Source organism: Alligator mississippiensis, chromosome 13 (assembly GCF_030867095.1).
Source record: "Alligator mississippiensis isolate rAllMis1 chromosome 13, rAllMis1, whole genome shotgun sequence".
In the NCBI taxonomy this organism is placed as follows: domain Eukaryota; kingdom Metazoa; phylum Chordata; order Crocodylia; family Alligatoridae; genus Alligator; species Alligator mississippiensis.
Genome location: NC_081836.1, coordinates 1,078,083 through 1,216,229, shown reverse-complemented (window position 1 = coordinate 1,216,229; position 138,147 = coordinate 1,078,083). Strand labels below are relative to the sequence as shown.

The 138,147-nt window shown below is 58.2% G+C and overlaps 3 protein-coding genes and 1 long non-coding RNA gene across 14 annotated transcripts; 3 read left to right on the top strand and 1 right to left on the bottom strand.

Annotated features, from left to right (window-relative positions):
- Positions 1–17,782: 17,782 nt before the first annotated feature.
- PHC2 (polyhomeotic homolog 2) lies at positions 17,783–76,867 on the top strand. Of its 6 annotated transcripts, none has more exons than XM_059716289.1 (15): positions 17,783–17,878; positions 44,792–45,022; positions 51,232–51,390; positions 52,164–52,241; positions 53,208–53,378; positions 56,252–56,407; positions 56,863–57,163; positions 65,593–66,059; positions 66,400–66,559; positions 71,036–71,238; positions 72,773–72,902; positions 73,393–73,511; positions 73,725–73,862; positions 74,301–74,607; positions 75,551–76,867. In XM_059716289.1, the coding sequence occupies exons 2-15, from the start codon at positions 44,879–44,881 to the stop codon at positions 75,703–75,705; spliced, it is 2,688 nt and encodes an 895-aa protein (XP_059572272.1). In that variant the 5' UTR covers positions 17,783–17,878; positions 44,792–44,878; the 3' UTR covers positions 75,706–76,867. The 6 variants fall into 6 exon arrangements, with proteins under 6 accessions (XP_059572272.1, XP_059572274.1, XP_059572273.1 ...); XM_059716291.1 differs by having other exon boundaries at positions 17,784–17,878; positions 56,318–56,407; XM_059716290.1 differs by having other exon boundaries at positions 17,855–17,873.
- A 1,375-nt stretch (positions 76,868–78,242) lies between these two features.
- Positions 78,243–82,967, top strand: LOC132244602 (uncharacterized). The gene is made up of 2 exons (XR_009456206.1): positions 78,243–81,176; positions 82,243–82,967. It is a non-coding gene; the product is annotated as an uncharacterized LOC132244602 (long non-coding RNA).
- On the bottom strand, positions 82,491–118,239 carry ZNF362 (zinc finger protein 362). Of its 6 annotated transcripts, none has more exons than XM_059716296.1 (10): positions 117,141–117,224; positions 115,480–115,564; positions 91,421–91,484; positions 90,808–91,017; positions 90,364–90,610; positions 89,286–89,628; positions 88,543–88,767; positions 87,459–87,537; positions 86,807–86,965; positions 82,491–86,357 (listed from the first exon to the last, which is right to left on the bottom strand). In XM_059716296.1, exons 2-10 carry the CDS (start codon positions 115,518–115,520, stop codon positions 86,241–86,243), a joined length of 1,485 nt encoding a protein of 494 aa, XP_059572279.1. In that variant the 5' UTR covers positions 115,521–115,564; positions 117,141–117,224; the 3' UTR covers positions 82,491–86,240. The 6 variants fall into 6 exon arrangements, with proteins under 6 accessions (XP_059572279.1, XP_059572280.1, XP_019335719.1 ...); XM_059716297.1 differs by lacking the exon at positions 117,141–117,224 and adding an exon at positions 116,561–117,037; XM_019480174.2 differs by lacking the exon at positions 117,141–117,224 and adding an exon at positions 115,738–116,554.
- Positions 93,795–116,630, top strand: LOC132244601 (uncharacterized). Its single transcript, XM_059716298.1, has 2 exons — positions 93,795–94,865; positions 95,950–116,630. Exon 2 carries the CDS (start codon positions 100,063–100,065, stop codon positions 101,281–101,283), a length of 1,221 nt encoding a protein of 406 aa, XP_059572281.1. The 5' UTR covers positions 93,795–94,865; positions 95,950–100,062; the 3' UTR covers positions 101,284–116,630.
- Positions 118,240–138,147: the final 19,908 nt, after the last annotated feature.

The window sequence follows — 138,147 nt, the reverse complement described above, 5'->3', positions numbered from 1 at the left end:
GATATCAGTACCCTTTGGATATTATCTCATTCAAATACTTGCAGTTATCAAATGGTGCCAGACTAATCTCTGGACCCAAATTCCCTCTGAGCCCCAAGCCCAGAGAAACAGAGAGTGACCCTAGGCTGTACATCTACAGCCCGCTTTCTTCAGCGCACGCAACCAACACCCCAAACTCAAGAAACCCTCCAAGCCTTATTGCTGTAGCAGGACTTTACTGGCTTGGCCCGGCACCCAGGATCCAAACATGGGCAGCCGGGGGAGGTCACAGTCCAGATGCTGGCTCTGGTGTCTGGAGGGAGCTGGAAGCAGGGTCCCTCTGGCTTTACTGAGCCCGTGTGTGCTCGGTATCAGGGCACAGCCCAGCACCCATTTTAGCATGGAAGTTTTTCTGCTGGTTCTGCGGGCACTGGATCAGGCCCACAGCAAGCAGGTCGAAGCGGTGTCTCCCCCCGGGTCTCGCCCGCCCGCAGCAGGAGCTCCGCAGCAGCGTGACTGTGACTGCGGACGCGCATCTTTAAGTTACTCTGTGGGCTGCTGCTCCATCTTGGCCGCGCAGGAGTGGTCAGCGCTCAGCATCAGCCCGTGCGCACTTTGAGGTGAGCCATGTGTAAATGTCGAATGACCCCACTCTGTCCCATATCTACATCGGGGACACTGCGGTGCAGAGAGACTAGGGCCAATGTACCATAATTAGACTCCTGAAATGAGGGCTGTAAGTAAGTGGCTGATTTCCAGCAGTGCTGGGCACCAGCAGCTCCCCTCAGTTTGCAAGACAGTGGCATCAATGAGCACTCAACACCTCTGACCTGAATCTGCAGCTTCTCCGTGAACATGAGCAACTCCTGCATGCAGGTTTTCAACTAGGGCTGCTTTCTGTAGAAAATACTGGTCTATCAACTCAGCTAGAGTCTGTCTAGACAATCAGACAGGAAGGGGGGAAAATGATCCAGAAAGGCCCCCTCTCTTCCTGCAAACACCTGAGCGTTGATAAGAGACAACAAGGCTCTGACTTGATCGTCCTCAAGACTGGTTTGGACCAGAAAGGTCAAAGCGTAGAAATAGAGAAGAACAAAAGCATTCGGGGCGGGGGGAGTTTAACAGGGACCTGCTCTCAGGAGAGAAGCAGTGGCCGTTGGGGAAACTGAACGGATGCTCACGCCCCTTCCCGGAGGTGCCGGGAGAAGCTAGGCCTGCTTGTAACCACCATGGGCTGAGAAGGCCCTAGGTAAGCCGGACAGGCATGCAGACTGGCTGTTTAAACTCCTTTCTCTCTCCAAGTTTTGACCAGAAGAGTCCTGAACTCAGCCAGCCCGCAGCACAGCTGACCGTAGCAGAGAGCCCAGCCAGGAGCAGGGGGCTGCTACATCTGCTACCGGAGAGGTTCGAAGGTCACACTCAGCACAGCGGTGGGACAAAGGTGCTGCTAGCCCGGTCATAGACCCCCTCTAAAAACAGAGCCTCTTCTCTAGGTGCCCAGACATGGGTTTAAATGCATGGCTTTACAGCCCCAGTTTTGTCCTACATGGGCTGCCTCATTGATGGAGACGAACAGAACGCAGATACCCTGATCCTCAACTCCCTGCTCGGACTCCAGCTATGCAGTCCTGGTGTCCCCATCATCATAAAGCGAGGGTGCCCAGAGCCAGTGGCCCGACTGAAACAGCGAAGGTCTAACTCAGGCACTGAGAAAAAAAGGCTCAGAGGAGAAGGGGGTTTATTTATTGAAGGGGCTTGTTCCCAGAGCACAGCTGCCTGCGCTGCAAGGCCCGAGCGCCCCCACACCGTGCTGGACAATGCGGTCTCCTGCTGCAGCTAGTCCTGGTGCAGTCTCTGCTGCCCACAGCAAACAGGACTTTCCTGATACGGGTTGCCATCGCCAGGTAAACGTGACAAGACAGCTAGCTGAGTCATCCTGACTCAGACACGCACAAGCCAAGCCCGCAGGCTCTTCCGGCTGAGAGGAGTGGGCCTCCGAGTCAGAGCTGGTCCTGTTACTGTCCCAGCCACGTATGGATCTCGGAGCTAACGATGCTGATTAGTTTAGGCTCGTGGCCCCTTGCGAGGGGCATGGGTCGGAGCTGTTCTGAGAAGTCACAGCCAGGGAAACTGAGCAGGCGGGAAGCAAGAGTGCAACAGAGCAATTTGGTGGCAGAACGGAGAATAAATGAAAATCTCGCCACCAGGCCCATGCCTACTGCTTGCAGGCCCTTGTTCTCGTGCTGCTCCAGATGTGCCGCATGTGTGGCCATGCGGTGGACTTGGGTGCTTGCGTGCGACCCCATTCCACCTTGCGAGTTCCTGAAAAGCAAGGAAAACAAAAGGCTTCTTCTCCTTGCTGCGTGCTGGGGCTCAGGCTACAGGGTCAGCCTGCTACAAAGCGTGATGCATTCACGGCTTTGCACAGACTTGAGCAGGGTGAAGCAGAAGTGTGCTTAGGCTCCCAAGTCTGCTTAGACCCCTGGCAGGTGAAATCAAATCTGGCCTTTTGGGGCCTAGGCGCAGTTTAAGTCCTAGAAATCTGTTAATGTGTCTGTTGGTGCCTGACCCATGAGCTTGCATCTCCTAAAGCAGCAAGGAGGAGGATGCCTGGACTTTTGGTCTGCACAGTGCTTCAGGGACTGGAGTGGGTCCCATGATCTGGCCCTTCGTGTCTGTGCCTCTCAGACTGGAACAACAGCCCTGACTCCTGGGGGCTGCAAGGGTGAATATGTTGCAGACTGAAAGCTTTGGGTGCTATGGTAATGAAGGCTGCATTAGAAAGTATTTAAATAGCTGCTATAACCATGAGGCCATCCTTTCATCCTCCTTTTCCATCTCTGCCTGCTCTGCTCCTTACCTGGCGCACTATGGACAGTAGCTTCAAGCGTCTGTCAGGACTGCTCATAAGCTCCAACAGGCGAAGCAGAGGGCAAGTGTTGCAGTCTCTCATTCCCCATAGGCCCTTAAGAGCCAGTGCCCCTGCTGCTGAGTTGTTGGTTGTGGCTGTGTTGGTCTAAGGACATGGGCAGGCCAGGTTCTTTGGGTAAATGTGATATCTTTTATCAGACCAACTGAGTAGCTGGAAGAAAAGTTCTTTGCAAGCTTTCGGGTGCAATCACCCTTCTTAGGCATAGGAAGTCTCTGCTTATCCGCTCCTGCTGATAAGATATCAGACATCCAGGCAGTGGTAAGGCATCTTCCTGCAGCGTATCTGAGAGTATTCCTCGCAGGCTAGTCTGTGTGTTACCACTGCTCTCTGCTGGAGTCACAGCTTAGTGGGCAATGTGCAGGGCCAGCAGCAGGAGGCAGGAACTCACCAGGAGAGCCAACATCCACGGCTAATCCCTGCACTACCTCCCCAAACTGAACGATGTATCCCGATGGAAAGAGAGAGATTAGGGCTGAATAGCAGAATCCCAAAATATTCACCCAGGAGCATTCACGTCCTGTTGCCCATTATTTGAAAAAGTGACTATTGACTCGTTTTGCAAATTATGCCCTTCACTGCTTAATGGGCACGGTAGCAGGTAAGAAACCACTGACCAAACCCATGGCTGGCACAGAGCACCACATCTCCAAGGGGTCTGGCCCAAATACCCTGATACATTTTGAACCTAACACGGAGCCCTTCGCATTCCTCCTGTTTGAGAAGATGAGAACTTGACTACTTGGTTTCATTTTTATTTCTCTTTTCTTTCTAGTTAATTCCACTTTTGGGAGAGCTGCAGGAACAGGCGAGTGACAGATTCTGGAGTGGAAAATGTCCTGTTTTAAAAAGAGAAAGCTATTTGCCCTGCAGTCTTCCCAGAAGGCTTTCTCAAAAAGCTGCTGGAACTGTCTGTTGAAAGGTGAATGTCAAATACAGTCTAGGACTGGCGAGTAAAAGTGACAAGCAGGAACAGGATTTCATTGTGAGGTTTAAGTGTTACAAATTACAAAGTATGTATTAGATTATGTTGGCAAATTCATTACAATTAATGGGGATTGGGCATTTCTCCTCTAGGCAGCTTTCACAGTCCGAGCCCCACTGCATACATAGCTACAAGACCTGTGAATGGGATCCGTTTTGATCTGACTGTCTCCTAGCCCTTGATTCCTAGATTGAAGGAATGTGTTGAAGTTCAGAGTGGCTTGGATATCATCTAACCTGGGTGCGGGGAGGCAAGCTAATGCCACAGATTAGCCCAGGCCTTCCCCAAACGCCACGCTAATTCCTGGCCCCTGCCCGATGTGCTGCTCTGCTTTCTGCTCCCCGCACTATCTGCCATGGTGCTGCCTGTCCCCTTCCCAACCTGCCACATGCTGTGCACAGAGGCTGCCTGTGCCACTTGTCACGTGTGCTGCAGGTTGACCACTCCTGACCTAGCCTGTCCTTTTGGTATAACACAGCCACAGCATTTCAGCCAGTTACTTGAGTGCTGAGTCCAGGACTTACCTTGTGTTTCTGTTCTGTTCTATACGGGTTATTGTGTTTGAGATCCCGCCAGCAGCAATAAGTAATGCGACTAATCTGCCTGTGTAATGAGACACACGTGTAATAGGACCATGTGCAGGAGAGTGTTTTGTTTTAGATGCAACTATTTTGGGTCATTCAAATACTATGTTATATGTACGTGCAGGCCAGGCATGCATTGCCATGTGCTTATGTTAGAGAAAGTAGTTAGGGATTAAATGGAAAGATTTGTGATGGCCCGTAGTTCCCGAGGCAGTTCATCCCACAGTCTTGGGGCAGCCCACAAGACAAATCTGCTTCCTGTGACTAAAGAGCATCTTCCAGCATGGAAATCAACCTTGACTGGAAGACTTCAAGAGACAGGCTGTGCGGCAGAGACAGGATCTATCTAACAAAGAAGGGGAAGCGCATTTTTGATCCCAGACTTGATAATCTAGTGGGTAGGACTTTTAGCTTGAACTGATGGGGGCCAGTGACATAAGCCTGCAGAGAGGTGTAAAGTACTGTGATGGGAACAAAGGCCTAAAAACCAGGCAGGATATGAGTAAGCATAATAGAGCAACAGGAGGGGCAAAAAGAAAAATAGTGTGTGAGTCTTCTAGACTCCTTAGATGTCTTTATACTAATGCAAGAAACATGGGAAATAACAGGAGGAAGTAGGCAACTTCGTTCATAATCAACATGGTGACTGAACTGGCACAACAGAGACTCGATGTGATAATTCATGTGACCGAGACGTTGATGTAGAGGGATACAGCTAGCTCAGGAAAGACGTGCTGGGAAAAAGGGAGGAGGTGTTGCCTTGTCTATCCAGGATGTCTACACTTGCTGTGTTGTCAGGAGTGCCGTACAAGATGGACCTGTGGATGTCTGGTGCTGTTGGGTAGATGTGTAGTTTTCTAAGAGGTTGGACAGTGGGTTTGTCTGGGATGGTTTGGACAGGGCTGATCCTTCCCCAGGTAGGGGATTGGACTAGATGTGACCTTCGCAGGTCCCTTCCAGCCCCGTGTATCTATGACTCCACAATGCAGTGGGGGCTGTTGGGGGAACCTGTTACTCACAGCCTGCAGGAGGGCAAAGGCCCCGGCCTCTGCTTTGCCTCCCATCCTGCCGAGCAGGCGGCTGGCTGGCGAACTTTAGCACCAGGCAGGGTGGATGCAGGGCAACATGAGTCATCCCCACTGGCTGCAGCTCTGAACTCAGAGGCTCTGGCCAAGCCAGGGAGTGCAGAGAGCTGCCATGCATGTGCCACAGCCTACGGGGCACGGCTGCACCCTCATGTGCTTGTGGAGGCTCCCCGGTGGTGGGTGCATGCATGCGGCCCAAGGCTTCAGTGGAATTTGATTACAATTTTCAAGCAAGAGTCTTGATGCCTCCGCTGTTCCTTGGAGGGATGCTCTGACACTAGTCACACAGCTGCTCCCAGCCTCCTGCCAGTCTGTCCTGCAAGCCCAGGGTGAATCGCCGGATCCCTTCCCACGGTGCGTCCTGCTACTGACAGCCACAGCAGCAAAGCCCCATGGGGGCCATCCCACCTTCTCCACCTATGTGAGTCAGAGATAACAGAAAAGGTCCCTTGCTGGTGTCAACCCCCCAGCTTAAGCAGAACCCTGCCGCCAGCTAAGGCCTTGGCCCTGGCCCTCTCCTCCCTTTTCAGGTGCAGTATGAAGGAGGAATCCATGTCTCTCTAGTTCCCTGATGGAGCAGGCTGTACGGCTGTATATGACCCCTCCTGCCAGGCTCCAGGCAGGTTTCCCATGCGCAGCACATTCCCTCCTGCCTTTGTAGGGTAACAGAGCAGTGTGGTGAAGTGCTCGCATCCTCTCAGCACGCACTCAGAGCCTGCAAATAGGGCCTCAGCCTTGCTGCCTACTAAAGCTGCCTTTGCTTGATGGTGCCGCCTTTGCTTTCTAAGTGCCTCTGCCAGGAAGGACTTGAGCTCATGCTGTAGAAAATGGGACCACTAAAAGGCCTGAAAGCACCTTTCATCTGCCATTGAGAGCAACAGGAGCATTTCATCTGCCATCGAGAGCAACGGGAGCATTTCTGCACATTTGCCCCTGGGTGCAGGTTGTGGCTTGGGTTAGCCCTCCTCTTGCTGTATCAGACCTGCTTCTACGTGCTAAAGCCAATGGTAACATCTCAGCTCCTTCCGTGCCTGACCCTCTACCTCTGTGAAGACAGAAATTATTATTTTTTTATTTTTTGAGAGAGGGGTGCTTCAAATAAGCTTGTTGGGGAAAGGGCACTGGGTTTTGTTTTTATTAAACTGCCCTAGTTACATAACAGAGCCCATCCCAGCCTTTGCTTTCTTGCCTGGCTCTGCTGTCCCTGGATCCTTTCCAGTAGGCGCTGGTCATGCCCCGACCAGGAGATTTCCGGTGGTTTTGATTCTTGTGGAGCTTAGCTCCATTCTCTACTTGATCTGGCTGTTGACCTTTTTTCTGGCTGTTTAGTTAATTGTTCTGGACTCTTTTGAGTTTCTTATTGAAACAAGAAAGAAAAGAGAGAGTTTGGGTGAGGGGTGGGAGCTCATGAGAACGTGCCTCCATCTCTGCACTGCAGGTGCCATTCAGCCCACTCTGGGTAGCCAGTTGTGCCGGGCAGGGCTGGGGTTGGGGCTGTTTTCTCTGGTCGTTCACTTCCGAATCCCTTGCTGTGGGGAGACGAACACTTCTGTAGCCTGTGGGGAGACAGACATTCACCCAGGACCCACCCCACCACCTTTAGTTGGAAGCAGATGTCCAAGTGCCCCCACACCAGCCGTGCCTCTGGTGCTTCCTCCCCTCCAAGGTGAGGCTGATTCTCGCAGGTGAACAGTGCAGGCCTGGACTCTCGGCCTGGTGTGTCCCTGTAGCGGCATTCAGCCCGTACCCTGCCTTCCTCTAGGCAGGGGAGGCAGGGGAGGGCCTGGGAGGGGTTTCTGACAGCTCTTCGGCCTACTGGGGCTCTGGCGGCAGAGGGTCGACTTGGCTACGGTGCAAGGTACCCAGTTGGGTATCAGCTCCTGTCAAATCCTGCTCCAGTCCCCTGCTCCCTGCCCTTCCTTTTACACCGCGAAGCGACGGAGTGGGGCTCCGCAGAACCTGGGCGGTCTCGGTGCAGCCTCGGCGCTGGGATAGATTTTGTGCAGGGCGGCAGGGGGTTTTGCCTCAGCCATTCCCCGTGACCAGGCTTCCTAAACTTCTCGGGCTGGTTTGCTCGTGCTGAGACTCACGTGGGAACCACAGCTCCGGCGAACTTCACATCAGCTTCCACCCAGACAAAATGCTGCTTAGTGTGGCATCTCCCCGCACCACACTCTTCTGTCATGTGTCCGGTTCAGAAGAGTTAGAGACACTGGCTCTATGCTGGGTGGGAATCAAAGCAAGCTGATCTCTCTGAGACACAGAAATTTGTTTAACCAAGACAGATGTGAAGTGATACCAGTTCTTCTGTTTACGGTGAAGTCTCCTGTTACCCCAGTAGAATTTGGCTACGGTTCATAGCAAGAGATGCTGCTGGTGGGAAAATGAGCCGTAACCAGTTACAGGGATTACTTCTATCAGGCTGTTCAATAATTTGCTAGTTTTGGATCAATTCAGCATATCAGTAAGGGCTTCCTGTGGGCCACCTCATCCTCACCTGGGTCCAAAGCAGTGAAAGATCAGTGTTTGTGCCCCCAGGACTGCCTAGGGCCTGCTGCATTTCATGGATGCTCAAGAAATGCATGATTAGGTGCCTGCACATTGCAGCTCAGGGAGAAGGACTATGTGTGGGGACTGGGGAAAACCCTTTTACATCCTGCTAGGTTCTGGGGGTTTTTGCAACCAAAGACAGAAATGCCTGCACCTGGAGGTGTATCCAGTGTCCTACAATAGGGCCCCTGTAGTTTCATAGTTGGTCGGGTCGGAAGGGACCTGAGCAGATCATCAAGTCCAACCCCCTGCCCTGGCAGGAAAGAGTACTGGGGTCAAACGACCCCGGCAAGGTGTTCATCCAACCTCCTTTTAAAGACCCCCAGGGTCGGAGCCAGCACCACTTCTCTTGGAAGTTGGTTCCAGATCCTAGCCGCCCTGACAGTGAAGTAGTGCCTCCTGATATTTAGCCTGAACCTACCCTCTGACAGCTTGTGGCCATTATTTCTAGTCACTCCTGGTAGTGCTCAGGGGAACGGGGACTCCCCCAATGCCTGCTGGTCCCCTCTGACTAGTTTGTAAATGGCTATTAGGATACCGGTTTTGCTTATTCTTAGTGAGACAGTCCCTGTCCTGAAGAGGTTCCAGGGTAATCAGGCAGACAGAGGCTGGGAGAGAGGAATGATCCTTGCCCCTGCATGGGAACAGGGGAACGGACTTACAGGAAGATCCGGTCCTGTCTGCAGGTTGGATGTAAAGCTGCTGAGGGCACCTGTGGGTGTCCTGGAGCAGAGGGCTGGCACCATGGAGCCCCTTAGTGAGAACATGCACATCTCAGAGCCCCCAGGCACAGAGCAGGGGATGAATGTAGGTGCTGGGAGCCTGTAATGCGCTCCCCCAGGAAACTGAGAGAAGCGGAGCGCACCCAGGGATGCATCATTAGCACTAATGACAAAGAAATCTGGGAGCTGAGGGGCTGCAATTAGAAAGCTGCGTTCCCCAGGCAAAGAGCGGCAAGTGCCCTTGGGTGAATGCAGAGGAACCAAAAGCCATGCTGCTACCATCCTACCGCTGCAAGTCCCCAGCCCAGAGATGTGCCTGTGAGCCACAGGCTGTCACCCTCGAGCCCTGGATGCTGGGTGCTGGACTCACGCTAGCCGTGTCCACACACCACACTTCCTTGCTTGGCACCTGCCTTCAGCCCAAGGCTGACTGCGCCAGCCCGCTTCCTAGCTCTGAGAAGCGGTGTAGCCACAGCCACCACTGCAGAGCTTCAGGATGATTCGCTAGCGCGCTTGCGAGATGCTGCCTGTTATCCCTCCTGGTGCTAATTAGCTGACTTGGCACCATGCAGACCTGCTGGATTGCTGCTGGTGTAGGGAGCAGCCCAGCTGGAGCACAGCAGCGTGTTTGAGGGTGCACTGCCAGGTAGTGGAGGTTGACCATGTGAACTGGGCCTCGGCGTGGCAGCGGTCATGTCCCTGGAAAGCTGGCAGCCTATTCCACAGGGCCTGGGGTGAGTGGAGGGGAAAGGGAACACTGTTAGCACCACTGAGAGCAGGAGGGACACGATGTGCCCAGTGACTTTCCACAGGCAGCTCTTGTCTAGCTGCACAGTCCCTCCTAGAGCAAGGGCTGTTCAGCTGCCTAGAACTCAGGGAAACATTGTAGGGCTGCTGGGCTGCTCACAGCCCTCGAGCCATGGCCCTGCCTGAGCCAGGTGACCCACAGTGCAAACCTATAGGCACCCAGGCTCCTGGGTACTGCTACTGCACATGGAGTAAGTACCTAATGAGGGCCCAACCCCAGTGGGGTGGGAATGCAGCAACCTCGTGGATACAGGCAGTGCCGACCTCCTGCTGTCCCTTCGCCCCCCAGGCCTTGCTCACTGCCCGCCCCACCGAGCCCCTGCTAAAGTTCCCAGTCTGACTCTCAGCCCCACAGCGATCCTAGCACTGGGCTCCATAGCTCTGCAAGTGAACCTCAGTCCTGACCGTCAGCCCCCTTCCTAGCTCTGATAACAAACCTCACTAGCTCCACTGGCCACCTCTGTTTGGATCTGCTTTATTTTACAACCAGACTGTGAGGCAAATCTTGTCTGAACGGAAAAGACTGAGCAAGGTTTGGTGCCGGGTACTGGCCTGCGAAGAACAAGGCATCATGCAAATCCCAGTAATTAGCTCGCTTGGGTTGTAAATCTGCCGCGTGTGCAGACACGGCAAATGGAGCTGTCAAAACACTGCAGTCGGTGACAGCCAATCCACGAGGAGATGCACAGCATGAAAACAGGCTCATCTCAATGGCAGGTAGACGGAAACCAGGCTCCTCCTTTCCGGCCACGTCCTGGCCCTGCTCACATCAGAACACATCCGTCCCTCGTCCCTGGGGACACATCATGTCCGTGCTTTGTTTCGGCGTGAGCTTGCATCTCTTGATCAGCACAAATATTTGTGCCCGCGGCGCTGGCGTTCAGGATGGGAGGGGGGAACCTTTGAGGCTGGCGAAATCAAGGACCTTTTTATGGGAAGTTTGGGGCTTGCAAAAATGTGTCCCCATTTTTTTGCAAAATATGGTTTTCCCTTGTTTCCCAAGAGAGGCTTCCTGTTGGAAGCCCAGCCCACAGCGTGCTTGACCGTGAATGGGCCCCATGCTGTGTGGGAACAATACTGATTCTTGCTGGAGAGGGCTGCCCATCCGGCTCCCTGGTGGGCCCAGGGGAACAGCCATCAAGCTAATACCATGCTGCAGCCCTAACCTGTACCTAGCTCGAGTCAAGTGGCCCTGGCAGGGGCAAGGAGAGTGCACAGGTTCTGGGAGGGTGGCTCGGGAGATGTAGGAGAACCAGGTTTCATCTGCTGGGCAGCAGGATCCACCCTGCACCCAGCTGCTGGCTACACTGGGATGTACTGTTTTGTGCCTCTCTGGCTGTATTTAGGGGGAGACCAGCTGGATCTTTATTTTTAATAGAGGAACAGCTCCAAGTGGAGAGGCTGAGGTCCTGGGTACCTGCACGTTCAGCCCAGTGTAATGCACATGTGCTTGGACATCCCCACCAGGACAGATGAGCAGACAGGCGGCCAGGGCAGCTGCCCACAAGAGGCATCATTATGTGCCTCAGCTCCAGGTGGTAGAGAGGACGGACTAGCCGGTTTGCCCATGGCAGCAGCTACCTAGGGTAGCTCCAGGCCTTGGCACATCCACCAGTGTTGTGTTACTGCTGGCTGCTGCTGGGGGACTCTGCCTTGTACCTGCTGTGGCCCTGGGGCTGCAAGTCCTGGGCCTGCTCCTTGTTGAAAACAGCACAAAGGCTGAATGCTGCAGTGTGAACATGACATGCCCAAGCCCTTGCATGGTTTCAGCCCAGCACGCTTGCTCGTTGCAAGGCCGGGGCACTTGCTGGACCTGGGAGCAAGTCCAGTGTGCCGGAGCATCCTCCCCTCAGTGCTGCACTATGAAACGCTCCCAGGGGACCTCTGCCTTGCTTCTGCTTAGCTCAGGTGCCCGGCCCCAGGAGCCAGCTTGCTCCTTGGGACCCTGAGCATGGGAGGTGCCTGCCTGCCGGGGGAAGCCTCCCCCTCTCTGCTGCACTCTCACCACTCCCCAGCACTGTGGGGGCTTGGGCACCCAGCTGGGGGGCAGGAGGCTCCCTCGGAGTTTGGGGATCAGAACTGATGCTACTGAATCTTTTACAGCACCTTGTGACTTGCCAATTTATGGACCCATGTCAAATGCAGCCACATCTACCCCAGCTAGGTCAGTCACCCAGGGTCCTGCCCCACCACTGAAGCTGAAGCCACATTGCCCCTCTTGGAGATAGGGCCATGGACTGGGGACCCCAGGGGCACTGGATGATATTTTCAAATACAAACAGCATCTCCCCAGCCCCTCTGGCTTGCACCTTTACTGCTCAGTGGAGGTGTCCGGGATCCAGGTGACACCTGAGTGGCCAACCTGCTGTGGGAGGAGCAGCCCAGCCAGCTGAGACAGCAGTGCAGGGCCAACCTGGGCCACGCTGGAGGCAAGTATCCAGTGCTGGAAGCGCTGCACACACGTGACAAGATGCCACCTCCTGCTGACGTAACCCATAAGAGCCCTGCTGTAGTGAGCCTCTTCTCCCTGCCAGCCGAGGCAGGCATGGGGCATGCAGCGGGGCTATGGGCTTCGTGAGCCTGGCCAGGGTGCAGCAAAGCCTGGCTGCCTCTGCCATGCTTTATGCAGGCTGTAGCTCTGTCTGGTTGCATGAGAGCTGTCTCCCTGGCCTGGGCAAGCTGGCTAGCGCAGGCCAGAACATGCCGTTCCACACCTCATCTCGGAGAACCAGGCAGTTATAACCCTGGAGATGGGGCAGAGAGAGCAGAGTGCCGAGGGGAGGCCGACAGCAGGAACACCCCTGTGCAGGGTGGGGGCAAGGGGTCACTGCCCCAAGGCAGGAGGGTTGGTTTGGCCTGGGGCTGAGAGTGGGCTCAGGAGCCAGGCAGGGCCCTGGCAACAAGGGGCTGGTGTCCAGCATGCAGAAGGAGGGTATGAGTAGCTGAGAGGAGGCCAGGCAGAAGTGAAGCTGGGAGCTTGGGAGGATGGCACTGATCTGGGGTGTAATGGAGGCGGCAACTGAGACAGCAGCCCCAATGCAGCCTGTTGGGAGAAGGCACGGCAGTGGCCACTGAGCATGCTGCCAGCACTGCCCCATGCCCCACAGCTGCCTGCAGAAGTGCCCGGCTGTGCCTCTGTTGCTGACCTTGCAGTGCCTTGGCTCTTACCCAGTCTCAGGGATGCCAGAGCTCTCCCCATGGAGAATCCCCTGCTACACAGGAAAAGACGCCCTTCCACAGGAGACAGAGCTGGGTGGCACCCTGGACACCTCAGAGCGTAGGGGTTGGGGAAGCAGGCTGTTGCATGTGCTGTTGTGTGACATGCCAGCCTGTGCCCAGGGCAGAGCCGGCTCAGCCACCCCCGATGCCAGCCCAGGCCCATCTCTGTGCTTCTGATCCCGTATGGATCTCACTGCATTAGGGAGCCTTCAGGAGAAGCCACAGGCTGGAGCAAGAAGCCTCTTCCCACTCATCCCCCATGCTCACTGAAAAGAGAAAGGCATGGAGAGGGGAAGAGGGACTGGGGAGAAGAAAAGCATGGCTGTGTTCCCAGTCAAACTGTGTCTGATCAGCGCCAGGGCCCAGAGGCCCCTCATGCAAGGGGAGCTGGTGCCCTCTCGTGGCCAAAGCCAACCTGTGGGTCAGTTTGGGGGAAAGTTTTACGTCAGGGACGAGAGGATGCAGTCGCCTGCAACAGCAGGGACCTGAACTGATGACCTGGGTGGTCTAAGTCCTGTCCCCTCCCAGCAACAAGGTCTTGGGTGATGGTGTTGCAAGCAGACAAGGCTCTCAGCGGGCATTGCCCAGGGAGGTCAGCACCACTGCCTCTGTTCGGACCTAGGATAAACTTGGCTCGTTCGACCTGCGGTCAGCCCTGAGGTGCTGCAGCCCTGTGCTGCTGTGAGCATTCCCGAGGGCCCAGCAGCTCTGTCTGAAGCCAACAAGTGTGATAAGGATGCTCCTACAAGTACAACTGTGCTCCCAGAAAGCTCTTCCCCAGGCTGGTGTGATACCCGACCCGGGGGGGAGCATGGGTCTTTTTGGGCACTGCTGCAGCACCGCTGGTGACACCAGCCACCTGCCTCCCTGCCTCCCCAGACACCGCTCCAGGTTACTGGGAGCTGATGGGATGGAGTTAAGTGCAGGCAGAAGAATTACATTAGTCACCAGTCATGTCAAACACCGATGTGGCAGGAGAGGAAGCTCTGCGCTGGGAGGCCTGGACCAGGGGCACAGCAAAGGCATGGCTCTCGGTGTCCCGCTGCAGCCATGGGCTTGGTGCCTGGGGCTGCTCACATTGCTGTGACCTGCTGGGTCAGGGTGTCTGCAGCTTTCAAACTGTTACTGTTTTGTTTTCTCTTTGCTGGGCTCCAGACCTGCTGCCTGAAGCATTGCACAGACCCTGAATTCTGAGCACCTGCTTGGGTAAAAATCCTATTGGCATCGTGGTAGCACCTGGGAGCAGTCATGAAGCAGGACCTGTGTTGCATGCTGTGCAAACACAGAGCAAGCAGGCGTGCCCTGATCAAGAATGCTGCAGGCAGGGTCACTGCTTTGCTTGGGGAGTTGTGTCTCTGGAAAGACATGTCTTCTTCAGCAGTGTCCGCACCGTGGCAAATACAGAATGTCAGCTCCTGCGATGGCACCGGCAGACCCGACAGAATGTAACTGGATCCACGTGTGCAGATTCAACACACTGGCATGAGCTGATGAGAGACAGCCTGGCGCTGAACTGCCAGCTTGACCCCTGGTGCAAACTCCTATGGCTGGGGCTTGGGAACAGCCGTCCAGGCTGCTGCAGGGACGGGATCTTGCTACTGCTTGAGCAGAGCCCTTCAGCAAGGCTGTCGGCCCACATCCTGGGTCCCCTCCTGGGCTGCGCTCTGCTTATAGGCAGCATAGACCAGATGTGGGGCAGAAGGGGCAGTAGTACAGTGAGGAGCAGGGGGCTCTTGCTGGAGATCAGCACCAAGATGCCAGCTTGCACGTCGGGTGGAACGGCTGGGCAGGGTCTGCATGGTCGTGGTGCAGCTCAGGCCCACAGGTCTTCAACTTCCCTGTGCTTTGTGCCTGAGCCACTACGCCATCGGCCTGGGGGAAGGCAGCTCTGGGCTCTGCCTGTGGGCTCCCAGGGACCTGCTCTCAGGATTGGCGTGATTCTGTGGGTTGCCAGCAGAGAGCAGCTGGGCTCCTCACGCAGCCTCCTCCACCCTCTCCCTGGGCTGGATGCTGGCATTGGGGCCTCACTGAGCAGCCCAGGGGAAGAAGCGGGTGATCGGAGGGACACTGTGCTGGGCTAGGACCTGCTCTGGTCTGGAGCCTTGCATCAGTGCGGCCATGCCAGGGACTGTAACTGGTCAGTGCCTGTGGGGCCGTGGACCAGAGCAGCTGAGCGCTGGCATGTGAGGGTCACGGATGGGGCTGCATTGAGCTCCTGGCTGTGCTGCTGACCATACATGCTGGGCCACTTCCTATGTGCTGTAACTTCCCGAGGAAGGACTGGGTCTACACACTGAGCCTGAGTAAGCCTCAAGGTCCTGATCTCCCTCCAGCTGGCTTTTCAGGGCCGTTTACCTGACCAGCGTTAGCACCTGGTTTCTGCCACAGGGAGGAAGCCCAGGCTCCGTATCGGCCTTCTGAGGGCCGCCAGCTTCAGTCTGCTGTTTGGAATGAAGTTAAGTATCAGGCCCAGTGTGAGGAGGACCTGGCCTGCCATTCAGGACCCCACTACCCCCAGGATGGTGCTCAGCCAGGCTCAGAGCAGAGCTGGTCCTGTTCCAGGCAGAAGTCACTGATTTCCTTCAACAGCAGCTTAGTGCCCAGGAGGGCAGATGTGTGGGATCAGCCGTGTCTGCTGGGTATTTTCCAGCCCCTTCCCTTGTCTGGGGTCCACAGTACTTTGGGGACCATGTTTACATCTGCAATGGGCTAGGGACATGGTACCGCAACCCATGGGCATCCTTTGCTCTGCGGATTAATTGGTAGCTGGTTGAAAGCCTGTCAGTGGGATCATGTCAGCATACTGCCCAGGAGAGATGGTGCCTGAATATGGGAGAGGAGGCTTTTGCCTTGATTTTAAAAAGACCTGGGTGGGGTGCAGGGTCCAGCCTGGGGCTGGGGATGTGGAAAGTTAAGTCCTTTGATGTGATGTGATGCACCTATTAGCCTGAAAGCTCCCCTCCATGCCCGCTGGGATCTTGTATGATGGGGGAGCTCTCCCCCTTCCCTCTCCTTGTCCAGCTGGAGTATGCATCTCCTTGGCCCTCTCTAGTGGCTGGTCTGTATTAGAGGCCCGTGACGTGGCTGTAGCTTACTGCTAAAGGACTTCCCGTGGCTGAAGCAACACTTGAGGTCAGGAGTCGTGGCCTATTTCCAGGTTGTGCTGGGAGGTGACGTGCCTCTGGTGCTCGGCAGAACGGGGTTCCCATGACGGATGCAGCCGAACAAGAATTGTTCGCTGCACGTAAGCAGCTGCCGCGCAGCGCGGCGACATGCTGTTGCAGGACTGCTGCGTGCCACCCCGGGGATGGCTGCGTTTCTGCAACAGCAACTCCTTCCAGGCTGGCTTGTACAGGGTTTGGGATGATTCTGCTGATTTAGGGGCAAAGAGCAGCGCTTAGGAGGTTGTGCAGGAGCGAGCAGCAGTTGAGCTGTGCCTGATCCTGCCTAATGTGTCCACACCCCTGAGAGCACGGTGGGAAGCCCGGCTGGTGGACCCGTCACCACGGGCCTTTGATCTTGACCCAGCCACAGGAGCACAGCTGCTTGTGTGGCAGCCACTCCTGCCCACCAGCCATCCTTAACGAGGGATAATGGAGCAGCAGCGGCCAGTCAAGCAGCGGCCGTAATTACCGAGAGTGACAGCCCCCCTCCAGAGGGGCTCGATGTTCCCTGCCTCCTCAGCTCTCAAAGGGAATCCTTCCTCTCGCAGGCTGGCAGGCTGTAATTGCTGCAGGGCGCCGCGCGGCTCAGCTCCTCTCTGACTTGCAAATCTGGGAGTTCTTCAGAAGGGCATTTCCTTCTCCCCGTGCCAGCCCCTGAGTCCCACGTGTCTGCCCGATGCCCCTTCACATGACAGCAGGCCCTTCTGGAGAGCCTCTTGTCACACGGCTCTCGCACAGGTGGGAACTGCTGCCAAAATGCAGCTGCCTCTGGGGTGGGGCAGGGCAGGGCAGGGCAGGGCAGGGCAGGTTCCCGGCCGCGCGCGGTGACACTGCGACTGCAGGAAGAGCGGACTCGCGTGTCCTGCAGCGGGAGTTGTGGGGAAGCCCGGCCAGGGGAGGACACTAAGAGCCCAGGGACCAGTTACTTCCCGATGGCAGGGCACCGCGCCATCAACCGCTCGTCTCTTCTCTTCATCCATCCCTCCATCCAGCCGCCCCTCCGCCTCCTCCAGCCCGCTCCTCCTCCCCGGCCGGGACGCTGCGGGCCGGGGAGCCCGGGCGAAGGGCCGAGACCGCTCCCTTGCCCCTTGCCTCCGGCCGTGTCAGCTCCTCGTGCGCTCGCGGGGCGAGAAACGCGGCCTGGGCGCGGTGCCCCGCCCCTGCTCCGGGCCTGGCGGACACCGCAGCGCGCCAGGCGCCGGAGCCAGGCCCAGGATGGCCGAGGCAGGCCACAGTCTGGGTGGAGGAGCGCGGGGCCCGGGGCCCGGGGGAGCCGTTAGCCTGCCCCGTCCGTCCGTCCGTCCGTCCATCGCGAGCCCGCCCGCTCCGCGCGAAGCGCAGCGCCTGCCAGCAGCGCAGGACGGGCTCCCCCTGCCCCCGCGACCCGCTTCAGCGCCGCGCCCGGCTTCCTCCGCCAGCCGCGCTCCAGAGGGGCCCGCCCGCCCGCCCGCGCCCGGGGTGTCCGCCTGCTCCGGGCCTCGCTCAGCCCCTCGCCGCTGCGGCGTGTGGGGCCGCCCGCCCCGGCCCGGCCCGGCCTCTCCTCGCGCCCCGCGCCCCGCGCCCCGCGCCCCGCCGGCAGCCACCCCCGTTAACCCGTGCGGCGCCGCGGCGCGGGCCCCCGTTGCCATGGCGAGCGGGCGGGCCCGGGCGGCGGCGGCGGCGGCGGCGGCGGCGGGGGCAGAGCCGGCGGCGGCGCGGGCGCCCATTGGCGGCGCGGGGCACGTGACGGCGCTGGAATGCTAATGACGGCCCCTCCCCCACGGCCGGCGGCGCGACGCGCAGCGGGGACGGGACGGGACGGGAAGGGAAGGCGGCGCGGAGCAGAGCGGAGCGGGCCCGGCCGGGTCAGGTCAGGTCAGGTCAAGTCAGGTCAGGTCGGCGCGGGTCAGCGGGGCTGGCGGCGCGGGGCGCGGGGCGCGGGCTGGCGGCGCTCGGTCGGGCCGGGGCGGGAGCTGTCACGGTGGCGGCGGCCTCCCGCGTCCCGCTCTGCGCTGCGGGGCCTTCCGCGGGGGCTGCGGCCCGGTCCGTCCCGGGGGTTGGGTCTCGCCAGCACCGCCGCTCGCCCACGCGGGTCCTGCCGTGTCCCACCGCCCCTCCCAGCCGAGCACACGTGTCCCTGGTGTGTCGTTGGCGTGTCCCACTGCCCTTCCCAGCTGGGCACGCATGTTGCTGGTGTGTCGCTGGCGTGTCCTGCTGCCCCTCCCAGCTGGGCACGCATGTTGCTGGTGTGTCACTGGTGTGTCCCACCGCCCCTCCCAGCTGGGCACGCATGTTGCTGGCATGTGGGGCAGTGGGACACGCCAGCGACCCCCAGCAGAGTGTGGTGCCCAACACATGTCACTGGCGTGGCGTGGCGTGGCGCGGCGCAGGATGGGCAGCCGCGGTGAGGCGGGCGGTGCCGCATGTGGCACAGGGCTCACCCCCGCCCTGTTGCAGTCCCCGTGCCTGGCGGGCGAGGGGCGCCTGCTGCAGCCCATCGGAGCTCGCGCGTCTGGCCTGGCCTGGCCTGGCGGGCCGTCAGCGCTGGGCTCTAGGCCGGGTGGTCTGGCCACCAGCCTGCGGGCCCGGCCTCCCACCTGGCTGCAGCAGCCGCAGGCTGTGGGCTGTCCCTGCCCCGGGGGGGGTGGGTGCCGATCAGCGAGGCAGAGCCGGGGCAGCAGCACGGCGTGATGCAGCAGAGGACCCGTGCCCAAGGAGTGCACGGGGGGCCGGGCCGGGCCTGTGCTCGTGCACCCGCGTGCCCGGGCAGCGGTAGGTTAGGGAGCCCACGTGACAGTGCAGTGGGGGAGCGCTGCTGGCTTGCAGCCCCGGCTGGCAAGGAGCTGGGCCGCCCTGCTCTGGGGCACGGGCAGGCCCGGCCAAGGGCAGTGATCGGTGTCCCAGCTTGGAAGGACAAATGAGGGGGAGGAAACGTAGCCCCTTCCCCAGCCCATGTCCTGCAACTGCTCCTCCTGTGTGCCCGTCACCGTGGCGAGCGCTGGGGCTGTGAGCATGGCTAGAGGTGCGGGCCTGGAACCAGGGTGCTCGTGGCTGTGCATTTGGCCCTTCCACTGCCTCCTGCCAGCCCCCATCGCTGCTCTGGGCCCTGGGGTCCAGGCCACGCAGCCAAGCTGGTGAACGCGGCCCACGCAGCAGCGGGGAGCGGGGGGTGAAGGCGTTCCCGTCTGGATCCTCGGGCGAGGGCACTGCAGGAACCGCTGTGCTGCTCTTTTGTTCTGTGCTGGTTTATGGCCTCTCGGGGCCTGCAAGAATGCTGGCCCAGCAAAAGCCAGATTGCGACTGGAGCATGGTGGGGAGCAGCGGCTGAGCGGGGCGGGACGTGCCGGCAGCATGCTGCATGGCTGGCAATAACAGCTGGAGCCGCCCGGCTCCCAGGACATATTTCACATGGCATGCGTGGATTGACTTGCATTCGAGAGCATGGATCGCTGGGGTCTCATCATCTCCGATTGCTTCCCTCCAGCTTGGACGTTTCAGGCCAAATCCTCCTGTCCTGAGCCTCAGGAAGTCTATGGGAGCATTGCCTGGGAAAGGGTCAAAGAATCATCTCGTTCTCATGACGGCAAATCTTCCATGCCTTGCAGCAGCAGCAGAATCCGTCCCTGAGCAGGGACCGGGGGACAGAAACGATAGAAGCTTTGGATTACATTGTGGGACAGGAGATTGGTGTTGGCTGTAGCTTTGACAGCCTGGCCTGGACAAGCAGCGTAGTTGGCCGGAGGGACAGACCTGTGGCTGTAAGTCTGAGGGTGTCAGCCTTCCTCATCTTGCTTCCACCAAGATCTGATGGGTGCAAGGAATTTGCTTGCAAAGTCATCTCTGGGTAAACCAGAGATGGTCTCTCGCAGGACAGTGAGGTTGCCTGTGTTGGGCAAGCCAGCTGGGGCACAGCGTTTCCACCTTCCTCTGATGCGGCCACGTTGATAGACCCCCAGGGCTGAGGTAGGCGCATCCCTGGCACTGTCTCACCTGGCTGTCAGGAGGTTAAGCAGGAGGCCTGGCTGTCAGGTGATTGCCAGAGCAGAGTGCTGTAGATGCTGTGTACATAAGCCTGGGCAGGAGCTGGAGGGGCTGGCTGCAGCCTTAGTGCAAGGGAGAGCACTGGACTGCTCGTGTCCCGTCCTGTTCGCATGTGGCTGTGACTGAGTTACGGGCATGCTGCCTGTGAGTGAGGCTGAAGCTGGTCCTTCAGGGATGTTGGTGGGAGCCATTACTGAGGGGGTGAGTAGCATGGGAAGTGAGTAGAAGTCCCTTTGCAAACATGTGAGGGGATTTGTGGATGAAGCTTTAACCTGAGCCTAATGCCACTGCCCAGAGGCCCACTGCCTCAGCTGCCTGCCTGGGCTGTAAACCATCCGGTTCAGTCCCTGTTGTCCCCCAGGCTCCTCTGGTCTCGAACAGGTACTTTTAAAAGCACCTGAGCTCCACTGATTCCAGTGCATGACAGAAGCCTAAATTCTGGGCCTTATTTCCCATCAACCTGGGTTAACAGCACAGCCTGCCTTGCTGGGAGGTTGTCAGGCTGCTTAGGTGTTACAGGAACAGAAGCTGTACAGGTACCCTGGAGAAGTAGGGGTGGTAATTTAACTCCCACGGGATGCTTTTCATTCACAGATTACAAAGTAGGTTAAAATCATTATCCGCATTGTATGCAAGGGGGAAGGGCACGCTTCACATTGTACAACAGGGTGGATGACCCCTGTCTTCAGGGTCATTCTGCTATTCCCTCGCTATTAGACTACGCTGCTGTGGGGAGGCTTTAGCAGGAGCTTTCAGCCCAGGAAAGGTTTCTTCCAGTGGTTTTTGTAAAGCTAATGGTTGCTAATAGTGTTCGGGCTCTTGGTTTGAAAACTCAGGGAGAGAGAGAGGCCTGATGAAGGAGCAGCTTGGGGTCTAGATGGTGGAGGGCACCTGGTGAAGGAAGGAAGCAGCTCCAGGAGGTGATGCAGGATTCATTTGCTCGCAGAGTAGTTGGCCAGCCCCCAAGGTGGAAACAGAGTCCCATCCTGCCAGGAGCCTCCACTGCCTTTGGAGGGTGTCTTGCCCCTCACAACAAGGAGGCCCATGGAGTCGTTCTGAAACTGGCCCTTTGCAACAGATCCGCTGATAAATAAAAATCTGTTGTAGTCTCATACTTTCAGCCCTAGATCTCTACTACAGAAGAGCTCATGGTCACCATCCCCACCTTACAAAGGGGGGGAAACTGAGCCAGACAGAGACTTGAAATGAATTTTCCGACCTCTCTCAGTCGGGTGAGAGCAAAGCCAGGCGCAACCCCCTGCATCTCAGTCCAATGCCCTGTTCACTGGGCTGCGTTTGTGCTTTCTTAAAGCTCTTCCTCAAGGCTTTAGGGATGGCCACAGCTCTTCTTCTGGGAAAAGATGCTGCAGCTCAGAAAAAGAAATTGCTGACATGACTGAGCTTCCCAGTGATTGCAAGAAATCGGCCCAAGCCCTTGTGGAAAAGCTCTGTAGAAGCTAATAGGGTTTAAACTAGTAGGTCTCTAGAAATGCCTTGGGATCTATAGAAATTATTTTTAAAGACCATGGCATCCAGCAGAGGATGAGGTCCTATCACTGTTGTTCTGACCTGGGCTACAGAGTTTGGTGGAAGAATAAAATTCTCTGCTAAATTCCCTGTGTGCCCTGACAGAGCATCTAGCCCTGCAGATTGTTCCCTGTGGACTAAGAGGATGCTGCTGAGTGAACAAGTAAATTGGGAAGGCTGCTGATTCACCTGCAAAGTACCTGGATAAAAATAGAAAAGTGTCATTAACCCAGTCTGTCCCCGCAAGGCTTGTATGTGTCCTTGTTTTACCAGCACTGGCTCAGCCAGCCTTGGAGTAGAGACTGCAAAGGCATGTTCTCCGTCTCCCTTCCACATCTTTCTGTAATAAATCACTAGTGTTCCCATACATTAGAGATCTGGTCCTAAGCTGCAGTGACTTGTTCTGGTAACAGTTACTGAAGTGCTGGGAACCAGCAAAGCCCACATTTGGGGCTGCACTGTTGCTGTGCTGTGCTGTGGCCAGCGGCCGAGCTGTCTCAGTCTGGTCTTGTTGGGTCTCCTAGGTTAGGAGGGCTCAGGCCTGGTCAAGGAGATTTCCAAGTGACACCTGTATGTTGCCAGGACTGGTGTTAGGGATTCATCTCTTGACTCGGCTCTAGCCCAGGGGCTGAGAGAGATCATGGCTTTTCCTGGCATTAACCTGCTGTGATGCTCCTACATGCTGATAAACGGCAGAGTCCGTTTCAGCAAAGAATGTGTCTGTACCAGGGACTTTTCTGCCATGCATCTTGTGGGAGGCAGCAGAGGGATGCTCCCTGCCTTGTGCCTGTGGCTATACAAGATGCAGCCCCTGGAGAACCAGCATCATGGCTGGAGAAATGCTTAGTGCTTCCTGAGTGAAGGGTCTTGCGCATGGGGGTGTGCTAGGTCAGGGCGTTGTGCTTGGTGTCAGGGAGGTGCCTGCTGCGGGTTGCCGGCCTGTGGCTCTGGAGCTCCGAGGTGAGCAGGCCGCACCAGTAGACGAGCGTGGCCATGTCTGAAGAGATGAGGCTGCTGCTGGATTTGGACAGGCTGTGTCCCCTTCAGCTTAGGGGACTGCGACAGGCTAGGGCCAGTGTCTGCTCTGTGTAGCATGCAGCTGGGCGCCCTGGTACAGCCCTGAGGCCCCACTAGTCCGTGGTCTGCCTGGCAGTTCTTGATGGTTAGCTCCCCTCGCCGCACTGCTCCTTGCTATCCAGGGAGATGCTGGAGTGAGAACTCCCTTGATTTACACGGGCAGGGGTACTAGGAGGAGCTGCATGGTGTAACATTTCCAGCTTCACTGTCCTTGCTGTGAGCCTACCTAAGCTGTCTGACCCTGGTGCCAGCTGCCAAGCCACCTCTTTGTGTAGGCATGAGGGGGGACAGGAGCCCAGGGGACACCATGGCTTCAGAGGGCCTCCTTTCTGATTGCATGGATGCTGCTATGAGCTTGGCACGGGACCTGCATGTGCCTCTGCATTCAAGTATATCCCAGTTGCATTCTTCCCAAGGAAACTGCCTGGCTTTGACACGCATGGCCATCCTCACAGTGGTGGAGGAAGGGCGCTTCAGTACTGAAGGTGCTGCTCTGTGGTGCTCAGGAGACCTGGGCCACGTTCCCGGCTCTGCCACAGACTCGCTGTGTGACCACGGGCGATTCCCATTGCTGTTCAGCGCCACTCCCTCCCCTGCCACATGAAGCTAAGAATGGGGCGTTGCAAGGATCAGTGCATTGGCTATCACAACAGGGTGATGGGAGCCAGAGCTGGCAAGAGATGAGCTTTCAGCTGGGCAGTACAAACCCAAAGTGCCACAGGACAGTTGCGATACCCCTGGAGCCTGACTTCTCAAATAAGGGGCTCTCATGCCTGTTTAGGCACCCCGGGGAAGTGGCACGATTTGCAAGTGCGAAGCAGCCAGAGCTGCCAGTGACTTGAGTGAGTTGCTCCAGATTTACACCAGTGTCCTGCGGATCAGAATCTGGCCCATCTCAGTAATGCTATGGAGAAATGGTTCCCTGCTTGAGATGTCTGTCTGGTACAGAATTGCTCTCAGCCTTTGTAATGCAAGGAGAGAAACAGCAGGCATTTGAAGCGGCGTCTCCAGAGAGCCCAGAAGCTGCAGTCGGGGAAATGAGCTTTGATGAAGTGTGTCTCTCTGTTTACTTTGTTGCTTGCTGCCTGTTTCAAGGGAGGAGATCTTTGTAGTCAGGGACTTTCTTCTTTGAGGAGAAGCGGTTTTGTCTCTGATGAGCAGCAAATGTATGTGAAACCACTGCACGTCGGGAGCTACTAATGTGCACAGCCGATCCCTGCATCTTCCCTTTGTTGCTGGGGATAAGAAACCAAAGCCATGTGCTGGGAGCATCCCAGCCTCCCCCATCTGTCTTTCGTTGCCAGTCTCGTGTGTCTTCTTCCGTTTTCCTCTGCCACTGAAAATGAACGAACCCTCAGAGGGGGACAGCCCCATCTCATGGAGATACGGGCATGGGAAATGCAGGTGTCCCTAAGGGAATGTGCCCTTCTTCCCCAGTCCCACCCTCCCCATTGCTGGCCTAGTTGTTCCTACCTATCATGAACTTAGGCTGTTGGAAAAGAACCAGATGGAAAAAGGATGAGTCTTTAGGGTACAGCTTGGTGGTGCAAGGACACGACCAGCAGCCCCGGTCCCCATTCATGGGACAGCCCGTGCGACCTGCTCTGCTCTCTGTGATAACCCAGGAGCTGGAGTCCTGCCCCAGGCCGTGCATGGCCCATTGTACGTGTCTGCCCTCCAGGCTGCTGTCCATGGTATGAGGCACAGAGGCCGTGCGGTGCTGTGCTGTCCGTGGTGCTGTCCGTGGTGCATCAGTGCAGACTCTCCAGTGGCTCCTAGTTCATGGGTCTCGGGTGCAGCCTGCAGCACTCTCTGCACCACTGCCCGTGATCAGGGGATGCAGGCCATGGTTCAGGGATGAGCAGGTGGTGCTGTGTGGTCATGTCATACTGTTACCGGACCTGGAAGACGACCTACGGCACTTGTGAGGTGTGTACGTGAAGCCGCGGGCGGTCTGGCATCTGCCTGCAGAGGCTGCTGTTTCCAGGAAGCTCCAGGAGTTTGTGCATGCGGCCTTCTACAACAGGGCTCGAGCCTGCCCTCGCCACTGGTCCCTGTGCCCTCTGGGGATGGGGCAAGCACCGATGCAGTGGAGCAGCAGGCTCCACGCAGAGGGAGGGGCAGCACTGTACAACTCGGTGCCACCAGCCCTCATGCTAAGTCAGACCTCCATGGGCTGGAGGTGGTCTCGTGGAGGCCCACAAGCCACGGGTTGCCAGCGCCTGTTCTGGTGGTGCCAGTGCTAGCCACGGCATGCAGGCATGCTCTTGCTTCTCTCTGGTGTCTTGGCTAAGCTGGGACTGCCCTCTGGCCTCACCTGAGGCTACCAAGCTCCTGGTGTTTCCCTGGAAAGGCTTGGGCTCTGGAAAATGTTGTGTCCTAAGGCCTTGAAGTTGCTCTTCCCTGAACTCTCTGGCTGGGGAGACCCTAAGTGGTTTCTGGAGTGCAGATTCTTGCTAACCTGAAATGTTCATTGCCAGCTGCACCTGGCAGGAGCCCACGGCTGTGACAGCTGCCCGTTCAGTCTGCACCAGTTCCCCACCTGCACCTGTGCTGAGCCTCCCTGCTTGTGCCAGGACCAGGTCACGTACAGCTGTGTAATGTGCTGACTAAGCTAGTGGCACATTGCTGGAAATGTCTTGGTTGCTATGTCATGTGGGCTTTCTGCTGCATCTGTGGGGGGGGCTGGACTGTAGTTAGGCCTTGCAGTCCCTTCCAGCCCTACGTGCCTGAGTTCATGTGATATAGTTTCCTCCTGGATCCTGGAGTTCCCTTGGCACTTTTTAAACTCCCCGTCTTTCTTTTCTTCCTTTCTTTCCCTTCTCTGTGTCTAAATCTTCTCTGCTCTGTCTTGCCTCCCAGATGGTGCTTGTCTCGGCAGGACCTGAACATCTCCCAGTCCTGTAACAGAAGCAGTCTCCTTCACTTCCATGCCATTAGGGGGTAGTGAATTGCTTGTTTAGATTCCAGCCTGTTCCCCATGCCCCGCAGCTTTAGGCAGATCTATAAGATTAACTCCAGGTGGTCAGATGGGGGCCTGGCATTCAGAACAGGGCCCTTGGACCTGGCCTGGCTCCTCTCTCCCAGCTCGGATGAAGGTGGAAGCATTGGGTCAGAGGCAGCACATCGTGATTTCTGCAGGGGCATCAAAAGGGCAAGCCCCACTTTGCAGAATGTGCTGGGCAGTCGCTCCCTGAAGCGTGTCTGTATATAGGAGTGGCTGTGTCAGATCTACCTATCAGTTGCACCCTTCCAGCAAGGGGGGCTCAGGACCCCTGGGCTGTGGTGCATCTGGGCATAGAGAACCCAGGGGAGTCGTTGCTCTTGCGTTGGTAGCAGCTTCACACTGACAGATCCCTGCCAGCAGTTCTGGGCTCCTGTGGGGACAGTCCCACGGTGTGAGGGGGACACTTGGTTACATGCCTCACGATAAGGGGCACCGCAGACCCAGGGGTCCCTCCTCCCAGGGCAGTTGCGGGCTTGCATTAGTCTTGACCAAGCACATGCTAGCATGATGGTGTCCTAGCAGCTGGCAGGGGTGTTCTGTGGGGGTCCCACAGCTTGTTCAGGGCCACGGCATGCACCGGTCTGGGATCTCCTCTGCGGGAGCAGACGCGCTCCATTGCTATGCTCGTGGAGGCAGGTGGAGGGGCAGTGAGTTGCTGAGGATCCTGCAGGGTATCAGGGCAGTGTTAGGAAGAGAGCCATGCTCCCCTGCTTCCCCTGCCTTGCTCTAATCGCTGGACCACGCTGCTGCACCTTAATAATTCAGGATCTCGTTAGTGGAGGGCTGTGGATGTGTCTGTGCTGATTTATGCATCCCATCCTGACAGCTCTCTGTGCTGCCTGAGTTCCCTGCCTCGCCCGCAACTACTAATCACCCTGTTGTTAGCGAGCGGGCCCGTTCCCTGCGTGACTACTGCTGTCACCCACTGCTGCTAGCGCCGCGTCTGCACCAGTTATTTTTTGCCAGGAACTGAACTGATTTCTTTTTTTAATTCTAATTCGTGTCGGTGCCAGTGATCTGTACCCCTCTCCTGGCTGGGCGCTGGGTGGCGGGGGCGGTACTGCCCCACAGCTGGCAGGCATCAACTGTTTTATTCTGCCATCGGGGTCTTATTGGCAAAGCGCGCACTTCCCCTGGGCTTAATCTGCTCCTTGCCTTCACAGGCTGTGGTAGGGGCCATGGTGGACTTGGCAGATTGGAGGGATTGAGTCTTTCTCCCGTGGGTTTTGTCACCAGCTCTTCCCCTGCCGGCCGAGCTGCGCCAGGCCCTTTTCCATGCGTGGGTAGGTACAGAGTGGTTTGGTGTGGCTGGGCCTGGCCCTGCTCGCCTGTGGGACTGCCGCTGTGCCAAGGGGGAGCAGGACTTTGCCCTGCTTGCTGAGCAGGGCAGCAGCTTCCCAGGTCACTGCCACACCAGGGCCCCTGTTGTGCTGCTCCGACAGGATGGCTCTGGGCCCTGCCAGCACCGAGAACCTCCTTGCTGGAGGGTCCCGCTCTCCCACCTGGGGTCAAACCAGTCACCAGATCTAGGGGCCAAAGGAAGTTTTCCCCAGATCAGACTGGCCGGGACTGCGGAGGGTTTTATTTTCCTCTGCAGCCTGGGGCATGGCCCTCTTAGATCCACTGAGTGCATCTTGGCCGGTGAATGCAGCATCTCCGCTGGTGCACTGGGGTGCCCTTGTCTCCTCTCCTTTTCCCTGCGGCTGTGGGAGGGGGCCGGGGGTTGTTTCATGCGGTGCTTGGTGGCTGTGTAGAGGGGCTGAAGCAGATGGCATTTAGCCCTCCTTGGGTAAGAGTAGGGGGGGACCTTCCTGCCCTTTACCAAGCCCCTTTGCTCCTTTGTGCCCATCCCCTGTAAAAGTCCTCCTAGGGGAAGGCGGGGTGCTCTGGACTCCCACGTTGAGAGCGTGGAGGACTGTTGCCTTTGCTCTGGAGACAGGCTGCTGTGTCAGAGCCCGGGAGGAGACATGAAAGCAGCAGTCTGGGGGAAGGGGCAGCAGGTCTGAATTATGGGTCCAGACACTGTGGAGCTCGATGTCTGGTGCTTGTTCTCTGATAACCTTTCTGCCCCCCTGGCTGGGAGCCACCAGGCTTTCCTGCTGGTTCCTATCGAGCACAGCCCCTGAATGCAGCCCTGTTGCCCGTTGGCAGTATCAGAAGCTCGAGGTACGGGGAGGGCAGGGGAGGAGACTGCGCACGCTCAGAGGAGGCTGCTCTGAAAACCTGGCCTCACACAGCTGGGAAATGGATACCAGAAATAGCCCCATGTCCCAGAGGCAGTGCCTGCTTCTCGCCAGTCCCCTCCCTACCCATCCACTGGGCGCTCCCCCAGCCCCTCTTGGAGCCTCCTGGCCTCGCTGGGGCTGTCTGCAGAAATAATACTCTCAGCCCAGTGGCCAGAGAAATGGCCCCTGTCTGCGTGGCGCTGGGGCTGGGGCTCACTGGATTCGCCGGTTATAAATCCGTCCCCAGGGTTATGGTGTAATTACAAAGCCTCTCGCTTCTTTACGGCCTTATCAGAGGCCCCTGATTGATTCATAATGTGTTGATCCAGCCAGCCCCATCCTTCTGCCTTCATGAGAGGGTGTCTGCAGGTCTGAAGTGTAACCTCAGCCAGGGGAACCACCTTGTCTGGGACCCTGCGGACAGCACGGCCAAGCTAGGACTTGGGAGCAGTGAAGAGCAATGGCACATCCTGTGTGAGCAGCTCAAAAATCCATCTAAACCAGGCATGTTCAGCCCTGGCCTCTTGAGCTGTGTCATCAGGTCCATGGGGTCCAACACAGGTCCAGAAATTTGGCTGGGGGGGTGGTCAGTGGTAATGAACAGTGCCACTGCTCCACCACCAGATTACCAAGCCCCGTGCTGCAGGATCGGGCCCCATGTCAGTGCCGTGTGCCCGATTTAGTACGTGGGGCCATGCTGTTTGGCCCACGGAGCTCTCCACGGGTCCAGCAACTCGGCATCAGGGAAGTGGCAACTGCTTCCCACTGCCAAATTTCCAAAGCCATTAGGAGCTCTGCCGGCTGGATGCCGCAGCTCCAGGGGCTGGATCTGGCTTGCGGGTCAGTGTTTGAGCACCCCAGTCTAGACAACGGCACATCTAGCAAGCAGCTCCACTGTGCGCTCCACATGAGAGTTTGGACGTCCCGTTGTGCTGGGCAGAGCTGGTCCTTTTTGCCGTTGCGCAAGGTGGGAAAGCTGTTCTTTCAGGCCAGGTGGTCAGGGCATGTTGCAGGTGACAGGCCGTGGAGCCCAGGCCTGCTGTGTCTGGCGGGCCAGCTGCACTAGGCATTTGACTGAGGGAAGGAAGGTGCAGCTGTGGCCCCAGGCTCAGCTCTGCACTTAAGGCTCTGCCCCTGGTTGAGGGCTGGGCCATGCTGCATTGCCCGGGGGAGCCTTGGAGCCTGCCTGGCACTACAGAAAGCAGACTGGGCAGCCAAGGCATTGGCAGGGCCCTCGGCGGTGGTGGAGCACAGGCGCTACTTGCAGGCTGCTGGAGTGCAGGAGCTGCCTGGGGACACTCATGCCAGTGCTGGCTCTGCTGCCTCCAGAGATGGTAGCCAGGCTCTGGGGATACCTTCAGCCTCATGTCTGAAGCTGGCTGAGGGGTGCCCCAGGAGCACTGCAGGTTTGGGGTGGGCACTGCCCTGCCCTCCACTAATGGAGCTCTCCATGTGCAAGGAAGGGAAGGATGAGTGATGATCCATTAGGCATATTTATCTCCTGCTGGACCGGGGTAATAAAATCCCCAGCCAGACAGGATGAAGGAAGCGCAGTAAATTTCTGTGTTTGAGCTGCCATTAAACACCCCCCAGCAGGGCTGAGATCAGGCAGTCTGTGGTGGGGGCGGCCTCAGCCATGTACCATCTGAGGCTGCATAAAAGAAATTTATAACCAGCCGGCTGCGTTACACACAGCCCTCGGCATTGAGTTCTTGCTGGAGGCGTTTGTTGACTGAGGGGAAAGTGAGCCTTCTCATTGCCAGGGTGCATGCCAGCTCGCTACCAGGGAGAGACGCGCTGCAGGTAGGTTTCAGGTAGGTGCCAAAGGACAAGTGGGCCAGGGAGACTGAACTTGCTCACTGCCTCTCGTTGGCTTCTGCAGAGCAAGCAGCCAGGTGCTGCTGACATCAGTGGAGTCCCCCAGGTCTTCTCAGGAAACATGGCCCAAGGGAGCTGGCAGTCTGGTACAGCAATGCTAGATGCCCTCAAAATGCAGTGGATGAACAGACAAGCAGCAGGTAGGCTGGCTAGATGGGTAACTGAGCAGATGGCTGGCTGGCAGGGTATCTCGCTGCCAGTCTGCATGGCTGGTCTGTTGCCCAGGCGAGTGGCGAGGTGGTCAGGCGGTTTGTTAGGTGGCTGGCTGTAGGTGGGAGGGACGGCATGCTTGCAGGAAGCTACTAGGCAACAGGTGTCCCTGGGAGGAACCTGATGGCATTTCTTGATTCACTGTGGCTTGGGGTGGGGGGGTGCCCAGCCTGAGCTGTGGGGAACTTGGAGGTGTGGAGAAGGGAAGTAACTCCCCATTTCCCCTTCTGCTGGGCAGGGGCATCCTTGCCTCTCACCCCGGGGGATTTTGAAGCTTAAGTCATTGACATTTGCAAAACACTTTGCAGTCCCTTGCTTAGGAGAGCTAGGGCAGGCTGGCATTGCCGGTACAGTGATGAAGTAGGTCTGGGCTGGATTTGCTGGGGATGCTGTTGGCCAGGACGGGATGTTTGCAAGAGGGAAGCAGGCTGGATGTTTGCCGCTGGAGAATTCTTCTGTTGGAAGGTGCCAAGTCAAGAGAGAAATGTGTCACCGATGTGTGCCAGGTGTGACCAGTTTTCCCAGGAGCCATGACGGCCAGGGAGTAGCATGTCTGAGCTGGAGCTGCCATCGTGCTCGGGGCTGTGCTGGAAGGGGGACTGTAGGGTCCATGGCTCTGGGGGATCTGGAAGACCTGTGGTCTCCAGCCCTACCTAGAGCAGTCCTCATGGTGGTGCTGTCCTAGAGCCAGGGACCTGGAAGCCTTGGGATTCACAGTGCCAGAGCAGTGGCAGGGTGGTGCTGGAGCCAGGGACCTGGGAAGCCACGTAGTGGTGACTGCTGCTGACCTGGCTCCTGTGGGTTTCACTGTGGCCTGTCATAAGCAGCTGTAGCAAAACCACCTGGACTGGTCATGTCAGTCCTGCTCAGCACCTGCTCGGGGTTGTTGGAAGCTGCATGCTTTGCTTTCTCATCCATCCGACACCGTGCAGTTTGTCCCCCAGAAGTGTTCAGGGTTTGGGCTCCTCCCGCTTGACTCGGGATGAAGCGTGTGCTGCAGGCTCTGACATGAACACAAAACGGAAGCTCGGGTTCCCCTCCAGCTGGAGCTGGCAGCATGGAGCCTGAGGGAGCCAAGGTGGGGCCAGCTGTGGCGTTGGGGGCGTGGGGCTGAGCAGCGCAGCAGAGCTACGTGTGCGAGCGCCACGGGCTGAAACATCACTTACTATGCATGTGTATTTGCTTGACGTGGTCATACTTGTCTTCGTTTGTGCCTGGGTAGGTTTTTATCACAGCAGATTGTCCTGCCAGGTGTATGCGATTCTTCTGTGCCACACCGTGGTCCTTGGAGCTGTTCTGTGTGTCCTGATCGTTATCTCCTGGCTGTGTTGTCAGCCTATTGCAATATTAAGCAGAGGCTTTCTGAATCCTCTGCCACTGCTGCCAGAATCCTGCCTGGGCTTTTGTTAATGGCCTTGCTTCCATAATCAGCAAGTTTAGCATCACTTAGTGATCACACGCGCTCCCCCCCCACCTCCCTGCGTCTCCTGCTGCCTGTCCCTTTCTCATCAACTGCTGCTCTGGGATAGTTTGCATTTCACCCCCTGCTGGAGGAGATTAATGGAAGGGGGGTTGTCCCAGATAACTGACCGAAACACGGAGCATGAACATCTCTCAGCTGTACCAAGCAGGGGACCCATGCATCCAGGGCCACTCCATTGCTGCATGGGCCCCCCAGCCTGCCCCCTCACCCTCTGCTGTACACATTGCAGAAGGGATGTGCTGCTTCCACCACTGCGTGCTGCCTCCCGGGCCTGCTGTTGTGATTGTGCAGCTGGTGCTGACATCAAGGTCACCTTGTGGTGTGCTCTGTGCCAGCACTGGGGGAAGCGGGACTGAAGAGACCCTGCACGTGCAGGGTGTGCTTGGACAGCCCACCGCCACGGTGCAGACAAGGGCCCGCAGTGAGAGATGTGCTTGTTTGCTCTGCTGTCTGTCGGGTTGTTGCATGCTCCATCCACTGACAAACGTTGCCCGCCAGGCAGTGACAAACTCATGTGTGGTCCATGCTCCTAGCTGTAGGCGGGGGGCTGGCCCAGGAAGGCAAGCCACACAGTAGTCCAGGGGACTAGCCCTTCATCTCTGACCTGCTGATAACGCTTGCTTCTTCTCCCTGCAAGTGCTCCAGGAAGATGTTAGCTGTACACGCAGGAGCCAGGAGGGACCCACACCTCAGGGGAGGCAGGGACTGCAGGGCCGAGGTGGGAGATGAACAGACAGCTCTGGAGTCTGAGGCCTACACAGAGCCACCAAGCAGAGGCCCGGGGGAGTGAATTCCCTCTCGGCCCTTGGCCTCTGCTGGGCTCTCTGTGTCTTGCTCCAAGGCAGCATGTGAGCCGCAGCGGCTCGGCACACGGCTGCGTGTCCTCTGGCAAAGCAGTACTAAGTGGCTTCATTCCTTGACTGCTGCCCCCACTCCTCTGCTTGTATGAGCATCTTCCTGACAAGCCAAGCTCTTCTGACTGTATCTCATGAAAGAGACTCTCTGTGCCCTGGCCATCCTAGCTGCTCCTCTGTGCCTGCTCCAGCTTGGCTCTAATTTCTTGAACAAGGACAGCTGGTGCTGTTAACGGCAGTCCAGCGGAGGTGTACCGTCGTCTTGTGTGGAAAGCTGCATCAGGACTTCCACGTTCTACCAGGAATACCTTGACAGACAGGGTTCCTATCTCCTTGGGCAAACATTTTTCTGGCTTCCTGTGTAATACCATGTTTCCACCTCCTTCAGCATGCTGCCCTAGATGCCCGCCTGTGCTGGCTGGCTGCTCACACCGGCAGTGCTGACGGATGCCGCCAGGAGCCCGCTGGCCTCTTCCAGCGCTGCATCACATTGTCTGTTCATAGCTGGCACTTAGCACCTCCAGGCCCTTCTCTCCTTGCCCAAATGATGAGCGCCCAGGTCAGGAGACCTGTTTTGTTATCAGTCCCCAAGTAGCTGTCTCTGCACCCTGTGCTGTTACCGGAGCCCTGGGGCTGGCACTGCAGTTCCTGGCTCATCCAGGCCTTCATGCCCGGTATCTGACCTGCATGGGATGCCTCCTGCCTTTGTGCCATCAGCAGACTTCCTTGGTCCGTTCCTGCTTTGCGCTCTAAGGTTGCTAAATGAGGTTGTTTCCCAGCCTGATAATGGAGGAACTCGTCAGCAATGCTGCCCCATGGCGCTGCTTTCCCACCGCCTGTTGTCACATCCCTCTGGGCAGGTCCCTGCCTGCTCCCTCCCGGTGTTCTCCAGCTTGAAGCCCTGCATTCTCTAGCTTGACTAATAACGTCCTGTGGGGCCCTGCATCAGATGCATTCCCGAAGTCCAGATGGATTAGCTCTCCTGGACTTCCCTTGTCTGGAAGAATCAGTTAATCCTATAATCAGGCCGAGCTTGGGGTGGGGAGGGTGGCAGGGAGGAATGGGGGGAAATCTCCGTTTTCCCTGAGCAAAGGGATGCCCTGCACCACTGGGGAGCTGCAGAGCTCTCCCGTGCAGTGGCAAGCATTGCGAGCCTGTCTGTAAAGGGGCTTTGCTGGCAAGTGGACCTGGCTGAGAACAGGGTATGGGGGATTTCCTCTGCTGCCATCCCTGGTTCTGTCTGTGGGCACTTCTCAATAGTTGGCAATGTTGAGCCTCCCTAGAGAAGGGGAGAGACCTTGAGCTAGGGGGGCTGAGCCTCCCTAGGGAAGGGGCCACGGAGCCCTCTACCCCTGCAGGTTGGTGCCCCTCTGAGCCATGTGCTGGGACTGCTGCTCCAGGCCTGTCCCCTGGACCCCTTGTCTTCCTCGGCTGGGTCTCCTGACAGAGCTGTGGCAAGGCCTCTCTTGTCTGTGGAGCAAGCCATGGCACATTGGGGCAGTGCCCTGTGGGGCTGCAGAGGGGCCTGACTGCAGAGAGGGGCTGGAGCCTGTAGAGAGGTGTCAGCAAGAAATGGTACAAGGTGGGTACGATTTCCTCCCCCCCCCGACCTCCTTTGTCACCACCGTGCTCTGCCTGCCCCTGCCTTGGCTTGCTGCGCCCGACCCGCTGGCTTGGGCAAGGAAGGATCCATTTAAGTGTCTGGGATCAGTCCTGTCCCTGCGGCCGAAGCCCCATGGCCGGTGCCGTGTGTCCCTTGGGGGGGCAGCAGTGCTGAGCCCTGGGTGCAGTTTTGGAGCGTGCTCAGTGTGAGCTGGATGTTTGCTGGGCCCAGGCAGAGAGGCCGGTCCAAGCACCAGTGCAGCTAATGAGCCCAAGGTCCCGGGACAGTGCGCGCCCTGGGTCCACTCCGAACCAGAGCACTGTGGGACAAGCTGGGATGCATCTGCACTCATTTGCCCTCCCAAAACTAGATTAAAAAGAAAATTCAATTGTGCCTAATGCCTTCCCCAAATGGCTAATTTATATGCTAATTAGTGAGATAGGAATCGATGGAGCCCAGTAATCAATATGGTATCACAGGCGCCGGGTAATGAAATTCATTCATAGCCATGCTGGCCGTGGAAATGAAGCAATTATGCAGAATAAATGGAGAGGCTGGGGAGACGGCGACTTGGTTCATGTTTCAGCCAGGCTCGTTCCTCCTCTCTTCCAGCCTGGCCTCCCTTGAGCGCAGGCCATTAGTGCAGGCTCTTTATACTGTCCCCAGCTGGGAAGGGGCCCATGAAGCAGTGGGCAAAGGGCCTTGCTGGGGCACAAGGCATGAAGAAGCCATTATGGGTTGTGCACTCTCTTCTAGGGTAGTTAAAGCACGGGGCTGGGGCCGGGCTCAGGGGCCCCGTTCCACGCTCTGCTCTGGGCTGCATATGCCTCTCTGGGCCTTTGTTTCCCCATCTGTAAAATGGGAGCAGTAGCCATGACCCAGCTTCAAGGGACAAGGGCAGGTCAAATGCTGGATGCATGAATGTGGATGGTGATTTTGGGCCTGCTGCTGTAAGGGGCATGTTTGTAGCTGAGGCAGAGCAGAAGGGCATTGCTGCACCGCCCCTGAAGCCAGAGGAGCTATGTCTGCAGCACACTTTCACCTAGAGCCCCCAAGCCAGCCACACCATGCCCTCAGACCTGGAGCTGTCAGGAAGGGCAGGGGGCAGGATCAGGCCTAGCACTGACTGCTGGACACAGCAAAAGCAACAACCCAATCTTGAGGAGGGCCCTGGGGGTTGCTGCAGTGGCTGAGACGGTGCCATGCCCGTGGCCTTCTCCCTCAGACAGGTTGTGGCCCTGCTGGGCAGCAGATCTGCTGGCTGGGGACAGCTTGGGGAGCCTGTGGCTCCTGTCTCCAGCCCTGGCCCTGGAGAATGGGCTGGGGGGATCGAAGGGGGCTCCTGCAGCGCCAGTGCCAGGATCCCTGTGAGGTCTGTGCCTGGCACAGCCAGGAGCCTTTTGTGGGGGGGTGCAGTATGGGGTGGGCTGCTCTGGAAGCATGGATGCCTGCCAGGGCTTATTTGAGTCTGTAATGTTTCCCCTGAGAGGAGGCTAAGCAGCCTGGACGACCCTGCAATTTCTTCAAACTATTTGCATGAAATACTGCAAGCGAAAAGCCCAGCTCCTGATTGGCTGTTGCTAGGTAACATCATAATCATCAGGAAATTAGGCTGTTTTTCCCCCCCCCACCCCCCCAGAGTATGTGTGCAATTGCAGGGCCGTGCGGAGGGAGGCTGGGGGAGGGAGCGGAACAAAGAGAGATCAATGGGATGGTGTTGTGCATGTGGACTCTGCTGTCACGGAGCAGCATCCGGCGGCAGGACGCGCCGGGTCCCGGCGGGTGGTGAGCTCCAGCGGCTGGGCCCTGCGCTGCGAAGATGAAGCTGGAACATGCATCTTCAAAGGCAAGTTTGGCATTCGAAGCAGCGGCCAAGGTGGCTTGTGCTGCAGGCAGAGTGCGTGTCGTGCTCCGAGACGGGCCGTGTGTCATTTGGCAGAGGACGGAGAGCAGGAGCTGGGGGCATCATGGCCACTGGCTGTGCTGGTCTGCAGAGGGGCATGGAGAATCCTGTCCTCCCACAGCACTGGGGATGGTCAGGAGACCCCGGGCGCTGTGGGCAGCTCCCTTTGCGGTGCACTGTGTCAGGGGGGCCCGTTTGCCATCTGGGTTGTGTCCTGCGGGGCTGGGAGTGTTTACGTCTGTCGATAATAGACAGGCCTTGCCGTGATCACTTTAACAGTGCTCTCTGTTGGCAGGGCACTGCCCATGCGTTCGTCTGTCTGTCTCCTTAGGGTGGTCGACAGGAATCATGTTACGCCCGTACCCTTTCCTGTGTCCCAAGCCCCCTCCCCGCCTCTTCCTTCCCAAACCTCTCTCGGCCAGAAGCCTAGCCCTGGCTTCCCAGAAGCTGCCATGGCCATCAGCGGGTGCAATAATTTGCCGTAATCAGCAGCTCATGTAGCTGCTCAGCTGTGCCTGTGGCAGAGATGGGTGCATTAATTGCTTTTTGCATAGTGTGCGTGGCCTGTCAGATTGATTACCCCTGCTGGGGTCAGCCCCTCCGCTCTGGCTCCGTTCCATGAAGGCCTCTTTGGAGATCACTCAGCAATAACTCTGGCTGACTTTCCCCCGCTCGGGCTCCTGGCTCTTCTAATCTAATATTCCCATTAAGGTTCCAGTTGGCTTTTTAATTCTGTTTAAATTTAAAAGCTGTTCGCTTAATTTGAATGGGGAATGAATTAGCCCATCTGAGGGGGGTCTTTGTGTGGCGAGGGGATGAGCTACGGATGACAGAGCTTTACAGTAAGGTGAGCAGGGGGAGAAAGTGGGATCAAAAGGGGTTGTTTGCCACAGCTGCCATCGTGCCCTCTACCCGCCGTGCGATCGGGCCAGCTCCACCCCCTGTAGGGCAGTCCCACAGCAAAGGACACGGAAAGGACGGGAGCATCTCTGGCCTGGCTGGGTGGTTGGTGCCAGGGCTGTAGTGGCGGGGTATGTGCACCTGGTGAAATGGATGGGAGCTGAGGTTCTGCTACCCCTCAATGGCAGGCTGCCCCCTGAGCCCGGCGACGTCTCAGATGCCTAGAAACCCCACAAGCACCAAGCACAGTGGCCTGTGGTCCAGGCGCCCCAGCGTGCCTCGGGACCAAACAGCGAGCCCCGTTGTACCAGAACACACTATCCCCGCGGGTGCGTGGGCAGAGGCCTAAGTCCCCTGGGAGCAGTTCAGTGCCGTTCCTGTCGGGTCCTGGGGCTGGGTGTCATCCGTTCCCACCTGTGCTGTCACAGTGCCACCACTCCTTGCACTTTGGGAGCAGGGGCAGAGGAGGGCTGTTTGCACAGACAGTTTCTGCCTGGCTTGCCTGGCCTAGTCAAAGGCAGGCTGGCGGGGATACAACTGCAGCAGAGGAGGAAGTGGAGGGATGGGGAGCACCTGCGTGAGCTAAAGGACACGTTGGCCCAAGAGCCAGTGAGTCCAGTCTGTCCATGTGCGCGTTTAGGCTGGGAAGTAAAAGGTTCCTCCCCCTCGGGGATGACCTGGGGCAGCCTCCCCAGAGGAGCCACAGGGCAAGGAGCCCAGTTAGCTGGATACATCCAGCTGTGTTGTAGTGCCAGTGCGAGCAGGGAAGGCCCCGTGACTCCCAGCACGTGCCCCAAAGTGGATGCCCTGTGCCCAGTATGACAACCCCTTGGCCTGCCTCACAGCTGGTCTTAGCTTAACTTCCTTGACCAGTCCCCCTCCTGCCTCCAAATTCTGCTCTGACCCTCTTTGCTTCTGGGCCCTGGCCCTCCTTGGGCTGCCCCCACCTCTCTGATGTAGCCAAGAGCCGTAGTTGCAGCTTTGCCTCCCAGGGCACGTGGGAGGGAGCTGCCTGTTGCACCCCTGCAGCTGCACCTGCCCCTCTGCCTGCAGAGACCTGTGCATGATTCGTACTCGGGGCTCCCAGCCTCGGAGCTCCTGCAGACAGAGGTGGTTGTGCCGCTGCCAGGCTTCCTGCATCCCTTGCCAAGCCTCTGGGTGCCTCTCAGTCTTAATTTAGGGATTTCCTGTAGCCCTTCCATGTTGTCCCTCATACCAGGCATGTTGCGGGCCTCTACCCCCCTTCTCCCTCCACGCTCGGTGCTGTGCCCTGCCCCAATTCCTTCCTCTTTCCTACATCCAAGCCCCCATTCTTCCTCTTCCAGGGGCTCTGCGTCCCCCTCACTCCAGAATTGCCCACTGCCACATCATGCTTTGGGGGTGCCCCTTTCCCCTGTGCCAGCCCACCCACTCACTCCTGCCGCTTCCTTTCCTTTCTGTCCTGCAGGGCATTTGTTTTGGGCCGAGAGGAGGGTGTCTGTGCCAGTGTGTCACTTTCTGCTGTCTCCGGCGCTGTGATCTATAGACACTCGCAGTGCAGGCGGAAGCGGCTGGCTCTGGGAACCAGATGCCGGGGGCTCTGCACATCCCACTTCTGCCTTTTTGTTACTGCTGCCTTGGACTGAGGTCTATGGGGGTTGAGCAGTGAGGCCTGGCTGGAGCCATCCTTGAAACCCTGGTCTTGAGCAGGGGAGGCTTTCCAGGGGGCTCACAGCACCTCCAAGCACAAAGGCGGTGGGTTATGAGGCACCCGCAGGCCGCTGCATGCTGTGGAGTCCAGCCGGGGTTGTTTGACCCCAGTACTCTTTCCTGCCCAGGGTGCGGGGTTGGACTTGATGATCCACTCAGGTCTCTTCCAACCCTACCAACTATGAAATGAATGCCATCAGGAGCCCTGCAGTGCTGCCCCCTCACACACAGCACCCTTTGGGGAGTGACTGCCGCAGAGCTCAGCTTGAGCCAGATGCTGGCGTTGAGGCAGTTAGGATCCGGTTTCCTGCAGGAGGTGACCGTGGCTAAGGCACCCATCAAACAAGGCTGCCGCCAAGCCCAGCCAGACCAAATAGCTTTTGGCATGTATGCTGTGCGCATGTGTGGGAGCTTTTCTGCACGCTTGTGCACATAGAGGGACGGGCAGTCCATGTACATGTGTGTGCGCGCTTGGGGACTGGGGGGTCTCCATGTGCGTGTGGTGGGGATAGGCCTGTGCATGAGTGCCTGTGTGGCATTTGTGTGCATGCATTTGTGTCCACGGGCAGTTGTGACAAGTTGTGGCTGTGGGTGTATGTCGTTCTCTGAGCATGGAGATTGTGCCTGGGCTGAGCGTGCTGGGGAAAGCACAGCATGTGCCTCTGTCTGCGTCTCTTCCCCATCTGCGTGAGACATAAGCCAGGCTCCGTCTGTCACTGAGCAGCTTCCTGACTGCCAGCGGGTAGCGGCCAGCACTTGTGGGTGGTTTTCCTTTCAAGTTACCCTCCTTGTCCTTCCCTCGGGGTCAGGTCATGTCTGGTCCTAATGCAGGAGTGCCGTGCTGCTGTGGGGCCCACACCAGCCCCGTGGCTCCAGGCACTGCCCTGCCCTGCGACTTGACTGAATTGCAACCTAGTCCTGTCCTGGGCACCTCTGCCCTACACAGCCCCACGCTGGGGAGCAGCCAGCCCATGGCAGGTGGGGAGTGCGGTCTGAGGATGCTGCGGGGAGCCTGTGTGCTGATCCCTGCAGTGCGGGTGCTGTGTGTGTGGCTGTGGGCTGGGCAAGCCATGTCCTTGTTGCTTCCTCCTGCAGTGGCAGGGAGAGGAGTGTATGCCTCACTCCGTGCATGGGCTGCTGAGCACCCTGCCAGGCCCTGAAAGCAGGGTCTGCACGTCCCCCTTGCATGTGAAAGGCCTGGGGTGGTGCTGAGCCACGGGCAGGACTGAACCTGGGAGCTCTTATCCAGAACACAAGCTCTCACCGCTGCAGCCCCTTGCCTTGCGCTGCTGGTGTGAGGCTGCAAAGAAGCAGCCTGGCAAGGGGTGGTCCCCAGAGGAGATGGACTCGGCTGGACCCTGGAGGCACCCCCAGACCTGTGGTCCTTGCTGCTGTTCCCATGTTGTGGGGCAGCATCGGGGAGGGTTTGCAGGAGCAGGGCATCTGCTTTGCCTCTTCATGGGGCTGGAGTCAGCCCTGGTTTGCCCTGCCCTGTTGGCTCCTGCCTTGCTGACTAGATGGGGTGTGCACCACACGGGAGTTGCCTTGGGGCAGACCTCATGTCCTGCCCCGGCTGCGGATGAGGCCCCGTCTGCCTTGTGGCTGTGCCCCTTGGGCAGCAGCCCACGGGGAGCTGGGAACGGAGCTGCCACCAGCACTTGAACTCTCATCTGTGCAGACATAAAATGCAACCAGATGCCCTGGCCCCTGGCATGAGCGGAGGGAAGAGCTTTCCTCCAGGCCAGGGACTTGAATCTGGTGCCATTATCCAGGTGCTGTGTGGGCCCATCCCAGACCCTCTTGTTGGGCTTCCTGGCAGTAAGAAATGCAAATGTTATTGCTGGTCAGCCTCTGGCCCAGAAACAGGCCGCAGTCTCGCTCTGCTCCCCCTCCAGCCCCACCAGGAAGCTGTTCAGAGTGAGGGGGGCACAGACCCCAGCTGCCTTTGAAGTGTGTTTGTTTAAGGAAGGCAGCAGGCCTGTGCCCCCTGCTCGGGGAGGAGCCTGACAGTGCTGGCGGCCTGCCTGGAGGCTCGAGGAGAGGGGGAGAGCCGGGCGGGCGCAGGCGGAGGCAGCGCGGACTCTGGTGAGTGTGGCCCCTGGGACACGCTATGGCCTGGGCTCCTGTCATGCCAAGAGATTGTAGCCCTGGGGCCGGGGGCATGGGAAGCCAAATGAGGGGGTGAGGCTGTCCTCCGGGAGGTGGGGACAGCCTGGGGAAGCCACGTGGGGAAGTGGGTGTCTGGGACCATGGAGTGGATGCTGCTGGGTGCAGAGAGCCAGGGCGATCCGCGACCAAAAACACCAACAAGATGGGGCCTGGCTTGTGCATCTGGGCCGTATGTGGCTCCTGGACCCCAGCAGCACGGCTCCAGCAGCGCCCGCCCCCCGGGCAGAGGAGAGAATCTCTGAGGGCAGTTGCAGGACAGATGGCCCTTGTCCCTGGCTGTGCCTGGGGTGGGTTCAGGTGCTCTTCGTGCCATCCGGTGTGCCCTGGGTCATGGCTGCAGTGGGGTTGTTGGCGCTTCTTTGTCACCGCCACTATGAGAAGGAGCCAGTGAGCAAGCAGAAGCAGGGTGAGTTTCACCAGCACCTTGTGGGCCCTGGGACCTGGGCCAGTCCTGGACTGCTTCCCCAGCTCGGGGCAAGGTGCGCCACGCCACGGCTGCTCCATGTTGACACCTGTGTGATTCAGGCACTAGAGCACATGGTTGGCATTTGGCTGCAGAGTCACCCCTCTTCTCCAGATCACAGACTGAGAAAGCAAACTGAGAGGGATTTCCCTGCCTTAGCAAAGCTCCATGCCCTCCGCGGGTGGCACCTGCATGAGCCCTGCTCCAGGCTTACCCTCAATGAGGGTGGGGAATGGCCAGGGACCTGCAGCATCGCTGTGCAGGAGCATGTGGACCAGGCCCAGGGATTGCAGAGCTGCAGGCATTTGGAGCTGCATGGGCATGGTTTGCGCCAGCAGGTTCCTGGGCAGCCTGGCCCATGGATGCCTGGTGCGTTGGCAGCACTGTCCTCCCTGGGGCCTCTGCTAATGCAGCAGGTGCTGGGAGGGACCCTGGTGGTCACTCAGAGAGCTCTGCTCTGCCCTGCCTTGCGAAGATGACCGGGCCAGAGGCTGCCTGCCCCACTCGGTGAAAGGAGCTCTGGGGCCGACAGGCAGTTGGGAGCTGCACGGTGCAGAGCAAGGGCTGCCAGGCCTGCAGATCCACAGCCCAGTCACCGATCAGCCAGGAGGCCTGCCTTTGTCTGCGCAGCCGCAGTGCAGATGCCCCTTGGCAGGAGGATGCAGCTCTCCAGCCAGGAGCTCCTTCTTGTCGGCTGCTTCAGCTTGCAGCACCGCAGGACAGTCCATAAAACACAGCGACAGCATTTGTCTTCTTCAGCCCATAAAAGCCTGGATGGCCCCAGCCACGGGGCAGAGGCACTGGCTCCTGTTCCAGCCATGCTCAGCAGGGATCTGGGGACCGGGCAGCCCAGCGCAGAATGCGTCTGTTCCAGCAAAGGGAAAAGGAGCCACTAATGAGGCTCCTGAGAGCCTGGCTCTGAGATCTGAGCGCAGGGAGGAAGCTTGTGCGAGCCATGGAGCAGGAGGAGGGGAGGGGGAGCAACAGGGCAGGAGTCTTGGCTGCAGCCCATTCAGGCCACCCCTATGCTTCTGCAGTGCTACGGTGGGGTGGTGGCAGGTCACTCCAATGGACATTGGGCTTGGGGTGGAGAAGGAGGCTGGGACCCAGCAGAAATACAGCTTGGAGCTACCGTGTACCCTGAGCTGAGGGGAGCTTGCCCAAGGAAGTGTCAGAGCCAGCCCCAGGGTGGCCGTGTTAGGGAGGGGGGGCAGCTGAGAGATGAGAAGGGCTCTGGAGCATGTCTGAGGTGCGTTACCTGGAGGGTGAGGGCAGGAGAGGGGTGTAGATGCTGCTGAGCTCGATGCACCAGGGTGGTGCAGTTCTGGGTGCATGGGTGTGAGGCAACTGATGTCTGCAGTGGGGTACTGCGAGGGCAGGAAGCATAATGCCCCTGGCATTACTCGCACAACTCTTGCTGGGTATGAAACCGTGGTTTGTTTTCTCCGAAATCGGAGAGGATCTGAGACAAAGGAGCCCAACCGGGGCCAGCAGGACAGGTCTGGCCAGTTTGGTGGGGCCAAGAACCCTCTGCGTCAGGTGTGGGCAGCAGCAGAGCCAGCTTCTGGCCCGGCCGCTTGGGTGCCCGACATTGCAAGCTGTGATCCCCGCTGGGCAGTGAGGACATGCCGTGGCCCCTGCGGCCCAGCTGGTTTGGAACCTGCAGGCGGCTGCCTTTAGGACAGGCACTGACAGGAGAAGAGACACGGGTGAAAGGAGCCGGAGGACTGAGGCCCAGGACCCAGCCTGTAGCTGTCCTTCCCTGGTCAGCAGGGGCTGGACAAGACTGCAGGATGCCAGCGAACCTGCTGCAGCCGTGACCCAGGGCAGTTTGTGCAGGGTGCATGATGTTACCCAGGTGCTGGTGGGGGCTTGCCCCCACACTGCTCATGCCCTAGCTGGCCGGGGCCTGCTGGGGACATCCTGTACCGTGCTCACGCCTGCCTCATGATAGCTGTCGGCAAGGCCTGTTCTTCACCCTCGGGCTCTGCAATGAGAATGTAGAGCCACTTCCACACAATGTTTTACCTGTTGCTGGCACGAGTGCCCTTGGCAGAAACCCCTCAACATGGGCAAGCCGTCCCGCCGCAGGGAGACGGTGCTGTTTTGTGCCTTGCTGTAGGATGAGGCTGTGGAGGTTTCCCCAGAAGCTCGCTTGTTTTCTGGTGAGAGGTTTGCAGAGCTGTACTGAGTGGCCTGGACAGCCCATGAGGCACGAAAGCAGTGTCAGTCTGGGTGGGATCTCCCTACTCTGGGTCGCTCAGCCCTGTCTGCTCGGTGGGGCGGGAGGTGCATTGCTTTGGGAGGCAGAGGCTGCTCCTGGCTGCTTGGGAAGTCCTTGGTGGTTGGAGAGCTAGGGAAGAGCTGGTCTCCGCTTGCCCCAGCCCGTCCCCCGAGGTGGCTGATTTGGCCTTGGCCTGGCCGGATGTGGGTGATGAAGTGGTTTCCCTCAGCTTGCTGGGAAGAAGGGTTCAATCGGATCAATTCCCAGCCCTGGCAGGAGCTGGATGCAAACAGTAATTGAATCCCTGGTTAAAGAGACGGCCTCCAGCTGCCTTCATTCCTGAGGCCGGGACTGGCAGAGTCCTCAACCCTCTCCTCTGTGTTATGGTGAGCCTCGCAAAAGCTCACTGGAACCCCTGCTTCTGGGGTCGGGGGATGTCTCTGCCTCCGTTCTGGTTTAGAAAGTGTCCCTGGCCCCTGCTGCTGGGGGGAAGCTGGAACCGGAGCCCTCTGCTCTGGAGCCCGGCAGTTGGGACCCTGCATGCCTTGTGCCGAAGTCACTTGTTCCTGCACTGTAGCAGCCTCACAAGTTTGTGCCTAGACAAGCCACCCAGAGGAGAGGAGAGGAGAGGCGGGACAGTCGAATCCTGCTGATGCAGGCTCCAGAGGCACCGTGGGGGGGCTGGGAGCCTGGGTGCTGGGCCTGGCCAAGCCAAGAGCAGCTTGGGTCCTGAGCTGTCTGCAACCGCGGGAAGGGCATCCTCGCAGTGCGGCCTGCTGCCAACTCTGAGGCAGCTTCGGGCTGAGCAAAGCCTTGCACTTGCCTAAAACAAATGCTTTTTCTGGCTTTGTTTCTAGGCAGCTTGTTAGTGCCAGAGCAGGGGGCTGCTACCGCCTGCCACATCCTGCTGGTCAGGGCGCTCCTGGCAGACATGAGTTCAAAGCCCTACTTGTGCCAGTAGGCTGCTTGGGGTGGGGGCTCCACCCTGCCACTTAACTAGAAATAAATAAGCAGTAATGGGAGCAAGGACTGGCACAGGGGTCACGGGGAGTGCCCCATTATAGGGCTGGAGCTGGGCTCACTCCTCCCGGGGCACTTCACCTGTGAAGAACCAGCGGGGAGGCAGAGCAGACTGGCCCTATGTGGCTAGCATCCCGTCGGCCACGGTTCCCTCGGGAGCTGTGCATCCTTGCCCAAGTCCCGCTCTGGATCAGGCATGGGGGGACTTGACTCCCTCTTGCCTGCCTGAATCGCAGAGCAAGGGAAGCAAGTGCCTCCAGGGCCTTGCCAGGCTCCCAGGAACACACCAGGACTGCAGGACGTCTGCCCACACCCGGGTGAAGTGCTGCACCAGTCCCGGCTGGCTCGCTCCATTCTCAGTCCCGCTGCGGTGACTCACTAGACTCACTTGGAGCATGTCCGCAGGTGTGGGCAGGCAGAGAGGGCAGGGGCCCAGTGTGGGGGGTCACAGCTGGGGTGTGAGGGAACCAGACCCTAGACGGCCACAGCCTGACTTTTGACCTCTGTCTCCCCAGATCTAATCGGGCCGGTGGCCCCTGTCCCACCATCTGGGCCTCAGCATCTCCTCCTCCTGGCCCTGGGCAGTGCCCTGGGTGGTTACCATGGAGAATGAACAGTTGCAGGTACCACCTCCATCCAGCAGCTCAGCTAGCACCAGCACCACAACCAGCAGCAGCAGCAACGGGCGCCAGCCGGGACCCCAGATCTCCGTGTACAGTGGGATCCCAGACCGTCAGACTGTCCAGGTAAGGGGCCGTGGGCCATGGTGGGAGTCCGGTCCTGCTGCTCTGAGGCTTGTGGCCAAGGGACTGGATGGTCACAGCGGGCCCTGCGGTGTGAGTAGCAGTCTGTCCTGGGGAGGGCAGAAAGTACCAGGCCACCTTGGACTCCGTTTCCATCCTTGGAGACCCTCTTCTGCCAGGCAGCAGATGCAGGCTCCCGCGGTCCTCCACCCGCCCGTCCCTTCAGCCCATCATGGCTCGGACACAGGCTGCCCCTCCTGCAGTGTCTGATACGCACCTGCGCAGGTAGCGACGGTTTGTTAGTGCCAGAAGGGCACAGATACAGTTGTGTGGGCAGGAGCTGCGAGCCCTGGGGACACCCACTCTGCATCGCACCCTGGAGCTTTGAGGCTGGTGGGATGTGCTGAGTGAGAAGTGATGGGACATGGTCTGCCCACAGTGACCTTTGAGCCCCTGGCTCTGGGGCCCTGGGGTTCCCAAGCAGGAGGAAGGCACCGATAGAAATGGGATAGAATTAGGATTAAATAGGACAGAATTCAAGGTCACGTGTTTAGGGGCTAAGCTGAGAAGGCATCAGTGAGAAACAGCAGAGGAGTGGTGGCGTGTGCTGGCTGATCTTGGGGTGATCACAAAACACTGGCATGGTCCAGACAGGAGCAAGGCCAGTCACGAGGGCATTGCCAGGAGAGATGGGGAGACAGTGCCATGGTCTGAGGCCTCCTCTGGGGCACAGTGACCAGCTCTGGCTGCCCCTGTTCAAGAACAAGGATCCCAGTGATCCGGCTGCAGGGGAGGCTGGTGGGACAATTGGGGCACGGAGCCTGTCTGTGGGGGAGGGGGAAGGGGCTAGAAGGGCCTGGCTCGTTCACCCTGCAAAGGAAGGGTGAGGGGCTGTGCCTGCTGTCCCTGAACACCTCTGTAGAGAAGTGGAGAAGGGGAAGAGGCGCTGGAGCCTCAGGGCCGTGCTGACGTGAGAGCAGATGGGTTTACAGCCTTGGATGAGGTTAGGCTGGAATTCGGAGGGAGGTTTGTGACTATGGGAGCAGCGGGTGCTGGCCCACCTCCCAGGGGAAGCGCGGGGGGCAACACAGAGCCTGCGGGTTTTACACCAGGCATTACACAGCAGGGATTGGACTGGGGTGTGGGCAGCCCTTCCTGGTCCAGCATCCTCGATAGGGTCGTGCTGTGACCCAGGAGGCCCTGCCAGCTGCTGCGATGCACCTTGGTGCTAGGAGCTCCAACCCAGTGGGGTCGCGTGGTCCACGTTGCGTTGGCGCTTGACAGGATGTGCTGTGGGACATGCATTCAGGATCCCCCATGCTCCCTTTGTTGGAGCCCCTTGCTGTGCCCGCCCCTGTCCTGGACACACACATGCACACCCCACCACACATGCAAGCCCTGGGTTCCCATCTCCCCTCCTGTTCCAGCACCAGATGCCTGTGGGCTTTGCTGCCTTGGCAGCCTGGAGCAGGGAGTCCCAGGCTGGCAGCACGTGCAGCCGCGGGCAGAGCACGGGCAGGCAGCACCCTCTACTGGGCACTGGGGGAGCCAGCCGGGACCCAGCCCAGCGCCTGAGCTCCGGGGCTGCGGTGTCTAGGGCTGGAGGGGCCGCGGGGCTGAGGGCCCCTTGCCCGTGCTCACGGGCAGCATGTTGCCCACAGGGGTCTCCGGCACGGCTTGGGGCTGCTGGAACCTGACCTTTCCCCAGGCAGGCTGCTGCGGCCCTTGGGCCCTGCGCTGGGGAAGGCCGACCCTGCCTCCCCACGTCTCGTGTGGGCTCCCGAGGGCCCTGCAGTGGGGCCTGATCCTGCACCCATGGCGCCTGGCATGCCTGGGGCATGACCCGCTCTCCTGGCTCGGCCCTCGGGTTGCCTTCCGCCGCCTGGACTTCCTTGGCCGTCCTCTCGCCTTGATGTATTGTAGGACACTGCCGCCCTCGGGGCGCGGGGCAGGGGGGCGGGGGTGGCAGGAGAAGGGCAGGAAGCGCTAATAATGACCAACTCGGCGCCTAGCTGTTGATTGTTCATGTCGCTCCGTGTTGGGGTTGAATGAGCCCCGCTGGGCCCTGCGTGTCACGGCACGGCACGGCACAGCCTGGAGCCCGCGGCCGCGCCGCGCCCCTGGCCCTGGCCCGGGCGCCTCCTGGCCGCAGTGAGCGTGGGGACCCCGCGGCAGGGCCGGGCCGGGCAGGGTCCGCACGCGCGGAGGGGAGGGGCGGGCGGCTCCCGCGGGACCGGGCAGGGGCGGGGGCAGTGCTTTGTCCGGCCGCCCCGGCTCGGCCCTGCCCTGCCCGGCCCGGCCCTGCCTGCAGCCAATCGCACGGGCCGCCCTGCTTGCCCCGCCGCCGCCGCCGCCTTTGTTGCGGAGCGCAGCCCGTGCGGGCCCCGCCGCCGCCCGCTGCCCGTGAGTACCGCTCCCTGCCCCGCCTGGGTCGCCGCAGGCGGCAGGGCAGGCCAGGCAGAGACCCGCTCCCTGCGCCTGGGCTCGGGGACGAGCAGCAGTGCCAGGCAGGGCGCCCGCAGCACAGGGGGGGCAGGTGGAGCCGGGCGCGGGGCCACCGGGGGCTTGGGGGGCTGGACGTCCGTGCAGTGCGAAGGGGAGAGCGCGGAGGGCTGACGGCGCAGAGCCCTGGGTGAGCTGAGCCTGGCGCCGCTGATTGAGTGCGCCGGGAAGGGGGGTGCGTGTTGATAAGCCCTTTATTTTGGCCAGTGAATGAGCTTTGTTGCATCTCCCTGCAAGGGGGGCGGTTGCTGAGCAGAGACCTGGAGCTGGAGCTACTGCTCAGACGGGCCGTGGGGCCAGCGATAGTATGGCTGGCTGCAACAGGACCTCAGCTCTCCAGGTCATACGGCCGGTGTGCCACCAACTCTGCTCCCAGTCTGCACCGGAGGCCTGGGCTTGGGATAGTGCCAAGCGCCCAGGGGCTCCACAGAGCTGTGCTCCAGGGCATCTGGCTTCTGCTGCGATCCCATGCAGGCAGCTTGCTCCGTCCAGCCTTGCTGAGCTGTCTGTAGTCTCCACCTACAGCTGTACTGGGGGCTTTGGACGGGTGGCTAGAGGGCTACCGGGGACCAGGGCTGTGGGCTCCTGCCCCTGTCTCCATCAGTGCCTTGTCCTGTTGTCTTTGGCAAGTCATGTGCGTGCCTCAGTTTCCCCATCTGTAGGACAGAGAGGATGGTCCCAGTTGCTGCTTGAGAGTTTCTTTACTTCTGGTCATCGCGGGGCTTGAGGCCTCTGGGCTAAACTGTTTCTTGTCCATTCCTCAGTGCTGGCCAGGTCTCTGCTCACGATGGACTGGATGGCCCACTGCTCACTGGGACCAAAGCCGCCACCTCACCTGTGGGCAGTTACAGAGCCGTAGGTCCTTGCAGTGCATCCAGTCCATGCCCCTCCACTCAGGCAGGACCAGGTCTCTTGGCCTGGCCGGACAGATGCTCCTCTGCTCTGCTTTTGAAAAGTCCACAGCTGAGGCAGGCTGTAGAGCCAGCGGTAAGAGCCATTCCTAGGAGCCAACCTAGTCAGCTTCGCTGCACATCTTTTTGTGTCCCTTTCCCCTTCCCCCCATCAGAAATGGGGGACAACTGGTCCCCATCCCCGCTTGTCACCTCCCTACAACCAGCCATTGTTTTTCCAGATGGACCTCAGTGCCTTCAGCCTTTCCTCATAGGTTGTTTTCCATCTGGGGGTCTTTCCTCCAGACTTTCCAGTTTGCCCACTTCTCCGGTGCCCCACATCAGATGCTGTCCTCCGGCTGAGCCTCGCCAGTGCTGAGTGCAGTGGAACAATTCCTCCCTCCTCCCTGCTGTCTCGCGTGGGGCCGTTCTGTTAATTCATCCCATGCTGAGACTTGCCTGTTCTGTAGCAGGCTCCTGCGTTGTCTGTGATTCTCTGACCCCTGCATCTGGTGTACTATTGCTGTCCAGTTTGTCCTGGGGCACTTGGCTGCTTCTTCCTGAGTGCCGTGCTTTGCCTTGCCTCTAAGACTTTCATCCCCTCGATTTGGGAACGTTTCTCCGATTTATGAAGACCATTTTGAATTCCGATCCTACCTTCACGGGTGCTGGCAGCTCGTGGTGTCATGCGGATATTCCAGGCACGCTCGGCTCTGTCTCCCAAGTAAAGAATGAGACTATTGAACTGAACTGCAGCCAGGACAGGCCCTGCTGGGACCACCCCCCAATTGAAATGCCTTCCCAGGCAGACAGGAAATCGTGAACTGCTTTCTGAGAGCGGTTTTTCAGCAAGTGCAATTTCATCGAGACCATATTTCCCTTGTTTCTTATTAGGCTGTCACATGGGACGGTCTCTGAAGACTGACTAGCATCGGGATGGATCGCAGCCACAGCTTCCCTCTTCACTAAGTCAGCCTGTGTTGTTGGGGAGGGAATGAGATTGGTTCAATACAAGTTATCCTGGGCAGATCCCTGCTGCTTGTTTTTCATCACCTTGCTCTCTGGGGTGTATAAATTGACTGGTCCAGGTGTTTGCGTCGGTCTGACTGGTCCGTAAATCCCCCATCTTCCTTTTCCCTCCCCCTTAAGCCGGGTGCTGTTTGGCATTCTCCAGCCCAGCACTGCTCCGTTGCTGCCCGCAGTTCCAGCGTGGCTTTCACTAGGTCTCAGCATGAATTTGCCCAGGGCAGGTGACTTAACCCATCTGTCTCATCCGAATTTCCTTTAAGCTGTTCCTTCCATGCCTTCTGCTTGTGTCAGTTTTGTTAAGTACCTGGTCACAATTCATCTTCCTTGTGAAGACTCAAGCGGAGGAGGCTTTCCATACTGCAGTGACCCTAGTCGGCTGCTGCTGCTGTCTTTCCCTGGGAAGCAGTGGGCCTGGACTTCCTTGGCCTTCCTCTCACTTCTGATGTATTTTAGAACCTCTTTGTCTTTTGTTCCTTGCTAGATGTAGCTCGCTCTGGGCCGTCTCATCTCTGAGCTTGCCACACAGGCTCTTGCTGGTCCTTTATATGTACTGGTTTCTTGTGGTGTGGTTCCCATTGGCTGTCAGCTTCTTACGCTGCTCCTCCGTGCTGCTGTCTGTCTCCCGCGTCGCTGTGGCCCACTTCTGTGTTCGTCTTTCAGTCGCAGCCAGGGGTCCTCACAGCCACAGTCCCAGCTGCTGTGCCTACTGCTCCCACAGTGGCAGGGAACCCGGGAGGGAAGGAGGGCCGTGCTGGATGTCCTTGCTGTGCTGCAGACCTTGGGCAAAGCTGCAGGCTGCAGCAGGGGACCAGGTTGGAGATGAGGAACTGTCTGACTGCAGATTTGGCAAACACTGGAACAGGCACCTAGGAAATCTTAGGAAATTTAACAAGCAGGTCAAACGGCCCCTTGGCTGGGATGGTTTAATCACGATCTGCCCCAAGAAGGCGGCTGAACTAGGTGGGGCCTCCAGTACCCTGCAGTGTTGTTCCTACCGTGAGACGTGGCTAGATCTGCACTGAGAAGTGCTTGGCCTTTGGAGCGAGCAAGAAAGAACGGATGGAAGTGAAGTCCCTGGGAGAGGTCTCGATGGGGCGTCTCCTTTGAGCCCTTCCCCAGGCTGGTGCACCGCCCAGGCACTGAGACCGGGAGCTGCATTCCCATTGCTGCAGTCAGTGCTGCCTGGGGTAGGGGGATCTGCTGGCTTCCACCCTTCGGCACTGTCCAGGCCACGTCCAGATGCTTCCTGTTGTTCTGCTCCCACTATTGAAGCTGTTTGACCCAGGCCCGGTTCTTCACCTCGGATTCTCCACATTCCTGCCCAGCCCAGCCCCTGGGCCCCCTGTGTCTGATGCAGCCTGCATGGCTGGAGGACAGATGTCAGCTGGCTTTGTTGGGAGGTGATGGATAGCCAGGCAGGAATCTGAGTGGGGCAGGGAGCTGGCCCGTGATGGATGGGGGAGAACTCTAGGCAGCACAGCCCCAAAACAGATTGAAAACCTCTGGCAGAGACTTGTGGGAGATTAAACCACCCTGCCCTCTTTGCCCCCAGTTAACCTTTGACCTGGCCCCTTCCTTCCCCTTGCAGAGCCCCAGTGAGGGGGTGGGTAGCTGAAATGCTTTCAGCGTAGGCTCCTGGCTTTCCAGGCAGGACCAGATCAGCTTTGAGCTGCGGCTCTGTCCTGGGAGCCTCCCCACACTCCCGCTCCGGGGATTCAGGCTGGGCCCTGCTCTGCCCCTGCCGTGTGAGACCCTCACGCCTCTGCCCTCTCCCTGTGTCCCCTTGGCCAGGTGATCCAGCAGGCCCTGCACCGGCAGCCCAACACCGCGGCGCAGTACCTGCAGCAGATGTATGCAGCACAGCAGCAGCACCTCATGCTGCAGACGGCGGCTCTTCAGCAGCAGCACCTCAGCAGCGCCCAGCTCCAGAGCCTGGCCGCCGTGCAGCAGGTATGGGGTGGGGGGGTCACCTCTGCCACGCGGGACCGGGGCCAGGCTTTGTGGAACATCATCAACTTGGGACCCAGGCCCATCTTCGGCTGCTTGCACCGTGCAGTCCTGTGGGCTGCTGTTACGCTGGGGTGGGGCCAGCTTGGCTTCAGTGAGAGGCACGGAGGAGGGACAGATGTCTGTCTCTCAGTCCATTTCTGCACAGGCCCCTCTTCCCCCAAGCCTACAGCTGTCCATCTGCTCTGTTTTCTCCTCCCCCCATCCCCCTCCCCACCTCATCCATTCCCCTACCAGGATCCTGGGTCGGAGGCTGAGCTGGGACGCCCCAGGCAACGGGAGCTGCCCTCTGGGAAGTCTCCAAGGAAAACCTGTGGCACTCAGCATTTGTTTTGCTTTGCTTTGCTGTGGGACAAGGTGGAGAGGAACTGGTTGGGTCAAGAGCGGCAGTCGCTAGTGCAGGGTTGCGTCTGGGGGCATCCAGAGACCTGGAGCAACGTGGGTGTTGGGAGGGCTGATGAGCGCGTGCTCGGGTTCAGGTGCACGTTGCTGCCATTGAGCTTAGCCTATGGGGGCTGCATTTGGGGGTACCGCAGGGGCCAGGGAAGGTCATAGCTGAGCGGTTCCTGTGGGGACCGGATGCGTTTACCTGACTTGTCAGCAGCTCTGAGTGGCGCTTTTCAGGCTGAGCACAGGAGAGGGTGTCCGAGTCCCCTGTACTCTATTCAGGCTTGGGGTCCGGGCTGGGCTGACATGCCTTCTGCTTTCCCTTGCAGGCGAGTTTGGCTGCTAACAGGCAGGGCGGTTCGTCCGGCAGCAATGCCTCCCAGCAGGCACCATCGCAGCAGCCCACGGTAAGTCGCCTACTGGGTGCCAGTGCTTCTCCGCTGACCAGTCACTGCCAGCCCTGCTTCCCTCCATCAGTCCTGCCTGCTCCTCTAGCTGTTCCCAGGGATGTGAAGCCAGGAGACACCGTCCACGTGGAAAGTGCGCAGCCCCTCCTGAGGGCTCCCCTCGCACACACCCACATGAGCCTAGCACCCCATGGTCTCCAAATGGGGTGCCCATAACCAGCCAGCGCCACGTGGGCTCCCTGCGGCTGAGATGTGAGCCCCTTCTTCCTCCCAGTACTGACCTGTTGGGCAGCCCTACGCAGCCAGGAGCATCTGGGCAGAAAAACCCAGTGATGCAATTTTCCTTGAAGTTGCTGATGTGTTCAAGCATCAGTTAGTGAAACCACTCCGTTCCAGTGAACTTCCAGAGCCCCCAGCGGGTTCCCAGCAGCTCCGGTTTGTGGGCCCTGGTGGCCTGCTGGGCTGGGAGCCTTGGAGCTGGAGAGCTGGCTCTCCCTCCAGGTCCCTGGGACAGGGGGATACTGAGGACTGGCCTAGGGGGCTGGCTGCCCCTTTGGCCCTTCATAGAGCCCTGAGCTCTTGTTGGCAGCAGCTTGGTCATGACAAAATGGTTGTTTCGCTGGCTGTACAGCCACAGGCAGCAGCCAATGGACGCCTGGTGCGTCCCTATCAGACCGACCTGCCTGGCTTCCCCCCAGGCCCTGTGCTCTGCAGGCTGCCAGGATTGCCTGCGTCTGCTGGTCTTTGGCCTTTTGTCCTGGTTTGGAGTGATTGTTTCGAGGGGCCCTGGGGTTGGGGTCTGGCTTCCTGACCTGCTCAAGCCCTCCGGGCCCTGCCTGCTGCCCCTGCTGCTCCCAAGACTGGTGCTGCCATACACGAGGGCCTGGCAAGGGGCAGGGGAGAGTCTGGGCCAGTGTGGGGTGACCCCCGTGCATCCCATCCCACGGCTTCTCCTTTTCTCCCCAGATAAACTTGGCCACGTCCCCGGCTGCTGCCCAGCTGATCAACCGAGCTCAGAGCGTAAACTCTGCTGCCGCTGCCGCCTCGGGCATCACCCAGCAGGCTGTGCTCCTGGGCAATGCCGCCTCCCCAGCCCTGACAGCCAGCCAGGCCCAGATGTACCTCCGGGCCCAGATGGTAAGAGTCAGCCGCGGGCGCGGATTGTGCCACGTGCAGGCTCTGGCTCCCCTCCCCTGCTTGGTTTTAAAGAGACACCGATCCTGCCGGCATCCTCTTAGCATAAACACGCCCCCCCCCAATCCAGTTCAGGGATTACGGGTTTTGGCCCTGCACCTCCAGTGGTGCCCGGATGTGAGAGAGTCTCTGGAACTGGAATTCACCTCCCCACAACCCTGGAGGCACCGTGCCTGTCTGCCCCCAGCTGAGGGCAGGGTGTGAGCACCTGTGTGGCTGGGACCAGTGCTACTCCTGCCTGGCAGAGGGCACCAGGGACCCTCACGGCTGCTGCCTGGCCCTGCCACTCCCACCATGCAGCTGCCACGGTCGCAGAGCAGCACTGTGATGGTTTGATGGCTTTGGCACAGATCCTGCCCTTGGCCAGCCCCCCCTTCCCCCAGCTGAATTCCTGCTCCTGCGCAGAGCTGCCTGTGCACCCTGACACTCCCCAGCACCTGCCCAGGTACCCAGAGCTCGGTTGTGCTGCAGGGGCTCGGGGTGGCTGGGTGGCCTGGCACCCAGGTGCTCTGGCTGATGCGTGCCACAGCTGGATGGTTGGCCCAGGGGACCCCGGGTGACTTGCTGCTGTGGAAGCACAGCTCCCCTGTGCCTCCCAGAGCTGGGCCCCAGCTGCAGCTGCCTGTACTATGGGCCTCGTGCCAGGCATGGGGGGAGAAGGAAATGGCGCCATCCAGCCCAGGGAGCAAGCAAGGCCGAAGGGAAGAGCGAGGCCAAAGTGCGCCTGGAGCTGGACATAACACGCACAGGTGCTGGGTGAGCTGCGCGTGCACCCACCCTACCCCCTGGGGCACCGTGTTGTCCTCGAACCTGGCCCTAGCCCCGGGAGCTGACAGCTCTGGGGGGGCTCCTCAGCACCAGCCCCAGTGCCCGTCCAGGCCAGCCCTCTCCCCGCACCTCGGCCAGTCTCCGCATGCAGCAGCGGCTGGCAGTGTGTGCTCCTGGCACCGATGTTCTGCAGCCTCCTCCCCCCAGGTCCCTGTGCCACCCTGCACCCGGTGTCTCTTTAACAGCAGCCCTTGGAGCGTGGTTCGCTGTGCTTGTGCTGCATGCCCTGCTTGCCTGTGGCCTGGCCGTGCTCGCGCCCTTTCCCATCCCCACCGCGCGGTGCTTGTACCCACGCTGCTCTGCACTTCCTCCCTTTGGGGCCACCTGGCAGCAAGTCCCCAGCGTCCTAGCCTGAGCTCCTGGCCCTCCGGGGAGGCCTGCCTGGGATGGACAGGGGGGAGGTGCTGGGACTTGGCCCATCCCACAGGGACACCGGGAGGGAGCTCTGCTTTCTGGCCTCTGCTCTTTCTGCTGGGGCCTGTGGGAAGCCTGGGGCTGAGCCTGGATTGTGCCATGGTCCCTGGAAGGACACGGGTCTGTATGTGGGCCTGCTGCCTGGAGGATGAGGCAGGGTCCTGAAGGCTGGGGCGGTTTAGTCGCTGGCCCTCTGGAAGCTGGTGGCTGCTGCCAGTGAGAGGCAATGCCTCCTGGCTTGTGTGCCTTGGCTGCAAGTGCACAGGCTGGCCCTGCATTACAGCCTCACGAGTCCCAGCAGGATTTCATGGGAGCCTCGGGTCTGGAGGGGAATGCAGGGGGCTCAGGGTGGAGGGAGCAGTCCACCCCAGCTCCCACCTGCCTGGCCTCCCCACGAGACTGTGTTGGAGCCGGGGCCCCCAGCTGTGCACTGCCGAGCTGTGGCTGAGGGTCCCTGTATCCTGGCTGCCAAAGCCCTGCTCACGTGTGGCTCTGAGCTGAGCGCCACCTGACCTGGCCTGGGGAAGGGGCGCTTGGAGCCCAGGGGCTGCTCCAGGCCACGTGGCACCATCCAGGCTCAAGTGGGGTGGGAACTGGGGCTGCTGGGGCTGGCTGCCGCTCCCTGTTCCCAGTGGCTGTGGTTGGGTAATGGTGGCAGCAGCCCTTCTGAATGGTTCGCTGACATGGAAGCAGCTATTCTGATTGGGTAACAGATGTGGCAGTAACCATTCTGATTGAGCAATGATGGCAGCAGCCATTCTGATTGGGTAGCAGACATGGCTCGCTGCCTTTTTTCCAGCACCGGCCACTTTTTAATTTCTTCTAAAAATAAGGCAATGTGTTTCCTCAGGTGAGGGCGTTGGGACGAGCGTGTGAGCTCTGGGGCACCAGATACACGTCCACCCTCTCTGTGGCCAGGCATGCACAGCCATGACACATGCATTCATGCACAAGTGTAGCAATCTCTTATGCAGATCAGTGATGCGTGCCTAAATGTGCACGCACATGCGGTCTGTGTGGCAGGCAGTGTGATGCACTGAGTCTTTGTCTCTCTCTTGCACACATGCCTTTGTATGACAGGAGCACATGCAGGCGTTCACGCGCTGGAGAACCACTGGCTCACAGGTTGGGAATGGACAGCAGTGGAGTGGCCCCATCCAGCCAGCCAGAGCCCCTCTCACCCCACACTGAATTGTCACTTGTGCAGGGTCGCGCTGGCACCTGCCGAGCCAGAGTCTCACATGGCATTGCTCTGTTTCTTTTACACCCTCACCCTCTCGCTCAGCCTGCACACCTGTGCACATGGTCCTGTGCTGCCATCTCTTGCGTGTGCACACCCAGTCCTGCATGCTTCCCGCAGTCCCACATGTATGCACCTGTGCAGTGCACGCTCTGTCTTTAGCACACAACAGACTCGCTTGTCTCTGGTGCCTCCTGCCACCCGCCTGCTTCACTGTCGCCCCTCCCTCCTGTCCCAACATGCCCTGGGCACCCTGGGGCCTTCTCGCTTTGCTTTCTTGGCCTGAGCCAGCGGCGGGTGACATAAAAGGCAACACGTTTCATGTAATTTCCAGGCCCAGCAAAGTAACCTTGTGCAAGTAGCTAGGAGCCTAGGCCGTGCTGTTCCTTTATCCCCCCAGCTCATCTTCACGCCTACGGCCACAGTCGCCACGGTGCAGCCCGAGAGCGGTGCAGCCCCCACCTCCCAGCCATCCACCACCACTGCTCAGGTGAGAGACCCCCTCGCCCTCCTGCCCAGACCCGCCGAGCAGAGCAGCCGGGGAGAAGCCTGGGTGCCCACAGAGCTGTCGCGCCGTGTTCCCGCCAGGTGGCGCCAGGGCCCGTCCGGCGGTGACTGGGGGGAGCAGGGGCTGGGGTGGGTGCCGGGGATGGGCAGAAGGGGCGGGTGCCCTGGGGAGGGCTGAGTAGCTCCAGGGACCTTTCCCTTCTCACCTGCTAGCCCCAAGCCAGCTGTGCTCAGGAGGGGCTGGCCCAGGGCTGTCTGACTGGCGGGGGAGCATGGGCACTTCTTGTCTCCGTGCCCCATCCCCAGGGTGGCCCCCACAGCAGAGGCCGCAGCGGCAATGAGCAAGGGCTGCCCCCCTGCCTGGTGCCTCCTCGGGGACCCATGCCTGAAGGCAGCGCTGGCCTGTGCTTCCTCTGAGCTTTCCCCACTCCCTTCCAGGTACAGAATCTGGCCATAAGAACTCAGCAGACAGTAGCACAAGGAGTGGCTTCCTCCCAAGCCCAGCAGCTCCCCACCCTGGCCATGAAGCCAGCGCCAGGCAGCAGCCAGCCAGCCTCCAGCGCTTCTCAGGGCAAGGCCGCGGCTCAGGCACCCACCATGGGCTCCAAAGGAGGCCAGGCTGAGCAGGTGACGGAGCACCTTAAAAAGGGAGACAGCGTGCCCAGCAGCGCCGACAGCCGGGGGCACCCCATGAACCGCACAGTGACGCCGGTGACCAGCCACCCCCTCATTGCCCCAGGTAAGGCACACAGCACCCCACGGGGCCCCCTCCCCCCTTGCATGACCACAGCTAGGTGGCTGTGGGTGTCAGGGTGCGGGGTGGTAGAACCACGGGCCGTGGGGCAGGGCTATGCAGAGATGCCACGGTGTCATGTGTTGGTAATTGCCGATGCTGGGGTTTTGTGTACCTGGGCTTTGCTGCAATACAGGGGCCATCATGACTGCAGCAGTGCTTCAGTGCCATGAGCAGGGCCTGAGGGTGGCACCAGGTACTCGTGCAGCTGTGCTGATGATGCAGACCCGTAGGCCCTTATGGTTGCGGGGAGTCACGTGCCAGCTCTCTGCTGCTGCTCCTGGGAGAGCAGCCTGGGCACAGCCACCCTGCCCTGCCAACATCCCCTGGCAGAGCTGCAGTATCAGTGTTGAAGTGAGGCAGAAGGCAGGGCAGAGGCACACCTTGTAGTCTAGCTAAGATACTTGTAGAGCACGAGTTTTTGTGAACTTGAGTTCCCTTCAGCAGACTCTGGGCAAGGGCAGCACGGAGCAGTGTGTGCAGGGGAGTGAGTGACTTGGATATAAACGGTGGGAAAAGGGTGGAGAGAGGCGCGTGACTGGTGAGGAGAGGCCGAGGGAACTGGGCTTGTTTAGTCTGGAGAAGAGAAGACTGAGGGGGGATTTAATAGCAGCTGTCAACTCTCTGAAGGAAGGTTCAAAGAGGACGGAGCTGGACTGTTCTCAGTGGTGGCAAGGAGCAAGAACAAGGAGTAACGGGCTCAAGTTGCAGCAAGGGAAGTTTAGGTTAGATATGAGGAAAAGCTTTCTTATGAGGAGGGTCATGAACGCCTCATGCCTCCTGAGGCTGGGGGGGCACGGCGACCACCCGCAGGTGGCGGCGGCAGTATCAGTAGCGGGGTGGGGGTGGTGAGCGGTGACTGCCGGCGGCGCCTGGGTTCAGGGGGTGCACTGCCAATCTCGGGGGGTGCACGTGCACCCACATGCACTCCCTACGTGTTGCCAATGAGGAGGTGGTGAAGCACTGGTTACCCAAGGGAGGTTGTGGACTCTCCATCCTTGGAGGTGTTTAAGACCTGGCTAGACAAAGCCCTGGCTGGGATGATGGAGTTGGGGCTGGTCCGGCTTAGAGTAGGAGGTTGGACTAGATGTGACCTCCTGAGCTCCCTCCAGCCCTCATGGTCTGTGATTCTGTGATGGTGCTGGGAGAAGCAAACAAGCAAAGAACCATCAGAGCAAAGATTACAGGAATTAATGCAAGTTTAAGAGCCCGCAGTCACTGTTTAAACTACAGTAACACAGTCCAGTCTGCGGGTGACTTGTTGTCCAGCCATTTCCTGTTCAGATTGGTGTTTAACATGCTGCAGCCTGAGAAGAGCCACCCTGAGGTCAGCGCTGGAGCGTCCAGGGAGGGTGGAGTGTCAGAAGCAGGCCTGTGGGTCTTTGTGCAGCCGCTGTCAGAGCCGCGTCCATGCATTGTCAGAGATGGCCCTGTCTGTGGCGCAGACCGCAGGGGGGCTCTGAGCAGGTGCTGGTGCACAGGCCGTTGGCAGAGGCGCAGGTGAACGAACCTTGGATGTTGCGTTCCTTGTTAGGCGATCCACTGATGACATGGTCTGTATTGCTGTGGGGACCCAGCAGGCATTTACATCTCCTGCAAGGCCTGATGTCTCGATGGGGATGGGAGTCAGGTAGCCTGTTGCTGGAGAAATGTCACGTGAGGCTGGGGGCTGGCTGCCTGTCAGCCAGGATAGGTTTGTCCACCGTGGTTACCATGAGATGGCTGTCCTTTCCTAGGAGGGGCCAGAGGCCATCAGTGATGTCTGTGGTGTTTGAGTTGGGGGCAGGAGGTGACAGCCAGAGGGACCCTCATCCATGTGCTGGGCTGGTATTGTTGCAGTTTGGAGCGAGGGCTAAGCCTGGCTCCGTGCCTGATGCAGCGATCTCTGCTGGAGGGGACAGACGTATGGATGCATGACCACAGGGTGAAAGGGGAGATGGCTTTACCATGGCTGAACGGCTGCATGGTAGTTGGCAGCATCCCCACACTTCCCTGGCAGAGGCGGAGGCATAGCCGCAGCATTCGGGTTGAGTTATGGCTGTTTAACTTCCACTTGCCACTGGCCAAGAGTTCACGCATGTACCTCCTAGCAGGCACAGCTCCTGGGCACTGGGGGCCTTCTGGGCTGTTCTCCCCCAGGACTCGAGCGAGCATGTCCCAGGGCCCCGGCTCCAGGCACCGCTAGAGAGAGGCCTTCGGGGGCTCCGTTCCCAGCTCCACTGTGCCCGAGCTGGCAGGTGGATGCTGCCCTGGAGATGCTGCAGCCTGCGGGACTGGGAGGCTGCCTTTGTTCTCCAGCTAAGGGGTGTTTGGGACCCTGCTCTCTGCAGGGGAGACGGCCCCGATCCCGCTGTCCTCAGCCCTGGCCAGCCCCCCGGGGTCCTTTGTTTGCAGGGCTGGCCCCAGCCGTGGCGAGGTGTGGAGCTGGGGTGTGGCTCATGGCCGGAAGCATTTCTAGAACAAAAGAGCAGGCCTGTGTCGGCGCCTGTCCAGCCAGGCTGTGATCTGCAGCCGCGGGTGCAGGCTCTGCTGGCAGCCCCCCCGGCCCCCCTCCCAGAGGCGGCAGGGCCTGGCTCTTGTAATGTGGTTGTGGGTTGCTATGGAAACAGTGGCCTTTGATATGAAGTATAAATAAATAAGGGTCTGGGCGGAGGAAGCTGCCGCAGCAGCAGGGAGCCGTGGCTGGCGCTGTCGAGGCCCTGCCTAGCTCGCGGTGCTCCGGGCTGCAGGGGCCTGCGCTTCCTGGTGGCAGGTTGCATCTCCTCTCCGCAGCCCGGTTGTGCTCCTGGCAGCTCAGCCAGGTCCAGCTTCCCCCGGCCCGGGCAGCAGCCCAAGCCATGCTTTGCCCCCGGAGATGCCCAGGAGGAGGCAGTGCAGGGCCCAAGCCGTGGGCAGCAGTGGGCACGGTCTGGGAGTGCCAGCTGCTTATGCCATGCTCAGGTGTACCGAGAGCCCGCAAAGGGGTCCCTGAGCAACAGATGGCACTCGCTCACTGCCCAGAGCTGCGGGCACAGAGCTGGCCAGCTTGCCCATGGCACGGTGCCTTGCAGGCAGATGGGCCTGGCTGCTCATAGCCAGAGGCCTGGCAGGGTGATTCTTGGGAGATGCTGTCGCCTCTGTCATTAATCCTCTGCACCTGGCAGTCTGAGCAAACTCACAAGGCTGGGGAAACTGAGGCATGGAGAGAGTTATGAGTGGGCAGTGACATGGCCTTGCACGTTTCCAGGTTTCTAATGACTCGGAAGCAAATGATCCCGAATGCTTATACAGATTGGTAGCCTAGGAGGGAAAGCAGAAGATGGGGTGCTAGGTGCTGTCTGCTTTGGATCACAACTCATGCTAGGGTAGGGTGAATGGTGTCTGTGCCCGTCTGTGACAGGCCATCTGCTGAGCCAGGTGACCAACAAGAAAGAATGTAAATAGGAAGATGTGAATGATACGTAGTGACTGTTTTACAAGGTGCCTCAGAAGCTGCAGCTCCGCAGTCCTGTACGCTTATATGTAAATCATGGGGAGGAGGGAGAGTTGACCACGATGCACAGAAACTAGTAGTAGAAAATTGATAAGGGAAGCAAAAGACTGAAGGAGAAATCAAAAGCCAGAAGGGACAGGGAGAGTAAGAGATCGTTAAGGCATATTGAGAGGAGAAGGAACCCGAGCAATCGCACGGTTGTGTTGCTAGGTGCAAACGAGAGACTTGTCTCTCCCACCATCTTACGGACAGAATCATTAAATAACATTTCTGTGCGGTATTTGGAAAGCAGCCAAGCGATGTAGCAAGGTGATAGGATGATGCTGACATACTGCAGCACCTGGGGAGAACGTTAACCGGCACCTCCTCAAGCGAGACATTTTCAGATCAGCAGTTCTCAGTAACTTGCATCTGAGTCCTAAAAGAGCCGGCTAGAGCACTCTGTGGATCATTGCTATTGATTTTCACCATGTGTAAAACACTGGGAAGCTCAGAGGCTGGAAGAAAGCAAATGTGATGTCGGTATTGAAGAAGGGTGAACAGGGCAGGTCTGGATAGTGACAGGCCTGTCAACCTGAGATCAGTCAGAGGCAGAGTAATGGAGCAGCTGATGTGGGACACAACTGATGGAGAATTAAAGACAGATAGTATAATTGCAGCAAAGGAACGTGAGGGGATGAAAACCACCGTGCAGTGACAGGCTGGGTTGATGAAGGGAAGTGTTTGACTTGCGTCAGGCACCCACCTTGGAAACACTTGGCAGTCTGATCAAGAAAGAAGAGCTGCACAGCCACGCTCGCTGTAGCTCATAGTGCTGTGTCTTGAGAACCAGCCAGCTTGCCGTGCAGGGCAAGCATCTGGTGAACGTGCTTACCAGGGCCCCCAGGGACCAGCTCTTGCCTTGTGCTGTTCCCCACCCTAGCAATGCGGGAAGGACCCATAGTTATCACTGGCAGAGCTGCAGGCAGATCGCTGGGTGCAACTGGATGTCACCTTTGTGCCACCCTCAGGATGTTCGTGGCAGCATGGAGGCCAGGCAAGCAGACATCCCTGCCCCTTGGCGTGCCCTGGATGCCCAGGCTTGTGGCTGTGATGTGCTGGTAGGATTTTGTGCTGCTAATTTTCCAGCTGATAACCATTTAAGGCTTGAGAATTCAGGCAGCCTGGAGCTGCTCACGCTTACCAGCTGCCCAGGAAGACGGGCACTCCTGGGGCGTCAGGGTCCTGATCCTGCAGGCCCTGGGGCAAGTGGGACCAGGCCCCAGGAGCACCTGTTTGGGATTCCTTGGACGAGCATCAGGCCTCCGGTGTAGCCCTGGGGCTTGGACCATAATGGGCTGTGGCAGTCCTAGCCCCAGGCCTGGAGCAAGTTTGAGACTCGGGCATGCATCTGAGGAGCACGTGGGATTCCCCGGGCGCTGCTCTGCTGCCAGGGAGCTCTGAGCATTGTCCTGCAGGTTCAGGCCCCAGTGCTCCCTGAGCCCATGGGACAGCAGGTGACATCTGTTTCACCCAGGAAAGTAGGTCAGGATGCATCCCTGCTCAGCAGGGCCCTTCCTCTGGTGATGTTCGTTTATGCCCATGGGTTAAAATCATCAAACGTGTGGGCTGGAAGGTACCTCAGGAGGTCACATCTAGTTCAGTGACCTGCTCAAAACAGGACCAGCCCCAGCTAAAGCCTCCCAAGCCACCCAAAGAGCAAGAACCCACACTCAGACTTGAACTCACAGTCTTTCAGTTGGCAGCTTAGCACCCAGGCCCCTCCGCTCCAGAACAGGGCTGCAGGCTGGGGGTAGATGATGAACGGGCCGGCCCCAGAGTGGCCCAGCTTGCTTGGGAGCTGGCTGGGAGCTGTCTCTTTGGATGCTGCTGATGGTAGCCACACAGTAAGAACAGGTGTGCAGGCCTCTTCCCCAGGAGACAGGGATTCAGGGATGATGGGGACCAAAAGGGCTCATGCGATTCCTGCCTGCATAAGCAGGAGTCTTGGGCTGTGCAGGCAGGTCTTATTCCCTCTGGGACTGGCCCTGGTGCAGCGACAGCTGGATTCTGGGACCGGGCCTGTGCCCGGTGTGTAGGTGACAACGGGGTGTTTTTCTCCAGGTTCTGCTTCTGATCAAGCATGGATGAAGCTGGGGAAGCCCTGGGCCTGTTCTGTAGCAGAGGTCAGACGGGTTGGTCCTACATGAGCCTTCTGCCCCCCTGACCTGTGACTTCCCAGGCCCAAGGCAGAAGCAGGCCCACGGACCTGCAGTGCTGCAGGTCCCTGCTTCCAGCCCTGGCACCCTGGCTGTGGTTGTCTTCCTCCACCAGGCCAGGATCCCTGAGCAGGAGAAAAGGGCTACGTGGGGAAAAGGGAAAGGGCACGTATACCCCAGCTCCTTCCCTGGGAGCTGCTATGGTCACTCTGATGGGGGTGTCTGTCTAGATCACTTCCAGGACAGACCTGAATGGATTACGGTGTTACACATTTTATACTGCCAGCAGCTGATGGAAATGCCTTTGCAGCTTCATGGGGAAAGTCTGTGCTTTGGGCACAGCCAGCCAGGAAGCTGTGCACGGCGTGGGGAAAGCCGGGCTGCCCTAGGGCTGGCGGTTTGGTTGTTTCCCAGCATCCTTGTCCCCTGTCCTGCATGGCTGAGGTCCAGTGCCATGGGACCTGCTGGGAGTGCTTGGCAGTGCCCAGCAGTGGAGGTGGGTCTGAGAGCAGCCAGCCCATGTGCTCCTGGGGGCCGGGGACCAGGCCTTTCAGCAGGGGTGGGTAGGCTGAGCTGGGTGCTGCAGGCTGGGGAGGGGAGCAAGGCTGCGGGCGGTGAAGCGGTGCCTTGGTCCTGGAGACTGCTCTGGCTGGAGGGCGCTTGGGGGCCTGCCTGGCATGGAGGGGCTGGCTGCTCCTGCTCCAGCTTTGTGCAGGCTTTGTCCCCAGGCTGGGCTGGCTGACAGGTATCTGGTTTCTCGCTGGCTCCCGCCCCCTCCCAGCCGGCAGCTTTGGGGGAACGCCACTATCCCTCCCCCACCCCTGCCACTTCCATGGCAACGGGGTTTTTAGGCTTCCAGTAGAAAGGCCAAATCTGCATTTAAAAAGCCGGGGGAGGATGTGAGCAGAGCAGGTGGCAGCTGCTGGGAGGCCAGAGCCAAAGGGCCCAAACCAGGCCTAACCCCAGTGCTGACCTCCAGGGAGCTGCACCTGCCCCGGGGTGGGGAGGGGCGCTGGCAGGGACAGCCCTGGGGGAACCACTGCTCAGCTGATGCCTGGGGCTGAGCCCTGGGCGACTGCAGCCAGGTCCAGACAAGAACAGAGCTTGCAGGGAGAGCTTGGCTACTGGACTCGGCTCTGGCTGGCACTGGCCCCGGGAGCACAGAGGGGGCTGCGTTGCCCAAGCTCCTGGGGCCTGCTGCAGAAGCAAGCGCTCTCGAGAGTGAAGGCTGCGGCAGGTGCACAGCGCAGGGCTGGGGGAGCGGTGACAGGGGACTGGTGTAGCATGGATGCGGGGAGCGTGCTAAATGGGGACTGGGCGCAGTCAGGTTCTGATGGTGCTGCTGCCTTCAGCCCCTGCCGAAAGAGTTGAGCCTGGAGCAGTGGGGCCATGTCAAAGGCGGCTCCTGGGAGAGGCTCTCTCAGCCCTGTCTTTGGGGGGGTGGGAATCACTGCTCAGAGACAAGCCCCAGCTCCCCTCGGGGCTCTTCCTCCAGTGGGCAGCAGCAGCACAGGGCCCCATGCACTGGGGAAGGTGGACATAACCAGGGACCTTGGGGTCCCTGCTCCACCCCTCCCCGGCCGAGTGCCCCTGGCAGAGGAGTGGGTCTGGCTGCAGGCAAGCTCCAAGGCTGCGGGCACGGCTCAGCCCAGGCTTGCTGTGGAGGAGCTGCAGGCTGGGGGTGCGGCCTGGCAGAAGGGCAGGGAGTGGCCCACCTCTGGTTCCGGGACGGGCACAGCTCTGGGCCCAGATCTGCCCTTTGGCTAATCCTTGGCCCCTTCCCCTTCCACGCCTCCCCCATCCCTGGGGCTCAGGCTGGGGCTCCCCAGAGCCAGCTGCAGCAGCCAGCCAGGCCTTGGGTGGGTTGATACTGGCCTGGAAGCGCTCGGCCCCGACATGGAGGCTCCATCTGCTGCAGTTAGTTCCCGGTGGCTGGACAATTGTGCATCTTGGGGGTGGGCGGCAGTGCGGGGGGGAGCCAGAGCAGCCTGAGTACAGGCAGCCCCTGCCCCAGATCCCAGCGCAGCTGTAACCCTTGCAGTGCTGGAGCGCGTCTGCACAGCCTCCCCAACCCTGACAGATGCTGGCTGAGCCCAAGCAGCGCTGGGACAGGGAAGCTTTCCCTGGGATCCAGTCTGATGCCCTGGGGAGTGGAGGTCAGAGGCCTCTCCTGCAGCTCCTTGTCCCCTGAGGAAGCCCCAGCCCCTCCCACATCTCCACTTGGGCCTCAGATGCCAGCTCCTGTCCCTCTGCTGCCACCCCCCCTGGGCCTCTCCTCCAGCTCCATAGAAACCTGCTCTCACCAGCCAGGGAAGACAGGGGTCTCATTGGGACCCTACTGGGTTGTCAGAGCATCTCCCAAGTACCCAGAATCCCCATAGCCTCTGTGGGATGAGACGGCTGCATTATCCCCATTGCACAGGTAGAGGAACTGAGGTAGAGCCGCCCTGCCCATGGTCCCACCATGGTTAGCACTGGTCTCCCATCACCAGGGCTCTGCTCAGCCCCTGCTCCCCTGGCAGCTCTTGCACTTGGCTTAGTGAGCAGGTGAATGCTCCAGCGGTGAGTGTGAGGTGCCCTGTGTGTGGGGTCTCGGGTGCGGTGGCCTGCGTTGACGGGTGCCGGGTGGGCAAGCTTGGAGGAAGCTGATCCTCTGCAAGTGTGTGATGGGCCAGTGACAAGGGCTCTGCTGTGCTTCCCTGCAGCCTACGCCCAGCTGCAGCCCCACCAGCTCCTGCAGCAGCAGAAGCAGATCCAGCACCAGTTTGTGATCCAGCAGCAGCAGATCCAGCCCAGGCCTCAGCCTCAGCTCATCCAGGGCGGTGCCAGCACCTCACCCCAACTCCAGCCACTGCCCTCGCCCACGCCCAGCCTGGCTGTGCAGCCCAGCCCGCAGGCGCAGGTCCAGCTCCAGGGCCACGGTGCCCCGCAGGCCCAGGCCTCTCTGCCCCACCCACAGCCGTGCCAAGCCTCCAGCCAGCACAAACCTGGCACCAGCCAGCCCTGCCCGCCTACTCCACACGTCTCTGGGCTCCAGGCCGTGGGCCCAGCGCCACCCGGGGCAGAGGGCGGGACCCAGAATGGACACCCTGGGTGCCTGAACCATGCTGCACCACGCAAGTTCCAACACGCCTCGGCCGTGATCCTGCAGCTGCAGCCCGCCGTTGGCACGGTGAGTCCGAGCAGGGCAAGGACAGTGGCACTGCCTGCCTGAAACAGGAGACAGGATGTGCAGGTTAACGGTCTGGGGGCTCCTCTAACTCAAAGGAGGAAACGGGGTGGGGGTGAAATGGATTCCCCTTTGCTTGATGGCTGCCAGCAGCTGCAGCATGTCCTCATTTGCTTCCTGCCCTGCGCGGCTGTGGGGCAGCCCTGCCTGCTGCTCAGCACTGCGTGGGAGGGAGCCTGCAGTCCAGAGCCGCGTGACGTGGCCCCTGTGTGTGCGAGCGCTGGGATCCCCTGAGGACTCTGCACACGGGCTGCCTGACACTGCCTCTTGCCTCTCCTGACAGCCGCAGCTCGGCATCCCGGAGAACTCCAGGAAGGACGTTCTTCCTGCCGATAAGAGCTCGGAGAGCCTGCCAGCGCAGCAGCAGCAGGCAGCTGCCCCAACGCCCCCGGCCGTGGCCCCAGCCCCGGAGGACACAGAGTGCAGGCGGCCCCCGGCTCCCGGTAAGGAGCGTCTGTTGTGCACGGAGCAGGGGCGGGTGGAGCTGTCTCAGCGACGCCGTGACAGCCTTGGGCCCGGTCTAGGAGACGTCACGTGTCCGCTCAGCAGGGAGGTGCACAGGCTGGTGAGGAAGTGGGTCAGGACGGCTTGGCTGGGAGGGCTTGGAGGAGGGAGGTGTTCTCACAGCCCAGTCTAGCTGTTTTCTGGGCATGCCTGTGGTGTGAACAGTGTCCACAGGCCTGGTGGGGAGAGAAGCATGAAGGCATGGGGCTTGCTGGGCCCAGGGGCGAGCTGCATGGCACAGGGCACCATAAGGGTGCCTGCCCTTGCCAAGCTGGCGGGCAGGGGTGGGCAGGGCAGGCCCATGGTGCAGAGCGTGATGGATAGCTGCAGCTCAGCACACCACAGCCCTGGCTGCCCTGGGGCCCTTCCAGCCCATGGAGCACCCTTTTCTTGTCATCCTGGCTGAGCTCCAGAGGTGCAGCACCAAAATTAGCCCATGGCAGAAGGAGGGTGGGAGCTGCCAGGGTGCAAAGGAAGGGAAAGGAGACAGGCCAGGAGGCTGCTCCACGAGGCAGGTTCTGTGTGGAAAGCTTTGCCCTGATGTGAGGGGGCAGAGGAGGTACGTGTGAACATGGGCACTGGCACCTCCTGACAGTCTCAGGGGGGCCCCCTAAGGACAGGGGCGCCTTCTGAGCTGGCCCTGGGCAGTGGTGTGGAGTGACCTGTAGCTACGTGTTGCTACACACACCGCCCCTCCGGCCCAGCACTAGGCAGGAACCCCATGTTTGCCCAGCTGGAGCAGCACTGTGGCCCAGGCACTTGGCGTGGGCACCCTGACACTGAATGAACCCTGAGGCAGCAGCACGCCTGCAACTGAGGCAGTGGCGCAGAGCTTGGGGCAGGCTTTACTGAGGTGCCCACAGGCTGCGTGTTGCCCAGACTGGCACTGGGGTTTGTGTGTGATGGCAGCAGTATGGAGGCCCTGGCCTGGCTGCGTGGGGTTGATGCTGGCCTGTGCTGGCCGTGCACCAGCTCTCAGCAGCAGCCTGGCCTCAGGCTGCTCTGGGATCCGAGGCTGCCCTGCGCCCACCACGGGGCCGTCCCAGGAGCTGTGATGAACGTGCTGCACGGTGCCCCTGCCCGGAGCTGGTGACTCCCCTGCGCGGGGTGGGGAGGTGGGACAGAGGCGTGTGGGTCTACTCCACAGGCTAGCCCACTTGGGTCTTGTTGTCATGGCAGCACAGACCCGCATCCAGGGCATCCTGAGGCTGGGCTTCAGCACCTCCGGCCACCACAGTGCTGTGCTGATGCATGGGGGGTGACTGGACACGGGTCGTGGGCCGCATGTGGGAGGGAGCAGCATGGCGGGGTTCGCTGATGCTGCCAGGGCAGGAAATGGCTGTAGGCGCTGTCAGCCCAGAGCAGTCAGCCGTCCTCTTGCCAACACTTGTCAGCTGCCGCAGAGGATGGGCAGTGACGGCTCCCCGCAGTAGGCATCTGGCATGTGCCCTCGGGCAGGCAGCTTGCTCTCCCGGGCACTGCTGCCCTCGTTTTCTCTCCTAACACCTGATCCTTCCCAGCCCCCTCTTGCCCTTAACGATCTGACTGTGGCCGGTTAGCATGGCTGCCTGATGGGCCCGTGTGGAAATGTCACCCGGCCCGGAGTGCCCGTGCGTGTGGCACAGCGACACCGTCAGTGGGGGCTGCCTCATTAATGCCATCTGCCCGCTCAGCGGCGCTGCCCCCCAGACACAGCCCCTGGACAAGCTCCTGTCTGGAGAAGCCCCGGCGCGGCACAGGCTCCTCGTTGTTCCCGTTCAGGGTCGCTGGTCTCCGGGGCTTCCCAGGGAGCCTCATCCCGCCCTGCCCGGCCCGGGCAGCCCGGCGAGGGCACGCTCCGCCGGGGCGTGTAGGGAGGGCGCTGGGCGGAGGAGCCGGGCGCGCGGCAGGAGGGCTGGGAGCGTGCCGTGGGGCGGGGCGCGGGGGCTCTCGTGGGCACGAGGCTGTGGGCAGGGGCACGTGCAGCCCCCCGCGCTCCTGGTCGCGTGCCGGCCCGAGCAGCAGCCTCCGCCTCCGCGCTGCTGCCTGGCCCGGAGGACGCAGGAGGCCCGTGGCCCGGCCCCTCGCGCTCGCGGGCCGCCGGTGGGTGCCGGAGGGAGCTCGCGCGGTGCCCGCGCGGGGCGGGGCGGGGCGGGGCCCTACGAAGCGCAGCCGGAGCCGCCCCCCGCCCCCGCCCCCGCGCCGCCGCCGGGCGCAGCCGCTGCCGCAGCCGCACTCGCATTGTGTCGGCCGCCCCCGCCCCGCCTGGCGCGCCCGCCCCCTGGCCCGGCCCGGCCCGGCGCGGCGCGGCGCCGCCTCTTTGTGCGGCGGGCCCGCCCTTTGTGGGAGCGCGGCGGCGGGATCGGGATCCGGATCGGGATCGGCATGGGGCCGGGCGCGGGGCCGGGGCTGGGCCGGGGGCCGCGGCTGCGCGGGGGCCGCCCCCGGGCCGGAGCGACGCGGCTGCGCCCCTGACTCGCAGGTCGGTGCGCGCGGGGCCGGGGCCGGGGCCGGGGCCGGGCGGGAGGGCGGCGGGAGCGGGGCTCCGGCGCCCTTTGTTCGCGGCGGTGCGGTGCGGTGCGGCGGGGAGCGCCCGGCCCATTGTTCTCGCCGGCTCCGCTGCCGCCCGGGCTCGGCTCGGCTCGGCTCGGCTCCGCCGCCCTGCCCGGGGAGCTGCGCGCGGGGCGGCCGGGCTGGGGCAAGGGGTCCGAGCAACGAGCCGCCCCTCGGGGTCCCCCCCGGGCCCGTGCCCGTGCCCCCGTGCTGCCAGGTCTCCTCCGCCAGCCCCTTCCGCAGACGCTGCCGCTGGGCCGGCCCCGGCCCCGGCCCCAGCCTCCTCCTGCAGGCGGGAGCCAGCGGGACCCGGCAGGCCCAGCCCGAGCGGAGCCGAGCATGCGCTCCTGTTTGATGACGGGTGTTTGCTGGGAAGGCCGGGCCGGGCCGGGCCGGGCGGGGCGGGGTGGGGGGGCAGCGGGGCAGAGCAGGAAGGAGGCGCTGGGCCCGGGCCTGAGCCGTGGCCTGACGGGTGCGTGCCGGGTTTGGGGGGCAGGAAGAAGGGCGAAGGCAGGGGCAGCGCGCGGGGGGAGCCCCCACGCCGCGTCTGGGTCTGCGTGCGGGGGTCCCGTTTGTCCCAGAGAGGGGAGAGGCCAGTGGCTCGGGGCCGGGGTGGGGGGATGCGGCTGTGCGCTGGCCTCGTACCCGGCCGGGCCCTGTACGGGTGTGCTGCCTGCCTCTGACTTGTCCCGCCACTTCCTCTGCGGGTTTCGGGTCACGTCTCAGCCAGACGCCCCGTGGACGCAGGGCAGGGCATGGCGCTCTTGCACGTAGCCGCCTGGCTCTGGTGAGCGAGCTCTGCCCCCGTGCCACCTGGCATCGCTGGCTGCAGGCAGGGGCAGAGGCCGTGGCCTGGGGTGATGGGACAGCCTGGCGCTGAAGGGAGATGCCTGCCCTGCTCCCTTGTCTGGGGCCTCCCTGGGCTCTGCCATGCTCCAGTGCATCCGCTCCCCTCCAGCCCTTCTCGTGGACCTGGCCCCAGGCCAGGCCCAGGTCAGGGGCAGGGTCCTGACCTGGCTGCCTCTGGAAGGGCCCGGCCCCATGCAGCACAGAGCTCCCCCGTGGAGCAGCCCGGGTGGCAGCAGGCCGTGCCACACGGCCCCTGCCCTGGAGCAAGCTTGGGCCACTGCCAGGGTGAAAAGGGATGGGACGCTGGATGTGCTGAGCTCTGCCGGGAGCCCAGCCTTGGGGCCTCTCCCTTGGGTGGCTGCAGTTGTTGGCAACCGGGGTTGTTGGCATACGCGGGCGCCTGCTGCTGAGTAGGGCTGGGCTCAGTCGTGCTCCCTCCAGGCCCCCGACCCATCCAGTCCCTGCCCCCCCACCCCAGGGCCGGCAGGCAGGCGGGGTGGGACGGGACAGGGCCGCTGGCCCATGCTAGTACATCTCAGCCTGTTTCCTGCAGCGCTCGGGGTCCTGAGTCCAGCTCCTTGGGACCCGGCAGTCAGCTGCGCGCAGCCTCCCCGCGCCCCCCCTTTGTGCCTGGGAGCATCCCAGCTGCGTGGACGCTTGCGCTCTGCATTGACTCTGCCCGTGGGGGTCCTCAGAGAGCATTCAGCGCTGCACAATCTGCTCTGTGTTGCCAGCCCAGGGACGGCCCCATGTGACTGGCGCAGCTCGGCCATTCAGCCGGGCGGCGGGCGGGGGAGTCAGCTGTATGGTAATGGCTGTCCCGGTCTCAATGGCACCGGCTGCTGATCTGTCTGAGACTGACTGTGCCCGCAGGGGGAGTAGGATGAGGGCAGCAGGCGCAGCCTCCCTCTGCTTCCATCCTCGCCCATGTCCTCCCCGAGGGTGCTGGCCTTGCGGTGCGTCTCCTGCCTTGCACGGGACAGCGGTGTGCCCCCGCTCCCCGGGCATGAGCTGACTGTGGTCTCCCCTTGCAGAGCCAGGACAGGACCGTGTTCATGCCCAGAGTGACCCCAGCAGCCCCGGCATGACATCAGGGAACGGAAACTCTTCTTCTACGGTTGCTGGCACTGCCCCCCAGAATGGTGAGAATAAACCACCACAGGCCATTGTGAAACCCCAAATCCTGACGCATGTTATCGAAGGGTTTGTGATCCAGGAGGGGGCAGAGCCTTTCCCGGTACGCACCGTCTTCTTTTCCCCGTTTTATGTTGTCTTGTTTTGATGTTCTCGGCTCGCTGCGCGTGGGTGTCTCTGGCTGTTCTGGTAGCGATGGCAGCAGAGCCCCTGGGAGCCCTCGGGCCCCGCAGCCCAGCTCGCTGCATGCCTGGCGGTGTGGGCCTCCCTGGGGCTGGGGGGTCTAGTGGCTAGAGCACGGGACTGGGAGTCAGGGCTCCTGGGTCCTATTCCCAGCTCTGCCATGGCTTGTTTGGCGGTGACATGAGCACATCCCTGAGGCTTGTGTGGCCTCTGAGTGCGGGGGCTGGGGGTTTGACATCTCAAGCCCCTTTCCAGGGAGGGGGTTGCATGCCCGCAGCTTTTGCTCTCTCCTGTGAGAGTCAGGGTCCTTGGCACCTGCATGTCTCTTGGCTCCCAGAGTCTGATGGGTCTCAACCGCTCTGTACCTCTGCTCCCCTGTGAGAGCCCTGGGAGGTGCTGAGTCCGCCTGGCTACGGGGAGGCGGGATGGAGAAGTTCACCCCAAGCCGGGGTCTGCAGAGTGCCTTGGGACCCAAGGGCTTTGGCTGCTGCGGAGTGAAGCACTGGGTGATGCTGTCTAGAAGCAGGGGAAGGCAGAGCCCGGGGCGGCCGGTTCTGTGCACGTTTGTTCTCGTGCGCAGTACTGTTCCTCTAGCCTGGGGGCACTTTGGGCTCCACATCCCACCTTGGGGACCAGCGCTGTTTGTGTATGGCCTGGTTCCCTCTTGGCCAAGGTGCTAGGGTGCTGCAGTCCTGGTGCCCCCACACTTTCCAGCACTGCCTCGGGGGCGGGCAGCAGCCCTGTGGGGAGTGTGGTGGGCAGCCTCCTGTCTTTCCCACCCTGGCTTCTTGGAGAGTCTTGAGCACAGCTCCTTGCCTGGGCCCAGGAGCTGGGGCCATTGACCCCAGGCGCCACAGCTGGTGCTGTCTGCGTGCTCTAAAACCGTGGCAAGCTGGAGTGCAGGCAGCTGGCTGGGGCCACGTGCCCACACATGGCAGGCAAAGCAGGGAAGCTGAGCTGGCTTGAACCAGAGCCCCAGGCCTGGGGAGCTGAGCAGAGCAGCCTCATGAAGGGCATAGAGTTGCCTGCACACCAGAGCAGCCAGGCTTACCTTTGAACCAGGGCAGGGCTGGCAGTTGCAGTTCGGGGCTTGTCTTGGGCAAGGCACCTTGGCACTGACCCACAGCCAGCAGCGGGGGCAAGGGGCGTGATGGAGACAGACAGCCTTCTCAGCTGTAGACCATGGGCCGTGCATTCCCCGTGGCTGCACTCGGTCTGCTTGCTGCCTGCCATGCCAGGGCCTTGTGTTCCCACATCAGGGCTAGAGGCTGGGCACCCGTCTCCCACCCTGCTAGCAGTTCTTGTGCCACAGACCTCTGCTGTCTGCAGCTGGCAGCTGGGGTTCTAGTCTGGGAGCCCCCAGCCCTTCGGCTGAGCCCCGTGGGGTGCTGGCCCACAGCTAGCAGGCAGGGGGAGGGGAGCAGTCTGACCCTGCCGCATGCCTGGCTCTGCAGGTGGGGCGCTCCTCGCTGCTGGTGGGGAATCTGAAGAAGAAGTATGCGCAGGGCCTCTTGGCTGAGAAACTCCCACAGCAGGACAACACGACCACCACCGACTCGGAGATGGAGGAGCCCTACGTGCAAGGTAGGCCTTGGCTGGCGGGGTGCTGGGGCTGCTGGTGCTGGAGGAGGCAGGGCAGGGCAGCCTGCTCCCTGAAGAGCCTGGTAGCACTGATGGTTAAGCCTCTCTCCTGCCCCACTGGTGGGCTGCTACCCGGCCTCTGTTCCTGGGCAGGGGACCCAAGGCCCAGCATGGCAGAGAGGGAATGAAGACAGCCAGGAAGGAGCAGTGATGGGAGCCGTGGTCCTCACCTGGCTCCACGGTGCACTTGTGTGCCTCGGGCAGGCTGTCAGTAACTCTCAGCCTCCCCATGGCCTGCGCTGCGCTGCTCCCACAGAGCATGTGGCTTCAGGCATGACCGTGCCAGGGCCCTGCTGCAAATGGCAGGACACAGCACCCCGGGGCTGGGCCAGCTGCTCTGTGTGGGGGTAGGGGAGACTTTGGGGCTGCCAAGGCAGTGGTGAGGGCCCCTACGTGCTGTGGCTCAGAGCTGAACACTCTCATGTTCCCCCAGAGTCCAAAGAGGAGGGGACCCCTCCGAAGCTGAAGTGCGAGTTGTGCGGCCGTGTCGACTTTGCCTACAAGTTCAAGAGGTCCAAGCGCTTCTGCTCTATGGCCTGTGCCAAGAGGTACCTGCCCCCAAGCCTCTTCCCTGGCCCAGCACAGGGCACAGGTCCCTGCATGCCCCCTGCCCCTTGCCCCATCATCCCTGGGGCCCTTGTTTTTCCTGCTGGCCCAGGGCAGCAGTGTTGGATGTGCAGACCCGGGGCTGGTGTGCAAGGCGTGGGTTGGGGCCCGTGAGGCTGGGCCTGTTGCTGACCTGCCCTGGCTTCCCCTGGCAGGTACAACGTCGGGTGCACGAAGCGCGTGGGGCTCTTTCACCCTGACCGCAGCAAGCTCCAGAAGCCCGGGGGACCCCCGCACGGGCGCCGCCGCACCTGCAAAAGTGCCCTCCCCACCCTCAGCAAGGACACCAAGAAGCAGGTGAGCCTGCTGGGTGCTGGCATAGCCTCTGCCAAGGTAGCCACGATGTGGGAATCTGTTTCCCAGGCTCCTGTTGAGTTCTTGGTCTCACCATCGTGCATTCCTCCAGGGCCTATTCCTAGAGCCTGTCCACAGCCCGTGGGCTCTGAACTGCCCTAAGATCTATGAGCAGGTTGGGGCCAGCAATGCTCTGTGCCTGGGCTCGCCAGTCCACAGTAGCAGAGGACCAGAGGGCACCTACCCACCCTGTGCTGTAGCTGGAAGAGCCACCTTCATGCTAGCAATGGCATAGGTCCCAGGAATCCAGGGGCCCTATCCCATGCCGCTGTGCCCGCTCGGCTATTCCCCCCAGGGCCCTGCCTCCAGGTGGCAGGAGACTGGCCAGCACGGGGTGCTGTCTGCCCTTCCCCAAGGCTCAGCTCTCCCTGTGCCTTGCAGACACCGGTGTCCCTCTCCACGGGTTCGGTGCCACTGTCCGTCACAGCGTCGCTTCAGCTCAACCATGCCCAGGAGGACTCCAGCCGCTGCTCAGACAACTCGAGCTATGAGGAGCCGCTGTCACCTGTCTCGGCCAGCTCGTCAGCCTCGCGCCGACGCCAGGGTGAGCGCGACATGGAGCTGCGCGACATGGAGCTGCCCGACATGCACATGCGGGACCTGGTGGGCATTGGGCACCACTTCCTGCCTAGCGAGCCTACCAAGTGGAACGTGGAGGACGTCTACGAGTTCATCCGCTCCCTGCCTGGTAGGCATCCCTGGCTTCCCACCACCCTGGGGTTACGGGTACTGAGCCTGAAGGCCTGGAGGGCTGCTTCTCCGGTCGCAGGAGACGGCACAGAGCTGTCCTGGGGGACCGGGGCTGGGGCTGGGAGCCGATATGGTGAGGGCCAGATGAGCTGCAGACTGCCTGGCCCCCTCCTGCCCCACATCCAAGAACTCCTGGCCAGGCTGGGAGGGCCTTTGGAGGTGTGGGGGATGCCTCCCTTGCCCCTCTGCTGCGTGTTGTCCCCTGAGCGTCAGGCTAGGCCGTGGGGCCTCTGCTCCCTCTCCTGACCCTGCATCTTGCCCGTGCAACATCTGCCAGCCCTTGCCAGGGTTAGTTCAGTGGGATCCTGGACTTGCATGCCCAGCCCTGTGTGCTGCTCGCATTGTCCCCTCCATGCCACAGCTGCACAGTGCTGGTCCCCCTGCTCCGCTGATGGCGCCACGCGGTATGGCGGTGTTTGCCAGATCTGGAAACCCGCAGTCACGGCTGCCTCCTCCTCCCCTCAGCAGGGGACAGCGAGTCACAGGGCACCCTGCTTCCACTCTGGCCTCTGGCCTGGAGCCCCCCGACTCGTTGCATCTGGAGCTAGAGCTGGCTTGGGGTATAGCACCTGTCACGCCCATGTTCTCCTGCAGCTGCCTCAGGGCGGGACTTCGAAGCCAAAGCAGAGAGAACAGGGAGGGAAGAAGAAACAGGAGCCCTCAGGGAGGCCTTGCTAGAGCTGGGTCTTAGCTGCCGTGCAACGCTTGCTCCTTACCTCTCCCAGGAGCGGGGCGGGGGCTGTGGTGGGACCGCACCCCGACCTGGCAGCCGGGCTTCCAGAGAGGCTTGATGGGCTGCAGTGGAAGAGGGAGGAGCTGTGCGGGCGGCCTCAGCCAAGGGGGTGGCGCAGGCTCACGGCTGGCGCTGCCTCGCTCCACAGGTTGCCAGGAGATCGCGGAGGAGTTCCGGGCCCAGGAGATCGACGGGCAGGCGCTGCTGCTGCTGAAGGAGGATCACCTCATGAGCGCCATGAACATCAAGCTGGGCCCTGCACTGAAGATCTACGCCCGTATCAGCATGCTGAAGGACTCCTAGAGCCGGCATCTCCCGGGCTGGCAGAGACCTGCCATGGCGCCCGCGGGGACAGCTTGGAGGACGCTGGGCCTAAGGCTCCCCAGGGCCCCAGGCACTGAGCACAAATGGCCCCTCAACACGCTGACGGGCACGGACGCTGTGGGGGTCGATGTCTGCACGGACCCTCCTTCCCTGCCCAGCTGCAGGCAGGGAAGGGTCTGTACATACGTGGTAGCATTAGCTTCCCCTTTCACTCCCAGCCCAGGTCGTGCAAGGGCAAGTTGAGATGGGAGCCTGGGCACGCACCAGATGGGGCAGGGTGCACCTTCTCCAATGTAGGCTAGGCAGCCTCTTGGGAGCCGCCTTTTCTCTATCTCCTTGCCAAGGCTGGACAGGGCGCAGCAGCTCGGACTGGACCCAAACCTACTTGAAACCTCCATGCTAAACAGGATGGTTGCCTTAACGTGGGGTGCGCGGTTGTGCTGACAGCGGTGATGCCCTCTGCTCCGAGCACACAGCCGGGTCGGGCCTGCACAGCAGAGGCTGCTGGGCATGGCGGCATCGTCCTCCATGCAGGCTGGTAACTGAGTGGCATCTCGCACTGTGAAGCTCTTCTGGACGACGGGGCTACTCCTGCTGCAGCACGGGGCAGGGGTGATGCCAGGGTGTGACCACGGCCCTGCCAGCCCAGGTTGCACTGGGGCTGGGGCTCCACTCGTCTCCTCTGGGCTTGGGCACCAGCAGAGCCAGGAGTGGGCAAGGAGCTATGCCTCCCTGCCCTGGGGGGAAACAAGGAGAGATTAGCTCCTTCTGCCTCCCCTTGGCTGGGCCACCCACTCCTTGGCCGCCAGTTGGAGCTGCTTGCTGGACTCCTGTCCCTCCTTTCAGCACAGGTGCTGGGCCTTGCTCCTGTGTCCAAAGAGCCCGTTCTGGCCTCTAGGATTGAGGTCTGATGGCCGGGAGCCTCTTCCTTCTGGCTGTGAGAAGCCCCCAAGGGCCACTACCCCCCTCACCTGAGCAGCCATCTGCCCCGAGCAGGGTAGGGGTGGGGGATGGCCCGGCGCCACAGGCTCTGGTCCCGGCTGCTTGTACAGGCTGTGCAGGGCCTCCCTGCTGCCTGGGCTGCACACACCTCTTTTTAACCCCTTTTTCTGTTGTTTTTAATAAAGCATTGGAAAAAATACCACCCCCTGGCCCTCTATCCCTCCCTTCCCTGCCCATGCTGTGGGGAATAGGGTCCTGGGTTCTGGCAGTGCCTGAGCTGAAGCTCACGAGCGCAGGGGATCGGCTGCGCTGGCTCTTGCTCACAGCTGAGAGCTCAGCCCACGGCTGTGCCGGCTCTGCAAGCTCTGGCAGTGACTGGGGGGACTTGTGTTTGGGTCTGGTTTGTCTGGCTTCCTGTAGGGGCAGAGGCAGAAGGACCAGAGGTCCATGGAAGGGGCACAGGCTTGTGCTGCTGGGGGTGGGCAGGGGGCTGCTGTTCCTGAACTTGCTGTTGTAACTGTACTCGGAGACTCAGCCGTGGGACCCCAGCGTGCTGGGGAGGGGGAATCCTAGCAGCTGGAGCTGGGATATGGGGCTGGCATAGGTTGGGCTCCTGGTGGGCCCAGTTTAGGCCTGGCCCCAGCCCTGCAGCGCACTGAGTGCCACTCTGGCAGGGAAAGCCAGGAGTGGGATGGGGGTGCTCGCGTGAGCACCTTAATATGCCCCAGGAATCAAGGTGCAGGGGGGGCATCTTTGCCTGGGGTGAGGCTGCTGGACTGTGGCTGCCAGTGACTGCCACCGTTGGGGCACCCCAAAGCCACCCCCTTGCACTCCCTGGCACGTGCCTGGCTCCCTGCAGCGGCTGGCCGCAGTAGGGCTCGGGATGGCACTGCAGGCAGCAGTACTGGATGCCAGGACAAGGCCTGCCTGCCTCCACCTGCCCACTGCTATCCACAGGCCCACCACCCCCAAACGGTGCTGCCTGCCAGTGCCCCCTGTCCACCCTGCTCCCACCCCCACCAATGGGGCCTGCTGCATCCTCCCCCACCCCTGGGATGGACCAGCCCATGCCCCGACTGCCCGGCCCCGACTCCCTGGACCGTGCCCCCCAGCCCCTCAGTGGTGGCTGCCAGCCCCCCCCCCCCCCCCCCCCCCCCCCCGGCCACCCAACAACAGATGGGTGCCAGGTGAGGGGTGGGGGTGGAGGGGGTGCTGGTGGGGCAAGGGGCGCCCCCTTGTGGGAAGAGGTGGGTTTGCCAGCAGCATTTGTATATCTATAAAACATCACACGGGGTAGGTTGTAGCTGTGTTGCAGGGGTGCCCCAGGCAGGCAGCAGCGGTCTTGGGGAGCCACGACCCGTCCTTTGCACGCTGAGCGCCCCCCCAGGGTCTGGCCCTCGGCCCAGGCTCCCGCAGCGCTGTGCCGGGGCGCGCTGTGCTGGTGCTCAGCGCTGCGGAGCCCCTGGGTCCGCTGCTCAGCAGGGGAGGGTTCCCCTGGCTGGGCTCAGCCCCGCACCCTTCCCACGCCCCTGTGGGTGCCCCCGCCCCTTGCACTGGCCACGTGCTCGCCCCCCCCCCCGTGCCTTGCTCACAGCTTCCAGCAGAAGAGAGGCACCCAGCCTGGAAGGGCCCCGCACCCGCCCCCCGTGCCAGGCCCCAGCCTTGTGGGCAGTTATTAGCACAAGGCCTTCCCGCAGTTGCCCCCTTGCCCCCCCCCATGGGCAGAAGCACGAAGCCCCCGTGGCTGCCGATTCCCTGTGGCACGAAGATTGACCCCCATGAGCGCTGGGTTGTGGGGCCTGTGCTTCCTTAAGCCACGTATTACGCTGCTCCCACCCCTGTGCGCTGCTAGGCCAACAGCCAGGAAGGGCAAGCCCGAGCGGCTCGTGTCCCAGGGCTGCACAGGAGCTGCAGCGCTTTGTTCCCCACGATGATTTCATGCCGGGGGAATGCAGACGCCAGCCTGTCCTTCTGACACCCGGCACTTAAGGTGGCTCGCGTCCGGGCAGGTTGGGGCTGGTCTCCCCTTGTCTCCGGCATCCATTAAGAGGAGCAAAGCTCTGGACGGGGGATACTGGAACCTGCTTGTTTGAGGGGAGCGAGGGGACTGCCAGCTCTGCAATCGGCTCCCGCGGGACAGAGCTGTAGGGAGAGAAGTAGGATCTGGGGGGACGGGGAGGACACATTTAGTGAGCTCGTGGCTGCATCTTGGCGAGAGGAACTGAGGTGAGGAGTCAAGGGGGCAATTCTCTTCCACATCATGTAAAGAGAGAGCGAGGGCAGGGAGCAGCTTCGAGGCTGCCACGGGCACCGGGGGGCAACAACAGCTCTGCCTACAGCACAGCACCGGTGAGTGAAGCCTGCGGCCAGGCCCTGGCCCTGGCAGCATCCTGCCTCCCAGCACTGCTCTCCCAGGGACCACGGCCTACACGCGGCTGGCGGGGTGCAGAGGACAAGCAGGCTGTTAGTCTGCGCCCGGCTGGCGGGCTGTGCGCGGGGAGAGTGTGCAGAGCGGTGACGAGCTGTTCGCCACGCACTGTGCCGGGTAGAGAGGGCCCCAGACCCGTAAAGCAGGGGAGAGAATGGATGCTCACCTCCCAGCGCTGTGAACCGAGTCATCCACGTGCCGTTGGGTGCTTCCAGCCTCCCAGTGAAACCCGGGCTCCTCTATGGGCTGGGGGATCCCCGCTGACAGAAGGTGGCAGCTCGCCACTTCCTTTCCCTTTCTGTCCGTGACAAGGAGTTTAGCAGTCACAGGTTTGCTGGACTTTGACGGCCATGCGAGCGCTTCTGCTGGGCCCTCCGCCAGCACCCGTGCATCGCAGCTGGGGCACCGGGCCAGTCACCGCAGCCCTGCCCAGGCTGGCTCCGACCCTCGTAAGCAGCCAGGCGAGCATGGCCATAGCTGGCTCGGATGCAAAGTGATTGCCACCAGCTTTGACATCCCTCGGTCCGTCAGATGGCCCTTTCCCAAGGCGTGGGTCACCGGTCGCTAGCAGTCTTGGACATCTCCTTTGCTCTTGCAACCAGGCACCAGAAGGCTCCTTCTCCGCAGATCCAGCATTTCTCACGTGACGTGATCTCATTAGAGCTCGGTGAGAAGCCTTAACCACCTGCAGGCCCTGGCGTCCCCTGCCTCGTGGCTATGCCACGCAGCCCTGCAGCCTTCTGCTTGTTCATCTCATCCAGGCATCCTCTACCTCACTCTCTCATTCGTTTAGCCAAGGCTTTCGTCAGAGACCAGCCCTGCACCCTGCGGTCTTGCTCTCTGCTCACAGCTCTCAGGAATGCCTCCCCCTGACCCGGCTCTTCCCAGGCTCTGCCAGCACCTCGCCTCCCTCATCAGTAACAGAGCATCCAGGGAAACCGAAGTGTTTGGCCAGAGGCATCCACCTTTCTGGGGCTGCGGTCAGGTCAGAGGCCGTTCCTTCTTGCACAGAAGGAGCCAGTGCAGACAGCCGGAGCACTGCAAGCAGGGGTGGCATATGTGATGTTGGCAGAGGAGCAGGGGAGCGAACCCACATTGTCTGCGATGACGGTCTGCATTGGTGAGGGGGCGTCACTCGCATCTGGGGCTGGAGCAAGATCTGGCACCTTGGAGAGAAGAGGAGTCAGGTAGCCTGTTGCTGGAGAGACGCCGTGTGAGGCTGGGGGCTGCCGGTCAGCCAGGACACGTTTGTCCCCCATGGCTATCTTGAGATGGCCACACTTCCAGAGGTATTTCATGATGTGTCTAAGGCGTTCAAGCTGGGGGCTGTAGGTGACAGCCAGAAGGACTCTGTTGTCCTTGTCTTGGATTGATATTGCAGCAGGGCAGAGCAGGGCTCGGAGTTCGGCTCCGTGGCTTTGCATGGCTGCAGTTTTAGGGTGGTGTTGAGACTGTAGGAGTCCTTGCTCCAGATCCTTAGGCGTGCATCCTGGCCAGAGGGATCAGAGCAGATACGGTGGTAACGTAGAGCTTGGCTGGAGACGCTGGACCTAGCAGCGTGTTCGGGATGAGAACTACTGGCGTGGAGGTCGCTGTAGTGGCCGGTTGCTTTCCAACACTATGTGGAGGTGAAGTGACCATCACAAACTTTCACAGGGGTGTCCAACCAATGAATATGCTGAGGGGAGTCAGTTTGACGGGGTGGGGGGGAACCATTCGGATCCTCTCTGTCAAGTCTAACCTGTTCTTGAACATTTCCAGGCCTCGAGAGTCTGCACCTTTTCTAGGCAGCCTGTTCCAGTGCTTTATTGCCCTCAGAGTGAGGAAATCCTTTCTGATTGCCAGCCTAAATTTCCTCTGTTATAGTTTGAGGCCTTTGCTCCCAATTCTGACTCCTTCAGCCACAGGGAAAAGTCTATCTCCACCCGCCGTATAGCAGCAGTTCGAGGTCTCCCAGCCTGTCCTTGAAAGCCAAGCTTCCCAGACCTCCCAGCATTTTTGTCCCTCTCCAATGGACTCGTTCCGATCTGTCCACATCCTTCTTGAAGTGTGAGGCCCAAAGCTGGACACGGGATGCCAGGTGAGGCCTCACCAGCTGCAGGACAATGTTAGCGCGCTCCAGGCCACTGCTTGGCTATGCAGACGGCTTCGGGTCAGCACTGAGGCTCTGCTCATTTCCAGCTCCTCTGCACATCCCCGCTCTCGTGTTCAGGTTTCTGCCCACTGTAAAAACAGCAGGGCTGGACCAAGGGGGCTTTTGCATTTGGCTTATTCCCGTGTGATTGATAACACTGGGTAAGACTTAGAAGGGAGGAAGGAGTCTCAAAGCACCTCTGGTGGCAATATCAGTATGTAAGCCCAGGGTGTGAGAGCTGCCCGGCTCCATCGGGTTTCCTGGCACTTGGGCAGCCAAGTGTCGCTGGCTACAGCGCGGGGGTCTTGCCTGCTGCTCCTGGGTGAGGGCAGGTGGCCGAGGGGCCACGTGTGCATGTGCTGACTCCTCCCAGGAGTCAAATACCCAGACAAGTGCACACCAGCAAGGGGGTGGCATGGGCCGAGTAGAACCCCCCCCCCCATTATGTCTGCCCCTGCCGCTCCCCGAAAGCAGCACTCAGCCTCCCGCTGGCTGCAGTGGGACAAGCTCAGACCCACGGCAATCCACTGTGTCCGCTGCCGTCAGCTTGCTCGTGCTCGGCCCCAACCACGCAGACTCGGCAAACCAGGCCAACAGAGACCCCGCGGGTCCTTACGGTTGTCTCCACTCACATCAAAGCATCAGAGGCGAGCGCCACGGTCCTGCTAGCCCTGTGGCCCCCGGCCTCATGTGAAGGCCAAGCACCCGGTTTTGTGCCTTGGTCCCACTCTAGTGCTTCCTGCCTGGGGACTTGCTTGGGTACCTGAGATGCCCAGCAGCTGGCAAGCTTCAGAGCCCTGCTTCCGCTTGCTGGTGCTGGCTAAGCTCCACGCGGGTGGGCAAAGGGAGGGTGCAGCCAGGCCTGGGCGCTGAAGGCTACGGCACTCCCCCTTCACGACTAGTTACCCAAGTAGGTCTGGCCAGCCACAGCACAGCAGGATAGATGCCCTGCGCTCTGCTGGCTGCTCCAGGCTGCAGCTGTGTCCAGCTGTGCCCCCTCTGCTTTGTGCAGTGCCCTGCGTCCAACCCGCACAAGTTGCATCGTCCCTTCCACCTCGCTCGTGCATCTAATGGGCTCGTGATTTCCATCCGCACCTGGAGAAACTGCCTGGAGCTGAAGCGACTTACCCAGTGGCACAGCGTGAGTCCGTGGCAGAGACCCGATGCCGAGCCCACCGGCTCTCATCCACAAAGCCACCGCAGGCGCCTGGCTCGAGCCTCCGGTCACCTCACAACAAAGAGTCCGGGGCGGGCAGCCTCTCAGGAGTTTGCATGTACAGTTTATTTTTTTCACAACAGAGAAATACAAAGAGCAAAATTCTTTTTCTTTTTTTCCTGACGCCGGCCGGTCAGTTGGCTGGATTTTAAACATAATGCAAACTTTCCATTGGGAAGCCACAGCCTCTGCAGGGCTTCCCACTCACCACAATGCAAGACAGAAACAGGGGAGGGGGGGCTTTTTTTTTCCTTTTTCTTTTTTTAATAAGGTATTAACTAGCTCTAGAGACATGTGGCCTGGATTCTCATATAGAAAAAAAAGGAAACAAACAAAAAAAAAAGAGATGTGTTAACAGTATGTATAAGAGGCCTATTTACACGGTATTAACATGCTGACAAAAAAGGTTACAATATTGAATATCGTACAACATCACGTCAGAAACAAAGAGCAGGGGACAGGGCCGAGGAATAAAAAGAGGTTCAAATTAATAAACAGAGGAGTAGGCAATAAACAAACAACCTGGTAAAACAATGATATAGTTAAGGCTTAAAAAGTGTATAAAAAAATAACACAGTTAATATCCAAAACGGAACCGAAGAGTACATAATATATATGAGTTTTGTCTAGTCTTTCTGGGAGGTGGGGCTGTTCTTCCTTCTCTGTACACAGGTCCTATGTACACGCGCTCAGGGCGGGCATGGCTTTGCAAGCATGTGGAGAGGAGCCAGTCTGCTTGCCAAATCGGGGAGTCCGTGTCACCTGCGTGGCGGGAAACCCGGACTGCGGAGTCAGTGCTGGGGGCCGAGAGGCACGTCCCCTCCCCTGGGGCAGGAGGACCTCTTCTGCTTTTAAAGACCCCTGCGGCTAGAGGACCCGTCTTCTGGTAGGTCCTTTGCGAGAGACCTGGCACAGCCCCGCTGGGACTGGGGGTGGGGGGGAGTGCGTCTCACACCAAGGCCTGGGAGAGGCTCAGCTGGAGAACCAGCGCCCGCAGCCAGTGCCACCAGCTGGGCTGCAGTGGTGCTGGGCTCTCCAGCAGTCAGGGTGGGCACTGCCCCCTGCACCTCCTTATTGCTGCATCCCCTTCCCTGGGACTGGAGGGGGCTGTTGGCAGCTCTGCTTGGCCTCCGCAGAGGCGAGGCGGGCACCTGGTGCCAGTCACCCTCAGCCCAACTGCCCCTGGAGCCAAAGTCCACCAGGTGTGGCCGGTACAGTGGAGGGGAAGACCGACACGGCCCAGGACAGCGAGCAGCCCCCTCTGAGCACCCAGGGCAGAGCAGGCGAGACGGTCCTTGGGTCCCAGGTGCAGCCGCGGGAGATCTGCTCCCCGCTGGTCCCTGTGCTCATTCAGGAGAGCGCCAGCCTGTTCCACGGACCCTGGGAGCTGCATTCATACTTAGACTCCCCCAAGAGCCTGCCCTCGCCCTCCTGAGCCCATGGCAGCTGGGTCAGCCCCAGCTGATCACAAGTGCAGGCCCCAGCAGAGCTATACTGACCACAGCAGTATTTGGAAACAGCCGCTTTGCCCTGCTCAGCCATTTTCAATCTGGATTCTAGCATGGAGAGAGCTGGGTTATGGGTGGGTTATGCTCAACCAGTCAGACCACATGCAGCTGGGCGCTGGGACCCGGTTTGAACATGGCGGGAGGTGGCTCAGCTTGTGGAGAGGGTTCGACGGGGATCAAAAGTGGTTTTGAAGCGGGGCTAGGCTCAAAGGACCCTGTGCCTGACCCCGGAGGCCTCCTGCTCGCTGCCGGCAGCCACCCAACGCACGGGCTGCCCTGGCCAGCTGGTCTCCGGGGCTCTCCGCACCATCAGCAGTTTCTCCTCATCCCAACCACAATAGGGAGGTGCAAGCACGACCTGCAAGAGCCATCCAGCCACCCCCAACCTCCATGTCTGCAGGGCCTGGACGCTGCAGTGGCCCAGGGCCTGGCTGCTTGTGGGGTGGCACCTGGCAGCCGGACCAGACAGGCATGTTGTGACTCCTCTGGCAGTGCAGGGGATGTGCCCTGGAGCTGTGCCAGGGACACAGACAATGGAGAGGAGGGGACCTAGTGCGGAGGGGCTGGGGCACCACCTGCTCAGGGCTCCATCATCCTGCACGTCTCTGGGGCACGGAGACATTCCTGGTCTGCAGCCCTGTTGGCAGAGGGCGCGGGAGGGCTACCGGCTTCACAAAGAGCTGGCTCCCCTTTCGCGGGCACTCGCTTCCTGTCCTTCCGTCCCCATGCCGCCTCGCTCAGCTCACCCGGGGCAGCTCACATAGCTCAGCACCCGCGGGGAGCAGAATCATGCTCATGCTCCCCTGTCCTGGGCACATGCATCTCCTCTGAGCACGGGCCTGCAGACAGCTCTAGTTACCCCAGCAGGGCCGGGGGGCAGGATGTGAGCGGCTACCAGCCCCATGCTCCCACTTGTAGCTCTCTCCTCCACACCGTGCCCGAGCGCCTGCCCTGCTCGTGCCAACGTGGCAGGGACAGTGGCCTAGGAGGGGTGGGGATGCTCCCAGGCTGGCCGGCTCCTGGGCCGGCCAAACACTGCCCTGCACACGGTGCCCTCCCTTGTCTCTACCAAGGAGGCGCGGCTTGCAGAGACCCCTGTCCACAGCGGGCCATGCCCTGTCTGGATCGGGCTGGAGGTTGCCTGGGTCAAACAGAAGGAAGCACGGCACGCTGGGACTCCAGCCCGCCACGGCCACGGCCACGGCCACGCACAGCCAACGGCGCCTGCACTGGGAGGTGTCGGCTCTGTGGGCTGTGCCTCTGAATCGCCCTGCACATCCTGCTCTTGCCCCCTGGCTTACACAGCCCTGGCTGCAGCCCGGCCGAGCACCAATTGAGTCCTCCAGTGGCCCGCACTTACCTCAGCCTCAGCACGGGCAGCACGGGGAGCCCCAGCGCGGCCAGGGGGGCGCGTGCATGGCCCACAGCCCTGCCTGTGCCGTGGGGCAGGTGGGCGAATACAGCACAGCACCAACAGCATGAGGTACGTGAAAGGAAGCAGCCGGTGTCCCAAAGCAGCTGGACGGCAGGGTGGAAGCACGTGCTCCAGGGACAGAGGTACCGGGACAAAGGTCTCCCTCCTGCAGTGCTGCTTGGCAGGCCTGGCACCAGGCCACTGCTTGCATGCCCATCTCTGCCTGCGCGGGCTCTCACTCTCCAGCCAACAGATGAACCCTCTCTCCTCTCGCCGGCCTCACAGCGGCTCCTAAGGAGTCCAGGAGAGGTCAGCGATGCCAAGAGCCGGCCCTCCACCGAGCCGTGGTCATGTCCCAGGGGCTCCTGAGAGTGACGGTGGGGGAGCCCGAGCGCCTGGCCCTGGGTCCTGCCCTGCCCCGCGGCCTCCAGCGAGTTTGTGTCCGGGTTTGATTTTCTGTTCTAGCAGCACCAACTTCTTGGCCAATAAATAGATATATATTTGTATCCAAAATGAGAAGAAAGGGAAGGAGTGGCCAGGGGAGGGGCAGAGAAACAAATGGGAACAAAAGAAAGAAGAAACCAAACACAGAGATTCAAAGTGCTCTGAAATCGTCTTTGGATGTCACCAAAACTGCGGGCTGGGTCCCGGCATCCCCATGGGGCATGGGAGGGACCAGGGCCAAATACAAATGCATTTGTTTCTCCCACGAATGCGGCTCGCTGCTGTCGTGCCCGCTGCCCAGCGGGCCTGGGCGCCGGCGGTGGTGCTGGGGGTGGTTCTCGTGACCGTCTCCAAGCTGCTCCCTCGCCCCGACGATCTGGAACTGGAGGGAGGGAGGGCTGCGCGGGGTAGAGGGAGGGAGCCCCGGGTTAGATGAGTGAGATCCGCACTGGGATGCCGGGTGACTCCGTCCTTTGAGGCGAGTGCTGGCTCACTAGGTGCTCCACCACGGTGTGTTTGGACATGTGCTTCATCAGGTACGTCTCCTGAGGGGACAGAGACCTCCCGGGGTCAGCAGTGTGGCTGGGAGCCGCCAGGGCCCGCGCACCCCGTCTGCAGCTTGGACTTCAGCGCCCCAGGAGCCCTGTGCCCAGAAGGGGCCTGTCCCTGCCATCAGCTTGTCCCCCCTGCCCCGCCGCCGTGCTATGGAAAGCTGCACCATGACAATTCCCCTGGCTCTCCCGGGGATCTGGGAGCTCAGCTGGACGGTCAGAAGGGACTCTCGCTCACCAGCCCCTCAGCTGGTCTGTGAGTGCCTCCGGCACCCACCTGCTCCTTAGGGCCCTTCCTTCCTGAGCAACGGGCCCACGCGTGTCCCCGTGGAAGCACCGGGCCAAGGAGCAGGACCCTGCCCCTGCCCCAGGGGCTGGGGCGGCGCAGGCAGGAGACGCGAGTGCGCCGCTGCCCACCCCCACAGGCCCCGCGCCACGCTCACCGAGGTATAGGCCCTGCCACACATGCTGCAGCAGTAGGCCTTGGCGTGTTTGATGGCGTGTGCCGAGAGGTGGATCTGCAGTGAGGCTGAGTCCGTGTACGCCCGGTAGCAGTTTGGACACTTGTAGGGTTTGTCCTTGTTGTGCTGTCGCTGGTGAGACTGTGGGGACAGACGGCGTCACCCAGTGCCACACTGCCACCCCCCGCCAGCTCCCCGTGACCCTGTTGCCCCCCACCCCCGGGAGCCCTGCATGGGGAGCCACAGATGGCATCACCCAGCTCAGCACCAAACAGCAACACCTCAACCCTTCCCGGCTCTGCACAGCCCTGGCCTGGAGATGGGGGCAGAGAGCACGATGACTGGCAAAGTCCGGTCTGCTCCCAAGCTCCAGGCCAAGACCCTCAGCCCTGTGACAGGGCCCTGCAGTCCTGCCTGGGGCCAGGCCCAGGCTGCCCAGGATTTGGGGAGGGGAGGGAAGGGCGGGGGGCTCCACGACCCTATCAACGCCCTGCCTCCTTCCTCCACCCGCCATGCGCCTCTTGCCCTCCTGCTCCCACCAGTGCTACTACCCCTTGCTTTCCCCTTCCCTAGGCCCCGGGGACCCCCTGCACTGTGCCACGGGCACGTGGGCACCCAGGGCCTCCACACTAACCTGGAGGTTGGAGAGCTGCGTGAAAGCCTTTTCACAGCCGGGGTGCGGGCACTTGTAGGGTCTGTCACCAGTGTGAATTCTGCAACACAGCGCGAGGCGGGAGGTCAGGCACGGCAGCCATGGCAGCTCCGGCTGGGTGCATGGCCCAGCACCCTGCCACGGGGTGGGCCAACTCAGCCAGAGGCCTCTCCCTTCTTCCATCCCGGCCCACAGGCTGGGGCAGCAAGAGCCTGAAGCGAGGGCACGGGGCTGCACCCTGCTCAGGGCATCCTGACCGGGCTGCGTGGGTCACGAGCTGCATCCCAGCCCTGGAGGGCCAGCCAGGCAGAGGCGGGTGCGGGGCTGGTCCGGACCGACGCAGCACCCAGCATTAGATCGAGGACAGAGGCGGTGGAAGGGGCGCAGGGACCCACGCCCTGGCAGGAGCTGCTGCAGCGCTCCCGCCCCTGGTGGCTCCTTCTGCAACTGCCCTGGGGGGGCGGAAGCAGCAACACCGTATCCATGGCAACTGCAACCTTGTGGCAGCCCCCGGCCACTGTCACATCCGGGTGAGGGCGGGGACACAGGCAGGGCACAACTGCCCCGGCCCTGCCATGCGGCCGTGGCAGACACAGGGCCGTCTTCCCACGGCTCCCTTCCCCTTCGGTCTTCGGCCTTCGGCCTTCGGCCTCGCTCAGCCAGAGGCAGAGACAGCGGGAGGGCCAGAGCCGTCCTCTCCCACCTGCCTTCGTTCCCAGGAGCTCATGGACCAGGAGGCAATTGCCCGTGTACCGCCCGGAGCAGAGGGACTGGCACCGCTGTCCGAGCGCAGCCATGTGCTGCTGGGCTCAGAAATGCTGCCCACAGCCACTGCCGCGGCCAGGGACTCCCCCAGGCCCACCAGCACCACGGTCCTGTGCTCGCCCAGCGCGTTGTGGGGTGGGCTCCTGGAGCACCGGAGCCCCGGGGCGCTGTCAGGGCCATGCAGGGCTGCAGCTTTTCAGCCACCAGTGAGAAAGGGGGCCAATAACTCAATCAGCCCAGAGCCAAAGCCTCACCTGGGGAGGCTGCCCAGCCCACCGCGGCCTGCGGCCCAGCCCCTCACCTGGTGTGCTGCTGGAGGTGGGAGAGCTGGCGGAAGGACTTCTCACAGTACGAGCAGTGATAGGGCTTCACGCCCAGGTGGATGCGCAGGTGCTGGGCCAGGTAGGAGGCGTTGGCGAAGGACTTGGAGCAGTGTGGGCACTTGTGGGGTTTGGCCTCGGTGTGCGACTTGGAGTGGATCTGCATCTCCGACTTGGTGAAGAAGGTCAGGGGGCAGACTTTGCACCTGGGGGACAGCAAGAGGTCCCTGGCTCAGGCAGTGTCCCAAGAGTGGAGACCACAACCCGACCCTTGGACTGAGCCTGCTGATGCCTGCGGGATACCACCAGCAGCACGTGGATGCAGGAGCCCTGGGTCAGGGACAACATGGGGCACTAGGGCCTTGCCCATGGGAGCTGCACTGGGCAGATTACCTGGCAGCCTGCCCAGGCTCACCCCCCGCGTCTCCCCGCAGCTGGGGGCTGGGCCTGCCGCATCCTCCAGGCTGGCTGCTCAAGGGAAAGCCTGCGAGGACACAACTGCAAGGTGGGCAGGAGGCCTCTGAGCAGAGGCCTGGCCAACCACGACTTGACCCTCCCTTGGCCATGGAAACCAGGAGCTGGTACAAGAACAGAAGGGGGCTGTTCCCCTGCACAGCCAGGGCCCCGGGGGTAAGAGCAGCGGGAAGGGAATGGGGCAGGGGCAGCTTGTGCGGTGGGGGCGGCCCACCCAGGGCCTCTGGGGTAGGAAGAGGTGGTACTGTACCGCTTGTGTCCCAACCTGTAGGTTTTCCCCTCTTTAGCAGTCTCGCCTGAGGCCAGGATGGGGTAGGGCACCACCAGGACGGGCGGCCCCGACGGGTTCTCAGCCTTGATCTTCTTCCGCCCGCGCTCCGACTTGGGCGCCCCCAGCAAGCTGTGGCCCTGGATTGTCTTGATGGAGTCCAGGAGGGGTGGGCTGGTGATCCCTGAGATAAGGGTGGGCGAGGAGGCGATGAGTCTGCTCTGGCTGGTGGAGGTGGGGGTGGAGGGCGTGCTGGTGCCGGTGCCCGTGCCTGTGCTGGTCTCTGAGGTGCTGACTGCCGGGGCGCGGGAGGCCAGCCCTAACCCTGAGAGACAGAAGTGTGAGGAAGGGGCAGTCAGTAACACCCCTGTGCAGTGCCCATGTTCACACCATGGCAGAGAGGCAGAGAGACGTGAGGCTGGAAGGGAGCTCCAGAGGCCACATCCTGAGGCAGGACCAGCCCAGACGACCCTAATCTGAACTCTACACAAGACGACCCTCAGCCCTGACACAGCACAGACCTAACACCCGAACCTGCCCAGGGAAAGCAGGGGAACCGCAGCAGCCAACGTCCTGCTTCTATAACAGGCTGTCTATTCACTCGAGAGGTCCCAGGTAGAGACTGTGCCCCCCGCTACAGAGGAAGGCAAAACCCCCACAGCCCGTACCAATCTGACCAGGGGGTAAAAGTCCTTCCTGAGCCCGAATATGACATCAGTCTGATCCTGAGCAGAGGGGCAGGACCCTTTAGCCAGGAACCTCTGGCTTTGCTCCTAGCAGGAGAACCAGCGCAGTCCAGCTGAAGTCCCAGCCTTGGCTGTGGCCAACTCCCAGCGTCTCTGGGAAGGCTTAAAAACGCCCTGGCATCGAGCAGAAAGGGGCAGGGGACAGGAGCAACCAGCAAAGCCCAGAGGCCTGGGAAATATCTATGGGTGAAAATGGGCATTGCTGACAAGTGGCTGTCCAGCCTCTCATGAAACACCTCCAGCTGTCAGCTTGAAGCCCCCAGGCCTTGGTGTCGAGCTCCGCCACCGACAGCCTCGCACAGCCAGCTGCTTACCTGTGACGGTGCTGGTGGCCGGCCGGGCATGCAGGGCCACATCGGGCTGGGGAACAGCCTGTGGATGCAGCCCGGGGACCTGCTGCAGCTTGGGGAGCGACATGATGGACTGGCTGCTCTCGGCGGGCGAGGGAGGCACCAGCAGGGGCTGCTGGGAGGAGACCGAGGTGGGCGGCAGGTGTGGGGGCCGGATCTTCTCTGCCATCAGCTGCTCCTTGATCTTATTGATCAGAACCAGGTTGTCCAGCTGGGAAGGGGAAAGACGGGGGCATGGGTCATGGGCAGATGCGGAGGACAGCAGGGACCTGCCCCACCAGGGAGGGGGCACTGCCACAGGGGCACCAGCTGCTCCCACCTGCATGGGAGGTGCCCCTGCACCCACCAGCAAGCACGGAGCTGCCCCCCAACCCGAGCCACACAAGTGTTTCTTTTCTCCCACCGCACCTGCTCAGGGGGGCTCCGCTGTGCCTGTTGGGGGCTGGATGCTGCCTCCGACATGTCTGACATCCCCACGGCCTGCCCCGAGGCCTGCCCCGAGGCACGAGTATGTGGCTCTGGGCTCCTGCCCCACACTGTCAACCAGCACTGCGTGCTGTGCTGCCTCCACTGCCCAAGGCTGCCCCACTGACCCCCTGTGCTGGTAGCAACAGGCCCCTGCGCAGGCGACAGCAGGGGCAGCTGTCACGCTGGGTCACAAGCAGACGAGGACAGCTCATCCCTGCTGAGCCCCAGGGTCAGACTGGGGTCTCCTCCCAATGGCCGTTGCAGACAGGACGGGTTCAAGGGCACCCCCCATGCCCACCACACCACCTTTACCACCTCCCCCTGCACCCGGAGCCTCTTGGCCCCTGCTTCACCACCACTTGCCCACATCCTTCAGTTCCCTCCATCTCTCCCAGGAGCTGGTCCCTCCAGCCCCTGACCCAGGTCCTGCTGCCCTGCCAAGGCTCCTTGGCCCCAACACAACCAGCAGCAAGCTCGACCTGGTGTCTCGCTGCCCTGCAGCTGGCTGGTGCCCGGTCCTCCCCCTCTCGCTGGGGCTGCAAGGCAGTCTTACCTGGCTGGGCATGGTGGGAGGGGGAGGCCAGAAGTAGGGGTTGTTAAAGCGAGGCTCCGCCATCCTGCAAGAACAAGGAGACAGTTACAGGCTGGAACTGGCTGCAGTGCCCAGAGCCCCCCTGCCCCCGCTGGGATCACTGGGCCACCCCGCAGCGCCGTCCCTCCCGCGCCTGCCTGCGGGGCCCAGCACCGCCTCCCGGACGCAGCACAGACCATGCAGGGATCACGCCAACACAAGACAATACCCACAGGCCGCGCGGCTGCCAGGGCTCCCAGAAGCTGCGGGGACCCGTGTCAGCTCCCTGGAGGTGCACGCACCGAATACAGCTGCAGATGACTATTGCCTCGCACTCACCCTTGCTAGAGCCTGCCAGGCCAGGCCAGACCACACCCTCCAGCCGGGCAGAGGTGGGAGATGCCGGCCCAGGAGATTCGGTTCCCGAGCAGCACAGCATCCCTCGCCCAGACGGGCTGCAGCAGATGGGCCCAGAGGCCTCAGAGCAGTAACAATGCCCGCTGCCTCTCAGCCTATCCATGCTCAGCAGGCAGCTGGCAGAGAAGCCCTTGAACCACCCCAGGCACCAGCCTGGACCAGCCTTGCCTCTTCATAGGACTGACACCTAACAGCCGCTTGAGCAGGGCCTCCACACCAAGCCGCACCCTGCGGGTCTCCAGCCAGACACGCCATAACTTAGGACAGCCCAAACCCGAGGCCTTTGGAAATTCAGCTCTACATGCAAGTGTCCAACAAGGCTGGAGGACCGGCACGCCAGGGGCCATTTGCAAAAGACATAATGCTTATTTGCATTCATCACATATGTAAATATGTGGCAGAAACTACTGAGGCTTTGATGCTTCCGGTTTCACAACACGCTGCCCTGCTTGTCCATCCCTGGCTGCCTCTCTTCCTGCTCAAGTCAATCTGACCCCTCTTGCAAAGAGAAAGCGAGATGCTGAAGTGAGAAGGCTCAGTCCCGCGTGCCTTTGGCAGCTGCAGCTGGACTGAAAATTTGCCCAACGACATCAGTAAATAGGACCTGCATAGTCTGGCGAGCCAGGAGCACCCCGCTGCCCCAGAGCAAGGAGCACCAGTGGGGCCATGCTTCAGGCAGCACGTGTGTCTCCAGACCAGGCAGAAGTACACTACAGCACAAACTGGAGATGCTGGGATGACATCCCAGCTCCTTCACTGCATTTCACAACCCACTTCAGCAGTCCTGGCCTCATCCCGCTGCCTGGGGGATTACTGTTATCTGTCCACGTCACAGATACACTAGCTGAATGTTGTCTCTGCAGCTGAACTCGGGGCCCTGGGTGCATGTGCAACTTGCCCAGGGAAGAGCAGGGCCTGTCGTGGAGCATAAATGGCTCAAGCCACCATCACTGCAAACACAAGCCCTCTGGGCTGCTCTCACAGGCAGCAATTAGCTCTGACCGACTCCGAGCTGATGGCATGGCTTAGGGTAGCAGGTCTCCACCTTGGCAGACTCAGAAAGGGCCAGCTCTCAGCTTCCACTCTTTTTGACTGCAGAAAAACTCTAGAGCAACTCTTTCGTTGCAAAGAACTGGGAAAGGCCCCAGCAGGGCAGAGCGGCTTGGCACTCTGGATTCCTGGTTGAGCTCTCTGGTTTCTCCTGCAAACCACGCATACACCCCCAGCAGTGGTAGCGCTGCCTGTGCCTGGCACCTGCAGCACCCTGGAGAGGCTTCGGGGCCAGGCTGCTGGCCCGAGGGCTGGCCTGCTCATGGCCACTGTGGGGAGAGCTGTGGCTGCGCCCCCTCGCGGGGATGGCGGCATCCAGCAGGAGCCTTCCTGCCAGCACAGCTGTGCATGCCGGCCTCGCATGGCCCACGCTCCGCTGACAGCAGCACTTCTCTGCCAGGGACCCGCGCCAGCCGGGCTGTGTCTGCTGCGCTCCAGCCAGCAGCTCTGCTGCACACCCGACCAGCACTCGTGTGACCCCCGCAGGCGGCGCTCGGAACAAGGCGCAGGGTCTGGCCCAGCCCCGTCCCCTCGCCCCACAAAGGCAAGCAGCATGATGGAGCTGCGCTGCCTAGCACCACGGTGCTTTATGACAGCTGGGCTCCCCTGGACGGCGGGCCTCTGCTCCCGCACCGGGCTGGAGACCTGGCCCCTGGCATATCCAGGAAAGGCTCCTACTGCTTATGCCCCTGCCCCTGCACTGGCTGCCTCCTCGGGCACCCTGAACCACAGCTGCCCCAGGCTCTCCTGCCGAGAGCCCTGTGGCTGTCTCAGCGGTGCGAGCAGCACACTGGCAGCATGGGGCTGCAATCCCTGGGGGCCGAGCCACATGCTCCAAGCAGCAAGACAAAGGACAGCAGGGCTGTGCTACCGTGCTGGGGCACAGGGTCCAGCCCTGCCGCTGGCGCGCTCTGGACATGACAGCCTAGGCACAGAAAGGCACACGCCTGCATTGGGGAAAGCACTTTGCACTGGCTAGGAACGACTTTGAAGGGCAAGGAAAAGAGTGTTTCACTACTGCCTCGTTAGACCTTGTGCCCGATTCATGGGAGCTGTCCCTTGAGGAACAAGTGCCCAGGCAGCAGCCCCTTTGCCCAGGTGGCCACCAGCACCAACACATGACCAAACACCTCAGCAGCTGCTCCCATCTACCAGCTCTACCGCCTGTTTCTAGTGGCTGTGCTCTACTGGCCGTATTTCCCGGGCTGCAGCAGCTGCCACCAGCACCAGCAGCTGCCCGCCAGGCTCCCTCCCACCTCTGGGTCTTCTGCCAAAGGGGCTTTGCTGTGGTGCCTGTTCATGCTGCACCCTCTTAAGAAATGGCTTTCTGAAGTCAACCTCCCTTGCATTATGCCTTGCTGGGATTGACTGAGCTCCTTCCTCCCCAATGAAGCAGAGGGACGGGAGCAAGGCGCCAGAATCCAGTGCCCACAGAAACGGGCGACTTCACAGGTTTGCTGCTGCCCAGTCCCATCTCAGCTGCCCCCACCAGTGATCCACCAGTGATGCTTCCTCAAGCGACGCCCTCCCAGCAATGGCTTGGGGAGCTGGAGGAAGGAGCAGCTACCACTAGACTGGATGCTGAAGACAACATCATTGCAAATCCAGTCTAGAATACAGTAAGGAAGGAAACACTACCCTGAAAGTTTAAAGCACAACTACTGTCACTGTGGCAGGGCACTAAGGTGCCTGCTCCTCTAAGAGCAGAGATTGCCTGGGGAGAGCCCAAAGATCCAGATCTACCATGGCAACCGGCTGACGAGGAAATTAGCCGCACCTGCACCTGGTCAGCTGGCCAGCAGGGGCAGGGCCCTGGGCCCATATAAGCCCCAGGGCTGGGACCAGGGAGCTCAGATCTCTGCCAGCAGCTGAAGGGGAAGGAGCCTCCGGGGAGGACTGGCCCAGGGCTGTGGCAGCCAGCAGCTGTCCTTAGGGCTCATGGGCTCCAGGAACCCACAAGGTACCCTTGCCTACTTGGCACTTAGCACCAGAGAAGTTTTACTCCTTTAAAGGGGCAGAGCATGCCCTGAGCTTTTGTGTTGCATTACAGCCCAGGTGCTCATGCTTGTTTGCTGTTGTTTGTTTGCTGCTCGATAATACTGGTGGTTTGGGTGAGGCTGTTGGGGAGGGAGGAGGCCTCATTGGGGGCCCACTACAGTGTGGGCACCCTAGTGCCAGTGTGGGTGCAGTATTTGGGGTGCAGAGGCCCTGGTGCTGGTGGGGTGCAGTGACAAAGGGAGGGACCAGAGCCTGGTGCTGAGACAGGGCTGCAGAGAGCCCAGGGAGGACAAGGGGGCCAAACTATAGCAAGGCCTAAGCAAGACAACATCAGTACCATCTGCGAGGCTTGGGGCATGGTAAAAGGATGGTTTGCAGCCGTGCAGATAGCCCAGAAGGCTGAGAGTGTCTCAGGAGACATCCACCGTGAAGCGGGATGCCAAAGGGTCTACGAACCCCAGGGTTCAGTACGATCCAGCAAGACCATGTCCAAACATAAAAGATCAAGGGCAGCCTCCCTATATTAATAGCACCAGCAAGACGTGGCGGGTGAGAGAGAGGGTGCCTGTTGGGCGAGATTGGCACGGTTAAGGAGCCCTAGGGGTAACATGGCCATCTCTAAGGACCCCACCCTGTTACAGTCGCATCCAGGAAATAAAAAACTAGCACAAGGGCAAGGAACAGTCGCCACCTTTTCTAAGAACAAGCATTGCTTCACAACTCCTCCAACAGGAAACGGATATTCCCGCTGAGCTAGGAGTCAAACCTGCAACGTCACTTGTTTCCTGCAAATGCCAGGGACTTGTACCCGAGTGAAAATTCACCCAGGCCTGTACCACTTAGCCCCAATTTGGAGGGACCAAAGCAGTGCCAGTGCCCTAGCTTGCATTTGTGTATCTGCCGCAGGTCAATGCCACCCCCTACCAGACAGCACTGCACAACTCTCGTGTGTCTTCCAGGTCTATGATACTTGAAGCGACCATTAATTACACTAGAGATTGCCGCAGTGATGCCTCCGCTACACAAACCTCTGTTTGCCTTAACAGCTGACGTATAACTCGAGCCTCAGACAATGCGAATGCAAGGAGTTGCTGAAAATCCAGAATCGCTTACAGATTGGATTAATTCTTTGGCTGTAATTAACAGGCCAAATTTAAGTGCAGATATGCACCAATCCTTCTGATTTTTAAATGAAGACATGCATGGAAATATAATCTGGCACCAACTGCTGGAAGAACAGCCAAAAACAAAATATTCTCTGCTTCAGCTGCTGGGCATGCATTTGGGCAAGAAAAGCCAGATGAGTTGAGCACCAAGCTAGTGACTTGAAAATACCACTTGTTTGTTCCACATGTAAGTGAATTCCTGCGGGTATTAGTTCTGCTTCTGTGAAGTTTCAAAGAGTTCACACGCGTTTCTGAAGGCTTACAAAGGCGTTGCAATTACAAGTGAATGATGCTTCCACTTGTGCTGGGGTAGTGTGAGAGATGCAGCTACCAGTGGTAGAAAGCCCCAAACCCAAAACTGAACACCAAACCAGTCCGACTGCAATTGTCCAAGTTAGACAAACTCTTATTGGTTACTCCAGACAAAATGCCTACTCCGCAATGTAAAGCAGATGGACAGAGATGCCTGGGGAGACTAAAATATGTGGGAAAAGATCACTCTGAAAATCTCAATGTCTGGCAAATAATAAAATGAAACGGGGAATGGCAGGAGGATGGTGGGCGCGGTGTCCTGCCTTGATGGCAACAGGCACCTCAGCAGCTCCAAGACCCTGTCCTGCGAAGCCCTCGAGCTCATGTATTACCTTAGGGGCTTAAGTAGCCTCACTGAAGCCAAGAGGGAAATCTGCTCAGGGTAACGAGTGGCCACGAGCGGTTTGCAGGAGCTGTGCACCGGTAACACGCTCGATCCTCTCTGTGGGGCAGTAACAGACGGGCACCCCCTGCCATAGGCAGCCAGTGGCAAGGAGTTCGCGGTGGGAGCACGCTGCCTGTCGGGGCTTCAAAATTCACCCCTTCTAAAACCAAGCAGAGACTTCCGTCCCCTTCAGACGGAGAAAGCACCTGTTCTCGCAGCCCACGCTGCAGCAGACAGACTGGTGCTGGCTTTCCCCTGCCCGGCCTGGTTTCAGTGGCTGTGGGCCCCTGGGCAGCACAAACAACCACTTGCAGGGAAACACGGGTCCCCCACAGCCTGCAGAGAAGCCCGTCCGGTAGCTTCATTGCTGCTGGGACCCAGTGTAGCTAGGTGGGGATGCCTTCCTATGCTGGCAGCCAGCACGGGGCACTGCCAGGGCTGCAACAGATGGGCCATCTCGCTGTAACACAGGGAATCAATTCCCAACAGCAGAAGCAAGTGAGCTCCTGTGGGATCATAGCCTGCTGGAGATGGTGGGAGAAGCAAGGATGAGGCTGCGGACATGGCATAGGCCTGGTCTGCCCTCCGACACTTGGCTGGCCAAGCGCGGTTCTGCTGGCACAGCTCTGCAGGAGCCTAGCCCTGCTGTGTGGTGGCAGGACCTTCCCCTCTGCCCACGGAGGCATGCTTCTGCTCCCCTACCTGCTGCCAGCTACTGCTGCCCATGAGCCGGGGCCTGCCCAGGGCAGCTGTACTCCGGTGTCACGGCTGCTGCCAGGGGGCCGCACAGGAGCCCCAGGAGCACGTGGACATGCACGTGCTTTGAGAGCTCATGGTGGCATCAGAGTGGGTGAGTACAGACATGGCCCAAGCTAGTCCTTGTTCAAGGATCCCCAAGAGTCACAGAAACTCCAGACTATCCCACACAAGCAGGGCAGCATCACACTGGTTTACCTCTGTCCACCCGGAAGGGTAAGATGCACGGTCACCAAGATGTTCTACCATTGACGCCAGACCCAGGTCTCAAGTCAAGCACTGCCGCAATCTGCCACCACCCACCCATCAGAGCACAGCCCCTCCTGGCCCTCGTGCCTGCCCACAGGCAGTCAGATGGGAAGCGACACCCTCTCAGGGAAGTTTAATGCAACAGTAAAGATCTACATCCAGTCCTAGAGGAGCCTAGAAAGGCTCTGGTAGGAGGACCCCACTTTCCAGAGCAAGTCTGAAGGGGAGAGAAGGGCTTTGCCTGCCATAAGGCTCTGGCTGTCCAGGAAGACAGCAGGCTGAACACGCACCAGTGAGCCGTAAGGCAAAAGACACAAGGCCAGACACACACAGCTGCTGTTTAGGCAGATGCCTGGGCAACCAGCCCACCTGGGAACAGCACGTGTTGGTACCCCCACAGCAGAGCCATGACCACGGGCTGAGAGGAAGTGTTTCCAAATGACTCCAAACCATCACCCAAAGCTCAGAGGTCGCCTAGGAGATCTTAGGGCTTCCCCCTCCTCTCCATCATGCTCACTTGTTGCAACCAGACTTAACTTAGCCTATGGGCCCTTCAGGGCAGGGACTGTGTCGTCACGCCTGTTTGCATGGCACCAGCACAAGGGTGCCCGGCTCCAGGCAGGGCCAGGAAGCACTAGGGCAGTACAAAACAAATCAACCCTCGGTGCTGGTGACCAGTTTGCATCCTCAGAGCTTTACAGACATTGCAGTAGCTGCACTGAGACCCCTGCCAGGTGAGACAATACTGAGGCCCCCTGCTTTATTGGTGGGGAAACTGAGGCACTGAGGAGAACGGAGCAAAGCTGTGCAGGGGATCGGTGGCAGAGGCAGCAATCAAAGGCAGGAATTCCTGGCCCAGCCTGGGGACCTGCAGGGGAGATGCCTACACTGACCAGAGGGTTCAGGGATGCAGGGGAGCCAGCCTGCAAGTTACCCTCTAGGGTCAATGCACTGCAGAGGCCCAGAACAGGCATCTTTCCCATGGAAGTGCAGGGCAAGGAGCCGGCAGACCTCAGCCTGTGGCCCTGCCTGTGCGCTGAGCAGGGTGTGCTGGGCTCCTGGTCTGCCCGGCTGCACTGCAGAGGAGGGGGGTTGCAGACTAGATTGTAAATGCTAAAACCCTTAGCCACCCAACATCCAACCCACGCTGGGTAGCCCCTGTACCCTGGGCACGTTGCCACCCTGGCCCACTCCGTGCTGCAGATCTGCTGGGAGCTGGCGAGCACAATGATTTTCCAGTAACTGCTCAGTAATGAGCATTTGTTCTCCCTGATGGCCCCTGCATCCTCACTCCAGCTCTTAATCACCAGAGAAACCAGAGGGCTCTTAACTCAGTCTTCCTCCAGGCCCCTTAATAACTCCAGCTCCCAGCTGTCTGTGACTTGTGTATCCTGGATGTGCAAGGTCCCTGCGTAGGATGGGGCAGGCTGCTGAGATGCATTTGCTGATTAGCAGGTCAGCTGAGGGCACCGCTGAAACCTCAGCCCCGGGAGCTGGAAACGCACTGCTTGGTGGCAGTGATGGAGGAGCGTCAGAGCGGGGAGGGGCAGGGCCGACTCAAAGTCCTGTTCTCAGAGACATCTGCTGCTGCTGCTATGAGGTTTTAGACTCCCGCGTGCTTCAGCCATGCACCGTTGATGCCACTGAGCCATGTGGCTGGCTGGCACCTCCTGCAGCCAAAGGCACTGCCACTTCCACTGGGATCCTGGGCTGTGCCGTGCCAGGATGGCCCAGCAGCCTGGTGCAGCTGGGCAAAGCACAGCACGCCTAACTGTCAGACCCAGGTGTATCTTCTGTAGGTCTGGCCCAGAACAGCCAAGCAGATTCTTCCAGGCTATTGGGATGACCTGACAACTCTGCTTTGTGCTGCTCTTAGCCCCTTTCACCAGAGCCCACAGGCCCCACAATAAACCTCTCCAACGTAAGCAAAGCAGCACAGGGATCAGACCCCAGTATCCCCCCAGTCCAGTACTTGGCCAGAATCTGCTGTTCCACAAGAGGGGCCAGGACCATGAGGCGGACAGGTGCATGTGGGTCTCATCCCTGGCTCTACAATGTAGGTAGAAACAGCCCAAGGCTTTTTCTACCTACTTGCCTCCCGGGCAAGTTCACGGGAGCACAGGATGAATTGCTATGGGCAGTAAGATGGCTGGGGACCCCAGGAGGGAGCTCACCAGAGGACACAGTTGCATGCACCAGAGAAGCTGCACAGGCAGCAAGATGGAGCAACAGAGAACCAGCCTCCCCATGGGATGTGATGGAAAGCACCCTGCTCAGAAAGTTACAGTTAAATGGAGCAAAGCCCTAGTATCAGCACAGTCCGTTCAATCCAAAAGGGGTGGAGAAGATGCAATGGTTCTTCCACACTCCCAAGACCTGGTCACATCTCCACCTGGACAAGGCCCAGCAGCCTTGGGAGACGGTACCGTGGCCAATGCTCACAGCAGAGCTCGCCTGACACTCGCCCAGCAGGAGCACATGGACCAAGCGCTTCCCTAGATGCAAACCATCTTCCTTGTCAGAGCCCCTGTGCTCTGGGCTGCATGCCCCTGCCCCTCCGCTACAGCCACAGAACAGAGGGCCCATTCGGGACCCGGAGCCAGCCCCCTCCTACGCTACCCACCGGCTTCCTGCTCCCCTGCAGCAGAGGGGCACAGCACAGAGTTACTTTCCCACATTCCTCCCCTGCCACTAGCCATGCACGCCCCCACGGCTGCTCCCCCTCCTCTTCAGCGGTTCAGCCAAGTAACTCTGTGCAAAGAGGGCTGGTCTCAGCACGGTCCCAGAGGAGAGGCAGCACCATCGCCACTGGTCCCAGCTGCTGCATCACGGGCAACGTCACCGGGCCCCACAAACCATGCTGCCTCCTTCCATCTGGTCTCTCTCGCACAAACCACAGCAGCATTGCTAATCACCGCATGGGGCAGGAGGAGGAACAGCCAGGCCCTGATGTCTACCTGCAGCTTGGGTCCAGACAGCACAGCAGATCCAGCCTGCCTCGGCCCGTTCCTACACCGGGGACCCCACCTGCCTCTCCATCTTCCCTTGGGAACACAAAGGTGCTCTGTAGCGCCCACAACAAAGCAGCCTTGGCATGTGGGAGGCGACAGTGGAGGAGGGGAGCCCCGACAGCCAAGAGCTTCTGGAGAGCAGGCTGCAGCCCCCGTCCCAGCGACGCCTCCCTCTGCCTCGAACAGGAACAGGGGGAGCGCATCAGACTGCATCCCCTCCGGCCCATCAGCCAACCACTCTGCCCCAAACACAACCCTCTCCGGGCACCAGGCCAAGCCAGGCACAACCGAGCCACAGCGAGACTCGAGTACAGCAACAACCAAGGCAATCGCCCAGAAGCGAGGGGCCACGCGGTGAGGGGGCAGCAGGTCCCCACGGCACTGCCCCTGCACAGAGCTCACCCCACCACAGGTCCACACCAGCGGCGCTCCCGGCTGTCCCGGAGCAGCACGGGCAGCTGGAAGAGAGCTGAGTGCAATGGGCCTGGCCTGCTGCATTAGCAGGGCTCCAGCCCTCTCCAGCTGAAGCCACCAGGAACGTTTCTGCTGGATTCAACGGGAACCAGACCCGACCTTTTCTCAGCACCTCGGGCCGCAGGAACTGGCAGCCTCCTGTGGGGGCAATCAGGATCGTGGCTCTCCCAGCTCCCGGGAGCCAGGCTCCTGCACCAGACTCTCTGGAGCGATGGCTTCCATGTCCCACCTCCCTTTGCACTTGGCTTGAGAGACTGCACAGCCCGTCCGGCTCTGCACTCTCCACCTTCGCCTGCAGCGGGGATCACAGCTGCCCCCCACAGGCCCCCCCAGCACCCACGTGGGCAGCAGGTGGCCCCTGCCCCGGGGAAGCAGATGGAGGAGCCAGGCTAGACAGTGAGAAAGCAGCGCTCGTGATACCAAGTGAGTGGGAGGCGAGCACGCATCAGGCCAAGCAGAGGAAACACAGAGCGTGGGCAGCAGAAAGTCCAAGGGATGCAGGATGCTGTCTGCATGGGTCTCGGGCGTCTCAGCCCCATGTCCCAGCTGCAGGCGTGCAGCTAACAAAGGCAAGGAACATGGGACATGGCCCCAATTTGGCCAGGAGGTGGGGATGCCCCCACGCCCCCCAGGGCTGACCCCCTTTCAGCAGCCGGAGATCCCTGCCACCCCACAATGAAGAAACTGCCAGGCCCGTGCCCCTCGTCAGCCACACACAGGGTGCTGGGAAACAGGAACTCGGGGCTACGATTAGAAAGGTTACTGGAGCCAGCCCAGGCCGGGGGGCCAGGAGAGCAGCTCCTCCCGCTGCAGAGCAGGTGACAGGGTCCCATGCCTGCTGTGTCGGCCAAGCCCACAGCCAGCCCTGCCGCTGCCCCACACAGCGTTAGGTCCCAGCTCCCTGTTCCTGTTACCGTGTTTAACTCGTGGTTACATGTACGAATCGGACAGAAACGCATTCCCTGGGCCCGACCTGGCGCAGGATGGCAAAACTGGAGCGGTCTCAGGTGGCTTGCACGGGGAGCTCCTGAACTAGCCGTGCTCCTTGCGTGACTCACACATGCCTCCTACGCTGCCTGCAATACCTCACACCACAAAAGCACTGCCAGTGATCTCCCAGGGGGTGCGCACGCCACCTAGATTAGCTTTTCTTAGAAGGGAAACCACCAGGTCGCATTCGGCCCCGCACCTTAACCCTGTTGAGGCCAAGTTGCTGCAGAATCCAGGACCTGCCAGGCATCTCCCCACAGCGGAGCAGACCGCTCCAGAGGCAGCAAGACGGCCCGCTGCCGCATCTGCACCCAAGCTGTGGCACCAAGCCAGCGCCTTGTAGTGCAAAGCCAAACCAACCCCACCTTGACTCCCTGGGCCCCTGGGGGTAGTCCTGCCAGCAAACCCCGAAGGTTTACAGTGAGCAACACTGCCCCACACCAAGATGCCCCCAGACAGCAGGGCGACACCGAGGTCTGACCAGAGAGCACTGAGCAACGAGCTGAACTCCTGTCTCCAGAGTGCAAGCGGGGCGAGCGTGCTGGGTCTCAGTCAGCTTGGAAGGCAGCAGTGTCCAGTGCTCCAGAGGGAGCCCAGGGGCCGGTGGGACAAGGGACCTGCAGGGCAGACTTGAGGTTCAGCGATTAAACTGTGTGGGGCCTCAGAGCCTGGTTTCACAAACTAAAAATGAATTTTTTTTTTTTTTAAAGTAAGCCAAACTGAAATGAAGACAAGCTGGATAAAGGCCTGAACTTACTATACTCTATTCCAAACATTTAAGTGAAATAAGAAATAATATTCTAGCAGTCTGTGTTCACCACTGGACTTGTGCAGAGTGTCATGCCCAACCTGAAGAAAGGCCCTTGCTAAGCAGCTGGAACCAGTCTGCTGAGGTGACGAACCAGCCCCGGATAGCTGCAGCCTGTTCTGCAGGTGCAGGAAGAATATTTTCTTCATTTTGCTTTCTTCTCCACAGTGTAGCTCAATGACTGGTTCACTCAAACTGAGAAGCTGGCTGGCAGCTGCAAGAGCAAGAAAGCTCGTTTTCTTCTGCAATGTATGAGTGAAGCAAGGGCCCAGACCTGCCATTTCTAAGATCTGCAAGGACACGGGGTGGAGGCCTGCGTCTTTCTCATCCCCTGGAGTTGTCTACGTGGCGTTTCTGGCACTCAAGCACAGTTAGCCATTCCAGATGCCAGTCTGGATGCATGACCATGCACACACGATGGCTGCACATACCTGCCCTGGTGGCAACAAAATGGAAGAGGCAGTGGCCCCAGCCTTGATTTAGGACCAAAGGGGAGGCACTTAGAGCATTTGTCTGGGCAGCTGGAGACCCCCCTGCCCCACTTCCTAGAGAGGACTGTGAACCTGGGTCTCTCCCAGCACAGAGCTCGAACCACCGTGCCATAAGCCAAGGCTCTCCGGCACTCCACCTCAAGCTGAGCCGCTGCCCCTTGCATTCGACATGGTCTCTGGATAAAACAGATGCAGAGCAGTGCAGGGGGAAGCTCCAGGCTAGATCACAGCGCACCATCCCTTCCAGGCCAGCGTTCAGCTGACGGAGCCACACAACTTGTGGGTTGCTGGTCTCCTCCTAGCCCCACCTGCCTCCCTCTCTGGCTGCCCAGAGCGACAGCTGCAAAGGGCACGCTGCAGAGGGGTCTGGATGACTCCTGCCCTGCTCCTCCCGCTCCATCTAGCAGGTGCTAATCCTGCATTTGGGATGACTGTGTTTTCAGGTGTTAGACACTGCAAGAGGTGCTTCCACACAGCTGGCACTGATGCAGCCAGCTGCACGTGCCCGGGCTGTGCATTTATAGTCATCTACACAGGCAGCCCCACACATCTTAGACTGGAACGGCTGCCTGCACAGGACTGCCAAAAATGCCATGCGGATGGCCGAAAACCAGCCACTTCAATGACCAGGGACACAGAACTCCAGCCGTGCTGATCAGAGGCACTTTGATTCATCAGCCAGGCACGAGAACTCTGATGGCTGATAAATCATTTCCATTATGTCAAAGCAAAGCATGTTTGGATATTTTCTCCTTCAACACATCCAACTGTTCTAACAAAGAAAAGACTATTTTCAAATGTTGCGCTTCTGCATTTTTTGTGAAATTCTACATTTCCATCCAAAAGCAACACAGTGGAAATCAGAAATAAATGATTAAGCATGGAGTAGATACAAAATATAAATCATCATCTGTACACAACCAAAAGGGGAGAAATAACAATGTAAAAATATGCTAAGCTATGTTTAAGTGTGCATGTAGTGCATCCTTCTGGTTGGTAATCGAAGTATAAATTTAGAACAAAGGCTATATTTAGTTGCAAATCACCCTCACCCTGTCTTTATGGCTACCAACCATCGAGAACCAGCCTCTCTTAAGCACAATAACTAAAAAAAAAAAACCAAAAATCAAAGCAAGCTTAAAATTGATTATTTAAATCAAGGTTTTGGGCTTGCTGATTTAAATCATGATTGCCAAAGTCAATCCAGCCTGTAAGGCAACTCTGTGGGTCAGGACCTGGCTCCTCAGGGCGGGTCACAGAAGGAAGTTCCTCCGCTGCCCCACTCCCCCAGGGACCACGTGGCAGAACAGCCCTGAGGTTTGCTCCAGCCTGGCTGGACACTGTGCTCTTGGGGCAGGGCCTGTGCCACCGGCACTGCCAGCAGCCTGCCTGCTGGGGCCTGCCACAGCCATGCTCAGAGCACCTCTCTCACAAGACATCGCGCCTCCTAGAAGGAGAAAGCCCCTGGGGCCGCGTCGCTCCCCATGCCCCTCCCCAAGCAGAGACACTGCAGGCTGCTCCCCCTGCACTGGGTCAGGCCCTACAGGCTGCCTCTGCCAACAGCAGGAGAGGGAATGAGCACCCACCTGCCCACAGCTTGGGCTATGGACTCTGGAGACGGGGGCAGCAGTGGCAGGAGAGAGAAGGAAAAGCAGAAAGTGGAGCAGAAGGCACCTTTAGAAAAGCAGCACCATGATCTAGTTATTGTAGGAAAGACTGGAGTGAAGCCCGGAAGAGAACCGAAGTGGAAAGCAACACAGGGGACACAGCACCGAGGGCTGGTCCAGCAATATTCACTCATTTATTATTCAGCAAATTACACTCGTTAGCCAAGTAATTGATTTGAGAAAAGGGGGTTTCCATCAGCTCGGCAGCAAATGCTGGTGACACTTGTCTCATCTTACACGAGTCGCATATGACTTGTCTGCTGCTCCCCCAGCCAAAAGAGAGAAGTTATGTTTTAGAAAATAAATGATTGCACAGAAAACTTGATGGCAATACTGCCGCTCGGCATCAGCCTATCGTACAGGCCAGTCTAGCAAACACTTGCACACGGCCCGCACTGCTGGGATCCCATCAGCGGGGGTCACCTGTCATCACCCGGGAGTCCCCACGTGCACACGCCAGTGCAGTGAAGGGCGGCACAACGCAGCCGGGACACGAGCCCTGCACCACTAACACAATGCAGTGCAGACCCACTCCAGCGACAGCGGGACTGGCAGCTACAGGTTCCCAGTCCTACCCGCCGTGCACCACGTCTTCTGCCAACGCAGCTCTCCCAGCAAGGATGTGCAGCCCTACCCAGACAGCCATGTGTGGACACACCCTCATGCCATAGCAGTCGCAGCAGACACAGGCCAAAGAGAGCTCTGGTGATGGGGCTTTCCAGTGGGGACATCAACTGAAGCCTCACATGTAGTCCCATTTCCTTCCAGGGACTGCTCCTTCCAGTACCACTACCAACAGGCAGGATCAGGCCCTTAGCCTTCCCAACTGCAAGGGGGAGATATTCCAGATGCTTCCCCCCTCAAAGCTGGCAAGTGCTGGGCACATCCTTTTAGCTCTTTCAGAAAGTCACTGTGAGGCCTGAGCATTTCCATGCAGTGTTGCAGACGAGGTGAACACCAGAGTGCACTGCCTATGTGGGGGAACGAGAGCACACCGATACCCGAGACACCACGTCTCCTGCACACCACAGTGCCACGACGCTCTCTGCTACGCCACCGCTGAGTGCAAACAAGCTTCCTACAATTCTCACGGTAGGAACCATGTGCACAGAAGAGAAGCCCAGACCAACAGGATGCTGGCACCTTACTTGCTGCACGTGAACGGACCGCCTCACCTTTGGCATTTCCTGACTGCCGAATGCTTCACGTTCCACCCTGCACATTCTCTCCCGACGCTTTCATTGACACTCATCTCTTCATGGCCCCTCCTTCCCCTTGGGGTCTCTCCAAAGGGGAAGTATTTTATAGCAGCACTGTCTGCGTTGGACCTTGGACGTTTGCTCGGCACAGTGCGAGACAGCAACCTAGGGAATCGGGGCACAGTTCCTGGCTCTGCCGGGACAAGTGATTGTCCTAAAGCTGCTCAGGCCCTGATCTCACGCTGTGAAGGCCTATCAGAGCTTTGTTATCGAGTCCAACCAGAGCACATCCAGCCCTCAATTCCTCTGGCCTTAACTTTAAGCTAAACCATAAGCATTTAGCTGAATCAGGACCTTTCAGCCACCATTTTCATGGGTACAATGGGGCTCATACAACTTCCTCTCTTCTACCCCTTTATCCAGCTTGATGTCCAGCCACTGGGCCTCCAGAGGCCAAAGAGGAAGCACATAGCACACCAGTGGCTTTCTGCAGCACGAGCACTCATTCAGTGCACATTCACTCGGGTCAGACTCTGTCCCATCACACGCGTCGCCCTGGAGGCCTTGAGAGGGCCACCAGCTCTGCAAGGCCCCTGTCCAAAGAGCAGAGAGCTGGTTGAAAGCCCTGGTAGTTGCATCATCGTGCACAAGCTGGGCATGTTGTTAAACTCAGCCAAAGCCAAGTGGGTTTTCCCCCACCAGGCTGGCCTGGAACGCTCTCCCCGTCAGGGTCCACTCTTCCCTCCAAAGCACCAGGTGCCAGAGCTGCTCGCAAACGAAAGCCAACGCTGGCCTTCTTTCAAGGCAACGAGAACAGTATCTGCTTTCTCCGCTCCTCCAGCACACCTGAACATGTTTGCTCAAATCTTTAGCCACAATGAAAATTGCCCTTTGCAGAGATTCCCAAAGGCACGTGCCTGAGAACAGCCCCAGCCACTGCGAGGGCCCTGCACACTGGAAAAGATTCAGCTACATCCAACTCTGCTGCTCCACAGCCTGGTGCTGACAATTCACCCAGTCCCACTCACGCAGTGACTGCCATACAGCCCGAAATGGAAACTTGTTTCCATCACTATTCCCCGCTCCCACACCCCCGCCGCTCTTGTTATTGTAGGGTTGCTCATAGCTGCAAAAGACTGGCTCGGCTCTGCAAGCTCTCTGGAGACTGCTGCCACTGAGCTGAGCCAGCGGCAAGTTCTAGGCCACATGTAATGGGCACTATGATGGCCTGGTCATTTGTACGCACTGGGTTATTGGCATGCTTCAGTTTCAAAAACAACTTGAGAGACAAGATGTATGCATAAAAGGCCATGCAGCGGGGTTGCTGCATTGGCCCGACCCCTAAGAAATCCTGATAACAGTGTTGCTGCTATGATGGCCAAAACATAACGTTTGGAGATCTATAATCCTGCCCAGAATAATAATAAAAAATTAGTAACAGTGCCAAAAAATCTATTTCCATCCCAGCTCTATTTTCTTTTTACAGTATTTCATTTGGAACAGAATGGACTGTGCCCCCACACCCTGCTCCCAACCTAGAAGGACTCATGCTGAACTAAGATATTTGGAAGGGGCTGGGGGGAAATAAAGCAGATGGAAAATATATAAACTCCCTCTCTATATTCTGAGCTAAGTATGAAAAATGGAAGCTGACACACAGCAAAAAAAGCCATTAAAATGGAAATGATGAAGGGTGGGGAGCATGGTTGCAGGGACCTCCCCCTGCTTGTGGGAGATGGTGCCGTTCACAGCATCCCCTCGACTGCTCCCACCTCCGCCCACCACAGCCACTGGCTCGGCCCTGGCAGCAGCGCGCAAACGGGGCACCCAGCCACTGGCCCCAGATGACAGGCTTAGTTTAAAACCTGTCTAGAGGGGCAGTGGCTCTTGCCGTTGTCAGGCAGGAGAGAGGCCCACAGCACCTTAGGGCTAGAGACGACCTCAAAGGCCTGGCATTGCCCATGCCCAGGGCCAGGCACCCTCTGCAACATATTCAGGGGCAAGTGTGAAGGCAGAGCCATGGGCAGGCATGTGTAAATCCAGAGCAAGATGAAGAAACAGGCACACAGGCAGAGAGGAAGCACACATGCATGGACAGGCATCCGGTCACACACTCAAAGCACAGGTAGGCACATGCATGCACACTTGCACGCGTGCGCACACAGCAGAAAAGGCACAGCAAGGCGGCCAACCTGCCTGTGACCAGTACTCCACAGAAGGGGCATGGCTTAAGCCCACACTGCTGCCACATTCCCAAGGAGACACCATCCTCAAGCAATCCACCACCCTGACAAGTCAGGCACAGAAAGACTAGTCCCACCGCTGGACAAGCTTTAGCCAGTGCTAAGCGCCACTATGCATTGGGCACACTGGCCCAAAGCCACCATCTGTGAGACCTACATGTCCACACCATGAAGGGCAGGAACCAAGGAAAGCAAGGCAAAGTCTTTATGGCTGCAGCGAGGCTGGAAAAAGATCACGCATAGGCAGAGTTGCCGAGCAGAGACTCTGCCAGTACCAGCCTAACGGGGACTGCCCTCCAGTCACAACCGACACCCTTCCTGCACTGCACCCCAGCAGGGAGACTCCCGGATCACTTGGCCACAAGACACAGCCAGACATGGGATGTGGGCAAGGCCCAAAAGAAAAGGGGCTTCTAGAAGCCAGGATGCAGGGGCAGCGGCCAACAGCAGCGATGTGGAGATGGGCTTCCCCGTCCCAGGGCAGAGGCTGCTCCGGACTAAACTCTCACCTGCCGGGGCCAGTGGCTGCACGCCGTCTCCTGCATGGGAGCGCTAGGCCAAGCCCAGATGAACAGTGGCGCTCTCACTTTCCTACACCACACCCAGATATCTGGGCTCACCAGAGGGCACCAGCCAACAAAGGGTTTGGACCCTTGGTGGGGAAATGCAACTGGACCTCAAGTCAGTAAGGCAGGAACCCGGGTGCGACCCTGCATCATAGGGACTGGGACGAAGACAGAGGCCTCCTGAAAACCAGCCCCGCAGGAGGCAGCAGTAGCTGGGGAGAGGGAATCTATGCAGCCCATGGCATTGGAGAGCACCTGCTAAGCTCACCAGGCTTGGAAGACAGCCCGGGCAGGCTCCTGAGGACAGAGCATGGCTGGCAACCAGGGCAGAGGAGAGGAGAGTTGTCATGACACAAGGCCAGGGGCACAGGTGGAACTGCCACGGGAAGGCAAAGTGCGAGAGGAGACCTGTGGTGGCCACAGCTGGGAGCTGTGGGTGGAAGCCTGTGCGCAAAGGCATGGACACGAGCCCCGAAATGGGGGATGCGGCAGCTGCAGCTGAGGCAACCTGTCCCAGCCACAGGGCGGGGGGTGTGGCAGGGACCTCAGCAAAGGGTCCTGCAGCTGCCCTGCAAAAACAAGATGTTATGTGCACTCGCGATTTAGTACTCACAGGCTGGCCTCAGATGCCAGGTGGCCGCAGCTGCCTGGGGAGACGTGCAGATGATGCTCCAGACTGGTGGAGGTGGACGACGACTCCGGGCGCGGGCGGGCACAAGTGCCACTCACAGAGGCACACTAGACTTCACCAATTCCTACCAACTGCCGCTAACACAAGCTACAGCTCTATCTGGGACTCCTCTACTTTTGCAGCCCCCTCTGTCTCGCCTTCGCTGAAATAAAAAGAAACAAGAGATTCTTTTCATGGAAACTGCAAGGCAGCAAGTGGCTGCGCACGGTCCCGAACCCAGTCAACCCAGGAACAGAGTCCAGGGCACAAGTGCAGCCACCTAAGGGTGCACCAAGGGGGACTATCCCAGCTGCCATCTAAGGAGGATGCTCGGACTGTCCGTGCCCACGGCTGGGGAAGCGTACGGGATCTTCAGTCATCACAATTAGTTTTGCCTCCCGTGCCAAAGCTGCCCCTGCTCCCCTCCCCACTACAGGGCCCTGACTGCGAGGGGGCAGCACAGCCAACAGTTGCCTCCTGCAGCACAGCACCCAAGCCAGCCCCAGACCCCAAGCAGCGCTAGCAGGGGCAGGATGACTTCCTCCCCCCGCAACAAAAGCAGGGATGGCAGAGTGGCAGGGAGGGGCAGCAGGACCCTTGGAAAAGCTCAAATGCCAAGTGCAAGGTCCTGCATGTTGCAAAGCAGCCCCAAGAACCGTCTCTGACTCCCCCGGCCTCAGAGCTGAGCTCAGAGCAGTGCCAGCATGTCAAGCTAATACATACTTTGGGGGCTCAAGAGCAGGTCTTGAGCACTGCCTGCAGCCTTCAGCAATGCGCCCATTGTCAGCCCTCTGCTCGCACAGCCAGGCAAGGAGCCCACATCAATGCCAGATGCCACAGAGCTGGGGGCCGGGTTAGTGCCCCGCAGCTCCAAGCCCAGAGCCACAGCCACGCTACTGCCAGGTCCCCAAGTCTCTCCCCCTTGCCAAGAGACTCACCCTGCACTAGGGCCTAGTCCCAGTCCAGGAAAGGAGGGGAGCAGTCAAAGAATGAATGAATGCATTATTTTATTCCCCTGCCCCCTGCATTACAGGCACTTGAGATCTGCCTGCTACCACGTTCCCTCCACCCTTTCCCTTCTCTCCTGCCCAACTTTTCTTTTCTCAACCCTTCCCCTCTACCAGCTCAGCTCCACTCTGCCCCTCCACACCCCAAGGATGCAGCTAGTTGAAGCCAGGTAGGAGGCAGGGTAGATCTGAACCTTGCAGGCATCAGGATGCCTGGGTTCTACCCCAGCTCTGCCACCGACTCGCTGTAAAGCCATGGGCAGGTCACTGCCTACTCCAGGCCTTGGTTTCTCCTTTGGAAAAAGACTGATGACACCAACACCCCACTTCCTGTGGGGCTTCAGCCCTTCTCGCCTCAAAAAGCAGCAGGGAAGACCACGAGGAAAGCACACAGACACAACACTTGACCCGTGCCTCCTTGGGAACGTCTCTGTCCTTTGGCCCCTGCACCTGGCAGAGACGACTGGGGACGAAGGAGGAGGAAGCAGTGCAGATCACGGTAAAAGCTGTGGTTTGTTTCTCAGCAAGGCCCCTGTGCACACTCATGTCAAGCAGCACCGAGAGGAACCTGCCTGCCAGGAACATCCCACTGCGTGGGCTCGTGCGCCTGAGCTGCGAAGGCATCAGCTGTGGCCTGTGAAGATCAGGGTCCCTGGAGGAGCTTGTGACCTCCCTAAAGCAGCTGTGGCTGAGACACGGCACTACTCCATGAAGACTGAGGTGCCCTTTCCCCAGCTCGTGCCCCCTCTCACCCCCAAACTGCTTTGTCCTGCACAAAACAAGGTTTATATTAAATCAAGACATTCCAGAGAACAGCCAGGAATGGAGGAGCAAACAGAGCAGCCGCCAGAACCCAGGCCAGCAAAGCACCAGCAGCTCCTGCCCTTCAGGAGCAGCCCCGGGATCCCGCACCACGAGAAGCCACGCAACAGGGAGCCAGTGACCCTCTCTGCTTCTGCCCCTGATGGCCCACGGTCGGCGTTTGCAGTCTGGTGCCTTCCTGAGCAAGAGTGAAGAAAGCTCCAGAAGCTGTGCCAACCTGTCCCCTGCGTACCCACTGCCCTGTACTCACCCCTTCCCTTGCTGCCCATCACCTGGGAGCACCGAGCATCTCAGCAGCTGCTCCCCACCGCCCTGCCCTGCTATCTCAGGCTGCCACCATGAGCACCCAACACAAGGCCGGAGAACCAGAGCTCGCGGTCAGCAGCCCCGAGCGTGTCTGTTGCCAGCGCTGGGTCCGGGTTCCAGAGCCCAGCCAGAGCTCTCACTCCGGAGGGGCAGTTTTAAAAAGCAAATGCAGGCGAGGAAGCTCTGGGGTGGACGGGGCACAGACACAAATACAGGGCCGAGGCTGATTCAGCATCCCCAGCTCAACTTCACGAGGCAAGACTCAATCAGTGTCCTGTGTATCTGCGGTTCTTATATGGCCCCCTCACCACAGTGCCCAAGCACCCCACAGGCTGTCATGAATATGTCCTCCCTCCACTATAAGCCAGGGCAGGGCTGTACTCATTGTACAGATGCAGACCTGAACCCCCAGAGTGACTAAGTGACTCTCCCAAAGTCACCCAGCAAGGCCGTGCCAGAGCAGGGAGTCAGCCCCACGACAAGCCCAAGCACAGCACCCGGCCATCGCGCAGCTCTTCGCCAGCCAGCTGAGGGCCCCTCACAGGAGAGGAGAGGAGGAGGAGCCGAGGGCTGGGGAAGCACTGGAGGCTGCAGGTCAGGACTGAAGGACAGGGGCAGCACCATGAAGTTCAGTCCATGCCCAGGCTGGGTTCACCCTGCACTTACATGTGCACAAGTCTAATGACACACGCGTGCTGAGGCCTGCACTTCCCGTGGGCACACGCCTCCAGCCACTGACAGAACAAGGCAGCAGTCCATGTACTACACCCCCACAGCGCCCCGCCGTCTCTGGGGGACTCCGAGTCCCCAAGTGTGGGACTGACGAGATGATCCCATCTCTTACACCTGGAGCTTTTCTCCTGAACCTGTTTCCATGCTAAGGAGAGGCCAGGCAACGCAGTGCTGCTGAGACAAATGCTCCCTTTCATTTGTGCAAGGAAACCCCTATCAGCCATGCAAGGGGGAAATGTGCCTCTCCAGCACACCACACTGATCATAGGGTGGAGAGCCCAGGCTGGACCACACTGCCTGGGAGGAAAGTCACGACCCACAGAAAAACCCCTGCAGCCAGAGTACAGCGTTCACCACAGACACTTTCAAAAGAGAGGAAAAATCAGCAGTCAGAGGCTGAAGTGACTTAGTTAGCAGAGGTCTGGAGTCATATCAGCCAAGAAAGCAATTCAGGACAAGAGTCCCCAGAGTGGACATAGTGCTGGGACTACTTCACCCTTAATGCAGAGGTCTCAAGGAGGACAGACAACTGCCTGGGGAGGTCTGGGGTCCATTTACCAGTCATGTCAGTGCCTTAGAGCTCCCTCCTGCTGCTGCCAACCAACAGGTGGTGGATGGCTGGGCAAAAACAAAGCCCAATTAAAACCAGTCTACAGGCTGGGAGAGGAGGTCTGCGATAGCCATGGAGGAGGGTGCCGACTGGCTCAGTGAATAGGACCAGGCCAAAATAAACCCAAAGCCACGTAGCCCCTAAGTAGCAGCATAACTTGATGGGGGCGGGGGGGAGGCACCAGCCCCAGGCACCTACTCGGAGGGGGCGCCAGAACTGTTTGCCCACCCCCTGCGCTGCCCACCTGGCCAGCGGAGCAGAGTGCAGGGACAGGGGCAGGTGAGATCATTCTCCTCCCTGGGAGCAGGAGAGTTTGGCCCAGAGCACAGAAATTATTAATCAGACCACTGCTCCAGAGGGCCAGGATCTCTGATCTGACTTAAGACAGCCAAGGCAGTCCCCAGCATGTCTGGGGCCAAGCCCAGTGCCAGCAGAGTGCTACCAGCATGCCCTGCACTGGAGGAAGACTGTACAATGAGCGGCTTTCCCTTCAGCAGATATCACTGCACCTCCGTGCATTTCCACCCTCGCCAGCCAATGACCCATCCCAGCCATTGGTGGGAGCTGCTCAGCCACAAGTGTGAGCACCTAGGGGCAGAAGTGCAAGGCAAGGAACTGGAAACGACCAGGTTTAAATTCCAGCCCTGACACCAGTGCTCTCCAGCTGCACCACTGCTGGCACCTGTGATTTACCATTAGCACATCTGCACCAGCGGAGACAATGGCACCAGCATCAACCAAGCACAAAGAATCATCACCACCAGGTCTCCAAGGCAGAACAACACAAAGCAAAGAGCACCAGGGTCTTGGCGACGCTAGTGCTTTCACGTTGCTAACATCAGCAAAGCTGCCCCAGCACACGTGATGGGTCCTGTGATTGCGCCAAGACGACTTGGGGCAAAACCTTCCCAAAATCAGAACGATAGAGCTGAGGCAGACGAGGGGCCAGGCACTACCATTCCACAGGTATGACACCTCAGCTGGCTCCCGAGAGCCCCCTCAGGTACAGGCGAGGAAGCCCACCCATGCTGCCTGCATACAAGTAATCCTAGAGAGCAGCCCACTCAGCAAGGAGCAGAGAAGTGTAGTGCCAGAGCAGCACAGGCCAACAGGAGCTGAGGGCAAACTTCACCACCGTTTCCCGCTCTGCCCAAGCAAAGCCTCCAGGTCCGAGCCCTGCTCTCTTCCAAGGTTACATGTGGGCACCTCTCATGCTGTTGTGACAGCAGAACTCCAGCCTGAGCCCTCAACACAGCAGGGCAGTCCGAGTCCCCACCACCATCGTCTAACTTGCCACCGGGCCTCTACAACAGCACGAATCGCTCCAGACACTGCCCTGAACACAGAACACAAGTTCTGATATCAGAGGCAAAAAACCTAGATTTTTGGGACACATCTGATTCCAGGTCCTAGCTGCTGAAAGAGCAGACAGAGATCAGAGCGGTCAAGTTAGTCACCAGGCATTATCCGGTACCAGGACATGCAGATGAATCTAGAGTGTCTCCATGCAGTTGCCGACTGCATAGACAATAGTAATACTCAGTACTTGGAGAAGTCCTTTTCATCCATAGCATCATTAGAGAAATTTTACAATGGGGAAACTGAGGCACAGAGCAGCTAAGTGACTAGTCTGAGGCCACGCAGGGGGCCGGCAAAAGAAATGGAGCTGAATCCAGTTGTCCTGAGTCCCTGCTCTGTGACATACATCATCCATATACAAAACACACACATGCATTTTGCGAATCACGGTTCTGAGCTTGGGTTGTTAATTCGTGGTTAGACGGCCTGTATTACAAACAGAGCGGCTGGTGTTTTTTATAACTCTGAGTATTTTTCTCCACGCTGCTTGGGGATGAAGAGTCAAACAATTCACAGACTTACAGGATAACATGGGTTTACATCCCGGCCAGATCCAGCAAGTGGCTGAAACCCCCCACAGACTGTCACCAATGATCCCGTGCAGGTGGCTTGCAGGACTGGACCCCAAATCCATGCTGGAGGTTTGTCCCATCCCTACATTTAGCACTTCTTCATGCACTTTGGCGCGTTACTAGGACACGCAGAGATCTGCTGGGGGTTATTTTAGCTCCATGAAGAACTCAGCATGCCCACCTCTGTCCGAACTGTCGCTGCTTCCCCTCATATCTGTCCATCTCCAGATCTAGCAGAGTACAGACGCTGCACGCAAGATGTGTTTCTATAGGGGACAAGGAGGATAACTTCACACACACCCCAATACACATCCCAAATACACAGAAAGCACCCCACAAATGATGATCCCCAGTGAAGTCAGAGGACTGGCTTCAGAAATGGGACTGGTCTATACCATTTAGGAATATCTGGCCCAAAGCAAAAATTATAATATTTTACCCAAAATGCCCCAAAATCAGAGAGCAGTGAGCCCATCCCGAGAGGCTGTTGGCTGCAGTGCTGGGGCCTAACTAGATTCCTCCCCTTCTCCAACTTTCAAACCAAGATCCATTGTAAACTTTTACTTCCTCCCTAAAAATCTCTCTCCAGCTCCCCAGGCCTCGGACAGGCCCCTCTCAGATCAGTCAAAGAGCAACAGTCAAAGAACAGCGCAGACAGGCAGCTGAGAAATGGCACTTCATCTCCCCCAAACAGCCAGCAAATAAAAGTGCATCCGTTTTCAGAATGAGACTAAAAGCACAATCCAGTGAGAGAAAGAGGCATGCTTAGGTCTACACTCGACAAGGCTTCCCAACCAGCAGCTTTCTAAAAATAAATCATTTAAGTCTTAAAATAACATCCCTATTCTTCGCTCTCAGGCTCAAACACTACACAGCAGACTGTAGCGTGCATTTAAAGGATGCACATATAAATAGAAGAGGCACACACACTGCACACTGCACAGGCTAGACCTATGTTCACATATGCACAGACCCATCTATGCAGCCGCACGAAAAATCGTGGCGGTTCCTAAAGCTGCAGATTCCACACTGCAAACACCACATTCCTGCTCCAGCGCAACTGCAAAATCTGCCCGATTAAACATCCCCTTCGGCAGCATCGCTTTCTGCTGAAATCAAAGCCCTGCTCTCCCCCAAAAGCCTGTGCCCCTGCTCACCAGCATGCAACATTCACAGCCATCTGCTTTTTAAAAGATAGGTACATTCAGATTCAATTCACTTTTCCATTAAACAATCCGAAGGGAGAAAGAGAAAATACAGACCAGGGTTTTTCTTTGCGTTTTTTTTTTTTTAAGGAAGGAAAAAAAAAAGCTGTAAAAAAAAAAAACTTTCGTATAAGTTAACTTTAAATCTTAAACCCCCTCCCACAGAAATGTTTTAACTGTTTCCTTTTGAAGTGCAATCACATCGGCTCCTCGCTGCCAGCGCGATCTGTGCCACAACAACACAAAAAAGCAAAGCAAAGAAAAAAACCACCCCTTTAGGTGCCCCTTTTGCCTCTCAGCTGCCTCTCCCACATTCTCAGACAGTTTTATTAAAATTTTCAGACAAAAGAAAAACAAAAATGGCAGCCTGGCTTATTTTTAAAACAGGACAGGGACGCCATATTCTGCAGATCTGCAAAAAAAGGCAGAAATCTGAGGCTTGGCCACTCCAAAGAAAAAAATCCGGCAGCTGCAAAGTGCAAAGGGAAAGCTCCATTTGCAATCCGTTTATTTGCATTAAGCCCCGTGAATCATTGTTTACCGGAGAATTGCACCAAAGGGTTTTGAATAGCCCGGCTCTTAAGAAAAAAAAAAAAGCGAAAAAAAAAAAAAAAAAGCAGACACTTCCTATACCAACAATCATGCTCCGCTCGCCCCGCGGTCCGGCGGCGGTCCGTCTGCAGGGAGGAAAATGGGCTCCCCCACGCCCGCTTCCTCTCCCTCCTCCTCCGCCGCCGCCGCCGCCGCCGCCTCCGCCTCCGCGCGCGGGGACCGAGCCGAGCCGCGCCGCGCCGCGCCGCGCCGCGCCGACCCCCGGCCGGGCCGCGAAGGGAAGGGCCGGGGCCGGGGCCGGGACCGGGGCCGGGCCGGGCCGGGCCGGGCGGAGCGGAGCCGCTCCCTGCGCCCCGCGGGCGGCTCGGGCCGGGCGGGCTCGGCGCCGCCGAACTACGCGCAACTTTTGCGGCGAGCCCCGCGGGGGCCGGCGCCGCCTCGGCCGCCCTGCCCGGCGTACAGACCTGCGGGACGGGGGCTCCGGCGCGGCCCCGACGACCTGCCCCGCCCGGCCCGGCCCGGCCCCGGCCCCGGCCCCGGGCCCGGCCCGGCCGCGCCGCCCCCTCGGGATGGGCTCCGGGCTCCGGGCTCCGGGCTCCGGGCTGCGGGCTGCGGGCTGCGGGCTCCGGGCTCCGGGCTGCGGGCTCCGGCGGGCGAGGCTCGGCGCAAACCTTCCGGGTCGCCTGCTGTTCACTTCTGGGTTCTGCAAGCGCCGAGGCAGGCGGCTGCTCCGCGGGGCCGGGCCGGCCGGCCGGGGCCCGGGGTCTCCTCCTCCCCGCGCCCGCCAGGGGCAGGGCCGGCCACCCCGCGCCCCGGCCCGGCCCCGGGCCCGGCCCCGGCTCCGGCTCCCGCGCACCTCGGGGCGGCCTGGCCGCGCGCGGCTCCTTGTCCCCCGCCTCCCCGGCCTGCGCGCACGGGCCCGCGGCAGGGCAAGGCCAACAGCGCTGCCAGGCTTCGGCCCGGCCCCGACGGCCCCCAGGGCCGGGCACCAGAGGGCACCTGGGGGGACGCGCCGGGCTCGAGCCCCCAGGACCCGAGCACGGGCTGCCTGCTGCCCCCGGACCTGCCCTCCGGCTCCGGCCCCGGCCCCGGCCCCGGGGCCGCGGCGGAGCAGGGCAGGGTGCCTGGGCCGGCCCCGACTGCGAGTCCGAGCTGTCATCGGGCCTGGTGCTGAACACCGAGAGCCGCGCGCCCGCAAGGACCCGGGCCTCCACTCACTTCCTTTCTGCGGAGGGATGGTAACCTCTCCCTACATGGTGTAGTCTTTTCAAAAGCGTCAATAATCGCTACCAGAGTCCCACTCTAGTCTTCCCAGGACCGGGACAGGTACCACCCCGACGCGCACAGTACGCTTTTGTGTCATTTTTTTCAGCTTTCACGAAACGCTGTAGATCAGTTTTGCAAAAGCTATTTTCCATCGCGCATTTGCTAGCCCCATTGCCTTTCCCAGGGCTCAATCCAGTGCTCTCTTACTCAGGCACGGAAGGATGTGAAGGTTCAGGTGCCAGTTTGGCAACGATGGCTCTGACAGTACAGGCCTGAAGACGGCTGTGCTGCAGCGTGCCCACCAAAACGATCGTTTGTACAGGCAGCCCTCCCACACCACACAATTGGTTCCTGAAAACCAGGTCTCAAGTAGAAACATTGTAACTCGGAACCAATGTTCTCATAAGAAACAAGGTTATAAATGGGGGATTGGTTCCTGAACCAAGGCCCCGTGCCCTATTTTCACTAAAAAATACTCCAGGATTTTGTGCTGAATCACTTATGGAAGAGTAATATAGCTATGTTAATGTATTTATATTGTAAATAGCAATCGTATCGATTTGGAAGGACTTCTCTGACGTGACTTTGCTGGACTTTTAGAAAGGCTCTTGGTTGGACTTTTTGAAGGGTTCTTGGCTGGAGTCTTCTCAGGAGCCTTGGCTGCAGGTTTTTCTGGAGTCTTGTTTGCTTTCTTAAAGAAAGTGTCCAAGGCAGTTTGGACAGGTGTTCTCCAGGGAGAGAAACGACACAGCGAACTTGTTTGCTGGCATGGCGTTGCATTGGATCAAGCGTTGTAAAGTCAAAACTGAAGTCAGAAAGTTGAAACAGGGTGTCAATTTATAAATGTTGTAAGTGTGAAACACTGTAACTCAAAACGTTGTAAGTCGAGGACTGCCTGTATTATTGCCTATGATGGCTGCAAATTACACTTAGTGCCAGGAACTCGCGAGCAGCTATGCACCCACATCACTGCATTTAGGTAATAGAGGCCAATGGACCCATTGCTGGGATTAGTTATCTAAGTGCATAGGCTTCTGCAGCATTAAGGCTCTGGCCTTGCCTGTACACATCTTTGCCAGCAGTTCTGGGGCAGTAGGCACAGCCACTCGGCCACCACAGCACATGCACAGGAGTATAAACTACACCCGGTGAGGGCAGAAGCTGCTGGAGGCACCCTGACAGCCAGCAGAGGACATGGGGAGTCTACAGCCACTTTCTGCGGGCACTGGGCAGCAGCAGAAACCTAGCGCACAGCAGAGATGGTGCAACTGGTGCCTGAAAAGGGATTTCTGCTGCAACAGAGTGCATTGGCTGTGCATGCACTTATAGCCTTGCCAGCACGTCTTGGCAGAACAGTGTGATGCAGACTCAGATTCGGGTAAATGGATGAAATCAAAGAGAGGGAAAGAGCCCTGGACTTCTCCTGGACTTCTGCTTTCCAGTTTGTTTACTTGTACGTGGACCTTTCCCATCTCCCCGAAGCGCCAGGTTCTGATCTGCTCGCTGACTTGCACCCTGTGCCAGGGCACTGGTGGTGCTGCCACTTTAAGACCCAAACCTAGCAGCCAGCAGGTGCCTGATTGTGGCAGCCATTTTAGATTCAGGGCTGCCTATATAAGCAGAGCATTTGGCTGCTGGCAGGAATACTACCTGGCTGTGAGGCTTTGTGGGATACTCTGGAAGCAAGGGGGAAAGCTGTAGGGGATGGCTAGGAGGGTCCTGATCCTGACCTAAAACTGCACCCTGCCAGGAGTGGGTGGTCTCAGTGGTGTGGGAGCCCCCAGGAAATGCCAGGCCAGTTACCACCCTAGTGAAAGGTGGGTTGGGGTGCCTTAATAACTCTAGCTCCCACAACTGGGTGGGGTACCCTATAAAAGGGTCAGGAAGGCAGACCCAAGAGAGAGGGCTATAGACTCATAAGCCTGACTTGAAATTTCTTGACTGGTCAATGCTGGGGCCAGGACTGGAAGGGTCAAAGGGCCGGGGGCCTGCTGCGAGGGATGCCCAGAGCTGAGGGCCTGGTGTTCTGACTGGCCTTGGAGGGGAGGCCAGGGCCAGCATAGCTAAGGGTCCCAGGGGGACCAGACCTGTAAGAGGGAGCAGATCAGGGAGCCAGGCAGCCCCAAATGAAGGTGGAGTAGACTGCTTGAATGGAGGGATCTTAGAGGGGTCCTGACTGGAGGATTCCAGGGCCAGTGACAGCAAGAAGCATGGATGCCACCTGTGAGGCAGGGGCTGTGGTGTCAGGGAGATATGGAGTTGAGATAGCACCCCCTGGCGTTGGGGTAAAAAATGGGCAGCCTCCCACCTAATTAAGATCATTAATTAACAACAAGGCATGGCTGGTGAGAAGGCAGGCAGTTGGCCCAGAACAGGTGGATGGGGCCATTGGTAGATGGGCCTAGAGAAGCTCCCCTGTTACGAGTGCAGTTTGGGATGTGTGTGAATGACCCCTCCTATGAAGGTCCCAGGTGTCTGGAAGATCAAGGAGCTCAGTTCTCCCTGTTGTCTTCATGGGTCTTTCATAAATCGGAGGAAAGAAAAGCATTACAATACACATCAGAAACTGCAATCCTAAAACCACCCAACTTGGCAGTGGAATCAGAGCCAGGTGCAATGCCTGAAAACATTTTGGAAGACTAGGTTTCAAGGTGCTAGCACTTCTTTATCAAATATGTTAAGTTTTTATCAGTCTTGTTGCTTTTATCCACATCCAAAAATACTTTGCTTACTTGGTATGAGGCATGTCTTTTTCTTTTTCCTAGAAGATTCAAAGGACACCTGCAGAATCATTAGAATTAGGATGCTATAAGTAACTATCAAGGAAGTGAAACTGGTGCATCTGAAAGTGAAAGAGTTGTATTCAAAGCCTTGAGCTTTTTGTTTGGTGGGCTTTCTTTGGTTATTTTGTTTTGGGGGTGTTTTGGTTTTGTTGTTTTGATAGCCAGGGCTTGACAAGCAGCTAGAGGAAACAGCATTTCCATTCCTGTGTTGTGTTGAAAAACTTCCACCCCATCCCCCTGCAGATCTTTTAGAACAACTGGGAAAGCAACAGAAGTCATTGCTATTTCTTAGGTAAAAATCAAAAGAAGGGCAAAATACTACATGCGCGTGCACTTCTCAGGCTGCTTCTCCCTATCACAAAGCACAGAAAGCAGAAACCATATTTTCCTTGGAAACAGCCACTTTTACCTATTTAATAAAGTGCCAGAGGAGAGGTTCCCCATAACAGTTCCTCACCCTTCTGCCTCGGGGAGGAAGAAGCTGCCTTTCAAATATCTCTGGCCCCATGCCCATGCAGCTCTCCCAGTCTGACTCGGTAGCACTTTCCCTAGGTACTTCCAGCTTTCCCAGTACAAAGACTGATCTTGCCCTCCCCTGGGCTCTACTCCAGAGGGGGGCGCTGCCTCCCTGAAAGGCTGCAGGGACTGCTTCCAAACCAGAGGCCGGGGCCATCTGGTATCTGGAGCTCTGACACTAGGGCCCTTCCCTTGCTGCTGGGTCACTTTGGAGGGCTCTCCCCAGAAGATAATCCAGCCCCAAAGAATTATCCTGGGGTGGAAGCGGGGGCTGGCATGCCTTTTCTCTGGCTTCCATCCAACCTCCTTCCCCTCCAGTTTCTAGCCCTTGCTCCAGCACCAATGCACAGAGCCCCCTGTGCTGGGTCTGGAAAAAGGGAGGGTTGGTGCAGTGATGGAAGCTGGTTCCCTTCTCAAACATGCAGGTTCTCCTTGATGTACGGATCTGAGAGGCAGGGATGACTGTCAGCGACTCAAAGGACAACCTGCTCAGGTTGATCTACGTACAAGGGGACCTACAAGCATGTTAAACAAACCATTCCTGAATGAATGGAGGGCTCCACAATTCAAAAAGGATGTGGAAAAGCTTGAGAGAGTGCTGATGAGAGCCACGTGCATGATCAGTGGTCAGGAAAACAGACCTTACGACGACAGGCTGAGAGCCCTGGGGCTCTTTAGCCTGGAAAAGCGCAGGCTCAGGGGTGATCTGATGGCCACCTAAAAGTTTATCAGGGGGGACCACCAGTATCTGGGGGAACAATTGTTCACCAGAGCACCCCGAGGGATGACGACTAGGTCGAACAGTTATAAACTCCTGCAAGACCGTTTTAGGCTGGACCTAAGGAAGAATTTCTTTACTGTCCGAGCCCCCAAGGTCTGGAACAGCCTGCCATCGGAGGTGGCTCAAGCACCTACACTGAATGCCTTCAAGAGAAATTTGGATTGCTTATCTTGCTGGGATCCTGTGACCCCAGCTGACTTCCTGCCCCTGGGGCGGGGGGCTGGACTCGATGATCTTCCGAGGTCTCTTCCAGCCCTAATGTCTATGAAATCTATGAAATCATTCCCAAGGGCTGATTTTAGAGAACTACCATAGTCACTTCCTCTGTCTGCCTTCTAGTTCCTGGGTCACCACCTGGCTGTGACCGTCCAGGGGAAGGAGACTGGCATGGCCAGTTCATCAACGACAAGTTCACAGAAAACAACAAAGCTTCCAGGCACCTGCCCCTGTGGAGTGGCCAAAGCAAGGCAGACATACGGAGAAAGTGTTGGGGGCTCAGGCACTGACAAGCCATTAAACAAGTAGGGGCTGCTCCAAGGAGAGCTGAACTGGAGGTTTAGCCAGCATCTATACTCCACACACCTTTACGGTGGCAGAACCCTCCCCTGTCAGCAGTCACTGCAGCTGTATCCAGTGCAGCAAGACTTCTGCCACCCCCCAGCAGAAGGTGCAAGCTGGTGCCTTCCCTGGGTGCACCCAGCGCTCTGGCAGCATCGCTGCTAAGTGGATCCACAGACAGGCGCGGACATGAATATGCTCTGACAAGTTGGTGCTGGCAGCTGCCCCCAGAGGCAAGTGTGTGTGGACTAGAGTATGCCAGAGGGTGGGGCTGGGAAAGTTCCTGGGGGGCCATGGAGATGGATGGCGGTTGCTGCAGCAGAGGAGCTGCAGTGACAAGGGGAAGTAGATGGGTGCAAAACCAGGCAACTACTACAGCGGGGCATAAACCCACCAGCACTAGGTGCAGACAAAGCCTTAATCTCTTTGCCCTGATCCTAGCCAGGCCTGAATGCTCAAAGAGGGAATCTCCCTGCTCTTGTTCCAAGGATAGTCCTAGGGCTGTTTCCCTCATGAGGCAGAACCAGCCCAAAGCACCGCAGGGAGGCCCACCATTTGAGTGGTGGTGCCTGGAGGCATTTGACCTTTGAGAGGCTAGAGGGGCTGAGCTAGGCAGCCAGGACAGGCTGAGGTAGCAATGGCCAAGGAGGAGGTGGAGGGAGGTGGCTGAGCACTGCCAAGTGCACTGGGCTGAAAGGATGGGCTGCTGCCAGGCAGGGGGCCTGGAAACCAGTCTCAGTACAGATGAGGAGGCTGGCCCATTTTGGTTAAACAGGTGTCCGTCATTTCTCCTTGTTCAGGGATTTCTGCCTGCTGACAGCAAACAAGCCCTGGGCCCTGTGCAATACGAAGCATGTCCAGCACTGGGCACACAGGTAAGAGCAGTTTCACAGACCTTCCTGGCCTGTGGAAGGAGACTGAAAGGAGAATGAGAGATTGTGGGAGCAGCTTGATGGGCCTGGTGGTGGGTACCTTCTACTGCTACACAATCAGCCAATGCAGATGGCATCAGAGTGTTCCTCTATGCACACATACCCACGCACACACGTGCATCTCATCCCACACCTGGAATTCATATTCTCTCCCACCTTCAGACACATGTTGCATTTCATCCCTGGCCTGGTCTCTAGTTTCCAGGACTCATTTAGTCAGAGACCATCAACAACGGTGAACAATTAGTGTCAATCTGGGACATGCTAGGAGATTTCCAGTCTCTCCTTTGATGGAAGCCACTGTGAAGCCTCCTATATGGCGGTCTGTCAGCATTGGAAAGCTCAGCTTTCACAGTGAGTTGGGCATGTACAGACTCAAAAAGGCCCCTGTAAGCAAGCTGCTGGCTGTGGGCTTCTCCAGGAAGGCTTTGGCTCCTTCAGCGGTCCCTCAGCTCCCCAGCAATAAGCAGTCTTTAAACAAGCATAGCAAATATACCAAATCTTGTTTTTCTGTCTGGACAATCCAGGGGTTCCCTGTACCTCTGGCTTCATGCAGGAGTTTGCTCTCCACCTACCTCAGCTCACCACTCCCCTAGGCTCTGCTTGCTGGGGTTTTTAACTCCGAGGCAGCCACTCCCTCATCAGCAGCCTTCTTACAGCTCAGCTCCTCAGCCAGGCTGGCCCACTCCTCCTAGGGAGACAGGCCACCCTACAACAGCCCCATACCCCACTACCAGCTTCTGGTCTTGCAGCTAACAGCCCTCCTGCATGAAGGAAAATAACTCTGAAGCTCATGAAGTAGCAGGAGCTGAGCACATCTGATACTACTGCTCCTGCCACTTCCAGGACATTGGAAGCCTTTAAACAGAGCCCCTAACTTCCAGCCCTTCACTTGCAAATGTTGAACCACGACAAGAGGTGTATATAGCCTCTTAGATGAATTTTGTTGATGCCCAGACACCTCACTCATGGGCACATTTAAATGTTTGGTCAGGTATTACAGAGACAAAGATGAAATACTATAGGAAAAAACAGGCAACATACTGTAGATTTTAGATAGGAGTATCTCGTAGAGCTAACAAGATTAGAGAAGATACTGTATATAGAATGACTGCATTAGCTAGCAAGTGGTAAGGCCAGATGATCGATGAATAGATAAACTGCAATGGGGTGAGGCACCAGTACACAGTATAAAGAAGAGGATGCTGAGTGCAGTCCTGGGAAATATGTGATGAGCAGTCTGAAGAATCACCTTTGATAACCCAAGGTCCTACGAATGTAATAGCTCCCCTGCATCATAGGCACAAATGCAACTGCTGCCTCCACCCAGTGCTCACGCCCACTGGAATAGTCTGTTCAGTTCAAGGCTGCCTTTACCATAGCCCTTGCCTGAGGATACCCTCTCTGTAGGGGTGTTGCTTGCTGACTTTTGTCAGTGCCCCCCTACCAAAGGCTATCGCCTTTAACTCAGCCAATTAACTTTCTCCCCTTGGATTTCATGTGTAATTAAGTGGCTGCAGTCACAGTTCATTTTAATTCATTATCAGCCATTTATAAAATGGACAGGGGACTTGGAGCACTCTGGTTGGCTAATGGAGTTATAAGCAGGAACATTATAATTATGCCAGAACGGTGATCCTGAATAATATACACACCAGGACACTTACTACGGAGGCCTAGGATTTGCTTGGCGGTCCAATCGTACAGGAACTCAGCTCAATGCTGGCCTGGCTTCTAGTTCGTGGATGCCATTGCCCTGCTGGGCACTCTGCAGTGGCAGGGAATGACTGCGCCTCCTGCCACCAGCACTGCCCATCCCTGCCTCGGTCAGGGCTAGCAAAGGGCATCTGGACCGTGGCTCCCTGTCTTACCCAGGGGCAGTGGCAGGCAGCTGCATCCGCTCTGAATTTTAGCAGCTGACCCTGATCGAAACAGAGTGCCCTGCTCTGCCCAGGCTTTGATGGACACCCAAGGCTCTCAGTGCTACACAGGATTGGGCCCTGGGCTTTGTGACAGGGTCTTGTTTCAGCGCTGCCAGCAGAGAACCTGAGGAAGATCGGAAAGATGAGAGGGGGCAGCCTAGGGCTCCTGCTGTAGTTTAGACGTGCTAGTGGCAGTAGAGTAAGTGAGCAGGGAAAGCTCATTATCTTTTATGCCCCCCCAACCTCCCCCCTCCAAAAAACCCTGTTGCCTCTCTACTCTGCCCCCACATCACTTCCAGACTCTGTTATTGTAAAAAGACACACACAGTTCAACCCACGCACAGGCTGCACAGGCTGCAGGCTGAAAACTTGCTGCCTCACCTCCATGTATTACAGGTGTGCAGGAAATGCCCAGCGGCAAACAAAGAGAAGGGAAAGGCTGGTGTTGGCTGCATCCCACAAGAGGCCACGAGACCTGCTTTACTGCACCCCTCCCTTTCCGATGTACAACCATGTGCTTTCACAGAAGTACAAGCCCTTCTCTCAGGGCACTGCCTCTCCATAGCTCCTGAAGTCAGCTCCACAAGCACATACTCACTCCCTGGTCCAGCAGAAGATCCCCTGACTGGGGACACCAGTACTCTTACCTGCTCTTGCCTTGTTGCTGCAGGGCAAATTCCACTCCTCTCCCCAAAAAGCACTTGCTTTGCAGTGCACAAAACCCCTGCTCCAATCTTGAAGTGCCTTCCCCCGTGCTGACAGATGTTCAGCACCACTCCTGCCTGCAATGAGAATGCCATCAGTTTTCACCACAACACAGGAATATGTTTCAACAATTTTTCCACAGCTCTCTGGAAAACTCCAGGTGCCAAGAATATTCTGCATGGCAAGCTATTGTACAAGCAGGAGCCTCTCTGCATGCTCCTAGCACTGCATTTCATAGAGTCCTCTTCCAGTCTCAGCTGTTGGTACATCTGTCATGTGTTACCCATGCAACCCTGCCAGCAAGTCCTCTCTTTGTGGAAAGGCATAATTGTCTGACCCAGAGTCTAACCTCACCATGGCTTTATAAACCCCACAGATGTGAATGGTCTTCTTTGGTTTAGCCATGTGCATTACAGGTGTGGCCATTCCAATTCATAGAAATAGGGACATAAAGAAACAGTGCTGGAAGGGACCTCACGATCATTAGCTCAGCACATTGCACCGTTGAAAGGAAACCCTTCTTTCCCAGCCTAACTCAGTCTCATGCTCTTTGTGGAGGGCATAAAGAGCCAATACTGTTTTAAGGCAGGGCTGGTAGCCCACAGTCCTTAGCGGTCCCTGAAGGGTTCGCATGTACCCCAGGCTACTATGTATAGCCACTGATCACAGCAGATGAAGCCATAGCCGAAATTCCATCCCCATCCTCAACCTTGTTCGGAAGAGCAGGGCAAGGGTCTATACACCGTTTAAACCCCAGGGTAGACTTCAGGTAAAAGGAAGGGAAATCAAAACCCAACACTGTATCAATTATCACCAGCAGCTAAAACAAATGGAAGCAGATTGAAAGATATAAGACTAGGAGGGACCCTCACCAACTAGTTTGACCTGCATATCACAGGCCAGAGAGTATCACCAAGTGATTCTACATCAGGCCCAGAATGAGCTCCAGCACATGGGAGATGGGGAAATCCTTTACCATTTTAAACATGCACATGATGGAGAATTCACCACATTGCTAGGTAATTTGTTCTTGCAGTGAGTTATCCTCGGTGCTAAAAATGGATGTCTTATTCCGTTAGCATGGGTCTGGCATCAACTTCCAGCTGTGGGATCTTTCCATGAGGTTATCTGCTACCTTAAAGAGTTATGTTACCAGAAATCTCTACACATACGCAAACAAGTTACCACTTCACCTTCTCCTTGGTACACTAACAAGATGCATTTTATCTAAAGATATATCTAGTTCAGTGGTTTACAGCCTTATTAGACTGAAGGCAGCCTTGTCTTTTGGACTATTGGAAAAAAAGAAGAGAGCAATTCTTCTCCTGCAAAGAAGTCGGGAAGATCACAACAAGCTGGAATATTGTTATCATCATGGATTCCTATTTGAAATCTCATGTCGGTGTTTGCACAACTTAGTGTGTATATCAAGCAGCATCTTGTGGCACCCTTAAAAGGATCTTATGTCACCCTGGTTGACAAGGACTGGTGGTCTAGATGGCCTAAGCTGGACCAAAGCAGAGGTATTTCTGCACTGGGAGTTCAGCTTCTCAGCAGTGCTCATTATCTATCCCTGCTGCAATGCCACACCAGTGTGGTACTGGCTATACTGTGTCCAGTTCTGGAGCTGGTGTGTGCAGGGCAGCTGGCAGGGCTCTGCATGACACTCCTGTGGTTATGCAGACATAGAGCTAGTTGGTCATTGTGAGGCAAGTTTCCCAGAGCTCAAATCATTCTTGCAGCTTTTTTTCTGAACTCTCTCCAATTTGTCAATGTCTTCTTTAAAATGCGGACACCAAGTGGACACAGTAGTCCAGAAATGGCTCCCGAAGGCCCTGTATCAGGTCAGTGCTGATACAAACCTGAAGGGCTGCTATGGGACACTGTCAGAGGAGAACGAAAGGACGGCAGCATCATTAACAGTAATCAACACAGTGTTACAGAGAACAGGTTTTGCCAAACTATATTGTTTTAATGACATTACACAATGTGGTTAATGTATTTAGCTACCTCATATAATATACTCAGCTTTCTGTGTAAAGCTTTTCAGATACCACTGTGCAACGTTCCAATTAAAAAATAACACTGCAGAAAAACAATGCAGAATATATTATGTTGATAAAAGCCTAGATAGATTTTTAGATAGCCTAGATGGATCTATTAGCTAAAAAGCTAATAGATTTTTTTTAAGTTATTGCAAATGAAAAATCTTCATCCTTTATGGATGTTTGTTGGACTTTTCTAGAGCAGGTGCTGGGAAACAATTTACCCTCATCCTGACACTCCTTTTAATTCTCTGTCCTGGACTTAGAAGGGTTCAAGTGGTAAAGGCACACAAAGTTGCTGTGAACCCCAAGCTTTATTTTTCATTTGAGGGAGCTTCAGTCCACTGGGCAAATTTAGCTGCAAGCAGAATGAGAGATACAGGAAATGCCAACCAGACCAGACCACAGGGCTAAAGCACTTCACCCAACCAGCCCAGCACAGCAACTCCCAAAGCACAATATGGGCCTCAGTGCTTCTCAAGAGATAGGTAGTCCATCTACAAGAGACCACTACACCTAGAAACTCTTACTTTAACTCAAGAGGCAGAAGTGCCTCGGTTTAGTGGTGAAGCTCCCAGGTTCAAATATCACTCACAACTCAAGAAGCAGGTCGTTATATGAGCACGAGGGGCTGGGTGGAATCCAAACTGTTGTTATTTTAGTGGCCTGCAAGGAAAGTAGAAGCTATAATGTTAACACTAGTTATCAGAGCATTTCCTTTTGGCTCCAGCAATGAACGCATTGTTGCTGCTGCTGTTGGTCCTTAAGGAAAGCTGCAAGTTCTGCTCCCAGCGTTTCCTGGAGCTGGTGTCCTGCCTCCAGCAGTGGCTTTCTGTTCCAAAGGACCGATCAGCTTTTGCAAAATCCTATTCATAGATTCATAGATGTTTGGGTTGGGAGGGAGCTTAGCAGATCATCAAGTCCGACCCCCTGCCCTGGGCAGGAAAGAGCGCTGGGATCAGATGACCCCAGCCAGATGTATGCCATCCTCCTCTTAAAGACCCCCAAAGTAGGGGACAGCACCACCTCCCTTGGAAGCCCGTTCCGGATTCTGGCAACCCTTACCGTAAAGAAGTTATTCTTGATGTCTAACCTAAATCTGCTCTCCGTCAGTTTGTGGCCCTTGTTCCTAGTTACCCCAATGGGTGCCCTGGTAAACAGAGCATCTCCTACTCCTTGCTGCCCCCCCCCCCCCCCCATGAATTTGTAGGTGGTCACAAGATCACCCCTCAGCCTTCTTTTGCAAGGCTGAAGAGATCCAGGGTCCTCAATCTCTCCTCACAGGGTCTTGCCTGCAGGCCCCTAACCATACGGGTGGCCCTTCTCTGGACCCTCTCGAGGTTGTCCACATCCCTCTTGAAGTGGGGCACCCAAAACTGGACACGGTACTCCAACTGCGGCCTGACCAATGCTGCATAAAGGGGAAGCTGAATTCGCTATTAGCTGAGTTCATGCAATGTCAGGGGCAAGGCAGATTGCACAAGTCAGGGAGTTCAGATCCCATGGACATATTAAACCTCTCTACTGAATGTGTCATAGCAGAGCTATGTGCTCTGAGCCCTGGGCTACAGGCAGTCCACAAACAGTGCAAGAGTTAGGGCTGATGTAACGTGGAGGGCTTGGAACCAGGCACTCTGTAGGTAGCACAGTTAAAACCTCTATGCCTTGATTTTCCATTGTGGAAGATATTCCCAGTCTCCACTGCATCCCCCTGAGCAGCAGGATCTCAGTATTAGAGGCTGGTGGGAAATTTTCAACAAAACAAGGGTGTCTGGAAATGCCAAACCAATCTTCTCCCAGATATACACCAGCTCATTTCAGTCACTTTGGGTCAAAAGCCAAAGAGCAAACAACTCCCCCTTAGCCAGCAGTGCCATAGGGAGCAAACTTGAGAACATGTGGACCTCTGTTTCAAATCCCTCCTCTGAATCAGGCAGCACAGGTATTTGAACCTACACCAGGTTGGTTGCTAACTTGGGAACTCATTCGGACTCATTCTGACTCATTCTGTTTTTTATGAAGACACAAGTGGTCTCCATTTCATCTGGATGCAGAATGGCAAATTATTAAAAACTCAGTTTGTGGGGCAGGAAAGCTTGTTTCCTGCTCAGCTCTTCTCAGGACCTTTCCAAGGAAACCTGCATGGTTTTTAGTGCAACATTAACTCAGTCTTATTGCATATCCTGAATATTTTCTGGCACAGATTAAATAAAGCAAGAACAGTAAGGCATTAAGGTTTATACTTAACAAGGAAAACAGAAATAGAAGATGCAGCTAATGTGCAGCGGGGCTGAGTTAATGTTATGGTAGAAACCTGAACTTTTGGCATTTCCTGACTTTTGAGTGCTTAGTTTGGACTGGGTAAAGGGAGAAGTGCCAAGGCCTCAAGGAAGTCACTAGTGACTTCATTATTGCAATTGATTTTAGATACAGTGGTGATGGGCTGCAGCATAAGCCCCCAAGTTCTACCTTACTGCTTAAAGGTTTGGGGTTTTCTATATGCTCATCCCCTGGTATCCAAGTGCTTGTCAACATTAGCATTGCAATTGTGTCACTTTGCCTTTTGCTTTCCCGCTTTTTAATGCTTTCTCTATAACAGTGTCAGGACTTTGGCTTTACCTGTGGCAAGTTAAGGGGTGTGTTTGGTGTTTTGGACGTTGTGCCTGGGAGCTGTGCATGAGGGTTGTTCACAAAGCTGTTAAGAACAGGTTAGACAAACACTTACCTGGGAAGGTTTAGACAGGGACGATCCTGCCTCAAGCAGGGGGTTGGACTCAGTGACCTCCTAAGGGCTCTGCCAGCCTGACTTTCCTATAATTTTATGAAAACAACTGCTAAATCTCTTCCAAGTGAAAGCCTGCCTCTCACAGAAGGGAATAATCTAGCTGCCCTTGACTCCCCAGCCCAAGGGAGCTACTATCTATTTACAGCTGGGTTGACTGAGAGCTGCCTTCAGTATTAAGCCAGGTCAAGCTTTGAACATTTGCCTCTGGAGCCAGGATACCTCAAGAGCTCTGTGTCCACAGTCCAGGCCCTGTAAGGAACATGCCCTAAATCGTCCTTAAAAAAAATACCAGGAAGCAGACAGAAACATCCCAATGTCCATCTACCAAATCTCCTGGCTTTAGAGCTTCACAGACTTAAAAGTATTCAACCAAACTGTTTCCATCTTGGGTTTCTTTTTAAAGTCACGCTGTAGGTTGGAAAATAAGATTCCGTTCTAGCCACTGGTTATCCAGGCGCACACATTCTGGTGGGGAAATGTCATTTCCTTGCACTTGAGTCACTTTCTAAGACCTCAAATGATTTTGCTCAAACTTTCTCCAAAAATACGTTTGGGAGGATACCAAATATTTAAAGTGCAGTCTGTAGGGAACAAGGCTGTCAATATGGCTGAACTCCTGAGAAAGGGTAGTAAGAACAGAAGCTGGAAGTGGGTGTTACCAAAGGTGACTACGATTATACACAACATGGGACAGAAAAGGAAGATTTTCCACAAAATGTTTTGCACAAATTATTCCACCAGGCTACTTGCTTTAATCCCCATCTGTCATTTCTGCAACCTACCCCCCACCAAAATAAAAAAAATTAAAAAGCTCAGTTTTCCTCAAATTTCAGGAGTCCAGGTATATGCAGTTGTAGGCTAAGAGATGAGAACTCTTGAACTAAATGTGGACCAGACTGTGCCAGGCTGTCAGCACCGCCCCTTCTGCGACCAGACTGACAGCTAGCTCCTGCTCCAGTCCAAGTCTGCGCTCCCCACATGCACAACCAGGCGTATGGCAAGAGGCTATACCAAGAACAACAATTTCAGCTGCAGCAGCTTGCTCAGCTGGACACAAGCTGGATGGGGTGCATACCAGATGTGCATCAGACATATGAAACAGCTCTGCCAAGCGGGGAAGGGCCCAGCAATGCCCTGCCCTCAAGCACCTGCCATGCAGTGCTCCTCACACTGAACTACCATCCTCTGAGGGGAAGCACATTCAGACAGGAGGAAGGAAGGAGGCTCTCACCAAGTGGCATCAAAATACGACTATGGTTGCAGTGCCACAACTTCCAGCAAGCCTGGAGCAGTTGGTTTCAGCAAGCTGCTCCTTGGGACATCGCTAAGAACCTGTTTGAGCTCATACTGCTACAAGCACATGCACACACAAATGCACCAAGACAACAGGGCCAGCTGCAATAACTTCTACCCCAGAGGCTCTGGAGGAAAGTCAAGTTGTCACAAGGTATTGCCCACTGCTTCCTGGATGGGCAAAAGGGAACGTGGGGTACACCCCACAGATCACAGTCCCCACAGAAGTGGGGCTTAACGTGCGATTGTGGTTGGGAGAAGGATGTTTCACATGATTCAGTTTTAGAGGATGGGCCACAGAATCCCCAAGGACCTGCCCATACAGACATCCCCAAACTGCACAAATACAAGTGATGGGTGTGGAAGAGGCATAACTAAGCACTGCTACTGTTTGATGGATGGTTCCCCTTGAAATGAGTTAGCGAAGCTGATATAGACCAATGTAAATCCAAAATAACTTCATTTAAGTGAGTGTGGTTGCTCCAGGTTTACATCAGAGCAGAGTCTCATCCACTGCCACGTAAATGTGTGTGCATGTGAATATACATATGTGTTCCTGCTCATGCCAGTGCATGGGGATGTCTGCCTCTGAGTGTGTGCATGCACACACCTAGGTGTCTTTGCACAGACAGAAATTTCCCCAACTGCACAAGAAGGAAATTCAACCCCTGGAATGTGCAACGTCACTCAAAAGCGTGCACAGGCAGCAGCGTGTAATTGTGTAACATGCGCCGGAATCACTGTGACGGATGGAGCTGCCAGCGTGAAGCCTGTGGAGGGGGGGGATTAAAAATTTTCCTCTGATAAAAAGTGACAGCATGCTAATTACACTGCTTCCCCCCCAACAATGGAGGACCCTTTGCTTATAATTAGTTAATCAGGTAATTAGGGTTAATTAGTCAATGTTTGTAAAGCACTTCAAAGATGAAAAGTGTTGGTGTGAGGTTGTTCTACGGTCTGTATAGTACTTTTGTCTGAGGGTCTTAGTGGGCTTTGCAAGCAGTCAAGTCTGAGTCCTCAAAGCTCCCTTCGCATCCCATTCAGCAGACAAGGAATCGGAGGCTCTATGAGACCAAGGGCAATGTTAGTGGTCTGGGGGCTTATATTGTGGGGTGCCTGTTTATGACACCTGGGCTGGAGTCTTGGCCCACTTGAAGTCAATGGTATTGCTGCCACTCAATTCAGCAGGGCCAGGTTTTCCCCTTTTCTGTGGGATCCTGAGGGGCGCTGACTGCCCCCCCCCCCCAAGTGCCGTCAGTGCAAGTACCAGGAGCTCTGTGCCTTTACTGGGGGGAAATCAGGCTGCAAGCCACAAGATGGAAGCCCAGAAACAGAGGCACCCAACACCGCACTAACCCGAAGATCTGTGGACAGCTTTTCTAACCAATACATTTTTTCCTCTAGTCTTGTGATATCAGGTATTAGGTGTTTTTCTTAAAAGCCCCAGTTTTAGAACACAAAGAATTGATGGCAAAATCCCAGTGTCCTTAAGAGCAGTGAGTTTCTAGTCCTCTGAGTTTGAGGGAAAAGCTGAAAATCATTAGCCGGGAGTTCTGTGAAAGCTCAGAAACAAATTGTTATGTCAGAAGGTGTGAACGGCTGTTGTCAAACAGGTCTTTGATCTATAGACAATCACAGGCCTGGCTAGGGGAGTGTTGAGCAGCCTTCTTTCTGGCCAAATGGAAGGAGCAATTAAATGCCTCTTAATTCTGATGTTGGAAACAATAGGAGACTACCATCCAAGGCACTGGGCCATATGGTGAAGGCAGAGCAGAGCTAAGCCATGTGGTCTGAGGGGCTTCCCTGGGACTGATTACAAGAGCTGGCTCTAGGACATTGTTTGACAAACTGCATGTGTGTTCAGAACAAATCCAGCGTGCGGGTGAGAAATGGTAGTGAGCAGAGCCCTGAGCTGGAGTAGAGACAGGCTTCCTTAAACAGGACGGACAGGAACTGTGGGCTAGGAACCAAGACGCGAGGAAGTAGAGGACTGCGGCTTGTCCCTGCTGGGTCCCGGGGAACAGCACCGCATACACATCCTGTGTAAAAAAGCCAGAGAATAGATCTGATGCATCTGACTCCTGTTAGGTACCGCTCAATTTAAAAGAGCAAAACTAGAGTTGGTTTCCCATGAGAGATGCTGTGATTGGTCTTGCTCCCAAATGAAGAGGGAACAAATAAGGGAAGGGCTCCCACTAGTGAAAGGAGGTCAAAGGAATTTAGAACCAAAGCTGGAGACTGCAAAGAGAATCAAAGTCATCCAAAGCTTTCCAAGTGGTTGGATAAAGTCTTTGTTGGTGTATCAGCTGGAAAGCATCTGGACAGCTTTAGAAACCCAGCTATAAATGTCCAGTCTGGGCTAGCAAGGCAGCTCCACGAGGTGTCCAGCAACATGCTACCAGGGACCAGAAGCTTTTCCCAGACAGAGGGGACCAAGGAAGACTGACACAGAACTTGCAGAGGAGATTAGCTATGGCAAAGACTTAAGGAGGTGTGATATAACCTGGAGTCAGTTTACCCTCTTCCACACACCCTTGGCATAGAGACAAAGCCATAGGAAATGTTCGATGGTCTCTCTCGCACCTCGGCAGCTTTCCCTGGGGCAGCAGGGGAGTGTACGGGGATGTTGAAGAGCACAGCAGCACAGCCGAACCAGGAGACAGCGACGATGACAGCAACAGCATCAGCAGCAGTGGAAATGCCAGCGACAAGGGCAGTGAATAAACTGAGAACGTAAACCCCCAAATGGAGGCTGGGGCTAAGAGACTGCGATTGAGTTAGGGAAAGGACTGCGGATGGGCACGCGGGAGTGCGGGTGTGTTTATTGTAACAGGTGCGTGGGGTTTAAACGTGGTTTAAGGTGTGTGAAGATAAGCTTATGCTAGGTGCTGTATATATATATATATTAGATATAGATACAGAAATATATTTAAAAAAAAAGCTGTGATCTAACCTAGAGAAGGGGCAGAGCACTAATGTGGCAACCTTATCTCATTTCTAGGGTTTGTCAACAAACCCCGAGTTATCAAACTCTTGATTTAGGGTTCTGAGATAGTGAAGGCAATGCTAAGGGGTACAAGGAAAGAGAGAGCCTAATTTCCATCTGACCTGGCAGAGGACCAGAAGAGACCAGTGTCCAAACACCAACAAGGACTCCCAGGGTAAACTAGCAATGGCACAGTGTCTACATGCTCACTCAGCTAGACTTGGATGCAGACACTGTGATTAGTGTTGCTCTCAAATGCAGAGATGGCCAAGGCCATTTCAAAAGGTTTTAGAAGTTGCCATGGAACTTGGATTTTTTCTTACACCAGCACTGAAAAAGGAAACAACCATTACTGAGAAAAACTGAGCCATGTAATTGGGCCCAAATGAAAACAGTGACTGGGAAACATGCACCCATTCAGAATGGGGAAATTTTGGTTGGAAAAATTGTCTTTGGAATTTGAGTAGGAGTCTAAGCTAGTAGATGAGTTAATAAATGGTTTGGAAGTCATCAAGGCCAACATCTGTGCAGTCAATGCCAGGAGTAAGTTCAGGCTGTGGAAAGTCCCGTTAAAGACATGGTCGAGGTGAAACAAATGCTTTACAGGCAAACATTTTGCAGAGAGCAAGTTGTTTGACTTCCAGAAGCACAAGCCACAACACCTACCTGCTCTGGTAGCTTTCCAGCAAGGGAAACATGGGGCGTAGTAGTTACCTGCTGTGAGACCCAGGATTTGGGGGGAGTTTTCCCTGCTGAAGTCTGCATAGATCTGAGGCAGGAATGGATCCCTGTTTCTTTGCTGTATGGTCTAACAAGCAGAAAATACTAAGATGGGAATCCAAGCTTCAGAATGGGAAACAGTGGATCTGGTAAAGGTCGGTACAAAATAAATCTGTAGTGGGTGATGTGAACGCTCGGTGTTGCTCCTTATGAAAAGCAGCAGCTGTTCTCCCAATCCTACCAAGGTACAGGTTATGCTGCACTTGTGCAGCACAGAACTGATACTAGGGCAAAGAACCCCACTGAACAGCAACTGGAAAGTGATAGCATTTTCCGCTTGCAAAGATTAATTTCATCTTGGTGCCACAGAAGAAATGGACCAGGAAGGCATAAACAAGCCTTTGAAGACACCTTGTGCCTCACCTCTAGTCCTGCATAAGAATGAACATAGACTAGGGCACCAGCTTGTGTGTGGACTATAGAAAACTACCTGAACTACTTCAAAGGACTTTTACCCATGGTGACAGCCCAGATGCTGGAGCAAGTTCCAAAGAGGAAAATCAGATTGATCTTACCAATGAGTACCAGCAAGTGGAAGTCCAAAGAACAGGGGGAAAGACTGCTACCCCGGCTGGAAGAGACCTGTGACAACAAAGCGACACTGATTGTAACCTCTAACACTGAGCAAAATGATAATGATCTAAACTCATGGATCCTCCTCTGGCTGCAGCAGTGACCCTGTTCTTCTCAACAGTATCAAGTAGTAGTAGTTATAGTAGTCAGAGTAAAAACAAGTACCTGAGGTACAGACAAGCAATCAGAAGAACATTCTCTCATTAATTAACACCCCAATCTCAGCGAAGTTATGAACAGATGGATAAACTAAACAAAAACACAGCACCAAGACTTATAATAATTAAAACGCTCCCAGGAAAGAAGTCAGTAGGTGTTTTTTTAACACAGGAACATGGAAGATAAGCTGATTTCAGGGAGAAACAGGATCCACGCTGCTGGAGCCACCACAGCAAAGTCTGGACACTCGACTGAGGTCAGGCACAACGGCAGAACCACCAACAGCCAGGTGCTGCGTGTGCACAAAACCAGTTTGATGAGGACTCGGGGTGGAAGTCTCAAATATAACTGGTGCATTATGCACTGTCACAAGCCACAGTGAGAGGGGTGGTGCACGCACATCGCAGCCTGTTTGTTACATCTGGATGATATCTGAGCACACGCTGACATCTTTGACCATGGTCGGTGATATACCAAAGGCTGCTAGTTTGAAACAGAACCTGCCAAAACAAGAGTCCATCCAAGAAGAGTTAACCCATATCAAACGATCTGTGATCGGAGAATTTCCACTGAGGAAAAAAAAGAAGAAAAAACTGAAGCCATGCAGAATTGGCCAACTCCCCGGACACTCGCAGAGGAGCAGGGTTTTGTAAGACTCCGCTCCTGTTAGAGATTTATGTGCGGGTTTACCAGTAGAGCAAAACCACTGCGCTGGTTGGGAGAGAAAGGGGAACCAATCCAGGGACAGCAGTGGTTTAGCCTTTTGGGAGTTGAAAAGGGCCCTTGTGACTGCTCCTGTCTCGGCCTTCTTGTGTTTCAAAATCCCTTTCATGCTGGGCACAGATGCTGGTGCTTAAGGTGTGAGGACAGTATTGACACAAATGAGAAGGACTTGAGGTGCAGCAGCTTATGGCAAGGAGAGTCCTGGTTCCCCAAGAGAGGGCCTGGGCCACCCCAAATGCACTCCCAGCAGCCACTGAGTCCATGCAACGCATTCACTGCAACCAG

Excerpts from the sequence above, each read along its gene's own strand:
- LOC132244601 (XM_059716298.1), top strand. The coding sequence starts at position 100,063 with ATGGAGCAAAGCCCTAGTATCAGCACAGTCCGTTCAATCCAAAAGGGG.
- PHC2 (XM_059716289.1), top strand. The coding sequence starts at position 44,879 with ATGGAGAATGAACAGTTGCAGGTACCACCTCCATCCAGCAGCTCAGCT. Across the intron at positions 56,408-56,862 it reads CATCCACCACCACTGCTCAG|GTACAGAATCTGGCCATAAG; the intron begins GTGAGAGACCCC and ends ACTCCCTTCCAG. Across the intron at positions 57,164-65,592 it reads CCACCCCCTCATTGCCCCAG|CCTACGCCCAGCTGCAGCCC; the intron begins GTAAGGCACACA and ends GCTTCCCTGCAG.
- ZNF362 (XM_059716295.1), bottom strand. The coding sequence starts at position 118,214 with ATGACAGCTCGGACTCGCAGTCGGGGCCGGCCCAGGCACCCTGCCCTG. Across the intron at positions 90,611-91,420 it reads CTCCCACCATGCCCAGCCAG|CTGGACAACCTGGTTCTGAT; the intron begins GTAAGACTGCCT and ends TCCCCTTCCCAG. Across the intron at positions 86,966-87,458 it reads CGCAGCTCTCCAACCTCCAG|TCTCACCAGCGACAGCACAA; the intron begins GTTAGTGTGGAG and ends CTGTCCCCACAG.